The 144,179-nt window shown below is 40.6% G+C and overlaps 6 protein-coding genes across 10 annotated transcripts in view; 3 read left to right on the top strand and 3 right to left on the bottom strand.

Annotated features, from left to right (window-relative positions):
• Positions 1-52,013, top strand: part of LOC124136031 (universal stress protein in QAH/OAS sulfhydrylase 3'region-like) — a 57,065-nt gene extending 5,052 nt beyond the window's left edge. Inside the window, exons 1-4 of one of the 2 annotated variants that reach the window (XM_048383106.1) lie at positions 14,610-14,882; positions 46,174-46,257; positions 47,393-47,484; positions 51,343-52,013. In XM_048383106.1, the coding sequence (XP_048239063.1) occupies positions 14,813-14,882; positions 46,174-46,257; positions 47,393-47,484; positions 51,343-51,549 (453 nt within the window). In that variant the 5' untranslated portion in view covers positions 14,610-14,812 and the 3' untranslated portion in view covers positions 51,550-52,013. Of the gene's footprint in view, positions 1-14,609; positions 14,883-46,173; positions 46,258-47,392; positions 47,485-51,342 lie in introns of those variants that run through there. The other variant, XM_046501782.2, reaches the window with a different exon arrangement.
• Positions 52,014-83,512: 31,499 nt separating this feature from the next.
• On the bottom strand, positions 83,513-88,729 carry LOC124136093. The gene is made up of 3 exons (XM_046501887.2): positions 88,643-88,729; positions 85,035-86,260; positions 83,513-84,035 (listed from the first exon to the last, which is right to left on the bottom strand). The coding sequence occupies exons 1-3, from the start codon at positions 88,695-88,697 to the stop codon at positions 83,643-83,645; spliced, it is 1,674 nt and encodes a 557-aa protein (XP_046357843.2). The 5' UTR covers positions 88,698-88,729; the 3' UTR covers positions 83,513-83,642.
• Positions 88,730-95,483: 6,754 nt separating this feature from the next.
• Positions 95,484-105,893, top strand: LOC124136030. 2 transcript variants are annotated; one of them, XM_046501781.2, is made up of 2 exons: positions 95,484-95,604; positions 104,629-105,893. In XM_046501781.2, the coding sequence occupies exons 1-2, from the start codon at positions 95,592-95,594 to the stop codon at positions 105,003-105,005; spliced, it is 390 nt and encodes a 129-aa protein (XP_046357737.1). In that variant the 5' UTR covers positions 95,484-95,591; the 3' UTR covers positions 105,006-105,893. The 2 variants fall into 2 exon arrangements, with proteins under 2 accessions (XP_046357737.1, XP_046357736.2); XM_046501780.2 differs by lacking the exon at positions 95,484-95,604 and adding an exon at positions 103,023-103,266.
• An 8,483-nt stretch (positions 105,894-114,376) lies between these two features.
• Positions 114,377-122,397, bottom strand: LOC124136029 (zinc finger protein ZFP2-like). Its single transcript, XM_046501779.2, has 4 exons — positions 121,969-122,397; positions 120,381-120,548; positions 117,158-117,896; positions 114,377-115,970 (listed from the first exon to the last, which is right to left on the bottom strand). The coding sequence occupies exons 1-4, from the start codon at positions 122,017-122,019 to the stop codon at positions 114,967-114,969; spliced, it is 1,962 nt and encodes a 653-aa protein (XP_046357735.2). The 5' UTR covers positions 122,020-122,397; the 3' UTR covers positions 114,377-114,966.
• A 195-nt stretch (positions 122,398-122,592) lies between these two features.
• LOC124136028 (zinc finger protein 62 homolog) lies at positions 122,593-137,856 on the top strand. Of its 3 annotated transcripts, none has more exons than XM_046501778.2 (9): positions 122,593-122,660; positions 123,753-123,857; positions 124,778-124,918; positions 126,292-126,796; positions 127,341-128,474; positions 129,574-129,633; positions 130,473-130,541; positions 133,375-133,452; positions 134,441-137,856. In XM_046501778.2, exons 2-9 carry the CDS (start codon positions 123,795-123,797, stop codon positions 134,974-134,976), a joined length of 2,586 nt encoding a protein of 861 aa, XP_046357734.2. In that variant the 5' UTR covers positions 122,593-122,660; positions 123,753-123,794; the 3' UTR covers positions 134,977-137,856. The 3 variants fall into 3 exon arrangements, with proteins under 3 accessions (XP_046357734.2, XP_048239057.1, XP_048239055.1); XM_048383100.1 differs by having other exon boundaries at positions 122,598-122,616; XM_048383098.1 differs by having other exon boundaries at positions 122,600-122,719; positions 123,754-123,857.
• A 4,624-nt stretch (positions 137,857-142,480) lies between these two features.
• LOC124136027 (nuclear transcription factor Y subunit beta-like) overlaps positions 142,481-144,179 on the bottom strand; it is a 12,650-nt gene continuing 10,951 nt past the window's right edge. Inside the window, exon 9 of the mRNA XM_046501776.2 lies at positions 142,481-144,059. Coding sequence (XP_046357732.1) covers positions 144,045-144,059 — 15 coding nt within the window. The 3' untranslated portion in view covers positions 142,481-144,044. The remainder of the gene's footprint in view (positions 144,060-144,179) is intronic.

The raw sequence follows: 144,179 nt of genomic DNA, 5'->3' as shown, positions 1-144,179 counted from the left end.
GAATGACTGGAGTACAGTGCTTTGATAGGGGTTTATAATAATCCCATCACTTAAGATACTCAGCGGTCCTGCAGGCTGTTATCTAGATTCCTCCCACCTCTAATACAGATGAAGCCTTGTGGCGCTTATGCTAATGCATGGCGTTTCATCTCTTGGTTATGCAAACATAATTGCACGTTCTGCCCATTTGCGACTCAATCTCCTGTCGAGTGTGGACTTCGTCGTTGACGACAAATATCAATTGTGTTCCGTGTAACATATGCTTGGGTGCATAATCAACGCTAGAAATGGTAGGTGCGTCAGGTTCTTGTCGCTGAACATGAAATGTGTGAGCATGAGTAACAATAACGGATCAGTGTTTAGAGCCAAAGGTTTTCAGAACTGGCACCTACGTTAATACAAACGCCTAGGGCGACAAAACGCAGTCGACTGCAAGGTTTTTACACGTCCAATGTACTTGTACCAGGTACTTAAAAATGCAATGACCTTTCTTTGGGCATTTCTCAGCTAAATTCAACCACTTGGCTTTGGGTTGAACCGGCCCATCGTATTGAATGCGGGAAGTCCACAGCGTAGGGCCACCGTCGGTAATGATCTATCTTGACTTGTTGCTCGGTGCAATACCACAGTGCAGGTTTGTGGTAGTCTATGTCATGTTGCCCTGAGTTTGAAGAGTCCTCGTTGAGATAGAAACATCTGTTGCATCTATGTTATCGGTTCTCGGCTGCAGTCATCAGACGTCTTCCCATGATTCCGACTCCCACAGCTGAACCACGCCGTGTCGTGTTGCTGAATGCATTTTCTGATTGAACGTTCTGTAAGTTTTAATTAGGATAACTTGGTCTGATTAAAGATTGCGTTTTTAATGCCTCCGGGTAAATTTGAATACTTCATTAGTTGTCATGTTTGAGGAGACGAAGATGCTGATTTGATGATGTGTTGATAGTGATATGACTATTGTGATTAAGATTATGTTTGTTTGTTGTTTAACGCCGCACTCAGCAATATTCCAGCTATATGACGGCGGTCTGTAAATAAAAGAGTCGGAACCACACACTCCATTGATTGACATCATAAAGATAAGGAACTCTGGTCATGTGATTATTGTTACAAGAATATATATATAGTGATATTATTATCATGAAGATGATAATTATGGTGATGTAATTATAATGAAGAAAATGCTGATCATTATAAATTAAATGATGAAGCTTATTTGATAAAATTGATGATTTAAATAAAATTCGATGGTGTAAATGATAACGATGACTGAAATGATAATAGTTATGTTATTATAGTGATGATGTGATGAGTGAGTGAGTGAGTGAGTATTGTTTTACGCCGCTTTTAGCAATATTCAAGCAATATAACGGCGGGGGACACCAGAAATGGGCTTCACACATTGTACCCATGTCGGGAATCAAACCCGGGTCTTCGGCGTGACGAGCGAACGCTTTAACCACTAGGCTACCCAACCGCCCCGATGATGTGATGAAGATGATCGTGAGGAAGATAATACTTGTGTTGTGGTACTGACTGTCATCATACGTGAAGCAAGACAACTGTCCCAATAAGCCGCCTGATTGTACTGGCTCTCGTTCATTATCTGATCTTTGTCTATAGCACAGCACCAAGCTGCAACATTATCCGTAACGAGATTCCAGACATCAATCTGTGCCATTAGCTGAAGCCGTGATTTGGGAGATAAAGAGTCGAGGATCAATATGACACAAGGGTCTCTTGTCCTGATCAGGTCTGGGGGAAGAGCGGTGGACAATGGCGCTCAGTGTGTCCAGCTGCTACATGCATACACTGACCGCAACAGAAATGATGGAGACAGTATCATACCTTGTGGCCACACTGCAGAAAATAACATAAACAGAGGGGCTATTATATCGATTGTACAGTTTGAGAGACTAAGGTTTTACGCCGCTTTCAGCAACGTTCCATCAATATCAAATCTCGGGACACCAGCCACACCCATACTACATGTACGGATTCGAACCCGGGCCTTCGGCGAACGAGCGGATGTTTTTAAGTAATTACAATTTGAAAGAACTGTTGTTAAATTTGAATATGTCACTCATTCCTGCGATAGTTTGTAAAAAGTAATCTGTGGCTCGTTAATTTTGTGTAAAAAATAATTGGTTCAATGAAGACCGGGTAAGAAATTAATTTACATCCACATGACCCCTACCATGTTTAAGATGTTGTACATTTGTGCCCAAAAAGCACATGTATTGATTTTCAGAGATAATAAAAGTACATTTCTCTTGTGCCAAATTCCATTAATAAGTGGATGCTCATAGCGCTACAGAGGAAATAAAACAGGCATGATATTCAGTAAACTACGGTTAAAACGAACACAAAGGGGCAGCTAATTTAAGTTCGTTATAACCGTAGTTCGTTATAAGCATGACTACAGCATATATACAACAGTGTCCGGGACAAAAGAATAAGTTCGTCATATCCGTCAGTTCGTTTTAAGCGTGTTCGTTATAAACGTAGTTTACTGTACATGTAATGAACAAAATTCAGGCCGTAGTGTGCATGGAACAGATGTGTTTTCAGTCCACTCTTGAAGGATGGAATGGTGGCTGACAAGCTTCAGTTCCAGTTCCAATTGGTTCCATTGTGTAGAGGCTAAAGGCTAGTATGTTCTCTGACCAATTGCAATCTGGTTGCAGGGATTAAGTTTGTTGTCAGAACAGAGAGATCTTTAAGGTGTATAGTTCTTCAAGAGCTCAGGGATATATTCATGTGTTTATCCTTATAGCTTTGGTAAGTCAGAGATATGATTTTGAACTCTGTTCTCACCGGTAGTGGCAGCCAGTGCAGTTGTTTCAAAGTTGGTGTAATATTTGAGTATTTGCCAGTTCGGATACAATACGAGCAGATGTATTTTGAACAGACTGTCTTGATATTGCTCACGATTTTACGAAGAGATGAGTTGCTCCTGTTGTAAGATGTCTTATACCCGCCATGTTAAATTTAAAAGAATTAAGAATCTGCAGAGCGCGTTTTGACAATTCTTGATACATGTGTCACTAACAATTTCACCCGCAGATAAGCGTCTGTTCTAACAAGATGTCTGCTATTGACAATGTAAAATTAAATTAAGAATTTGCACAACGCATTTTCCAATTAACAACTCCTCAAATGCGCTTAGACAGACCATGATTGATCAAGTCAAAGGCTCTCTTGAACAGACAGGTCTTGAGAGTCTATTTCTGTTTCTCGGATGTCTTGTGACAGATTGTTCCATAGCAATGCGCCACGTGTTTTGGTCCGTGGCTTTGGTACCACGAGCGGATGTTAATCTTTTGATCGGAGAGGACGTTCTAACTTGTATGGTACTGTCAATTCCCGTAAGTAAGCAGGAGCCAAACCATGCATTGCCTTGTAAACCAGCGTGATTAGTAATTGCTCTCTTTGTTGGATTGATAGCTAGTGTAGTTCAGTCAATATTGAAGTGATGTGTTCTCGCTTGGGTGTTCTTGTCAGAATATTCCCAGCTGTATTCTGAGCACACTGTAGCTTTTCCGGACCCTTCTTTGATCGACCAAATTACAATAATCAAACCTGGAGACGACAAAAGGTTGGATAAACAACTTGTGGCCTCGACGTTGACATATCTCCTGATTTGTCCGTGGTTGTGAATATGGTATATTGCATGGAGTGGGAAGGGTATTTGCATATGGTTGTGATTTTCTTATCCAAGCTGTAGAGCGGATCGATGATGACGCCGACGTTTCTGACACTATATCAGGGTATATTCACTCTCTCTCCAATGCTTAAGTCAGCGACAAAAATATGAATTTGCGAGAATTTTTAGCAGATGACCAATAGCTCCTTCAGTTTCAAGAAGTGTGTTGCCATCCATTCCCTGATGCTATCCACACAACTAATTACAGTTGCGTAGTTATTTCTGGAGGACAGCACCGCCCCGTGCGATGACTCCGACTGGTAGGGTATATACTGTGAAAAGGATAGGACCCAACACCGATCCTTGTGGTACTCCAAATTTCAGCTGCTGTTTTGCCGACGAATTTCCACTAACCTTTCCAGAACATCTCTTTTAATTCCAAGGCGATATTGCAGAATGTTGAGTAGGATGTCATGATAATAATGTCAAACGCTGTTGATGGGTCGAAGAGTACCAGAATTGCTGCACCGTGATTCTTAAATCCGACCAAGGCAGTTTCGGTGCTGTGGCCTATTTGATAAGCAGATTACATGATGCCATCCAGTTTGGTAGTAAGCATATGATCTTTCAGCTGGATTGCTACAACTCGCGCGATGACCTTGAAAAGGAAGACTTGAATCAACACTAGTCTGTAGTTATTCAGTGCATTAGGGGCCAAAGTTGTCTTTCTAAGAAGAGGAGTCTGGTTGGTTGTGACGTATTGTGACACTCCTTGAGCTGCAATGTAGAAATCTGAGATCGCATGATTTGGTAGGAGGGCTGGTTGAAAGCATGAGAGTCCTCAACACGTTGCAGATGGGAAACGCGCGGACTGCACTGTGTTTTCAGTAAAAAAATTAGACAAAATGTTGCTTTGGTTGTACCTGAACAAATTGCAGAATATGTAGATAAGATGTCTATGACACCCAGCAGCTGTGTCTTAGCCATTGTTTATCTCTTTATTTTTTTAAAGTCTTAATTGAAATTATATCTTAAATCATCAAACCGTGAAGAAGTATTTTTTGATTGCTGACAAAGGGCAAGGACGGTTCATTTTATAGATATAATATCGCTAAATTAACATATGACAAAAGCAACTGAGAGGTATCGTTTCTTTTGCGCTTCAGCTTTATACCGATACAAAATGTTACTGCTTTCAAATAGTTCTGAGCCCCGTGAAGATTCGGGGTAGAATAGGTCTTCAGCAACACATACTTGCCGTAAAAGCTGACTATGCTTGTCGTAAGAGGCGACTAACGGAATCGGGTGGTCAGGCTCGCTGGCTTGGTTGATGCATGTCATAAATCCCAATTGCGTTGATCGATGCTCATGATGTCAATCACTGGATTGTCTGGTCCAGACTCAATTATTTACAGACCGCCGCCATGTAGCTGTAATATTGCTGAGTGCGGCGTTAAACAACAAACAAACAAAAATCATATAGTTCTGAAGTCATAACATGAAATAAGTTGTGAATACTACTGATTTGTATACTACTGATCTGCCTGCGTATTGATTTGATAGAGCAAGTAGACTTATTTAAAACCAAAGTGAAAGTATATTGATTTGACTTTGCACTTATTTGTTCTGATTTATATGGTACTGATTTGAATAGTTCCAACACTCGATTGAATTATTTGACACAGACAAACAATCTCAACTGAAAGAGAGAGACACATATGTACCAGCGCCACCGTTACCACCAACTCGATGTCAGTGTGAACTGTCTTTAAAACACATCTGTGACGTCATTCTATTGTTTGAACGCTCCATTATTTCTCATGAATGGAGAGTTGCTTGTCAACTGTACATTATCTTAAAGCAGCATTTGAATTTTTCAAATATTTTCAACTACAGAATATTTTGTCAAAGTGTAAAAGTAGGGATGAGTTTTAAGTAGGGGAATATCCTCGTAACTCTCCATTCCTTAAAAATAATGGGCCTCGGCTCTTGCGGGGCCTCTGCTCCATTATTTTTAAGGAATGGAGAGGTACTCGGACATTCCCCTCCACATAAGGATTACCCCGACATGTGTGGAGGCATGGTTGTCTCACTCCTGTTCTCATCGCACCAACGGAGCACGATGTTTTAGCAGAGCACTGTGACCTGATCTAATAATGGTAAGTGGAATCCGAGAACTGCAATCACCTCTGTTTAATTTGGTCTCCACAGAACTCTTGTCGAGAACTGCACACCAACATCAACCAAGCCACTTAGATGAATTTCATAACACTGTTGGGCTAATTCCCATCTTAAATAAACAACACTCCAGCACCCATGTTCCGATTCTATAGTTCACCAGGCAGAGGCTTAGCATCGATTTGCTGGGGACAAACATTCCTTGATTGGTTGCTGAAAGACCGGTTTTAGATGATCAATAATTCTACCGTTACCAAGGAGGGATCCCAATCTGGTTCGGTGCCACTTGTCGGAAAACAATCCTGGAATTTTACGGTGATTACCCAAACAATGGATGTGATTTTTATGAAGTCAATGGAACTATATCAGTTCAGAAACATTACTTCTACTGAGAAACAATCTTTCTGGCAGATATTTCTGAGAGCTGAACAGGTGTAGATGTTTGTACTTAGATAACCATCGTCAAACTCCATCCTCCCCACTCCATCCCCCTCGCTTCATGCCGTAATGTAAATGTCTTGTCGTTATTCCAAAATAATTTAAATTGCATAGCAACAGCATCTGTAGCTATGTTCATTGAAAACTAGCAATTTATCTCAACGGCTTCCATTCTTTGCTGTCGTGTTTATTAGGAACGGTTCTCATTACAAACCACCGCAACGTTACACTTGTTACACTCCTGTGTTCTAAATGAGATTATTTATTTTTTGTCTTTTATTTCTTTAGAGCGTGCATCATGAACATGTCACATGTATTCGATAATTGATGACGGTTTCGAATGTCATAATTTAGGGAAGAGAACGCTATGTTTAAAGTTGCGCGTGTTTATGTGTTTTTTTATTGTTGTTTGCCACATACCTCTACGTACGTGTCATATCAATCATGAGTAGCACGTGTCGATAGGGTAGGTTGAATTTCATTTCACGTGTATTAAGTCTTTGATAGAAATTTAGGTGAGGTGAGGTTAAATGGGGTTAAACGTCGCGTTCAAGATTATTGCTCTTATATAACGCACGTGTGTGTGTGTGTGTGTGTGTGTGTGTGTGTGTGTGTGTGTGTGTGTGTGTGTGTGTGTGTGTGTGTGTGTGTGTGTGTGTGTGTGTGTGTGTGTGTGCTTTTTGGGTGAGGTGAAATGGGTTTAACGTCGCGTTCAAGATTATTGCTCTTATATAACGCACGCGTGTGTGTGTGTGTGTGTGTGTGTGTGTGTGTGTGTGTGTGTGTGTGTGTGTGTGTGTGTGTGTGTGTGTGTGTGTGTGTGTGTGTGTGTGTGTGTACGTGTGTGTCTGTGCTTTTGGGGGGAGGTGAAATGGGTTTAACGTCGCGTTCAAGATTATTGCTCTTATATAACGCGCGCGCGCGCGTGCGTGCGTGCGTGTGTGCGTGTACGTGTGTGTCTGTGCTTGTGGGGTGAGGTGAGGTGAAATGGGGTTTAACGTCGCGTCCAAGATTATTGCACTTATATAGCGACGTGCAAGAACATGTGTGTGTCTGTGTGGCTGCTTGTTCTAGTCCGGACTGATGCTGATTTATAGTGCTAGCACTCTGAGATACCATGCCGCAGTTTAACATGAATACACCACTCAGACACAGTATACTGACTCCGAGCCGACCAGTTCTTGTTTAAGCCCTTAATGGCGAACGCCAGACAGGGTAACAACAAGTACCATCTTTTAACGTCTTTTAGTATGAGGCGACCGGGGATCGAACCCCGACCTTTTGCTCCCGGCTGGACGCTCTGCCAATCGACCATGGAGGCGGTCAGATAGACATTAAAAAGTTTAGTCACGTAAACAAAAAACTGTTTTGGCTAATACTTCTTTATTGTGACGTTTCAAGGCTATTTCTTCATCAGGTCCTAATCCCAAAAGAGTTGCATGTCGTGACAATAGAACCACGCCATTTTAAATATGCATATCGTTTGACTGTTAAGAATAAGATTTTTAAGTATTCAAGATGGCTCGAATCATTCATCCTCTACACAATTTTAATCTGTTTGGCTTCAGATGTAAACAGATTATTGGGTACATGTTGTTTAGTTTGGTTGTAAATGGATGCAGTGTGTCCTGGGGAGAGATGCGTCTGCTTGTGAAGAACAACGTCTGGGTTCTGTAAATAAAACGATAAAACAGTTTCCATAATCATAAAAAAATATCTACTACAACACATGATGAAGTCGGAATGAAAGCAGCATCCATTCCGACTTCATCATGTGTTGATGAATCGCTATCAAATAGTGATGGCACCAGGAGCTCACTTACAAATAGACGTATCCTGCCTCGCCCGTAAACCCACGTAAGTGAGTGAGTGAGTGAGTATGGTTTTACGCCGCTTTTAGGAATGTCGAGCATGGGGGGGGGGGGGGGGGGGGGGGGGGGGGGCACCAGAAATGGGCTACACACATTGGAAACCTACGTAAACACTCACAAGAAAGTGTATAGAACTCAGAATGTAAAGCTCTCCGGATTCCAATATTACGGACCAACGCTATATAGTGCGACAGAAAATAACAACGATAACATGACAATCTCATATACACTTAAATTGTTTTGTTTCGATGCATGATCTCCCACTATGATATCCGTACTAAACCTTTGGTGAATAGTTACACCTCTGGACGGAGACTGCATCATGGCAGCCAGCATGTTGCCACTGTAGACAGTAAGCATTTCTTATCAATCACGTTATTCAACCTACATTCACCATATTATACACACACACACACACACACACACACACACACACACACACACACACACACACACACACACACACACACACACACACACACACACACACACACACACACACACACACACACACACACACACACACACATATGGGACTGAGATTCAGCGGAAGTGAGAATGAGGGGGAATACGGTAAACTGACCTAGGCGACGTTGACTCGGGTTGGTAACACCTTCACCCGATGACATGGTACACAAATACATATACATCTAGATACCCAAATATACGTACAGCTTTACCTGTTGCTAAGCATTACTGAGGGTTGTCTTGTGAGATAAAAAGCTAGCTAAATATCGGTCACTACTTAGGTTATGTTTATGTTTTAATAACAGCCAGTCTGTTTACTGGGGAAGAAATCGGCCAGGACCACGCATCGGTACCAGCAACTTTTGACATGACTTACCATATGTACCATATTTTTCAGATGAACAGTTGACTCGCCTTTGCATGTGTTTGTGACGGGTGCCGCCGGTGGGGCCGGATACGCTCACCCTTTCGCGAACACCTGTGATTTATATACACACGCTCATTATATAGTCGGAATCGTACATTCGACTCGGCTTTTAGCAGCGATTTCTTATGAATATGGAATGGGCTTTGTCGCTTTTATCTAAAACCTGAAACATTCTCATCCCTCTTTGATACTGGATCCCTAGGCTCTAAAACACTCCGTACAAAGAGAGAGAAATTACAGGCCCTGCAAATGTGCCACCAACTCCCTGTCTCAAAGATTAACCATAATCCTTCATGCAATCAAGGAAGGATTTTCTTGTATTCACAGTATTTGAGACAATCGGTATAAATACCGTGTGGATTCTCAAAAGCCCAAAGGATTTGCTTCTGTGCTATCTCGGAAAAGACCTAAATACAATTATGTAAAAATCATTTGATGTTTAAGTTTGTACATCACTATTCCACACGACAAACTTAAGGGAAAACTCATTCCTTAATCCATGGAACATTTGTCACGAGAGGTGGTGACCATCTATATACTTATATACAACTCTATGTCTGAAGGTTCGGGACAATTTGTCAAAAATGGAAGGTGGTGTCATATGAAGTTTATTGAAAAGCAATATGAAATATGAAATGCTGGACTTCCACATAGAAAATATCAATGTAAAATATGATGATAATTCTCAATTACTACACTTTGAACAAGATATTGTTAAGTCATGTTGATGTTGAACAGCAATCAAGACTCCCAGCTAATGGTTCAAAGGCAGTTTGCGATGAATTCAGATCTTAACAACGCTACAATGTTTCAGAAACATGCCTGTCAATGAGAGAAGGGAGCCGGCACCTGCTTTGTTGAGTGATAATAACATTCACAATCAGTTTAAAGTTTCCACTGGTTTCTGAGCTGTTCACATATATAATCACCAACTTCCTGTGAACGGTCAATTTCGAACGTGAACACAGATATGCTGTTCACAAAACAAGTGAGTGAGTGAGTGATTGAGTGAGTATGGTTTTATGCCGCTTTTAGCAATATTCCAGCAATATCACGGCGGGGGACACCAGAAAAGGGCTTCACACATTGTACCCATGTCGGGAATCGAACCCGGGTCTTTGGCGTGACGAGCGAACGCTTTAACCACTAGGCTACCCGACCGCTCCTACAAAACAAGGGTTATAATAGGGGCATTTGAGTATAGCTATGGTAAAGGCACAAAATAATAGGGAAACGTTTTAAGGGGGCTATTTAAAATTGGAAAATACTCGATTCTGATAGTCACTGGTTTCAGATTACAATAACCACCACCATCAAATCTGTAAATAATAAAACAGTATTTTTTATCATAAATGGTTTAAAATTTCTCTTTGAAAAAGGGGGTACGGGTGCCCAGTCGTCTAAGGCGCCTCGATTCGCTGTGCAGAGTTGCGTCCCCTGGACACGCCAAAAACCTATGATTGTGGGTTCGAATCCCGGTTCGCCCCGATTATGTTAGGTTTGTCAGCACCATACCCGTGCTCGTGGGTTTCACCGAAGTGGTAAACGTCTGAGACCTGCATCACTTCGAGCTTTCCTCCCACATTAAGGTGACACGCCGTGATATAACTGGAATACTGTTAAAAGCGGCGTTAAACCGAACTCACCCACTCACTCTTTGAAAAAGGCTCCCTCTACAACGTCATCGTCTTTCTTATCAGTCCACTATTACAGCAAACAGATAAAGGTCAGTACACTGCTGATTCTACTGCTAAGGTTAAAACAAATGCAAATAACACGTCACGTTGCTGCTATATGTTTAACCTACATATCGAAACATTCCTTCTTCACCAAGGATGATTGCACGTGATTACAATTATCTTGTTTGGAGAACAATTGTCTCTCAAACCATTATTCCACACTAGCACGTTTTGTGACTTTAACAAACTATGTGTATTTATACACACGAGTAGTCATGAAATAAAAGCAAGGACTTGAAAGAAATGGAAATCTGTGTTATGTAATATTTCAAGTTTGTACAAATGCATTAGTCATTCCAAGCCTGTGTATATACAACGCTATTCATTATACAATAAACACATCGGTTGCAATATTCCAAGTGTTTATATATGTGTCTTGAGTGAGTGAGTGAGTGAGTGAGTGAGTGAGTGAGTGAGTGATATTCCAACAATATCACGGCGGGGGACACCAGAAATGGGCTTCACATTTACCCATGTGGGGAATCGAACCCGGGTCTTCGGCGTGACGAGCGAACGCTTTAACCACTAGGCTACCACTGTCCCTGATCAATCAGAGTCTGTTTCAAGGGTAGAACATTGTGAAATATACCTATGATGTAATATTACAGATATGTTCAGGTATATAAGTCATGTACGTCCTATATACAGCGATAATGTAACTATCTTCATTATCAATACATATCTGGATTGTAACATTACAAATTTGTTTGAAAGAAGTAGCCATTTAACATCGGGGTGTGTGTGGCGGTTGCTGGGTGGTGTGAAATGTGGCCTGAGGGTCGGTGGCTCAAAACACGAATACATGCCAAGCACCTAAAAATTTAGGTAGCTATTATGTAGCTATAAGCATATGTACTTGTAACATCAGGGGAACGTGCGGTTCTAAGCGTATCTTGCCCGGAACAACACCACATGCCTCGGTAAAGACAATCACTTCGCGGTAACTGTACTACCAACCCATGAAGATCCGGGTTAGAATTGGTCTTCAGCAATCATGCTTGTCGCAAGAGGCGACTAACGGGATCGGGTGGTCAGGCTCGCAGTCTTGGGTGATGCATGTCATCGTATCCCAATTACCTAGATCGATGCTCATGATTTCTATCACTGGATTGTCTGGTCCAGATTCGTTTATTTACAGACCACTATCATATAGCTAGAATATTGTTTATTGCGGCATTAAAAAACAAACAAACAAAACGCGGAACTTTGGATCGATCTTCAATAAACGCCACACAAAAGGGTATTTCACAGGATATTCTTCATACCGGATACTCGGTAAAGAGAGAACCGATGTCATATTACACGGTTATATACCGTTCTTATCCCGATAAACTCGGTAAAGAGAGAACCGATATATTATTACACAGTTATATACCGTTCTTATCCCGATAAACTCGGTAAAGAGAGAACCGATATTATATTACACAGTTATATATCGTTCTTATCCCGATAAACTCGGTAAAGAGAGAACCGATATCCATATTACACAGTTATATACCGTTCTTATCCCGATAAACTCGGTAAAGAGAGAACCGATATTATATTACACAGTTATATACCGTTCTTATCCCGATAAACTCGGTAAAGAGAGAACCGATATTATATTACACAGTTATATACCGTTCTTATCCCGATAAACTCGGTAAAGAGAGAACCGATATTATATTACACAGTTATATACCGTTCTTATCCCGATAAACTCGGTAAAGAGAGAACCGATATTATATTACACAGTTATATATCGTTCTTATCCCGATAAACTCGGTAAAGAGAGAACCGATATTATATTACACAGTTATATACCGTTCTTATCCCGATAAACTCGGTAAAGAGAGAACCGATATTATATTACACAGTTATATACCGTTCTTATCCCGATAAACTCGGTAAAGAGAGAACCGATATCCATATTACACAGTTATATACCGTTCTTATCCCGATAAACTCGGTAAAGAGAGAACCGATATTATATTACACAGTTATATACCGTTCTTATCCCGATAAACTCGGTAAAGATAGCACCGATATTATATTACACAGTTATATACCGTTCTTATCCCGATACACTCCGTAAAGAGAGAACCGATATTATTTTACACAGTTATATACCGTTCTTATCCCGACACTAATATCTGCCCCTCGACCAGTGGCTCCGGAAGCACTCCAGTTATCATTCTGAACTCAAGCTGTCTTTACATCCACTTCACGTATCGGGTATACCGTATTCGACGTAACCCGCTCTAATAAGCGCTATTTACTAGGATATTGGCTAGTGGACAATCCAAATTAGCACCCCTTCCGATTGATCAATGTACACAAGACCTATTTATTCGCGTATAATACGCACTCGTGTGTTATATGCACCCTTAATTATGGGCAATTAAATTCTGGAAAAATATATCTCTCGTATATAAACTTTTCAGGCTGTCAGCATAAACCACGAAATTTATCTTTTAACTCTGTTTTTTTCCCCAAAATAATATAATAAGAGCCTACTTTTTCTAATTTTGAAGCGCCCTTGGCGCTTATTACGTCGAATACGGTCAGTCAAACACACCGGCCGTCAGATCCACCATCTGTAAGAAGCTTGGTTATGTGCATGGTCTAGACGCAGTTAGCTACATACAGCTCATAACGGGTTAGATGTGACTTTCCGATTGACCATCAATTAACATACACAGGAGCGTTCTCAATGCCTAATCAACTTGAGAGACCACTCACTACAAACGTACACAGAAAGCATTCTGAGGTTCTTTCTGGGTTGAAGTACCATTCTCATCTTTACGGATTTTCTGAAGTGTTAAATGTTTACAACTTGCGGGCCATATTGAGTTTTTATCCACATTAAGCGAACCCTGTGATGTGATTGAAGAAGTGTTAGAAACGGCGTTAACTCCCCCCCCCCACCCCCCCCCCCCCCCACCCCACCCCACCCCCCCCACCCCCACCCCCCCACACACACACACACACACACACACACGCTCACTCACTCACTTTATTAGTTGGTCCTGTGTTTGCAACGTTGGCTAGGGATTTTAAAGACAGGCAACCCAACTCTCTCAATCACACACTAAAATTTGTGTGTACTTTTATTAACCCTGTGTCACGCAAGCACAATTCAAATTTATTGTACCATGCCTATATGAGATATTGAAGTACGGTATTTTATTCAGCAGAACATTATCACACTACAGCATTGTACTGTACCATGTGTTAAATGTACTGAGACATTGTGCCCTTCCACGTATTTATGTTATACAGCATTGTACTGTATCATGTGTTTTTGTAGTACGGCATTCTACTGTAACGCGTATTTATGTAATACAGCATTGTACTGTATCATGTATTTTGGAGTACGGCATTCTACTGTACCGCGTATTTATGTAATACAGTATTGTACTGTATCTGTATTTAGGTAATACAGCATTGTACTGTAATATGTATTAATTGAGTACGGCATTGTTCTGTATCATGTATTTATGTAATACAACATTGTACTGCAATATATATTTATGTAATACAGCATTGTACTGTAATATGAATTAATTGAGTACGGCATTGTACTGTATCGTGTATTTATGTAGTACGGCATTGTACCGTACTATGTATCAATAGAGTACTGAATTGTACTGTACCATGTATTACTTATGTATAAATAAATCATTGACGAGGTTAATTTCGCTTGGAACCTATGTCGGCATGCCCTTCCTGACAGTCGATATACAGATAACGGTGATGCATATATGCATGTCGCATTTTCTCGCCATTAAAAAACTCTGAAAACACTGATAAAAGACAGACCCAGTTTTTATCTTTGCCTGACCAGTTTTTATCTTCAACGGAACCAGTTTGTCGTTTATACAACCTTACGAACTCCTCATTCCCATAACAACCATAATGTAGTTCTCATCGTCGCCGTTAGCCACCCAGCAACGCCTCATCCCCCATCCTCCCCCTCTCGACGTCTCCCCGCCATCCAGCGACAGCGCGTTCCACTGTATCGATCAGAGCGATCACTACAACCAGTGACCGGCGCCTCGGTAAGATGGCCTCATCCGAACCTCTCGTTCTTTTAGCCGTGGATGGAAGCGAATTCTCGGAATATGCCTTCAACTGTAAGTACAGCCACACATATTCTACCCCCCACATAATCACACTGTCTGCATGTGTAAAAAGAACGTTGTGAAATGCGCGGCGAGGAAACACGCCTGCAGTGGCTGAGAAGACGAACGTATAGGTAATCGCGGTTGATGAATGGAGCCGTACCTGCTTTGCCTCGGTGTAATTGGAGAGATGGGATGTGTTTAAACTTGTGTGTTCTTTCCTAACTGTGATACCACTGAAACCATTCCCGTTCGGATTTGTATGATGATAAACATAGCAGATGTTTATTTTCGAAGTAAACGGTATTCTACCTTTATCAAGTAATCAAATGTGTTTACAGAGACTGTATGTTAAATGTACATCTGGTCTGGTTTGCTTCAAGTGAATGTAGAGTTATTATGTCTTTTTGAAAACGTAGGTAAACAGAAGTAAACATGAATTTTACAAAATGAATTATCATTATCATACGTGCAGTTGTGGGCATACGCTAGTCGGGTTATACAGGCTAGATAAAGCTAGAGACATCTGTGAGCTTCGGAGATACAGTTCGACTCAAATGAGACGGACAAAGTACTCCAGAATGACACTGAGATAAAGCGTTAGCGTATTTGTGAGCTCACTATTAACCCTTTAATAGGTCGATGGGCAAATGTATGATGCAACAGATGTTTCATGTGAAATGTGTACCTGTGAAATGTACGACAGTGAAATGTACCACGTGCGTCCTGACATGTACATGCAATGAACACGGATGTGACCCGGAAATGTAAACGTGCATTGTGGGGTGGTTGAAGTGTAATCTCGTCATGTCACCCTTGGCCAGAGTATCAACATGAAATGAAACACACTCACACATGTTACATAACAATATCCCATAGATTAGAGAATAGGTCTTCAGCAACCCTTGTTTACCTAAGAGGCGACTACTGGCGCCGGATGGTCAGGTTCGTTGACTTGGTTGATGCATCTTATCCCAATTGCGTAGGTCGATGCTCATGATGTCAATCACTGGATTGTCTGGTCCAGACTCGATTATTTACAGACCGCCGTCATATAGCTGGAATATTGTTGATTGTTGCGTTAAACAACAAACAAACAAACAAACAAAGAAGATGATGCAATAAGTCCACAGTTTCAATTCTAGACCAGTCATTGTATGACTAGCGTTACACAGATAGTGTCAATGATGTGTGCCTTGAGCTGGTATGTGTTTGGATCTAGTTAGGGAACCAGGGGTCAATAGTATGAGCATCAGTCCAAGTTGTAAGGCTCTTGTGGTTCAGATGTGAATGAGGATATCAAGGGCAATCAGTGGGTTTACAAACTCACGTTTCATTTCACGTGGGCTGTGGCCATATGTGCAGCCAAGAGATAAGTGTTATCAGTATGTGATATATATGAACTATAATGTGTCTATCGTATACATGTCTAACATGTATGTAGCATAGGACACACTCCGCCTCAGTGGTCTAGTTGACATCGCGTCTTCCCGGAAAGTGGAAGGTCGTGGTTCGATCCCCGGCTTCATCACACCAAACTACCTTAAAGATGGTACTTGCTATCACCTGCCTGGCGTGCGGCATTATGAGGATAAAACTCACCTCACCTCACCATAGGCCTACACTGATGACTCATAGCCATGTGCCATCAATGCTCAGTCCATAGATTCTGGCCCTGTGGCCAGTTGAACCACATCCAAAGAGCTCTGTACTAACGATCCAATCGACTACGTTTCTTCTTGTGTTTAGAAATAATACATGCTAAAGGTGCAGCAACGAAACCCACCAACAGTGTAAATACACAAGCCTCTTGCTTGTTTTTACCTTACACAACACCCCTAACACCAATCAGATAAATGTATTTAAGAATCATTAATCGAGGGACACATTACAAAGGAACATTCCATCCCGCATTGCGATACATAATAAATTTCATCTTATAAGAAAATCTCACAAAATGTGAACAGCAAGATAGATAGGAACAGGAGACAGAAGGCTAGGCAGGCCTATCAGCAATCGGAAATACCAAAGGCGGATAGAGGATGTTATGTAGGGAAAAGATTAGGGGTCGAGCCCCGTATCCCCTTTATTATCTAATTCACAGTATTATCAGCATTATACCAATATTATACATGTAATAATGTTGTCCCCATCGGGAATACGGGTTAGCGAAGGTCCCTAGCAACCTGTGCTGGTAGTAAGAAAATGCGACAAAATGGATCGGGTGGTCAGGCTCGATGATTGATTGTGTGTCATCGTAACCCGATCTTGGATCATTGGTCATAATCACTTGATTGTCTGGTCTAGACACGAATATTTACAGGTCGCTGAATGGTTTTGAGTGCGGCGCTAAACAACAAACAAAAATATATAATGTTGTTGCATATTTCATGTGCATATGATATCTGCACGGAAGACCTGAACTGGAGTTAGGAAGACGTAGGTGTTTCTCGCTAGTGTGAGAATGTATATTTGGACTGGCATAAAAATAGCAGAAATTGATCGGAATATCGATGGGCTGTGTTGGTCCTTCCTCGTGGTCTCCTGAACACTACATGCTGGTGTATCTGCTTCTGGAGTGAGATTTGCAACACAGACTAGGGCCAGAATCAAAATAGCATTAAAACACCGCCTGTCAGTCTGGGTGTGGAAAGATGTAAACTGATTTCATGTTGGCAAGTATCACTAAAATGAAGACATCCTACAGTGCCAAGTGGGAGGTTGGTTGGCATTTTTATGTGTTATGTAAAAAGCTAGGGTTCTTTGCCCAATGTATGTACAATGAATTCCATTCTTGGTGTCGTTCTTGTCAAGACTCGATTATTTACAGACCGATCAGGTTCCGGACTGAAGATGACTGTTTTGCCACATGTTTCAAATTCACCTGAAATTCACCTGTATCTCCCTATAAGACCCGTGAAGATCCGGGTTAGAATAGGTCTTCAGCAACCGATGCTTGCTGTAATAGGCGACCATGCTTATCCTTAGATGCGACTAACGGGATCGGGTGATCAGAGTCGCTGACGTTGTTGATGCATGTCATCGTATCCCAATTGTGTGGATCGATGCTCATGATGTCAATCACTGGATTGTCTGGTCCGATTATTTACAGGCCGCCGTCATATAGCTGGATATGCTGAGTGCGCGGCGTTAAACAACAAACTCACTCTTGGTGATGGGTAAGAAAATTTATAATCTAGCCCACGGGACATCGATATAGGTGAAATTAGTTTCAATAATTCTCACTGAACATTATAGTTTTTGCTTCATAACGATTGGGTAGTTTGTCAAATGATCCATTGTTTTCATTGTCTGTGAAGATGCCCATAGCAAAGTGTCTAAAATAATTGAAGAAGACGTCAATCATTGTCTACGACGTCACAAAGGAATTTATGTCGGCGTCAGTAGTCGAGTAACTGACGTATTTTTTTCTAAGTATTCTCAGAAAAATTACCAAGGGCTACAAAAGAATACCCTTTTGGCAACGACTAATGTCAGATGATCTGTCAACAATGAACTAATGTTGTAAGGTCCTCAAGGCTCGGAACTAAAACATTAATTCACACGGGACAGAAATGCTGTCGCTTGTTGACTACAAATACAATTAATACTCACTCATCACTTGGATAATCTAGTCATCGTTGGATGGTATTGACGTGTCATTTCAAGAGAGTGATAGAAGGCATGCTTGAAAGTTTTCATTAAACTCCTTCTTCGTCATTTCAAATAAATCATGCAGCAATCAGAACTTAATGTTATTGATCAAGACACGTTTAGAATAATCTGTCGAAAAACCTAACCAGCTTTCTCGTTGATGTTAACTTTTACGAACGTTCATGTCAAAATCAATCTGCGTTATGTATGTAATGACGCCACATGAGATTAGATACACGCATACTCAAACAGTAAGAACATAGGCATATCTAGTAGATTCTATTCCGAGAATGCCTATCATACTTGCCGATACACGTGAACTTTGACAGTTTCGGAGTTCTGTCTTCATTTGACAAATGTAAATCCACAGTTTTATGCAAGAACTTCAACATTTCTCAAAATTTTCTTCTGAGCATTGCACTAAATTACCACTCTGTTGGACCTGTACTCAGATGAGAGAAAATCGAAACTTAATTGGGAACATGCATATTATGTTTTTGTCTGACGAGGCACAGCCACGCACTGACAATAAAAGTAAAATCTGAGGGCAAGCATGTCTGTAGATTATAATCCCCATCCTAATAAGAACCTGTTCTCAGTATATAGTCTGTCGCTGTTCATGACGGGATTGCCAAGTGGTTATAAAATCGCCCTGAAGACCCATTTCTAATTTGAGTGCATTTCTGGACCAAGTCATGGCGTCCCCGTCATCATACCGCTGCAGTATTGCTAAAAGCGGCGTAAAGCCATACAAACCAATTCAAGTGCATGATTAGTATTCTTCAGTCGAACCATAGCGTTTCTGCCAAACCACTTAGATATTCCAATTTGTGTTAGACGTCCTTTATTTTTGGCTCCTGACATCACGCACAAAGATGTGATATAGTTCCATTGAGGGTGTCTGTTTCATGGGGTTGCCACTTCATTTTTTGTTCTAATAGCCTGTGCCGGACGATTTAACGATTAGGCTGCAAACCACATTGAATGTAAGTCTCGTCCTGCATCTTTGTTGCTTGGAAGAAGCAATTTTGGTCTTGAAGCGTTGGCGTCTCTTTCATCGAGGCCATGTGTTCGATAGTAGTATCACACACGACATGCTGCATTAACTAACGTAGGGCTGAATCCCGGATGAATATTAACCAAAATCATGTTTATTCGTGAGTGACCCCCCTCACCTCACACGCACGCACGCACGCCATTAATACTCTGATTATACCTTAAACAAATCTGGGGTTTTCACTGCACAGAAAATCATAATCTCTTGTAAAGTATACCCAGAACTTCTTCTCGGCCGTTATTATACCAAACAATGACAGTGTATGAATAGCTATTATCCACTTCGTATTGAGCTTCAGTTTCACGACCTTCACATATCCGAGCCAAATGGCACCCTGCCTCCCTGTCTAGCGTTTGATCACTTCCTGGTAGACGTCACCCTCACCCTAAATGTGAAATCAATACAAAACATGAAGATGGAGCCCAATTTGACCTGTGGGCCATCGATTGTCGATCATCGTTACTTATTTACGACAGAGTGATTACGATGGATCGGGCATAAACAGCATGCAGACATCTGTGGACTCACATAGGAACGATCTCGTAGAAGCGGATTTTAAAAGACTGGTTAAACTAAGTCAATTTTGGATCCGACTAAGTTCGTGCCAAGCTGAGTAATAATAAGCTGGATTCCGATCGTCTATTTTGGCAAGGAATTTTAATTTCTTCCAGAGACCAATTGTTTCTGCTTACTTACCAACAATGATTTTTTAAACTACTCTGCAATCTGATACCACACAACCATTAAACTTGAAAGAGAACTAGTAAGTGTGATCTCGCGGTTCTATTTCTAGAAAAGGTTTAGACGTGAGGCTTAAATATTTTAACTGCAGTCGGGATATCTTTCCATTTAATGTCAACCTGCTGGAATTGGATTAAATGCAAACACATGCCAGATGTGAAGGATTCCGTATCTAGCTTCTGATGAATTATTAGATTGGGTTCTTTTGGCAAGGGTCTCAAGTATGGACATGGTCCCCTCAGACTGCTACATGCTATGTCATTGAATCTGAATACTGGAATAAAAGATCTGCGACCTCGTACAGAGGGAACGTGAGGTTGAGATGGGCTGGCTGTATAATAGCGAAATAGTCAACATGGAAGTAGATCCTATCAATCAAGTCGTGTGTTACGATACCAGTTCGATCGAAACCCTACGAATATTATCCTTTCAAAAACCTTCCCTTTATGCATAAAATGACACGGGTCTACCACGACAAGAATACTAATCCAAGGTTATCAAATCAGGGGTAACTATGTGAATTGCACCAGCAAGAAAAAGCGAGTTTTTAATATCAGACGTTGAATACTCTGATGGATCTTGCACGTTCCCGAGATCCCGAAATTTGGAAACCGGCCCAAAATGCAAACTCTCCCGATTTCCAATATGAGACGTAGATTCGAGGTAAAGGCTAGTGGATAGTGGCAGTAGTCGATGTCGTTCTAAATGAGTACTTCTCATCTCCTCGATGCGTTCTACCCCGTCATTGCTGCCAAAGTCAATTCTGTGGTTTTCCATTATCTAGTTCCTCAAGGCTGTTTGCTCGTCTGACAAGCACTGGTGTCACCATCGTACAAAAGAGTAAAGGAGACTGCTTTTTGTGATGTTTAATATAAGACATATAAAGTTTGTGAAACCAAGTATAAATGATTTATTTTCAATAGAACTTCGCAAAAAAATCTAATTCACATTAGTACTGCACTGAAACAATTCGAGTCCAATATATTTATTGATTTTATTATGTTCTATTCAAACTTTTCCTTGTAACAATAGGTCCTTGACGAACAAGGCGACACAGTGGATAGGGTGGTCAGGCTCGGTGACTTGGTTGATTGTGTGTCATCGTAGCCAGAAGGCGTGATACGTTACTCATAATACACTACCGGGCAAAAGAAAGAAGACACTTGAAAATTGGATTTGACCGAAACTTTACAACCGTTATCAAAACGTTTCTAGGCTGAAAAAAGTCGCCGAAACACTGTAGACTTAAAGTCTAAAACATAACTTTGATACCCTTTTCAAATACACTGCCATCGAACAACCTTTTCTTGTTTGTTTCACTTTTAGCCACCATCAAACATAGCTGTATACTTTCTTTTGCCTGGCAATTGAAAAAATCAAGTGTGTCTGGACCAGCCTCGATTACCTACAGGCCTTTGGCATATAGCGAGAATATTGCTCAGTGTGGCGTTAAACAACAAACAAATTTAATTATATGGAACGTGACGCTGTTTTGACAAACTATTACTATAACGTCGGTATTCAAAACTGTCTGATTTGACAGTGAATATTTGGTAGGCATTGTAAAATATCAAAATCCTGGTCGCCTACCTTTTCCAACTAAGTCATGTACTAAACCATTACAAATCCCAGACTGCTCAGCCGTTCTGTATGAAGACTGACACCATCGCTTGTCAGACGAGCACGCACAGCCTTAAGGAACTAGGAAATGGAAAACCACAGAATTGACCTTGAAAGCAGCGCCTCGAGGATGATGAGAAATAGTCATTAGAACGAAATTGACGACTTCCACTGTGAATTTAACCTTTACTACGAATCTAATCTCAAGTTTGATATCGGGATATTTTTTAGTAATTCATGCTGGATTCGAAAGGTCGGGATCGCAAGAACGTGATAATGTCCCTCAGTGTATTGCACATCAAATAGACCGGAAGATTCCGCTCCGCCCAGCTACGCAATAACCTCATCTTTCTGTTCAGCGACATTGTAATAACAGGAACCGTTCTGACGTTCGAATATGGCTTACAAACTAGTACCATCTGACGTCCTATCTTCAGCAATATATGGAAATCATGTGACAATATCTGTTCAGTGTCTCATGCTACAATAGCCACTGTAACAAAGATGATAAATTTGGACTATCTTTTTAGCCTTTTGCCATCGGTATTGTTTAACTTGGCTTTGTTTCGTCTCAAGCCTTGTTTCGGCATATTTCGTGCTATATGATAAACAACAAACATGATCAACAATATTACTTTGGTAAAAGCCCTTTCCATATCATAAAGATCGTAAGAAATGGGAGTCCATTTTACGATCCCGACTACATCAGAATCATGTGTTTATGAGTCACTATCAAATAGTGACGGTACCAGGTGTTCACGGAAAGGTGACCGTATCCTGCCCACTGGTGGCACCCGTACGCGCAACAAACACATGCAAGGCAAGGCAAAATAGGGAATTGCATAAGATGTGTTTTACTGAGGCGTCCAACTTGGAAATGCCCTCCACGCCTACTATAAATCGTTTTGAAAGCATTTCTATGGGGAGGTCTTGAATATCGTAACCTTGAGTAAACATCTTTTGAGCATGAACCGTATGGCACTCTTTGAAATCTTCGCAGAAACAGCATGGTTGATTGTACCTCAAATGTCGTGAAAGTGAGACACCAAAGGCATGTTGCTCCCCATTGAGGCAGTGCTGACTGTTGGAAAGTTGAAGTCACCCCTCTTGTCATACAATCTTGTGGATAGGTCTTCGTCACAGAGATGTAGAGATCTAAATAGGATTCAGATGGTCACTATGTTCAGAGACAAATACTCCATGAATCAAGGAATGAAATGTTTCACCATGTTTTTACCATGTTGAGATATAAATGACTGATATATTTCAAGGATACCATATGTTTTACATGTTTTACCCAGTTCAGAAATCGATGAGTGATATATTTTTAGAATACCAAATCGAGAGTACAAAATGGCCCGACACAACTGTGGATGTAACTCATCTGGTGCCTTTCCATTTTCAACCCAGAACGAGGAGGCATGTTTTATCCAACTTATGAACGGTCTAAATCCAAGAAATACCAAATAAAATAAGAAAACATCGACATACCTTAAAGTACAACAATACAGTGTATCGATTTATAAAAGGAATTCGATCAAAGCGTGCGAGAGAAAACCCACATGTAGCATGGACTAGCTGGAATCATGACATGATAAATTTAATAATTGCCTCGGTAGCTCAGTTGGAAAACAGTGGGTTACGATATGTAAAGTTGCATGTTCGATTCACGTCATGGAATTTTCATTTATAAAGTTTTTTGTACTTTTAACCAATCATCAAACAGAATTGTGTTCACATCAAGAGGCAAATTTATGAAACGTTTATTGTGAAACCTCAAAGCAGGTTTAGAAGTGACCCATTTCAAAACCTAGGTTTGGAAGAGAACCGCTTCAAAACCTGAGCTTGCATGATGAGCTGGTAACTAGGTTTACCCGAGGTTGTCAGGAACCGAATTCAATATCGGGTAATATGGTTTATAAAATTCCACCTCTGGCACTACAAAATGGTCTGATACAATTCTGTATTTAACTATGTCAAGTAATAACAAGCAATTCTATCTTCGACACTTCAAAATGGTCCAACACACAACTTCATAATGGCACACATGTGTGGGCCGCTGAACATGTTATCGCCGTCATATAGCTGGAATATCTCTGGATGCAGCATTAAACAACAAACAAAAAAGAGGACATGCTGTCTCTGAAACAATATTCTGATATCCATTGCTGTCTCTGAAACAATACTCTGTCCATTACCAGATTAATGGAATTATCAGAGGATTCTATTTCGCAGAAGTATTTTATGCAGGAGCGATGTTCGCTCTGTATGCCACAGTTTAAAATTACGATCAATATGTAAACACTATGCATAGCTATTATGACAATGACATGTTGGCAGTGCCTGTGACTCTATATGAATGATGACAATGGTCATTAAGTCCATGTTTACACATCATCCATTCCGTCAAGGCTGCATTTCGGATTGTTAGGAAATATTGAAATGAAAATCAATAGTCAAGAGTTTGTTATTCTAAATTTAGAAACTTCCTAATCGACAACCTCAAGTCGATTACTCGACATATGTTACTTCGTTTTAAATTTTAGCTCGGGCCATCTGTGAAAAGTATCAATATGTACGTCGAGCGTTACCTGTTGGTTTAATAACGACAATGTTAAGAAATGGTATGTCGCAATTTACTTATTTTGGCTACAAACCCGGACTTTGTTCACAATGAACGCATCCTTCTATACGACCCAACTACCCACATCCCTCTCATTCCCACAACGGTCTCACATCTAAAGGACAAGGTAGGGTGAAGATCCTACTTTGCCCAATGATAAGATCAACTTTGAAATATTGAAATTATCAGACACGTTCAATAGGCTAACAATTAGCCTCTTTTTCACTAAAAAATACAGTGGAAGGGGGAAACTGACTGAAAAAGTCCGAATTCTCTAACTTTTAGAGACAAATTAAACTATGATCAGGTTCCTGACTGAAGATGACTATTTTGTCACATGATGTAAATTCTCCTGAAATTCACCTGTATCGCCAAATACCCTTGGTGATCCGAGTTAGAAGTTGTAAGTTTTGTTCTTTTCCAAAATTAAGCAGATCGTTGGGGCCAATAAGTTCCGCGTCATACTATGTCACTTGTGGTCAATAGATCCCGATTCTTCAGCTATGCTCTATCATGTCCTTGTTATGATCAATATAACACTAAGTCAATGAGGGTTTATTCCAGATTACCGATGTAAGTAACGAATGACTAACGAAAAAAAGTATTCCTACCGAAGTGTGTTCAAAGGGCCGTTTTAAATTGATTAATTTAGTTGATTTGGCTTCAATAGTCTTACATAAATCTATCCATTTATCATATAATGACTAGGTTTCTCGGCAGGATAAAGCCTACGGATAAAAACGATATCCGTTGGGGTCATATGCGGATAGAGATGCAAATATCAAACGTCAAGTCGGGACTACTTTCCGTGTTTATAAACAAACATGGCGTCGCCCTTGTCATTCGGCAATAGAGTCAGAATTAACCATCGGGAATCTTGATAAACTACAGGGATAATTGCTATCATTATCAAAAGGACAGTCTAATATACTGAAAATCAGTGTCTAACTGTGACGTAGCTAAGACATTTTATACGTTTTGGCAACTTTGGAGATATAAATTTCGAAACAATTTTTGCGATGGAACCAGGCCTAGACAAGCGGGATCAGTAGCCATATCTGTATCTCTGCGGCTTGAAACCTTTTCCACAAATAAAAATAGTTGGATTTGTCCGAAATATTTTTGAACTGTTACCTTGTTTCCTTTTGTCGATGTGTGTACATCTGATTGCACTTCTTAACGTTATGACAGGACAGGCCGAGTGTCAACAACGTCTGACCGTGGCCGTGTCGTCTCATAGACTAGGGTTAGAGTAGCTTCCCTTTGACAAAGGGCAGTTACTCAAGCGGACAGACCGATGGATTGCCACGAAATGCAAGCAAAAACAATAATTGTTGTTTTGCGTATATGTTGCTTCGCCACTGTATAAAAAACAGATTTCAGTTGAAACTATATTGGCTACTGTCACTGTCCGACTGACACAGCACTTACCCTGTGACGTAATAAATATTAATGCGCGCATTCCAGGAAAACTCGCAATGTTTAGGTAATGTTTGTGAGAGAGGGAAGGCGATTTTCAAACACAGAATTAAAGAATGACATATATGATGAAGAGGTTATCACGCTTGTGTGTTTGGGGATGGTAAATATCCTGTTTTAGGAATAAACACAATGCTTTTAGCTCGCCAAGGCTGGCTTAATACAATGTTTATTCCTAATGCAGGATATTTACCATCCCCAAACACACTCGCGTGATAACCTCTATTTCATATTCAAACGTAAACTGCCGGGCAAAAGAAAATATACACACATGTCTTAGCTACTGGTATCATAGTTGTGTTTTGTTCCTGAAGTAGGCAGAGTTTTGGCGCCTGTTGTCAGACTAGTAACGTTTCGATAACGTTTGTATTTTTAGGTGAAATTCAATTTTCAAGTGTATGTTTCTTTTTACCGGCAATTTGGTTGTAAATTGCATTTTAGAAGATATTTCTTATGATTGTGGAAAGAGGTTTTTCGTGAATATGATAGTACTATGTTACATGTAATCGATGCCGTTGGAAGGTTTACAACGTTCTATTTAGTGTAGGCGAGGCTGCTGACGGCCATTTAGCAATTTCAGTTCTGGTATTACAGACATCACCGATCAATACTGGTATTTCAGTCAAGATACCACTTAAGACTTTCTGTGAATATTTCAAGACATGTATAGTTTTTTTTGCAAATCAGTCAGAAATAAACACGTTCAAGCATAAAATATTCTTGCAGTCGAGAGAACCAAATCACCCTATTAGCGTAAATCGTTTATACAATCTTCGAGGGTTTAATGTTTGGGGTACAGAATAAACCACTATTATCCTTGTACTGTGTGGTCGGTCACAGCCTGTATTTCATTAAAACAAAAAACAGGAACACAACAGTAAAAAAGCTGCTTTTGGTGTGGAACAATCAAAAGTTGTATTATCCTACTCAGAGAAATTTTATTTCCTAAATCAGTTTGAGTCTAACGTGTGAGTGGCGGGTTCTACCGGTAGGGCAGGACATGCTTACCCTTTTCGTGAACACCTGGTGTCATCACTGATTTTTCAGTGATGCATTCATAATATTTTCATCACTATTTGGCCTTTTAAGCCAAAAGGAATCTGTTCCGACGGATAATCGACACTGTCTTTTCACTGGAGTTGGCGTTTTATATTTAGGTTCAGATAATTCAGGGGACCATGGGGTAGCCTAGTGGTTAAAGCGTTCGCTCGTCATGCCGAATATCCGGGTTTGATTCTCCACATGGGTACCAAGTCCGTGCTTCTGCTTGAGTATTGCTAAAAGCGACGTAAAACTCACTCACTCACTCACTCACTCACTCACTCCGATAATTAAGATCCGATGTATGTCAATATTATTTACTGCATTTTTTCAAAAAACTGCCGAAAAACCAGCAACTCCTGATAAGCAGCCATGGAGCCTTTTTAACGAACACCTGGTGTCATCATTAATTTTCAGTGATGCATTCATATTTTTAACACTATTTTGCCTGTTACGCCAAATGGAATCTATTTTGACAAGTTGTTTGTTTGTTGTTTAACTCCGCACTCAGCAATATTCCAGCTGTATGACGTATGACCAGACAATCCAGTGATTGACATCATGAGCATCGATCTACGCAACTGGGATACGATGACATGCATCAACCAAGTCACAGAGCCTGACCACCCGATTTTGACATGTAATCGAGACTGATCATAATCTGGTGTTGACGATATACGTATATTAATAACGAGGAACACTTTCTAGAACGTCGAAGGGTTGAACACACAGTCACCGTCTGGCCATCGATTACTCAAAACATGCCTTTCTTTATTTTCTTCGAATGTCAATTAAATAGAAACCCTTTCCAAAATAATAAGAAATTTCTGCTGAAAGCAGGGTCGATTGTAGCAGGTAGCCTAGTGGTTAAAGCGTTCGCTCGTCACGCCGAAGACCCGGGTTCGATTCCCGACATATGTGTGAATATTGCTTAAAGCGGCGTAAGACCATACTCTCACTCACTCAAAGTAGGGAATTGCATCAGACATTATTTTTGTCACTGTTGTTTCAAATTAAGAACGGTCTAAGTAATGTAAATAATAATAATCCGAAAATGTGCATTTAATTAGACTGCAACAGACATTTTCATCAAACTAATCAATTCTTTTTAAAAGATTTTAATTCAGTATTCGTGAAGATTTGTAAAAAAGAAACCTACACGTATCAATCAGATTATTAATGTCATGTCATCTCCGTTTCTTGAACCATGCAGATCACAGTGAAGAGTTGTGTCCCTTAGCCTTGCAAGGATGCGATGGTTGTGGGTTCGAATCAAAGATTCGCAGAGATCATGACACTTAGTTTGTCAGCACCATGCCGTGCTCGCTGGTTTCACCACAGTGTAACACATCTACACTATGTTATACTACATTAAACCACCCCAACACACGCTGGCGAGCCCTAATACTACTGGACTGCTATTCAAGGCATGATAACCCAACTCACGCACTCATAATTCAATCATCTGCGATGGAGATCTAGGATTTGACTTTATGATATATGTCAGACAAGAACCTCTGTGTCTATACGTACTGATAACTTAATTGCTCATATATTTCGCGAACGATGTTTCCTAATATTCGTTCTACATGTGGCCTTCTGTCTGCGGGATAGTTTGTATTACGGACAATCGCCATTAGCCGTGACGGACAGAATAGATTGCCAGATCGCGTGAATCTTTCAGGACAGAAGATTGAATCAAATATGCATTACTGACGGTGGTCACTGTAATCAATCTCAATACACTTCAGCGAAGTAGATACAATTTTTACTAATTCCCGTTCAAGAAGGGTGACCTATGGAACGTCAATCTCCAAAAGAAATATTCTGGCGCCTCTGAGCAACGGCCCTGTTACGAACAATCTTGGACTAAAGCAATCTTAGGATTTTTCTTGCACAATTATAAATTTATATCTTAAGACTTTGTCAGTCTATATGTGCTGACTGGTTGTCACGACCTTGCCTATTACATTTCTTCTGCTGTTAAAACATATATCTGTGACGTCATTCTATTGTTCAAACGCTCCATTACTTTTTAAGACAATGTTGTAATTAATTTGCACTTGGAAGAGTATAAATACTTGGAATTGCATAAACCTTAAAAGCTCAAAAATAATAAACATATAATGTTGTGTTACAGCAGGTTACCTTTATCAATTTTCAAATGCACAGCAATAAGATAAACCTTTGATAAGAATAAAATCAGGTAAACATATGTTTCCTTGTTCAGGGCTCTTTATTTACTGTAATACCCGTCAGCATGTATTTACAACGTGCAAACGATTGATAATACTAGTTTGGGACCTCGCAAAATTATGAAGAGCCGTGTACCATGCATTGTAAATATCAGCTCGCGACGGAGCTCGGTGCACGTGCAACAGTAACAGAGAACGCATTTCTCGTGCAACACGCAAGGGTGACTCACACAGAATAAATACAAGCTTCTAAGAGTTCTGGTTTATTTATTTTTTAAATTCCACAGGAGAATGGTTTCTCAGAGTGTAAAAGTAGGGATGTGTTTAAGTAGGGGAATATCCTCGTAACTCTCCATTCCTTAAAAATAATTGGCCTCGGCTCCTCGCGGTGCCTCTGTTTCATTATTGTTAAGGAATGGCGAGTTACGAGGACATCCACCTCAATATAGCAATGGGCAAACCATCCGGCGTTGACGGGGATGTGCTCTTGCAGCCTCCAACTTGTTTTCTACCGGGTATCAGCGGGTGCTGACGTCATGGGTGTCAGATAACGAGTTCCACGCTTGAGTACATCTTTTGAGCAGGATCATATTTCACCAATTAATTACACAAGTTTATTACTCAAATAAAACCAGCATCGGTGTATAATGAATACAATTGAATGTGCCAATATTCAAGTGCAATGTAATTGTAGTTTCATATTAATGTGTTTTGACAGGTGATTTGGTTATTTCAATGTATGGACAGTATTCGTTGTCAAAAGGGTGTGTTATATTCCAAGTTATTAAATATGAGTCTGTCATTTCAAGTCGGTATGCAGCGTTACTCATTATGAAAACATAAATGGTGTATTACTAATATTACCAGCTTGTACAGGTGCATGGGCGGATACAGAGGGCCCCCCCACCCCCCTTTTTATTTCGAAAAAAATCTTTATTTCTGTATAAATTACCACCAAAGACAATAAATAGATCTTAATTGTGCACCCCCCCCCCCCCCCCCCCCCCCCCAATCCCCCCACCCCAAAAAAAAAAAAAAGCTGTATCCGCCCATGAGGTGAATACGTTCTTTAAAGTAAGTATTCAAGCTGAGTTTCATATTCCACAATTTGCACATATGAATCAAACTTTTAAAGTTGTTCCACTTTACGCTGCCTAATCTTGTCTACCTTCGTAAGATAATGTGGCCCAAAGCGTCTGTGGCCCAATCGAGACACAGCTACCTGCAACTAGTGAAATATTATACAGTGATGATAAAGCTGTATTGTAAAACTGAAGAGTGAGTACTGTTTTACGCTGCTTATTGCAATATTCCAGCAATTGATATCAGGGCGGCTAATGCAAAAGACAAAAACGGTACTCAGTCTCTGTCGCCTGAAATATTGATACTTATATTAATTAATATAAATAACTAAAGGCAACAGAAACCATATTCATAAACATAAGAAAGATCTACTAAAAATCTATTTACGATTCCAACAATATCAAATCATGGGGGGAGGGGTGGCACAAATGGCACAGCCGTCTTCGCTGTGCAGAGTTGCTTCCCTTTGGCACGCCAGAAACCTATGATTGTGGGTTCGAATCCCGGTTCGCCCCGATTATGTTTCTAGGTTTGTCTGCACCATACCCGTGCTCGTGGGTTTCACCGAAGTGGTAAACGTCCTAGACCCGCATCACTTCGGACTTTCCTCCCACATTAAGCTGACACGCCGCGATATAACTGGAATACTGTTAAAAGCGGCGTTAAACCCAACTCACTCACTCACTATCAAATAATGATGGCACAGGTGTTTTGAGAAAAGGTGATCGTATCCTGCCCTACCGGAAGCAACCGTCACAAACACAAATCACAAGTCAATTGTTCAACACGGGAACATATGCTCCAAGTCAAAATAGGGAATTAAATGGGACATTTTTTTTGTCACTGATGAGTCAAATTTGGAAACGTCCTCCCCATGACTACCATGAAACGTTGTGAAAGCTTTACTGAAGCCTTGAATGTTGTATCCTTCATCAAACACCCGATCCCTGATCTGAACGCTAAACGCCCCCAACGCCTTGGTAACGAGCATCGAACGGTCATCAATTATCTGACCAAGGGCTGTTTACACCCGTCTTCACCCCGACGATCACACACTGACAGTCCGACCATATAGACGCATATAGACAGGCATTGAGCGGAAAAATCTTAAGAGTGTTTGAACAAGCATTGAATTTCAATATTTCTCTCGAATTGTATTATCCCGTGATTGTACGTGATACGATTTTGTGTTTGTTGTTTAACGTCGCGCTCAGCAATATTTCAGCTATAAGACGACGGTCTGTAAATAATCAAGTCTGAACCAGTGATTAACATCATGACTATCGATCAGCGAGCCTAACCACCTGATCATGTTAGTCGCCTCATACGACAAGCATAGTAATTTTTTACGGCAAGTTCATAGCTGAAGACCTGTTCTATCCCGGATCACGGGTGACGTGATAAGATTTGTGGCTCAGTGCTCTACATATGAATTATCAGTGAGAAGTTATCTTTGAGCAAAGGTCGTACTTCATGATTGTTTGACACAGTTCCCGACACATGAATTATCAATGAGTTATTGTGGCTGTGTTTGTTTATGGCGCCTCTGAGCAGCGCCCCTAAGTCATGAGATATGTGTTGGTTCGTTGCTCCATGTACAGTTAAATAATGCGGTTTGTTTCCCTCTGAGTAACCGTCCTACTTGGCAAGAAACGTGTCTAATATAACGCTGTACATCGGTGATTCTTTCTTGATGCATTGTTGGATAAACTCCATATTCATATTGAATTTTCTTATTACCAAATACTTCAATGTATTTCCCCTGAAAGCTGCAATAGACACGTGGTCCACGTCAATTTTTTTTCCTGAAACCATTGAATGATGAGAATAGTGGATATCTTATTTGTTTTCTTTTGTAATTTCCTCAGAATAGTCTTCAGAAATTCTGTTCTATGAAGATGCAAAACTATTACTTACAAAAGTCGGTCGACGGTTATTTAAATCTGATCAGTGGTCCGACTCAGTAACTATCTGTAGCTTCTCACAATGTAAACACTGTGCTCGTCGAGAAGATTGTGAAAAGTCGTTGCAGATTTTATCAGTGTGAATGTACATAAGGATGAACCGATTCCGTTCAAGACTAAATCGATTTGTCTAAAATCGATCCTTCTCGGTCTTTCAAAAGGACCTCGTATTGAGCAAACGTGGTTAGCGGAATGTTCAACAGTTTTTACAGAAATAAATAGTTCGACTTTAATTAGATTGTTTTGATGTTGACGTGAGAAGGATGAGTAGCTACAATGTTTAAAAAAATACCAATTCAGAGGATTGATAAGAGACTGAGGCTGATTTGAATCAAACCCAAAGAAGTCTTAAAATATAATTCCACATTTTGTAACTTTTATACCTACTTAGTCGTTTAAAAGGAAAAGTGAGATTGCCTTCAGCCAGCTCTTGCAATGTCCCAGCAACAAAGAGACGAGGGACAGCATAAATGGCCTTCAAGCATTATACTCATCCGGAAAATCGAACCCTGGACTTCGTCGAGAATTGCCATTAATACGGTAACACTACAACCAGTATCAGAATTGCGAAACTGCAGTTACGCCAATTCGAAATCTGATCCCAAATAAAAAATAATTAAAGGTTTTGTTAATGTTAATTTTGGATATAAAGACTTAATGTCATCATTCCCCTAGCGTGCGTTTGATCCGCCATATCCGCTGTTCGTTTCAATGAATACAAAGTCAGGTTATCAATTCCTGTTATCTAAAACGTATTTCATCATTCGCGAGTGTACAAAACACTTAATCATAATGGTTGCGAGCTAGCTCTCTTCTGACACTTCCATCAGTCAGTTCTCAAACCAGCGCGAGGGGCGGTCGGGTAGCCTAGTGGTTAAAGCGTTCGCTCGTCACGCCGAAGACCCGGGTTCGATTCCCGACATGGGTACAATGTGTGAAGCCCATTTCTGGTGTCCCCCGCCGTGATGTTGCTGGAATATTGCTAAAAACGGCGTAAAACCATACTCACTCACTCAAAGCAGCGCGACAGCTTGAAAGTGGACCATGGTTCCTGTGAGTATGCTATGGCAACTCCTGAAATAACGATGCTTGTGACTGTCAACTTTATTGATCTTTTCATTAACTGTAATCTCTACCCACTGCAAATACCTTATGAGAGAGAAACAAGCCGTTAGCTTGTTTGTTTGTTGTTGAAAGCCGCCTGGTGCTGACAAACCTAGAAACATAATCGGGGCGAACCGGGATTCGAACCCACAATCATAGGTTTCTGGCGTGCCCAAGGGAAGCAACTCTGCACAGCGAATCGCGGCGCCTTAGACGACTGGGCCACCCGTGCCCCCTGTAAATAATTGAATCTGGACAGACAATCCAATGATTAATATCGTGAGCAACGATCACGCCGTTGGGGTACGATGACACACAATCAACAATTCACCAAGCCTGACCACCCGTCTCTTCATACGACCAGCATAGATAGCTGCGGACCAATTCTAACCCGAAATCCCCATGAGGCGAAAAGACAATGCAGTTCTCTGTTGGATTAAGCTTAAATGCATTAATATCCTAAAAAGTAAGCTGGTGCACCAGTAATCATGATATCATGAAATAATTATATCTCGTCGGATTGTAGAGTAGATCATTATTCTCATCCCAAGAATGATTTAAACGACTCCGTCACGCACAGTGCCCCTTAATACTGGTATAGTGGCCGCAATAGCTAGTAGGTTTTCATCATGGCGTTTTGACTTTATCTGGATGAATGTGGAATAGTGGAACTCATTGTTCTATATTTCTCCAAGTTTCCTTGCATTTCAAAATACACTCAGCGATATTACTGAGGGATCAAGCAGATCATAAGCGATTAAGGTATTCATAAAACGTTTCATTTCAACTTGTGCAGTTCACAGTGCAGTTCTTGCACCTAGAAAGGGCATGCTCGATAGGGCCTCAAAAGTTGTGAAATGTCGATACCAAAGGTTTGAGCTGCTGGAATATTGCCCGACATATAGGGAAAGTTGACATTTGGAAAGTTGAAGTCATCTCTCTTGTCATAAAGTACTGTTGGAGTGTTTTATCAATCTGAATTGTTATGCATAAATCTTAATATGAAAAATGAAGCGGTCTCATTGGTCTTCCTATTTCCAGTTCAGATTGGAAAATCAGTGTATTCTTTCAACAGTTTGAGGAATTGAGTGAGGATGGTTTTACGCCGCTTTTAGCACTATTCCAGCAATATCACGGCGGGGACACCAGAAATGGGCTTCACACATTGTACCCATGTGGGTAATCGAACCCGGACGCTTTAACCACCTTGCTACCCGACGGCTCCTGTTATCAGTGAGGACATCCAGCATTTCACATATTGTTTTCTCAGTAAACTTCAGATGGTTTTTGCTTTCATTTTTGACAAATCGACCTGAACCTCTGAAGATACATGTGTCACCAGTTTTTGAAAAAAATTCCCCATGTGTCAAGGGATGAAGTTTTTCCTTAAATTTCTCATTTGGGATAGTGGTGTGTACAAATTAAACATTTTGTCAGAACTGAACGTGGTTCTTTTCTGAGATTGTAAAAAGTCAAGCAAATCATTTGAGTCTTTTGGAATAATTCCGCTTGTCTCAAATACTTTCTGTGAAAACAAATAACGTCCTCCCCTGATTGTATTAAGGATTACGTTTAGTCTTTGAGACAGAGATTTGCTGGACCCAGCAATATTATCTTTTTGTTCAGATTTTTTATTGAGCTATGGAATCCAATACAAAAGAGTTATGGTCATGTCTTCAGGTTTTAGAGCCAAGTCAAAAGATGACAGTACAGTAACTGATGCGTAGTTTGGGCAGATTGCTTCCTCTATTAACATAGAGGCCTTCTATGGGGCATTATTTGATACGTTACTTACTTACACCAATTTGTATGACCAAACAATTTATGTAGTGATTACATATAATGGTGGCGCCGCGATTCGCTGTGCAGAGTTGCGTCCCTTGGGCACGCCAGAAACCTATGAATCGAATCCCGGTTCGCCCCGATTATGTTTCTAGGTTTGTCAGCACCATACCCGTGCTCATGGGTTTCACCGAAGTGGTAAACGTCTGAGACCTGCATCACTTCGGGCTTTCCCCCCACATTAAGCTGACACGCCGTGATATAACTGGAATACTGTTAAAAGCGGCGTAAAACCCAACTCACTCACTCACTCACATATAATGGTTGTTATTTGAGGCCTTGTCAGTGGGGACAACTACAAGCTTTCGCGTAGGGCAGCCAAACTTTGGATGGCATCTGGCTGTGACAGAATGGGTTTGTTCCATTTCGGTTCCCTCTTTTTTTCAGTTTGTGCATGCTACCACTCTACCATTCTACAAGGAAAGGAATGTTACATTAATTCTTGTGTCGTTTCGGATGATAAACAAATATTTCCTCTCCTCATATTTCGCGACTCTACAAAATTGCCTCAGACATCAAACTAGCAATATGTTAGTCTTCCCGTGTCTCTGCAGACAAAGTGTTTACTTTTGTCAGAATGGTTCTCTGGAACAGTGAGTGTTTACAATGCAAATGGGCGTAGCGGCGAACCATTCCCTCCACCTCGTCTAGACAACCCACTCAGAATATGTTCTGAACCATTCTATACAGCACTATACTGCAAATTAGGTTTGGGAATATGGACGTCGTACACAAATAACCGATAGCCTTGAACGGGCAGAGAACATGGCGACACGGAGATGCGTTAATGTTCAGGCGGTGGACCATTCGTAATCGCTCGTGTCATTCCGGGTAGGTTACGGAAAGTGTCGAGTGGTGACGAATGATCATGGACGTTATGAAGGAACATATATATATATATATATATATATATATATATATATAAGTTAACATGCATACGTGTTCATGAATTATCAAACCAGAATCACTTGATTGGTTCAGCTGTAAGAGTGAAGGATGTGTAAGATTTGGAAGTACCAATGTCCGGGATATTAGGTCAAATTCTCGTTCTTGATATATCACATTGACATTGTCAGCTGACTACATCTAAATGGACCATTTCACATCAACAGAGTATCTCTTTGGTGAGGAGAAAGCTGTTAAAAGCCTTGGTGAACATTGTATTGAAAGATATTCCCATTGCATTTGGGGTTTATATGACTGACTGCTTTCTCCTTCCGTTATAAACGAGTCAATGTACAGTGACGTCACGCGTTCCGCGGATTCCAAGCAACATCGTGTTCTTTCGAACATTTAGATTATTTCAAATGAAGATTTTACAAGTGGACATAATAAAGACAGTTTGGGGATCAATTCCAGATCGCGTTATGCACCGCCTATTTCCATATAAAAACCCATTAATGAAATTATATCCTTTCACAATTTTCTTAAGGAACGCGTCGTTTTTCCAAGTGAATTAGTCGTATTGAATGCGAAAACGCATATCGAGTATATAACTTGTTGTAATTTCACCATGGCAATAGTTGCTTGAATTCCCTTTCAATCGCTTACTGTTCTACCAGTGGAGATCCGGGTTAGAATAGGTCTTCAGCAACCCATGCTTGCTGTAAAAGGCGACTATGCTTGTTGTGAGAGGCGACTAACGGGATCGGGTGGTCAGGCTCGCTGACTTGGTTGATGCATGTCATCGATCCCAATTGCGTGGATTGATGCTCATGATATTAATCACTGAATATTCTGGTCCAGACTCGATTATTTACACAGACCGCCGTCATATAGCTGGAATATTGCTGAGTGCGGCGTTAAACAACAAACCAACCAACCACATCAATAGGTAGGTATGCTAGAAAACTTCTTTGCTCCATGTTAATGGTCTGGATCAGAGTTATCTTGTGTTCTCGTCTGCGGACATCGTTTGCCAATGGTGATCGTCACAAGAGTCTGGATGACATATTACAATTGCAGCAAGATTGGCATGTTCGAAGGCCGTTGGTCATTCTTTTTGGATATGGTTAAAGAGAGGAATCGCGCTGACAGTCCACTGTATGGTGTTCTCGCCCACTCCCTCCGGGGTGAAAACATTCAACATCAGGACCGCTCACGTTACACAATTTGCGCCACACAAAGCGTAGATAATGCACGGCCTTGATGTAGAAGACACCCCAGAGAGTTACAATCATATTGCGATGACAGTGACACATCATGAGAGGAGCCATTGTGCCCAGGGCTGACGTTTAATGTGAAACTACACTAAGAGGGTTCAGTCGAACGCGCCATGGCTATGGATTATATACCACTCAATATTGTAAAGTGTTACTGCCAAATTTTATATTGTGAGTGAGTGGTAATGGTTTTACACCGCTTTTAGCAATATTCAAGCAATATCACGACGGCGGACACTAGAAATGGGCTTCACACATTGTACCCATGTCGGGAATCGAACCCGGGTCTTCGGCGTGACGAGCGTACACTTTAACCACTAGACTACCTGACCGCCCCTTTTTATTTTGTGACGGAAATCAGGACAACATTGGATATGTGTATATGTATTTGAGCGTCAGTGGTATTGTATGTAAATACCAAAATCAGACAAAGTGTACTGACCTGAACCGACCAGTCATTTTTAAGCCCCTTAATGTCGACAACAAGTACCATTAACACCTTTAGGAATGTGAAGCAGTTGGGGATCGAACCGGCCTTCCGCGATACCACTAGACCACGGCGGTCTTTATGAATCCGTGTCATTGCAGTATCGAAAACTAGACATCAGTATATATGAAACATAAAGACATTAGCAACTGCATCAGTAATAACAGACTACATCAGCAACATCAAAACTATATCAGCAACAACAAACCACATCAGTAACATCAAACTACGTCGATGACAAAAGATTTCACCAGCAACATCAAACTACACCAGCAGCATAAACATACATCAACAACAACAAACTACATTAGCAACATTAAACAACACCAGCAACATCAAACTACATAAGCAACAACAAAGTACATCAACAACAACAAACTACATCAGTAACAACACACTACATCAAACAAAACAAACCACATCAGTAACAACCAGCTAAATCAGTAACAACAAACTACATAAGCAACAACAAACTACATTACCAACAACAAACTGCATCAGCAACAACAAACTACATTACCAACAACAAACTGCATCAGCAACAACAAACTACATTACCAACAACAAACTGCATCAGCAACAACAAACTACATCAGTAACAACAAACTGCATCAGCAACAACAAACTACATTACCAACAACAAACTACATAAGCAACAACAAACTACATTACCAACAACAAACTGCATCAGCAGCAACAAACTACATTACCAACAACAAACTGTATCAGCAACAACAAACTACATCAGTAACAACAAACTGCATCAGTAACAACAAACTGCATCAGCAACAACAAACATACATTACCAACAACAAACTGCATCAGCAACAACAAACTACATTACCAACAACAAACTACTTCAGCAACAACAAACTACATCAGCAACAACAAACTACACTAGCAACAACAAACTACATCAGTAACAACAAACTACATTACCAACAACAAACTGCATCAGCAACAACAAACAACAACAAACTAATTCAGCAATATAAACTACATCAGCAACATCAAACTACAACAACAACGTACATCAGCAACAACAGACTTCATCAACGATCAACAGAAGGCTTATCTGACAAGTCAAAACTGTAAAATGAAACATTCACAAAACTGTCTCAGATCATAGTCCTTCTTTAAAAAAGGAATGCAATATCCGTTTCAAAGGGTGTTGAAGTGTAAAAACCAGGAACGCCACATTGTCAAAGGCGGTATCCTCTCTACAAAGTGTTTCCACTGAAACTGTTATTTAACTGAACACTGAAGCCCGATCAGCGTGTAAAGACGTGTCCCTTGGCGACATGACATGGCATGAAGATTGGGCTTTGATGACAGAAAGTCTCCCTCCTGTCGGTAACTGACCTCTAATGCAGTTATGTATCGCTGAATTCGATAACACTGAGAGACAAATACTTGTAAATTGTATTTGGATGTATCGCCAGAGATTGGTGTATGTATATATGGAGAGGTTAAAGGCTTCTGTTGTGCATGGCTTCAGCTGCTATTTACCAACGTGGCACAACAACTTGATGACTTGACATTTGTAGGCTTGAGATCAGGATAAATCACGACACTCGGACCAGGTCTAATATCTGCATGGAAAGTATGCATGCATCATTGGTTGGTATTCACCCGCTGGTTGACACATGGAACTCTCATCGCAGCTTTGTCCATCAGACTCTGCAAGGTTTGTAGCTGAAGCCGTGAGGATGTTTGTGGAAGACATATATTCAACTGAAGCCTAAAGCCATGTTACAGAATGAGCATGATGTCTGCGCGGTGGCGGGGATTACTGTTCCATACAGAGTATCTTACCCATCGGATTTTCGACACATGCAATTATTTGTGTTAGGAGTGACTCAGATTTATAAGTTTCAGAATGATAAAATCAAATAAATCAAACCAAGCAATTTATTTTTTAGACACAATATATTTGAATAACGATTTTCCCAGATTTTCGTGAACTAGTAATAATTCAAATAATATCCAATAATTGTGTCTTCTTTGTCATCCATCAACGTCTAAGTAATTCCTCTCAAACAATATTAGTAATAATTTCATTTTGACAAACACCACGCCCACGTGTATGGTATTCATTTTGACTTCAAATGACTTATCTGTTTCGATAACCGTCGGCTTGGCAAGCTGCCTAAGTCTCAACTGTAAACCTTTTCTTTCATGTACATCTGAAACCCCATGTACAAACAATGTAGGCAATTACTTATGTGGGTTCAGCAAAGGAATATTCGTTGATTTAAAAAAAATATTGATGATAATACAAGCTAAATTGGAATTGAATATATACGATAGCCAATACCGAAGTTACTGAAAATTGCAACTTTGTGTTTCTTCTTTGAAGAAGAACCAAATTCTTGAGTGGTATTACTCGTCACAATCCGATATGAACCCTTTGTTGTTCCAGAAAATGAACGCGCTTCATCATATGTCCCTGTCCGCTTAGAATAAAGGACTTCATTACATCTCGGTGGTGAAATCTATTTGACATTCGTGTTAACCTGGTGTTCTAAGTGCTACGGCACCAGCGTTGGTAAGAGATCGATGAGGTCTATTCCTCATCAAAGATGTGAAGACCGATAGGTCTGTGCCCATCACCGTATTGATCCCAGCGACCGATCCAATATTTATTGGTGAATTGAGTTACGTCGGCGGGGGCTTTACGTCGCCTTCAGCGTCATGCTGGTTGTGAGCTGAACCAGTAGGTTGTAACGCTCCGGAAAGCGTCTATATATCAAAGATCTGGACGCTATCGTTTTACAACATAATAGAAACGGCCGCACAATACTTGTATTTGATGGTTTGTTTCAATAAAATAACCCTAACAAATATGTATGTTTCATCATTTGGCATTTTTATTCTGAATACAGAAAGCAGTTAACCGCTTCGCCCCCTTAAGGTAATAAATGCAGTATATGTGAATGTGAATGTGAAAACATATTCCTTCAAGGTAACTGGAAATATTAAGTTATAAAAAATAGTTCAATAATTTGTGTGCGTAATGATACAGGAACAACATTCTTAATTCTTCTAAATTGATTGATATTGTTTTGTTAATATAAGGTTTTGACATGTTTTCTTTTCTTTGATAAGAGAAATACAAACGCCTTTTTTTCCACTTCAAAAACATTGTATGTCACAAAGACAATGAACACCCGCAGCACAATGTCCATGTCATGAAGCTAGAGAGAAACCATGTCGGTTTACATAGTATTCATGTCCAGGATTGTGAAACATTTTCTCTGCACTCCATTTTCATAAATAACATGATTTCAAGATTACAATACTCCGAAGCAACATATATTTTTACATGCGGCCTGGGCAATGTCTGGTGTGGTCATAGACGATATAATAAGCCCTGTTACTTCTATTTTAATTGGGTTACGACTCAAAAACCAGGAAAGATTAAAAATAATAATTCAAGTTTAAAGCGCTTTTGTTAACGTCGAGCCTAATAATCAGGTTCAGAAATACAAAACCACAAATTTCTTCTTTGTCTAACTGAGATTAGTGGAACATGTTTTATCACTTATAATGTCGTGCTCAATTATCACTCATTGTAATGTTGTGCATGGTTTAAACCGCTATTTGCCAACATGGCACAGGGACGTTTGTGTACTTGATTATAATTCCCAAATCACAACACCCAGTTGTAGGAAGATTGGGTCTAAAAGTTGCATGTGAAAGTTATAGCTCGGTAACGTCCTTAACTCAACGTCAATGTTGCTCTCGTATATTTCGGAGAGACAAATATTTGTGCAAGTGACGTTGATTGTATCACGAGGGATCAATAGGTCAATGGCTTTTGCTCTGTTGTGCATGCTTTAGGTCGCTTTTTACCAACGTAGCGCAACAACATGATGACGTTACACTTGTACGCTTGAGATCAGGACAAGTCTGAATTTGTTATCCATCCCAAATCACGACACTCGGTCGTAGGAGGATCAGGTCTAACATTTGCATGGAAAGTATGCATGCTGCACTGGTTGGTATTCACCCGTTGGTTAACACGTGGAACTCTCACCGCAGCTTTGTCCATCAGATTTTGCAAGAGATGAAGCTGAGGATGAGGATGACCAGCGAGGGGGATGTTTCTGGAAGATGCATCCCACGTATATGGTAAATGCAGTGGGTCGTGATGTAGGCGTAGTGAAAGGGATTTCTGCTCCCATGTAAACGATATACAGTTTTAGCATTCCTGTGGTATTTCACATAAAAATAAAATAGAGAATGTTGTCCTTATCTTAACGACTCCGGAAACCATTTATATAAAAAGAAAGTACTTACTGACTTGAGTGACAGCGGGACATAGCCTCTGTAATTTGGGTAATCACTGACTACTAGATTCATATTTTTATAATAATAGTGTCAAAAGGACAATCTTCACAGAACTGTCACTTTATAGTACCAAGAAACCCTTTAAGACCCCCAAATAAACCAATGATATATTCTTTGAAGACGTCAAAGTTACCCCCGCACAGTATGCGTCAGCACAACCACAGATCATTGGTGTCTGGTGCTGCAATAATGACTTTTTTCCACTTCAAAAACATTGTATGTCACAAAGACAATGAACACCCGCAGCACAATGTCCATGTCATGAAGCTAGAGAGAAACCATGTCGGTTTACATAGTATTCATGTCCAGGATTGTGAAACATTTTCTCTGCATTCCATTTTCATAAATAACATGATTTCAAGATTACAATACTCCGAAGCAACATATATTTTTACATGCGGCCTGGGCAATGTCTGGTGTGGTCATAGACGATATAATAAGCCCTGTTACTTCTATTTTAATTGGGTTACGACTCAAAAACCAGGAAAGATTAAAAATAATAATTCAAGTTTAAAGCGCTTTTGTTAACGTCGAGCCTAATAATCAGGTTCAGAAATACAAAACCACAAATTTCTTCTTTGTCTAACTGAGATTAGTGGAACATGTTTTATCACTTATAATGTCGTGCTCAATTATCACTCATTGTAATGTTGTGCATGGTTTAAACCGCTATTTGCCAACATGGCACAGGGACGTTTGTGTACTTGATTATAATTCCCAAATCACAACACCCAGTTGTAGGAAGATTGGGTCTAAAAGTTGCATGTGAAAGTTATAGCTCGGTAACGTCCTTAACTCAACGTCAATGTTGCTCTCGTATATTTCGGAGAGACAAATATTTGTGCAAGTGACGTTGATTGTATCACGAGGGATCAATAGGTCAATGGCTTTTGCTCTGTTGTGCATGCTTTAGGTCGCTTTTTACCAACGTAGCGCAACAACATGATGACGTTACACTTGTACGCTTGAGATCAGGACAAGTCTGAATTTGTTATCCATCCCAAATCACGACACTCGGTCGTAGGAGGATCAGGTCTAACATTTGCATGGAAAGTATGCATGCTGCACTGGTTGGTATTCACCCGTTGGTTAACACGTGGAACTCTCACCGCAGCTTTGTCCATCAGATTTTGCAAGAGATGAAGCTGAGGATGAGGATGACCAGCGAGGGGGATGTTTCTGGAAGATGCATCCCACGTATATGGTAAATGCAGTGGGTCGTGATGTAGGCGTAGTGAAAGGGATTTCTGCTCCCATGTAAACGATATACAGTTTTAGCATTCCTGTGATATTTCACATAAAAATAAAATAGAGAATGTTGTCCTTATCTTAACGACTCCGGAAACCATTTATATAAAAAGAAAGTACTTACTGACTTGAGTGACAGCGGGACATAGCCTCTGTAATTTGGGTAATCACTGACTACTAGATTCATATTTTTATAATAATAGTGTCAAAAGGACAATCTTCACAGAACTGTCACTTTATAGTACCAAGAAACCCTTTAAGACCCCCAAATAAACCAATGATATATTCTTTGAAGACGTCAAAGTTACCCCCGCACAGTATGCGTCCGCACAACCACAGATCATTGGTGTCTGGTGCTGCAATGATGACTGGTATCTAATATCAGGTAGTCTATTGACACCAGACGTTTCTGAACTTTGAAGACGTCCACTTCGTAGAAGAAGTGCGTGATCCGCTGAACGAGCAGGCAGGGACTATTAAATGTTACTTGGCAGGGTAATAGGCCTGGAAATGGCAGTTTCAGGCCTGTTTCTTTTGAGATGATACGTGCTTTGATTGCCGATGCAGCTGATTATTGGCCGAGTTGGAAACTGAATAGAATGTTGGTCTTTTGTAGAGGTTTGAATGGAGACTAGAATAATCCTTAAGAGTATATTTGATAGTGCTTCTGGCTTTTATTTCGGTCCTTTCAGCTTTCAAGTTTTCAGATTAACGGATTCCGGACTGAGGAAAAGAAGTTTTAGTCATTAGAAATTAGAAGCATTACATGAACTAGCTTCCGGGGTGAAACCGCTAGTTAACACATAGTCCTGGCTGGATATGTGTATCAACATATCCCGAGAGCGTGAATCGGTGTTCATGATATTCACCACTGGGTGTCCTTTGAGGATGAATTACACTTTGCAGTTTACAAGCTATGATACATGTGATTACGGATTTAAACGTATACTACTCAAAAGAACTGAAGAACCACCTGATTCTTTGATGTTAATATAGTCAGTATGTTGTGTAATATGTCACGGCTTATAAACTCGATTATTTACGCCATGATATGATGTAAACTCTTTTACTTTTTCACTCACTCACCAAACTTAATATAATGAATTTGTATACCTTTCAGCCACCAAACACCCCCTTTCTAGAAGAAATTGTATATAGATAGATTTAAGTTTGATCTTAAAAAATGATATACTTTCAAAAGCTAAATCCGAAATTCCGAATCCTACGAATAAAGTGACCCTTTGAAACCCTTTTCTTATCCAATAGAAATCTCTGTATAAAGCAGTGTAGATAGTATGTTTCTGACTATACAATGGGTATGTTTTTATGAATCAAATAGTGGGGATACCAGGTGTTCGCGAAAAGGTGAGAGTATCATGTCCACCGGTTGCACCCGTCACACACACATGCAAAGGCTAGTCACTTGTTCATCTGAAAAAAACACGGGAACATATGGTACAAGTCAAAATAGGACATCATTTTTGTCTCTGATACGTCAAATTTGAAATGACCTCCACATGTCTACCATAAAACTTTTTGATAGCTTTACTGAGGTCGTGAAGAAACTGAAGTATCAATCATTATAAGTGAGTTATTATAAAGATACTCAATATATACACGTGTGTTGTATAAAAACCGAATGGTGTGGTACAAGAAGTTCTGGTTAGTTGTCTTGCCCTGTGGCTTACCAGGGCTTTTACATTCAACAATCGATGTTCTGGCTGTGTTCCTCTATCGATGAGGCTGTCAGCAGCTAATTGATTGAATCTCCAGTGGTTTATCGTCATGTCCTGTTCATCACAAGGTTGTGTGAACATTTGGCGCATGGGTCATTGAAACTTGCCATCTCATCTACTGGGGCACCATTTTTAGCATTGGAACATTTAGGTATTAGAATTTTATTGGGAAATCAAAACAGCTTATCTTTGGAAATGTGGGGAGGCTATTCCATGGAATAATTCCACATTTGGTCAACATTATTCGCCAGTCATGTATTTTCCTGAGGTGTTTACGAGGTACGGGGTCATCAGGGATCCTGTCTGGTATGAAGATGGTGGATGGTGTTTATTTTAGGAGGGGTGTAGATTGAAACTCCAAGTAAATTATTCTGGGAGTTAGTGATAACTCTTTGAACATTTATGTAAAGTAGTATATCTGGAAGTATGTTCACAGGATGAAAGTCGGGATAGACGTTTCAGGTATGAAGAATATCAATAATCCCCAAGGGACCACATTACGTGAAGCTCGTGGTTACTGCAAATAGGCACCAGACATTCATGAAATATGGGATAAATCTCTCTCATTAAGGGGGCAGTGGGGTTGCCTAGTGGTTAAATGTTCGTGCGACACGTCGAAGACTCGTCGATTCCCCACATGGGAACAATGTGTGAAGCCCATTTCTGGTGTCCCCCGCCACAGGCTCTCTATTAATTGCATTTTTATTAACATTTCTAGTCGACCTTTTAAAGTGGGCAATGGACGTTGACTTCAAAGACATATACTGTAAACACTGTAATCATTGTGAAGAACTTTAAACATCGTTTCGTGAAGATATGGAGGCAATAATACACAAGTGTTAACACCGTTTCTTTACATGTTGCTCTATGTTCGATGAGCTCTCCTTGTTAACATGATTCCTCATCTGTTTCAGGGTATGTTCAACACTTCCACAGGTCCGGGAACAGATTACTGTTGGTGCACTGCCCGGAGACATTCGCTAATGTCACCATGATGAGTAAGTCCTTATTTGGAGGAATGAGCCACTGATGACCCAAGGGCATGTCACAGGTCATATCAAACAATAATAACTCGTTCCTTGACCTCATTAGGCACAAATGAAACCGTCCTAAGGACCAAAATGAAATCAATCCTTAGGCCCAAAGTGAAAAAGTGGAGATCCTTTTTTCTGATATCATGATGGTTACATTCATTTGTTTTTCATTTTCGTATTTGGAATGCCAAGTCTGTGCAGAGTTGCGTCCCTTAGCTATGCCAGAGACCTGGGATCGTTGCTTTGAATATCAGATTTCCCCCTGATTTTCTAGTTTTCTTAAGTTCTAGGTTTGTCCTCGTTGGTAGCATTACAATGTATGAAGTCCATATCTGGTGTCCCTGGCCGTGATATATTGCTAAAATCATACTCATCAGTCACTCAAACTGCTGGAGGAATGTCGAGATATCAGTAAATATAAGAAATTCTAGTTTTATAAAACAGACTTCTCAGACAAGGGTATTAACACTTTCACAAAACTGGCTCCGGGAACGTACATCGGGATAGGTCAGTAAGACAGTTTCAACAAATGACTAGAGATGTTGCTTTCATTGGACATTCATCAATTAGCTGTGACTATTCCCCTGTAAGCCACTGATTGACGGAGGGGAATTAATTTCAGATGATATCACCAGTTTATAGACCATTGGTTGATGGGAATTTAATCAATCTAAATCAAATGATATTTTTACAACTTTCCCAAAATAATGCTTTCGTCGTCAAGTCAAAGCATCAACGAATCGGCCGACACCTCAGACAATAGTATTTACACTTTTACAAAACTGGCTCCGAGAACGTACATCGGGATAGAAGATCAGAAAGCCAGTTTCAACAAATGACTAGAGATCTTGCTTCCAATGAAGGAGATTCATCAATTGGCTTTGACTCTTGTAAAATGCTGATTGACAAATAGTGTGAGTTACGTTATTTGCGGGGAGAATATCGCCTCATGCTGGTGATTAATTATGGAGGCAATAGGAGCGGATCCAAAGGGACTTAATTAAAGAGAGTTCCACGTTAGACTTTGCCATTACATTTTACACACACAAATTTCTGGCGCCTTTGATCTATACATCCACGCATATTTTCTTCATCGCAGGTCCCAGCAAGGTGCAGGAGCTCATCACTCAGTGCGAGGAGAAGATGCAAAGTCTGGAGAAGAAATACACGGACAAGATGAACGAACAAGGCGTGAGTGACACTCTCAGTGGGGTGTCCTGAGTGTGTAGGAATTGGTTGCTGTCGGTCTTTAGACACTTGTCGGGGACGTTTAGATATCCTGATCATGATATACTGGTACTTTTTCGTGAAGTTGTCTGACGGAAAATAAATTATTGAAACGTAAATTCTCCCTACCTGACACACAGGGGCGTTTCACCATCCCTTGTACTTGCGACTTAAAAAGTAGTTCCGTGTTTGGAAAACCTAAACAAATATAAACAATTGTAACAAAGCACATTTAGGATAATGAGCATTATTTATCATACATTTAGATATGATTATATACAAATTTTTAAATCAACTTCAACAAAAAGATATTCTTCAAATCTGCCAGACCGATGTTGGAAGCGAAAGAATACACGCTGGTACTTTACTTTCAAGTTACAACAATTGCCCTTTGCAAAAGGAACAGTCTCAATTGATTGGCAAGAACTGATATTAACCCCATAAATGACCCCGATAAGGGGAGCCAATTTGCAGCGAAATATCAAGTGTTATGTTCACTGCAATGAAAATATCACTTTTCCCAACTTCTGAAAACTTTTTTGCATTGAGGTATATAAGAACGTAATTATATTCCACTAATACCTTCTTAAGGGGCGGTGGTGTAGTTTAGTGCCTTAAGCGTTGGCTCGTCAGGCCGACTTATTCTTTCCCGCCCTGAAATAGTCGCCTGCAGTAGAGGCAACGTAGACTCGACCGAGACATTGGTTCTGGAAAATTCCGACTGTTCTGCCATTTCTAGTCCTGACTGACACAGTCGTGAACTGATGCCATAAAACGATCATGTACCACACTGCCTTGACTGCCTATTGGATTTGGTGTATTTAAGTGGAATGATCTGACAATTCCGAACACAGATTGTCAAGTTGAGTGGGGTTTATTTTACATTTACGTGGGTTATTACTGCGAATGGGATGCCTCAAGTGGCAGTATACCACAAACACACCCGCAAACCTAGTTCAGAACAGACATATTGGTTCGACAAAGTCTTTGACCATCGGTGTCATTTCACACTTTATCGACCACGAACGGTTCCTGCTTGTCTAACTGTAAAAATCTCCCAACATACGCCGGCCTTGGCTCTCATTACTAAATGACATTGTGATGTAAAATTTATAAATCGTCCATGGAGATGACATCATATTTCAGCCATTATGCATGGTTGTTTATGCACTATACTGTCACCTCCAATGCATAGTGCATTTTCCGAAGTTGTTGTCCTGTATAATTTATTATGTATAAAGCCAGTTATGCGTTATTCACCTCCAAGGGGACATGAATTATACGACAGACTAAGTGAAAATTCAACAGATATGCATTTTTAACGCATCTTTAATGATGTGTATTCTCCCCAGGGAGCTGAGAATGCCAAATTAAAGCACATGGAGCCGTTGGCTTTGGTAATAAAATGCAATGAGCTTTTGAGTCTGATTCTATTTTGAGTCTAAGGCTAGATAATGACTATTGTTATACTGTATACTTTATTGTTTTACATTGTGTCATTGAATTATGATGCACGTTTTGAAATCAGCCAGTTTTGAAATTGGCAATTCCCCAACTATAAACTAAAACCTAAATAGTGGCATTTGTTTGCAAAATATAAACTAATACATACAGAGAAATGAAAAGGACAACCCTGCATATTCATCCCTCATAAATAAGAGGCATTTTTCTCTGCAATGGGTCTATCTAGTTTAAATTTCCTCATACTTGATATCTGACCATGAAATACGTCCTTCAAGAACATGTAACTCTAATAATATAGATATATAAACGAGACATGAAGGGGGGACATTCATTGGCCATCTCGAAGTAAATAAAGCAACAAAACACTTTCCATATTCATAAGAAATCCCTGTCTAATAGCAGATTGTACGATTCCGACTGTGTTTTAGAATCACCATCAAATAGTAATGACACCAGGTGTTCGCGAAAAGGTGAGCGTATCCTGCCCCACCCGTCACAAGCACATGCACAGGCAAGTCAATTGTTCACCTGAAAACCACGGGAACAAAAGGTGCAAGTCAAAATAGTGAATTGCATCTGGCATAATGCTTGTCACTGATGCGTCAAATTTGGAAATGTTATTCACATATCTACCATAAAACATTTTGAAAGCTTTGCTGAGGCCTTGAATGTTGTGACCTTGTCTTGTATGACGCTCTTGGTCGAAAGAGCATGCTTGATTGTACTCAAACGTTGTGAAATGTAAATACCAAGGGCTACAAATAGGTACATGGTGGTACGATCTGACAGTTAACACTGACAGGAAGATACAGGCATCAACAGAGTTATGTGCCACCATTGACGCGTGAGCTGTCGGTGGAGGGCAGGATGGAGGACTGAAGGATTGTGTTATCAGACAAATCTGTTCTCGGGGTAAACTGAAGTATTCATAGGGTTAACGAAGGGTTAAAGCAGTCGTACTTCGGAAGATACAGTTATGTTTAGACTTGCACAAGTCTCTAAGGCAATAATTATTCGTTCAAATCATAATTTATTGATTTCATGAATATAATAAGAACAAGTTGTCCCTGTTAGAGACTGGCGTCCTTATTGTTCTGTCCACAGTTCTAGACTTGCCTATAAGAAGGATAGAATTACTATACACCCATGGACTTATCATTCAGTACAGTCTTGGCACAAGGCTAAGTTATGTCGGAATCATCTGCATTCACTTGTGTAATCAAAACAACTCATGATGGATGAATTGATGGTCTTATATCTGATCATTTAAGTGCGTTTCGAACACGATTATTGTGTACGTAATTGGGTAGATTAAATATAAATGGGTGACTGTGGTATAAGGTATAAACTTAAATGTACCATCAAATAGCTTCGTTGTTTGAGTGAGCTGATAATTGCTACTTCACACAATGGTTCATCGCTTTGTGGGGCCAGGGACATGCAGAGGTATTAATTCAGTGGATGTTCGAACATGCAGGTATTAATCGAGTTCATGTACATATATTGGTGCTCCTGATGTAAACTGTAAAAGCTTTTAACACCTGGATCCCTATACACAGTGAGAGATTGTGTTCTGTTAATGCTGAGTTTCATAGCTTTTCCTTGTAGGTAAAGTTCAACAAATTACAGGTACAATTATTAACTCACATAAACGTTGCATCAATTCCTTTTGATGCTGTCACAATAACGAATTACAATATTCTCCCACAGTGTTAAATGTTTATAAAGGGGATTGTCGAAAACGGATGGGAAATGCAATATTTCTACTGAGAGACGCCTGAAAATAGAATAAGTTTAACAGCAATGAGGAAGCTTTGTATGAATGCCTTTGTTCGTCGTGTTATAATACGACGTAAAAGTTTAACTCACAAGCCCGCCGTTTACATTATCATTCTTCGATCTTACATGTTACTAAAATACAATGTATTCTTTCTGTAGTATGACTGTACATATATATATATATATATCAGAAAGGACAAAACGCATTAACGAGCGAGTTTTAAAAGTGATTGACCAGCATATACACTGCAATCTTCACGAAATTAAACGCCCAAAATTGGACTCATGTGGGGAATTGAATTCAAGTTTTTACCGCGAACTGCCAACACCTTAACCACTAAGCCACTTCTTTTCTTTGCTCTTGTCTGTCACCAATAGCCTAAGGAATTAAAGAAAAAACTGAATCACAATCAAATCTTGAATGATTTGGCAAATCTGGATTGCCTGAACTCTAAATTAAATGAAATTCCATTTGAATTTTATTCGTTCTATTTTACAGATGTATACTTTTAAATATAACTGCATTTCTGAGAATAAATGTTAGTCTACATTGTTTCATGTTATGCTATTTGTTTTCAGATCAAGGGCGACTTTGCTCGCCTTGACGGCGAGAAGCCAGGTCCGTCCATTGTAGAATGTGCAGCGTCTCGCAATGTCACCTTCATCGTCACCGGAACTCGCGGACTCGGCAAGTTCCGACGTGCCTTGATGGGCAGCGTTAGTGATTACGTCATACACCACTCTCCAGTCCCCGTACTGGTATGCAGGCACAAAGATAAAGATTAACTTAGGCACCAGCGAGTAGGACTCTTCTAACGTTCACGGTGACCATAGCATTGATGAGGCTAGTAGATGCGATGGATGGACACTGTCCATGCAAAGTGATTTATGGAATTACGTTCATGTCGTTTAGGTGTTTATATATCATTTGTATATAAGTGTTTGAGAAGGTATAGATGGTATTCAATGCCACTCACAGGTACAATCGTTGAGCTGAACTTGGTCACCGTTGTCAGGGTAGTACATTTATAAAATGTATATTCGGATTTATTTGTAGATGCCATTCCAAATTGTTAAAATGACAGCTTTTGTTCTCTAAATGGCAAATTCCCTTAATATTTACAGTAAATACGACACATAAGAATAAACAAGCCTATCAGCTTATATTGGTCAATATTGTATTGTAACCTTGTGCACATGCGTGACGAACATATATCGCCAGGATGCAGAAATAAATAAGATATCACTGAGACTGTGTTGTGAGCTTTCCTTTCTCCCCAGTCACCAAGGGTTATTGAATGAAACTTGCTGTGCATTGTTCTTTACTTGACTCTTTTTGTCAATACACTGCCTCGCTGAAATACGGTTCTTCTTGCAACTCTTGCGGTTAATACCATCAGAAAATCGGAAAGAAAGACTGACAGTCTCATTAAAACCAGATCTTAGTGCATGCTACCACTAGAACAAAGATCTGAGGACATCCCATTACAGGTCATGTCAGAACGACCTTTCGCGAACTTTGACTGACCAATTAAATGACTATTAGTGACAAAAAGTCGACATGAGCCAATCAGAAAGCACCTTTCTCGAGCTACACGTCCTGAGTTTCAAACTGGCGACTTCCATTTCAGAAAAAAATATTTTAACAAAGTTCTCGATTTTTTTTCTCTTTACAAAAGAACATTTTGGAACGTGTAATAGATGGCCCAGATTGTATGGGAGTACTTCCACTGGCTATGCAAAGTCCCTTTCGTCAAATGTTTATGCCATAGACGCGAGATATTGTCGTACGGAAAACCCCGTGTTTACCTTTCACACACAGAGAGAGAGAGAGAGAGAGAGAGAGAGAGAGAGATGGAGAGAGAGAGAGAGAGAGAGAGAGTGAGTGACGTCAGTGACATCAAACTAGGTCAGTAACATCAACAAACTACATCAGCAACTAGAGACTACATCAGTAACAACAATCTACATCAGTAACAACAAACTACATCAGCAATATCAAGCTACATCAGCAACAACAAACTACATCAGCAGCAACAAACTACATCAGCAACAACAAACTACATCAGCAACGACAAACTACACCAGCAACAACAAACTACATCAGCAACAACAAACTACATCAGCAACAACAAACTACATCAGTAACAACAAACTACATCAGTAACAACAAATTACATCAACGACAACAGACTACATCAGCAACATCAAACTACATCAACGACAACAGACTTCATCAACGATCAACAGAAGGCTATTGTCCTATCATCTGACAAGTAAAAACTGTAAAATGAAACATTCACAAAACTGCCTCAGATCATAATTCTTTATTTAAAAAAGGAATGCAATATCCGTTTCAAAGGGTGTTGAAGTGTCAGAACCAGGAACGCCACATTGTCAAAGGCAGTATACTCTCTACAAAGTGTTTCCACTGAAACTGTTATTTAATTGAACTGTAACACCCAATCAGCGTGTAAAGACGTGTCCCCTGGCGACATGACATGGCATGAAGATTGGGCTTTGATGACAGAAAGTCTCCCTACTGTCGGTAACTGACCCCTGATGCAGTTATGTATCGCTGAATGTGTTATTCATCCCAAATCACGACACTCGGTCATAAGAGGATCAGGTCTAATATCTGCATGGAAAGTATGCATGCTGCATTGGTTGGTATTCACCCGTTGGTTGACACATGGAACTCTCATCGCATCTTTGTCCATCAGACTTTGCAAGAGATGTAGCTGAAGATGACCAGCTATGGGGATGTTTGTGATATTTCCAACAAAAGCCTAAAGCCATGTTACAGCCATGTCGGCGCGGTGGCGGGGATTACTGTTCCATACAGAGTATCTTACCCATCGTTTTTTCGACACATGCAATTGCTGTCTTACGAGTGACTGAGATTCATAAGTTTCAGAATGTTTGAATCAAATTAATCAAACGAAGCAATTTATGTTTTAGACTTAATGTGTTTGAATAACGATTTTCCAAGAGTTTCGTGAACTAGCAATAATTTTAAATAAAGACTTTGTTATCCAAACATTGTGTCTACTTTGTTATCTGTCAACTTCTAAGTAATGTCTATCAAACAATTTTAGCAATAATTTCATTTTGACAAACATCACGCCCACGTGCATGGTATTCATTTTGACTTTAAATGTCCTATCTGTTTCGATAACCGTCGGCTTGGCAAGCTGCCTAATTCTCAATTGAAACTTTTTCTTTCATGTACATCTGAAACCCCATGTACTAGCAGTGTATGCACTTATGAATAAGTGTTGATTGAGTTAAAAATAAAATTGGTCATACTACAAGCTAATATCTAACTGAAAAAATACGATAACCAATATCTAGGTTACTGTAACTGTGATGACCGATAGGTCTGTCCCCATCACCGTATTGATTCCGGCGACCGATCCAATATTTATTGGTGAATTGAGTTACGTCAGCGGGCGCATTACGTCGCCTTCAGCGTCATCCTGGCTGTGAGCTGAACCACGCGGTTGTAACGCTCCGGAAAGCGTCTATAAATCAGAGACCTGGACGCTATCGTTTTACAACATAATAGAAACAATACTTGTATTTGATGGTTTGTTTAAATAGAATAACCCTTACAAATATGTATGTATCATCAACTGGCATTTTTATCCTGAATACAGAAAGCCAGTTAATCGCTTTTTCCCTTAAGGTAATAAATGCAGTATAAATGAGTGTGAATGTGAAAACATATACCTTCAGGATAACGGGAAACATTTAAGTAAAATAGTACGATAAGTTGTGTGGGTTATGATACTGGAACAACATTCTCAACTTGTCTATCTAATTGTGATGGTTGCAAAGTAAGTTGTGTCTTTTGTGAAACGATTAATTGTTCCGGACCGAGCTCATATTGATTATTGGTTTGTTAATATAAGGTTTGCGCATGTTTTCTTTTCTTTGCTAAGAGAAATATCAACGTCATTTTTGTCCACTTTAGAAACATTGTATGTCACAAAGACAATGAACATCTGCGGCACAATGTCCATCTCATGAAGCTAGGGAGAAAGCATATCGGTTCACATATTTATTCATCTCCAGGATTGTGAAACATTTTCCCTGCATTCCATTTTCATAAATTAAATGGTTTCAAGATTACAATACTCTGAAGCAATTTGTATGTCCATGCGGCCTGTGCAATGTCTGGTGTGGACAAAGACGATATAATAAGCCCTGTTACTTCTACATTAATTCGATTACGACTAAAAAAACAGGAAAGAGTAAAAATAAGAATTCAAGCTTAAAGCGCTTTTGTTAACGTCGAGCCTGATAATCAAGTTATGAATACATAAAATCATAAATTTCTTCCCTGTCTAACTGAGATAAGTGGCACATGTTTAATGACTCATTGTAATGTTGTGCATGCTTTCAACCGCTTTTTGCCAACATGGCACAGGAACATAACGTTTGTGAACTTGATTTGAATTCCCAAATCACAACACTTCTAAACTTCTAAATGCGTATCAAAGATTTCATTCCTGTGATATGTCACATTAAAACAAAATAGTGTTTATCTTACCGACCCTATATATTCTACAAAAGCAAACAAATAATTGAACAGTCAAATCACTGAGAAAAATCCGGAAACCAACCAATATACTGACTTGAGTGAAGGAAGGGCATTGTCTCTAGAATTTAGGTAATCACTGACTACTAGATTCATGTATATATAATAATAGTGTTCAGATGATTTTACTCAATCTTCACAGGACTGTCACTTTAATAGAGCCAAGATCCTCTTTAAGATACAATAAGCCTACGATATATTCTTTGAAGACGCCAAAGTTACCACCGCGGAGTATGCGTCCGCACAACCACAGATCATCAGTGTCTGGTGCTCCAATGATGACTGGTATCTAATGTCAGGTAGTCTATTGACTCCAGACGTTTCTGGACTCTGAAGACGTCCACTTCGTAGAAGAAGTGCGTGTTCCGCTGAACGAGCAGGCAGGGACTATTAAATGTTACTTGGCAGGGTAATAGGCCTGGAAATGGCCTGTTGCTTTTGAAAAGATACGTGCTTTGGTTGCTGATGCAGCTGATTATTGGCAGAGAAAACTGAATAGAATGTTGGGCTTTTGGAAAGGTTTGTTTGGAGACGAGACTATTCCTAAAGAGTATATTTGTTAGTGCATATTTGGCTTTTGTTTAGCTTCGAATTTTCCAGATTAACGGATTCTGGACTAAGGAGGTTTCACTGTTTAACCCAAACATAAGAAATTAGAAGCATAACATGAACTAGCTGCCCGGCTAAGTTAGCACTTTCAAGTGTGTTTCTTTTTATTTGGAGTTGTCTGAAATATTGATGGGACATTTTGACTCACTCATCCACTGACTGATGAAACCGCTACCTTACACAGTGGCATGGTTGGATATGTGTATCAACATATCCTGAAGGCGTGAATCGACGCTCATGATATTGACTACTGGGTGTTCTTAAAGGATCAATTACACTTTGCAGTTTTCCAGCTGTGATATAGATGATTACGGATTTAAACGTATACTACTCAAAAGAAGTTAAGGACCACTCGATTCATTCATATTACTATATCACAGCTCGATAATTTATGCTATAATACGGCGGAAGACAATAATTGCTCATTCACACTTTCACTCACTCACCAAACCTCCAACACAATTACTCACTCACCCAAACCCAATTCACTCACTAGTATATACCCCACTTAAGAGAATCCACAGGACCCGAAGTTCTGATTCACATAATGAATTTGTGTACGTTTTAAACATCAAACATCCCCTTCTAAGTAGAGTTTGTACATAGATGGATTAATGTTTGATCTTAAAACTGATATGCTTTCAAAAGTTGAACTAGAAATTCGGATTCCCGTGAAGAAACTGAAGTACCAATCATCATAAGAGAGTTATTATAAAGATACTCAATACATACATGTGTGGTGTTTAAAACCACAATAGTGTGCTAGAAGAGGTTCTGGTTGTCTTGTTTCGCCCTGGGCCTTAACGTGGCTTTAACATTCAACAATCGATGTTCTGGCTGTGTTCCTCCATCGATGCGCCTCTCGGCAGCTAATTGAATCTCCAGCGGTTTATCGTCAGGTCCTGTTCATCACAAGGTTGTGTGAACATTTGGCACATGGGTCATTGGAACTTGCCATCCCATCTACTGGGGCACCGTTGTTAGCACTGGAACATTTATGTATTACAATTTCATTGATAAATCTAAACACCTTTCTTTGGAAATAGGAAATTTAGGAAGGCTATTCCATGGAATAATTCGTTATTAACTACATTTGGTCAACATTAATCGCAAGTCATGTATTTTCCTGAGGTGTTTACGAGGTACGGGGTCATCAGGGATCCTGTCTGGTATGAAGATGGTGGATGGTGTTCATTTTAGGAGGGGCGGAGACTATAATTTCAAGTAAATCATTCTGGGAGTTCGTGATAACTCTTTGGACATATATCGATAGCAGTATATCTGGAAGCATGTTTATAGGACGAAGGTCGGCATGAACGTTTCAGATATGAAGTATACAAATAATCACCAAGGGACTACATTGCGTGTAGCTCGTGGTTGATGCCAAATAAACCTCAGACATGCATCACGTATGGGAGAAACCTCTCTCACTAAGGGGGCGGTGGGTCAGCCGAAGTGTTCGCTCGTCACACCGAAGACCCGGGTTCGAATGAGTACAATGTGTGAAGCCCATTTCTGGTGTTCCCCGCCGTGGTATTGCTGGAATATTGCGAAAAGCGGTGTAAAGCAATACTCACTCACTCTCTCATTGAGCGTGTAGGATATTTTCAACACTTCCACAGGTCCGGGAACAATTTACTGTTGGAGCACAGTCCGGAGACGGTCGCTAATATCACCATGATGAGAAGGTGCTTATTTGAAGAATGAGCCGATGATGACCCAAGGACATGGCATAGGTCATATCAAACAATAATAACTCATTCCTTGACCTCATTAGGTCCAAAGTGGACCTCTCCTTAGGCCTAAAGTGAAAAACTCCCAACATATGCCGACCGTGGCTCTTATTACTTAATGATATTGTAATATAAAATTTATAAATCTAAGGTCTAAGATCATTTTGAAATCGGCCATTCAGATTTCGACATGAATTCCCAGGACAATCCTGCATATTCATCCCTCACAAATACATATAAACATTGTAAACACGACATTAAAGGATGACCTGCACTGGCCATCTCCGAGTCAATATAAGCAACAAAACACTTTCATTTTCACAAGAAATATCTGCCAAAAGCAGGGTCGATTGTACGATTCCGACCATATCATGGGGATGTGTTTATGTAGAATTATCTACTAGTGATGATACCGGGTGTTCGCGAAAGGGTGAGCGTATCCCGTCCCACCGGTGGCACCCGTGACAAGCACATGCAAAGGCAAGTCAATTGTTCACCTGAAAACCACGGGAACATAGGGAACATAGTCAAAATAGGGAATTGCATTGGACATTATGCTTGTCACTGATGCGTCAAATTTGGAAATGTTCTTCACCTGTCTACAATAGTACTGTTTGAAAGCTTTGCGTAGGCCTTGGTTGAAAGCCCATGCTTTAATTGTACCTCAAAAGTTTTGAAATGAAAATACCAAAGGCCTGAGCTGCAAGAATATTGCGCGACATTAAACACACTATCACCACTTTCATCACATCATCACAAGGCCCGGACACTCGACCTAATTGTGCGTGTTCCCAACAAATAGTTCTACACAACCGTATTGACAAAGCAGTGAACTGTGCGTCAGAGCTAAAAATAGGTGTAAAAATAATCAGCGTGTAAAGACGTGTCCAAAGGCGGCATCACATGGCATGAAGATTGGGCTTTGATGACAGAAAGGCTCCCTACTGTCGGTAACTGACCTCTAATGCAGTTACGTATCGTTGAATTCGATAACACTGAGAGACAAATACTTGTAAATTGTCTTTGGTTGTATCGCCACAGATCGCGTGTGGAGTACGTATATATGGCGAGGTTAAAGGCTTCTATTGTGCATGGCTTCAGCTGCTCTTTACCAAATGTGGCACAACAACTTGATGACGTGACATTTGTAGGCTTGAGACCAGGACAAAACACGACACTCAGTCGTAGGAGGATCAAGTCTAATATCTGCATGAAAAGTATGCATGCTGCATTGGTTGGTATTCACCCGTTGGTTGACACATGGAACTCTCATCGCAGTTTTGTCCATCAGACTTTGCAAGAGATGTAGATGAAGATGACCAGCTGTGGGGATGATTGTGATATATCCAACTGAAGCCTAAAGCCATGTTACAGAATGAGCATGATGTAGGCGCGGTGGCGGGGGTTACTGTTCCATACAGAGTATCTTACCCATCGTTTTTTCGACACATGCAATTATTTGTGTTAGGAGTGACTGAGATTCATAAGTTTCAGAATGATTTAATCAAGTTATTCAAACCAAGCAATTTATGTTTGAGACTCAATATATTTGAAAAACGATTTTCCAAGAGTTTCGTGAACTTATTGTAATTTCAAATAAAGACCTTGTTATCCAAAAACATGTGTCTACTTTGCCATCCGTCAACTTTTAAGTAATGTCTATCAAACAATTTTGGTAATAATTTCATTTGACAAACACCACGCCCACGTGCATGGTATTCATTTTGACTTCAAATGACTTATCTGTTTCGATACCTGTCGGCTTGGCAAGCTGACCAGGTTTCAACTGTATCCTTTTTCTTTCATGTACATCTTAAACCCCATGTACAAGCAGTGTAGGCACTAAGACATGTGTTGAAAAAGTGTGGATTGAGTTAACAATACTATTGATCATACTACAAGCTAAACTTTCGTCGATTTCAGCGTCATCCTGGTAGATAGATCATCTTTATTTCCTCCAGTTGATGAAGATACATTGATATGAGATATTACGGTGATCTACAAATGCATATATATAACAGCTAATATATTGTATGTACAGGCAGTTTCACATCGTTATCAAATAATGTTTCTTAATAGGTTTTTCCACATTTTAACAGTTTTACATACACGAAGCATTATATTTGCCCATAGATTGTATTCAATTGCCATAGTACTTACTGTTGGCAAACCGCCAAGTAAAAAGAACAGAAAGGTATCGTCATCATCGTTCCAGATACTAGAAAAAGTTGTCACATCTAGTAAATCAATAATAGACTCAACAAGAATATTTCTTTGTTGTTGAGTCTTTTTACAATACATAAACACATGTTTGATAATATCAAAAGCAAATGTGCCGCATAAACATTCATCAGATTGTATACCTAGGTGCTAAGACATAATAAATATGCTAAATCATAGAAGTGCTCCGGCCTTTCAATTATTAGTAACCAAAGTCTGTGTACCTTAGGTGATCGTATAAGAGAGTATCGTTTTAGGTTTTCTCTTGAATGAATCTCTGCATGAATTATGTTATGGTAACATACGCTTATTTGAACTTTAACTCGACTCGCCCATGCATGTTTTGAGGGGAAATGAGAATAAATGGTATATGTGTTTATGTCATTATTGAGTTCATACTTGTTTACAAGTGAAAGCATGTGGTATACGGGTGATCTTTTACATTTATCATCTTTTTCTTTAATTGTATCGAGTTCATATTGAACAAGTTTGTGCTGAAATAGTCTTTTAAATGCAAAGTTAATGTCACTATTACATAGTCTTCCCAGAAATAAGAGAGCTCGTTGATCACTGTACGCCTGGAGTGAAATTAAACCCAGAGAATCTCTGGTGACGACGGAAGGGGTGCGTCTAGACAGTCCTTGAATCTTTTTACAAAAATAACGTTGAAAAATTTCAAGCATTTCATATTCCTTCGGTGACAGTTTACCCCATACACTACAAGCAAATAGTCCACATGGTAAAATTACCCTTTCCCATATACGAACAGCTGGGATAGGATTTAAGCCACCAAAGTATAGTCCATGATTATAATTTATATTGACTAACATTCTGAGTTTTTCACATATTAGATGGGTACGTTCTAAGGTTTTCTTTGATGTACTTAGAAGCAATCCAGCATAAGGTACATTTCCCTTTTTAGGAAGTACTTGTGAACCAATGTAGACACATTGACAGACGGATTTGCGAATATTCCCAAACAGTAGAAATTCACTTTTACTGGCATTATATTTCAAATGCCATCTATTAGCATAGGTGTATATATTATTCATTAGACATTGCAGTCCGTCAGGGGAGCTGCTCAACAGCGTAGTATCGTCTGCTAATAGGATGCCGGGTGTATTACCCCATGGAAGACACAAACCACGCCCTGAATCATCAAGTGAATACAACAAGTCATTAATATACAGAGTAAAAAGCCATGCCGATAAAACGCGACCTTGACCAACATCTTGCTTAACATGAAACACATTTGTGGTAAAAAAAACCAATGCTTACACATGACTGCATTGAGGTATATATTGTGCGTAAAAGTCGCCATAATTTTCAAGTAATACCAAAGTTATACAGTTTGACGAAAAGACCATTAAGCCAGATTTTGTCAAAAGCTTTCTCGTTGTCGAGAAAAGCGCAATAAACTGGAGACTGTCTTTCGTTATAATAAGCTATGCTTTCCATTAATGTAAACAGGGCAGTTTCTGCCCCAGCCCCTCTCCTAAATCCAAATTGAAAGGGGTGGGGGAAGCCTTTAGATTTGTTTGCCCTCTCTTCAATTCTATTCAGCAGAAGTCTTTCGAACAGTTTACTTAATACTGGAGTGAGGGTAATACCTCTGTAGTTAGTGGGGTCATCTTTACATTTACCATGGCCTTTATGGATAGGTAAAATCTTTCCAACGTTAAACATTTTAGGTACATATTCATGAGAAACAATTTTATTGTAGAATATAACCAGGTGATGGATAATATATCTACCAGAGTATTTGAAATGTTCATTAACTATGCCATCGGGACCAGGCGATTTTCCACTTTTTAGACGTTTTATAGTTGCCAATAACTCATCAGATGTGAAAGGACAAATCAACGTGGAACTAACGTCGCTGTTCCCTTGGTCATTATACGAGTCATTTTCAATCTGTTCCATGCGAATATTCACATAATCAGTAAAATCTGAGTCAAAATTGATATCATGATTTGGCATTGATAAATCCTTGAACTATTTGGAAACAGATTACAAATTCCTTCCTGTGTATTACAGGACTCTTCATTATACACACGCGTCTGGGTTTGTGCCTTCTTTCTTTTATATTTCTTGGTTACTCTAAAGTACTCTGTTATATCAACCTCAGCTGCTTCATATATTTCCTGAAACTCTTCGTCTTTCAGCTTTTGTTTGGAACGGCGATGCTGCTTCCTAAAGATACGTTTTGCTCTTTTATACTCAGTGTAATTTGCATCCTCTTTATCGTGAGATTTACTATTATAGATCCATTCACTACGGCGTTGTCACATTGTACGATGCAACGTATTTAAATTATCTTTTTTCCAGTATGGTTTTAAATGAGATTGGAATTTTGAAGATGGTATACTTAGTTTAGCTGCAGCATGTAACGATTGTAGGATTTAGTTGTTATAACTTTCGATGTATTCATGAGGAGATGCGAACTGAATTTCGCCAAACTGAGCACATCTAAAATAGTTTTCAGTTCCATATCGGTATAACATAAAGTCTACGTCATTTGCTTTACGCCAGTTAAGATGTTCACCGCCATAGTGGCGTGGCTGGGAGTCAATACTCAGACATAGGAATATCGGACAATGGTCTGATACTGAGTATTGAACACCAGTATCTAAAGTATAAGCAACAACGTTACTAACATGTTGGAGATTAATGAACACATAATCTATCATACTTCTTATAGTTTTACATTTACAAAAAGGCATTATCGTCAAGGGGTACGACATAAATTAGATTCCGTTCAGTGAGCACTCTTTGCAGATATTTCGCTCTGCGTTTCAATATAATTCCATGCCGCAGGTCTGCATTAAAATCACATAGAAGAATTGTCTCCCCTTGATGAGAACATCTATCATAAATCTCCAGTACATTATTAAGTTCTTCTATGTATACACTATCTAATACGTTAGATGAGGGAAGTCGAGCACCAATTATATACATAGGGCATTTATTAATGAAGAATTTAGCCCCAATGATATGCTCGCTTGAAGGTATACTGACTGCTGACGACCTCCGACATGTACTTTTACGAAAAAATATTGCTATACCCCCTGCGCCTCTTTGAGATAAGTGGTCATGCTGACATTCAACATAGACGTTAAAGTCATCATCCAAGTCATAGAATAGATATTCACGTGTGTCGTCCAGCCAGTGTTCGGTTATAACCAAAATGTCACAGCTCATTAGTTTTGAGCGAATTTCATCTAAGCAATTCAATGCCCCACGTACATTCCACGTAATCATGCGAAGGATTGCCATTAGAACAAGTATATATGTCGCAAGTCTAAAATTGTTCATCAACATTATTAATGTTCAGTCTTATCGTCATTGTACCACAAATTATTCGGTAACCACTCACGACAATTAACGTTTTCGGGCCAGAAGCAGTCATCATCCAAGATGATATCTGCACATTGCTGTGGGACAGTTATTCGAATGGTGAAGGTAGGATTGCGTCGCCCTTCCCAGTGTTTCATGAGTCTCACATTTGTGATAGTTACATCACGATTCTTAGCATAGTCACATATAGCATCTTTAACAACGTCAAATGGTTCGTCAGCTCTGACATAGCTTAGGAACATATTCCTTCAAGGTAACTGGAAATATTTAAGTTAAGAAAAGTAGTATGATAAGTTGTGTGCGTTATGATACTGGAACAACATTCTTAACTTCGTAATCTTATTGTCATGGTTGCAAAGTAAGTGGTGTCTTTTGTGCAACGAATAATTGTTCCGGAACTCAAAATTGATTATTTTTTTGTTAATATAAGGTTTTGGCATGTTTTGTTTTCTTTGCTAAGAGAAATACCAACGTCATTTTTTTCCACTTTAGAAACATTGTAATGGGACAATGAACATCCGCGGCACAATGTCCATCTCATGAAGCTAGAGAGAAACTATATCGGTTCACATATTTATTTATCTCCGGGATTGTGAAACATTTTTCCTGCACTCCATTTTCATAAATAACATGGTTTTAAGATTACAATACTCTGAAGCAATTTGTATTTCCATGCGGCCTGTGCAATGTCTGGTGTGGACAAAGACGATATAATAAGCCCTGTTACTTCTACATTAATTCGATTACGACTAAAAAAAACAGGAAAGAGTAAAAATAACAATTCCAGTTTAAAGCGTTTTTGTTAAAGTCGAGTCTGATAATCAAGTTATGAATACATAAAATCATAAATTTCTTCCCTGTCTAACTGAGATAAGTCGTACATGTTTAATGACTCATTGTAATGTTGTGCATGCTTTCAACCGCTTTTTGCCAACATGGCACAGGAACATAACGTTTGTGTACTTGATTTTAATTCCCAAATCACAACACTTGGGTGTAGGAAGATCGGGTCTAATAGTTTCATGGGAAAGTCACAGGTCAGTAACAACGTTAACTCACCGCCAAACTTACTTTCATGTATTTCGGAGAGACGAATACTTGTGCAATGACGTTCGTTGTATCACCAGAGATCGCGTGTGTGTACGTGCCCCTGATTAGGTCAATGGCTTTAGGTTGTTCATGCCTTCGGCCGCCGTTTACCAACGAGGCACAACACCATGATGACGGGATATTTGTACGCTTGAGGTCAGGACAAATCTGAATTTGTTATCCATCCCAAATCACGACACTCGGTCATAGGAGAATTGAGTCTAATATTTGCATTGGAAGTATGCATGCTGCACTGGTTGGTATTCACCCGTTGGTTAACACGTGGAACTCTCACCGCAGCTTTGTCCATCAGACTTTGCAAGAGATGAAGCTGAGGATGAGGATGACCAGCGAGTGGAATGTTTCTGGAAGATGCTTTGATATACAGATTTAGCAGTCCTGTGATATGAATGCCTGACACTTTTTTATGGACAGCAACTTTGTACTGACCGAAAAAATATAAAAGAAGTTCCTATCCATAAAAACGTGTCACGAATTCATGTTCTCTCAACTTCTAAATGCGGATCAAAGACTTCATTCCTGTGATATTTCACATAAAAACAAAATAAAGAATGTTGTGTTTATCTTACCGACCCTATATATTTTACAAAAGCAAACAAATAATTGAACAGTCTCATCACTGAGAAAAATCCGGAAACCAACCAATATAAAAGAAAGTCCTTACTGACTTGAGAGAAAGAAGGACATTGTCTCTGTAATTTGGGTAATCTGAGATTACTAGACTCATATATATATATATGATAGTGTTCAGATGATTTACTCAATCTTCACAGGACTGTCAATTTAATAGAGCCAAGACCCCCTGAAAGAAACCAGAAGCATATGATATATTCTTTGAAGACGCCAAAGTTACCACTGCGGGGTATGCGTCCGCACAACCACAGATCATCGGCGTCTGGTGCTGCAATGATGACTGGTATCTGATGTCAGGTAGTCTATTGACTCAAGACGTTTCTGGACTCTGAAGACGTCCACTTCGTAGAAGAAGTGAGTGATCCGCTGAACGAGCAGGCAGGGACTATTAAATGTTACTTGGCAGGGTAATAGAACTTGAAATGGCAGGTTTCAGGCCTGTTTCTTTTGAAATGATACCTGCTTTAGTTGCTGGTTTTGATTATTGGCCGAGCTGGAAACTGAAGAAAATGTTGGCCATTTGTAGAGGTTTGTATGGAGACTAGAATATTTTTAAGCGTATATTTGATAGGGCTTATGACTTTAATTTATGTCCTTTCAGCTTTGAAGTTTTCAGATTAACGGATTCCGGACTAAAGAGTTTCACTGTTTAACCAAACGAAAGTATCAGTCATTAAAAATTGGAAATAAGCAGCATTACATGGACTAGCTGCAGGGCTAATTTAGCACCTTCAAATGTGTCTCTTTTTATTTGGAGTTGTCTCCCTTGGCTTTCTCGTCGCCGTAGGGCTGAAATGTTGTTGGGAAATTTTGACTCACTCATCCACTGCCATGTTGAAACAGCTCTCAAACTCAGTGGGCTGGTTTCATATATGTATCAACACACCCCGATGACGTGAATCGATGCTCATGATATTGACCACTGGGTTTTCTTTGGGACCAATTTCAATATGCACCACTTGTGATGTTGGTGATTACGGATTTAAATGTATACTACTCAAAAGAAGTTAAGGACCATCCGATTCTTTCATAATACTATAGTCAGTATGTCATGTCACAGCTCATTTTTCACTTACTCAGCAAACCATCCATACAGGCTCCCACACACTCAAAGCCAGTTCACTCACTGGTATATACCCCACTTAAGTGAATCCACAGGACCCGAAGTTCTGATTAGTATAATGAATGTGTATACGTTTTAACCATCAAACACCCCCTTTCTTAGTAGAGTTTGTATTTAGACAGATTAATGTTTGATCTTAAAATTGATATACTTTCAAAAGTTAAACGAGAAATTCGGATTCCTGTGAAGAAACTGAAGCATCAATATCATAAGAGAGTTATTATAAAGATACGCAAAACATACATGTGGGGTGTTTGAAAACCTGAATAGTGTGTTTCAAGAAGCGCTGGTTCTCTTGTTTTGCCCTGGGGCTTACCACGGCTTTTACATTCAACAATCGATGTTCTGACTGTGTTCCTCCATCGATGAGGCTCTCGGCACCTAATTGAATCTCCAGTGGTTTATCGTCATGTCTTGTTCATCACAAGGTTGTGTGAACATTTGGCGCATGGGTCACTGAAACTTGCCATTCCATCTACTGGGGAACCATTGTTACCATTGGAACATTTATGTATTCGAATTTTATTGGGAAATCAAAACAGCTTATCTTTGGAAATGTGGGGAGGCTATTCCTGGAATAGTTCGTTATTAACTACATTTGGTCAACATTATTCGCCAGTCATGTATTTTCCTGAGGTGTTTACGAGGTACGGGGTCATCAGGGATCCTGTCTGGTATGAAGATGGTGGATGGTGTTTATTTTAGGAGGTGTAGAGACTTTAACTTCCAGTGAATTATTCTGATAACCCTTTTCACATTAATGTAGAGTAGTATATCCGGAAGCATGTTCCTAGCTTGAAGGTCGGCATAAACGTTTCAGATATGAAGAACACCAATAATCACTAAGGGACCACTACGTGAAACTCAAGGTTAGGGCACCAGACATGCATCGAGTTTGGGAAAAAATACCTCTCATTAAGGGGGCAGTCGGGTAGCCTAATGGTTAAAGGGTTAGCTCGTCACGCCGAAGACCCGGGTTCGATTCCCCACATGGGTACAATGTGTAAAGCCCATTTCTTGTGTCAATGGATAATGGGCGTTGTCGTTAGGGACATATGCTGTAAACACTGCAATCATTGTAAAGAACTTAAAAGATCGTTTCATGAAGTCGATATGGTGGCAGTTATACACAAGTGTTAACACCGTTTCTTTACATGTTGCTCTATGTTTGATGAGCTCTCCTTGTTAACATGATTCCGTATCTGCTTCCACAGGTCCGGGAACAGATTACTGTTGGTGCACTGCCCGGAGACATTCGCTAATGTCACCATGATGAGTAAGTCCTTATTTGGAGGAATGAGCCGATGATGACCCAAGGAAATGGCATAGGTCATATCAAACAATAATAACCCGTTCCTTGACCTCATTGGGTCCAATGTGAAATCGTCTTTAGGCCCAAAGTGAAATATTGGAGATCTTTTTTTATTAATGCCAAGATGATTGCATTCATTTGTTTTTGTTTTACATTTCCGTATTTGGATGGCCCAGTCAGTGCAGAGTTGCGTCCCTTAGGTGTGCCAGAAACCTAGGATCGTGGCTTTGAATATAAGCTTTCCACCTGATTATGTTTCTAGTTGGTCAGCACAAACCTGTGCTCCTGGCTTTCATCAAAGACCTTCATCACTTTAGGCTTTAGAACGTGTGATTTGTTTCTGATCATTAGGGATAACATAAGCAAGGAGTGAGAAATTAAATTTGTAATTAGGCGATAACTTCAAAACATAAATTCTCATTTTCTTGATATTAAAGCAATTTCTATTGTTGATAATACTATAAGTTATCTGAAGATAGTTGTTTGACGGAGGGGATTTAATTTCAGATGATATCACCAGTTTATAGACCATTGGTTGATGGGAATTTAATAAATCTAAATCAAATGGTATTTTTACAACTTTCCCAAAATAATGCTTTCGTCATCAAGTTGAAGCATCGACGAAACGGCCTCATACAAGGAAATGTCACAACGCAACAAGAACGTATTTATTTATGACATGAAAGTAACTTTCTTTATATGCCTGGTTCAGAAAATGAATGTCATCATTTCCAAACGCAAGCGCGGATACTGCTTTTTGGAAAAGGAGGGCCATTTTGTGATATGGAGATTCCCGTTCAGTAATGGTATATTTTATATAAAATATATCACAAAAGGGTTAGTCATACCCTTGATGTACGCAAGTCTGGATCTGCTTTTCATTATTTCAAACTGTTGGAGGGAAGGTTGGGTAGTCTAGTGGTTAAAGTGATCGTTCGTTCGTCTCGACGAAGACCCGGGTTCGATTCCCCACATGGGTACAATGTGTGAAGCTCATTTCTGATGTCCCCGGCCGTGATATAGCTGGAATATTCCTAAAATTGGCGCAAAAACATACTCACTTATTCGCTCACTCACTCAAACTGTTGGAGGAATGTCGAGATATCAGTCAATATAAGAAATTCTAGTTCTATAAAGCAAACTCCTCAGACAATAGTATTTACACTTTTATAAAACTGGCTCCGGGAACGTACATCGGGAAAGAAGGTCAGAAAGCCAGTTTCAACAAATGACTAGAGATCTTGCTTCCAATGGAGGAGATTCATCAATCGGCTGTGAATATTCCCTTGTAAAATACTGATTGACAAATAGTGTGAGTTACGTTATTTGCGGGGAGAATATCGCCTCATGCTGGTGATTAATTATGGAGGCAATAGGAGCGGATCCAAAGGGACTTAATTAAAGAGAGTTCCACGTTAGACTTTGCCATTACATTTTACACACACAAATTTCTGGCGCCTTTGATCTATACATCCACGCATATTTCCTTCATCGCAGGTCCCAGCAAGGTGCAGGAGCTAATCACTCAGTGCGAGGAGAAGATGCAAAGTCTGGAGAAGAAATACACGGACAAGATGAACGAACAAGGCGTGAGTGACACTCTCATTGGGGTGTCCACTCACCTGAGTGTGTAGGAATTGGTTGCTGCCGGTCTTTAGACACTTGTCGGGGACGTTTAGATGTCCTAATCATGATATACTGGATTTTTTCGTGTAGTTGTCTAACGGAAAATAAATTATTTCATTACAAAAGTGAAATATCAAGTGTAATGTCATAATATCACTTTTCTCAACTTCAGATAACTCAGTCTTTCATACTGACTGTATAACACTGTCTTTATATTCTACCAATACCTTCTTAAGGGGCGGTGACGTAGTCTAGTGGCCGAATACCCAGGTTCGATTCTCTACATGGTTACAATGTGTGAACCCATTTTTTGTGTGATCTGGCTGGAATATTGCTAAAAGCGGCGTTAAAGTCTACCCATCAGCCTACCCACTCAACTGTACCTTATTTATAGTCAGTAGAGGTAAATTTTCCTCAATTGAATAAGGGGCGGTCGGGTAGCCTAGTGGTTAAAGCGTTCGCTCATCACGCCGAAGAGCCGGTTCGATTCCCGACATGGGTACAATGTGTGAAGCCCATTTCCAGTGTCCCCCGCCGTGATATCGCTGGAATATTGCTAAAAGCGGCGTAAAACATACTCACTCACTCACTCACTCACTCACCTGAATAAAAATTCCGAAATTTTCTGTCCAGACTGACACAGTTGTGAACTGATGCCATGTAACCATCATGTACCACACTGCCTTGACTGCACATTGGATCTGGTATATTTAAGTGGAACGATCTGATAATTCTGAACACTGATTGTCAAGTTAGGGGACAAGTTGAGGAGGGCTGTTTTCAATTGTCGTGGGGTATTACTGCGAATTGGATGCATCAAGTGGCTGTATACGACGGATGAAACATGCTAAATTCAGAACGGGACATCGGTGTCATTTCAGACATATATCGACCACGAACAGTAAGTGCTTGTCTGACTGTAAAAATCTCCCAACATATGCCGACCGTGGATCTCATTACTAAATGATATTGTTATGTAAAATTTATAAATCTAAGGTCTGCCGCTAATAGCGACTATGGAGATGACGTCATATTTCAGCCATTATGCATGGTTGTTCATGCACTATGCTGTCACCTCCAGAGCATGGTGTATTGACTGCAATTGTTTGTACTGTATTATTTAATGGTTATATAAGCCAGTAATACGTTATTCACCTCCCAGAGGAGAACATGAGTTATGCGACAGACTAAACCAAAATCAACAACTGAATTTTTGAGTCTGTTGAGTATTCTGCACCGTACAGAGATATGCATTTTAACTCAACCTTAATGATGTGTATACTCCCCAGGGAGCTGAGAATGCAAATGTTATGCACATGGATCCGTTGGCTTGGGTAATAAAGTGTTATGAGCTTTTGAGTATGATTTTTATTTGGTGTCTGAGGCTAGATAATGACTATTGTTATTCTGTTTACATTATTGTTTTACATTGTATCATTAAATTATGATGCAAGTTTTGAAATCTGCCATTCCCCAACGATAAACTAAAACATAAACTGTGGCATGTTTGCAAATACTCTTCAATTTGTTTGCAAAATATAAAATAATACATGCAGAGAAATAAAAAGGACAATCCTGCATATTCATCCCTCACAAGTAAGAGACATTTTTTTCTGCAATTGGTTTATCTGACTGACAATTGTCCGCATACTTGATATCTGACCATGAAAGACAATACGTCCTTCAAGAACATGTTATTCTCAGAATACAGATATATAAGCGAGACACCAAGGGGTGACCTTCATTGGCCATCTCGGAGTAAATAAAAGCAACAAAACACTTTCCATATGCTTAAGACATATTTGCCAAAAGCCAGTCGAGTGTTGGATTCCGACTACATCATGAGCATGTGTTTATGAAACACCATCAAATAGTGATGATACCAGGTGTTCGCGAAAAGGTGTGCGTATCCTACCCCATCGGTAGCACCCATCACAAATACATGCAAAGGCAAGTAAGTTGTTGACTTGAAAACCACGGGAACATATGCTACAAGTCAAAATAGGGAATTGCATCGGACATTATCCTATAACTAATGCGTCAAATTTGGAAATGTTCTTCATCTGTCTACAACAATACTTTTGGAAAGCTTTACTGAGGCCTTGGAAGAAAGCGCATGCTCGATTGTACCTCAAAAGTTGTGAAATGTAAATACCAAAGGCTGGAGCTGCATAAAGCTACATAAAGTACGACATCATCACATTCAACATGCCCAACACACTACAAGCCATACAAACAACCTAATTGTACGTTTGCCCACCTTTTAATTCCCCACATGAGCATTGACATGGCAGTGAACTGTTCTTCAGGGCTTCAAATAGGTACATGGAGGTGGGCTCTGACAGTTAACACTGACGGGAATATACAGCCATCAACAGAGTTATGTGCCACCATTGATGCGTGAAATTAGCTGTCAGCAGAGGGCAAGAAGTGGGACAGAAACAGTTGTGTTGCAGTCGATATGAATATATTCTAAGGGTACACGGAAGGTTATGTATTCATGGGGTTAGCGAAGGGTCAAAGCAATCGTAAATTTGAACATACAGTTCTGTTGAAATCAATCTGCATTTATGGGTGTTCATCAGAACAACCTATCAAATTCTGGATGACTTGATGGTTTTTTATCTGATCAGTTAAGTGCGTTTCGAACAATGTTATTATGTACGTAATTGGGTAGATGAAATATAAATGTGTGACTGTGGTATAAGGTATAAACTTAAATGTACCATCAAATAAACTACAGCTTCGTTGTTTGAGTGAGATGATAATTGCTACTTCAAACAGTGGTCCATCGCATTGCGGAGCGAGGGACATGCAGAGCTATTAATTCAGTGGATGTTCTAACATGCAGGTATTAATCGAGTTGATGTACAAATATTGGTGCTCCTAATGTAAACTGTAAAAGCTTTTAACACCTGGATCACTACACAATGAGAGCATGTGTTCTGTTAATGCCGACTCTCATAGCTTTTAGTTGTAGATTCAGTCCAACAAATTACAGGTGCAATTTTTAACTCACATAAAAGCTACATCAATTCCCTTTGATGCTGTACAGTAACGAATTGCAATATTATCCCAGTGTTAAATATTAAGAGAGAGGGAGGGTACTAATTTAACGAGAATACTAATTTAACGTCACTGATCGAGCATGGTGTTTCCAACATGGAGCTTATTATCCCCCGAGGTGTATTTTCACATTGCTCACCCGAGTCCTTCCAACTGACAATTAACACTGGCTGTCTTCATCATCATGTCCCATTGCTCTGCACTGCACAATGGAAGGTGGAAACGTCTGCGACAGACATCGGAGTGTTTTGGATATAATTGTCCCCGGTAACACAATAATCGGGGAATAAGTACCACATTAAAGTCAACCAAACAAAACAAAATCCATACATCCTTTCTCTGAGCATGCATACGTTGTGTTGGGTGAAACCAGCATTGATTTTCCGCTGCAGAGTTGAAATGTTAATAGGCTGTGAAAATATCAAATATTCAGGACGTGTTAAAGACTAAAATTGATCTGGCAATATCTATGTAACCTTTACTTGCGTTACTTGTCTGTAGTCACATGTCAGTCTTGATCACCGTGGCTTTGGGACATTTGCGAGCTCCTCTCGGGCTTTTTTTAACGGTGTTCCGTCTCCGTACGTGTCAGAGATAAGAAATATCACTATTTTTTAACACTTGCGCCACTGCTCCTCATAGCATACACGTGGGATTTGGGAGAATATTCAGCATGATTTAATACGTGTCGCTGAGGTGATAAAAAGAATCCCTCAAAATGAAAATAATGGATGTTCTTTTTTATTCTCTTTTCGCTAAGACTTCGATGTGTGGGAGTGTATGTATGTATGTATGTATGTATGTATGTATGTATGTATGTATGTATGTATGTATGTATGTATGTATGCATGTATGTATGCGTGAATGCGTTTTGCGTGCGTGCGTGTGATGTATGTATGTCTGTGTTAGTTTGTGTGTGTGTGCGTGCGTGCGTGCGTACATGTGTGTGTGGGAGAGAGACAGAGAGAGTGTGTGTGTGTGAGAGAGAGAGAGAGATAAAGAGAGAATGAGAGAGACACACACACAGAGAGAGAGAGAGAGAGAGAGAGAGAGAGAGAGAGAGAGAGAGAGAGAGAGAATTTTAGAAATGCGAAAAAGTTTGAAACACGTGCCGCCTGGGCAGCCGAAACCACAAGTGCAATAAGGGTATATAAATGATACGGAAGGCGTGTCGGACACTCTCGCAAATGAAAAAAACACCCACAGAAATGCCACGATTGACACACGAACAACGCGAGCGGGCCCAGGGTATGATACGTTGCTAGAACATTTGGTAGCTCCCGTTTTGCTGTACCTAACCTAACGTTACAGACAGACCGGGGAGACATCAGACAGGCCACGAACAGGGTAACTACGCCCAATGAAGACCTTTACTTGCGTACTTTTTATCTCCGGAATCAATTCCTGACAGTGACGTCATCAGCGACGAATGCCTTAGGGCATATGGTTAGTCGACAGACAGTGGCCAGGTAACTCAGGGCTCAAGGAATCAGGACATTACAGAGGACAGTTATTGACAGTGCAACATCGTCGTCAAAGATTGCGATGAGCCAGGATTGTACGACATAACTGGCATAGATCGTCTTCACTGATAAAAATCGGTTCTGTCTGCTCAGATCTGATTGAAGACAGCATGCTTACTGCCGAAGGAGAGAATGGAGTGGCATGTCGTGTTCAGGAGGTCATGCCGCATAGTGGAGGGGGTGTCATGGTGAGGGGATGAATTTGTTGACAGGAGAGAATACCACTGGTCATCGTTAACAGAAATTGACAGCTTAGCGTTACATGGATGACAACCTCGTCTAATTGTCACACCATTTCTACAACAGCTGCGCTGTGGTGTCCTTTATCAGCATGACAACGCCAGACCCCATACAGTCCGAGTCGTACAGAACTACCTTGCAGCCAACAACGTCAACGTATTGCCGTGGCCTGCACGCTCCCCAGACATGTCCCCCATAGAACACCTCTGGGATGTCACGGATCGCCGTGTTCGATAGCGAACACATCCTCCAGCAAACCGACAAGAACTGTATGTTTCTTTTGGCCGTCAATTTATTTTAGGTGATTAACAGAAATGGGTGTACCTCTCAGAGCTGACATCCACACAGGCTCTCAATCACGCATAAAGGGGATAAGGATATACACGGAAACGTTTTCTCTATATGTATACGTGGTGAGTGTTTAAAAAGTACCAAACAAAAGGCTTCTGGCTTATCAGCAACAATCAATCTTTATTCAAGTACTTAAGAGGCCCTAGGTCTATAGTACAAAGGAAAGAGATGTTGCACACAATTTTAACTATCATTTACAGATTTGGTTCTATATTACAGTGCGTGGAATATGTACATGGCTAAGTTTTGCATTATTAATTTATCTAGACTGTTTAACAATTGTCGGAATATCACAATATTTGGATCGTTAAAGTAGTATACAGGAATATACATTTTTTATCACGGTGGAGTACAATGGACATAAAAGTAAAAAGTGATATTCATCCCCTATATCTTGCCTTTTTTACATAATCTTTCTGACCTCGGAGTTTTTGTGTATCTCCCACTCTCGACGCATAAATCATGGGATGAACATCGAAATCTTGCCAATGAATTGCGATATTTCTTTATATTTACACAAAACAGATACTGTTCGGTGTATATATGAGTTTTCAACATTCTATAATATAAACATTTATTCGATAATGTCAATGAAAATGACCACGATTGCAGATAAATATATTTTAACCTCTGTAGAAAAGATACACTTTCAGATTGTACAAATTGATCATACCAAACATTTCCAAAACCACTATTGAATAACATTTTTTTTACATAAGTTATCCAATGAATCTTTCCATTCGTATCGTATAACATCATCATATTGTAACATGTCTTAGGGTATCTCGGTGAATTCATTTTATGAAGTGTCAGTCAGTACTTTATGACTTTCAGCTGTGAATATATGAATAGAGGTAATCTACCACATTCTCCATAAACCATTGCGCTAGGTGTGTTGGGTTTTACACCAAGAAATCTTTTACACGCAAATATCACCAACGTTTAGATGAAGCTTACACAGTAACCGGATGTAGCAATCACGCATTAATTATTTGATTTGATTAGCATGATTTAATACGTGTCACTAAGGTGATAAAAAGAATCCCTCAAAATGAAAATAATGGATGGGTTTTTTTATTCTCTTTTCGCTAAGACTTCGATGTGTGTGAGTGTATGTATGTATGTATGCGTGCGTGCGTGCGTGCGTGCGTATGGTGTATGTATGTCTGTGTTAGTTTGTGTGTGTGTGTGTGTGTGTGCGTACGTGCGTACATGTGTGTGTGTGGGAGAGAGACAGAGAGAGTGTGTGTGTGAGCGTGTGTGTGGATGTATGGTGTGTGTTTGTGTGTGTGTGTGTCTGTCTGTGCGTGCGTGCGTGCGTATTATGTATGTATGTCTGTGTTAGTTTGTGTGTGTGTGTGCGTGCGTGCGTACATGTGTGTGTGTGGGAGAGAGACAGAGAGAGTGTGTGTGTGAGCGTGTGTGTGTGTGTGTGAGCGTGTGTGTGTGCGTGCGTGCGTGCGTATGATGTATGTATGTCTGTGTTAGTTTGTGTGTGTGTGTGTGTGTGTGCGTGCGTGCGTGCGTACATGTGTGTGTGTGGGAGAGAGACAGAGAGAGTGTGTGTGAGCGTGTGTGTGTGTGTGTGTTTGTGTGTGCGTGCGTGCGTGCGTGCGTGCGTGCGTGCGTGCGTGCGTGCGTGCGTGCGTATGATGTATGTATGTCTGGGTTAGTTTTTGTGTGTGTGTGTGCGTACGTGCGTACATGTGTGTGTGTGGGAGAGAGACAGAGAGAGTGTGTGTGTGAGCGTGTGTGTGTGTGTGTGACGTTTAGATGCAATTAAAACAGCTAACACAGTAACCGGATGTAACAATCACGCATTAATTATTTGGTACACTAAACTAATGGTTCACTGAAGTTTTAATCTTCATTAGTTGATAGAGGCATTAAAGTGGGTTGAACAAAACTGTCAGCGAACTACCATTAACTAAGTCCAACTAACCTCGCCATACGGTGTTCTGAGTCAATACGGCACTGCCCACAAACTTCCATCACGCTAACGGTCCGTTAATGTGCTGATGGTTCCATTAAACGTTTGATACAACCGAAATTAGTAATATTCCAGCTGTGTGACGGCGGTCTGTAAATAATCGAGTCTGGACCAGACAATCCAGTGATTGACAGTGTGAGCATTGGGATACAATGACATGCGTCACCCAAGTCAGCGGGCCTGACCACCCGATCCCATTAGTCGCCTCTAACGAGAAGCATAATCGTCTCTCAGGACAAGCATGGGTTGCTGAAGACCTATTCTAACCCGGATCTTCACACATATCTAATAGGTGAGGTGAGGTGAAATTGGGTTTAACGTCGCGTCCAAGATTATTGCACTTATATAGCGACGTGCATGCACGTGTATGTGTGTGTGTGGCTGCTTGTACTAGTCCGGACTGATGCCGATTTATAGTGCTAGCTCACTGAGATACCATGACGCAGTTTAACATGAATACCCCACTCAGACACAGTATACTGACTCCGAGCCGACCAGTCCTTGTTTTAGCCCCTTAATGCCGAGCGCCAGACAGGGTAACAACAAGTACAATCTTTTAACGTCTTTTTGTATGACGCGGCCCGGGATCGAACCCTGGACCTTCCGCTCTCCGGGCGGACGCTCTACCACTAGGCCACGGAGGCGGTCTCATATCTAATAGCACAATGTCATTGATTAGTGGAGGTTTAATGACACGTTATTGTATCACTTCAGTTTTAAACCGGGTCCAGGTCTCTCTGTCGTACTGACTTAAGAAGTATGACATGGTTAGCTGGACTTATATCTTTTTACCCAGCATCATACAATCCAATAATCCAATCAGCCAATGAGGCTATCTCAAGCCAACATTTGACACTCCAATGCCTTGGTGTGACTTGATGGGTACATGGAACCACAATGGTCCAATACGAGCCATGCTGTGTTGTGTTGAATGTGAAAAGTCTTTGAGACAACTGGATGGTGCGAGTTGGCAAATAGATACTTACATTTTCTGTAGTGATTTTATGCTCTTCGAACAATTATTTTCGTTCGGGTTTTTAACCTTACGTAGAATCTGTCACTGATACAACAATTATTATCATTGAAAACACAATGCCATTTAGAAAGTGGTCAAATGTAAGAAATGTTATATTCGGGAAAACACTTTCTATGTAAAGTACAGGTTCTCGTACTTTTTTGGGTTGAGTCCCGTCCGGGATTCGAACCCACACTGCCAGAGTGAGGCACCTAACCCGCTCAGCCACCGAGGCTTCCACAAAAATGAAAGTCCGACAACTGATAGTCTAGATAACTCACTTTGTGTACCCCTCTGACAAGTGTAAATTGGCACGGCTCCCATGGCCGAAAGCTATGAAAACACAATGCCATTTAGAAACACGTTCTATGTAAAGTACAGGTTCTCGCTGACTTTGTGTGCTGGCGATTAGGCGCCTCACTCTGGCAGTGTGGGTTCTAATCCCGGACGGGACTCAACCCAAAAAGTACGAGAACCTGAGGGGGGGTGATTGATGGGTGGGGCGGAATACAACAAACCTATATTTACAATATTTTCAAACGCGAATCGCTCTGTTCAGGTTGAAACACTGCCCACTGAACGTGATAAGGATACTCCCTACTCCAATGCTTCAACACAGACCTGTGATGTATGTGTAAGTTTGTTTGTTGTTTAACGCCGCACTCAGCAAATATATGACGGCGGTCTGTAAATAATCGACTCTGGACCAGACAATCCAGTGAAAGATATCATGAGCATCGATATACGCAATTGGGATACGATGACATGCATCAACCAAGTCAGCGAGCCTGACCACCCGATCCCGTTAGTCGCCCCTTACGACAAGCATAGTCGTCTTTTGGAGCAAGCGTGGGTTGCTGAAGACCTATTCTAACCCGGATCTTCACGGGTCAGACCTGCGATAGGCGTGTCCCACCATGGCGACGAAATCTGGAAGACGCTCTAAGGGAGGAACTCCTAAAAGTTTTTGCACTCCATTTTTCGGGTAATACCAATAGTTGATAAGGATACGGTTCAAACCATACAGTTGTGCATGTGCATTGGATACATGTTGAATGGAATAATAAGACAACCGTATCAACATTTGAGTAGTATACAAAGTCGAAAAACATTCAACTGAGGCAGCTGAACAAGCTGTTTGAACAGTCGCATGGAGATGGTCCAACTGGCGCATCTTCTACCATCATTCCCTGGCATGAGCGCCGCCTCCGTGGTCTTGTGGTAGAGCGTCCGCCCGGAGAGCGGAAGGTCCGGGGTTCGATCCCCGGCCGCGTCATACCAAAAGACGTTAAAAGATGGTACTTGTTGTTACCCTGTCTGGCGCTCGGCATTAAGGGGCTAAAACAAGGACTGGTCGGCTCGGAGTCAGTATACTGTGTCTGAGTGGGGTATTCATGTTAAACTGCGGCATGGTATCTCAGTGAGCTAGCACTATAAATCGGCATCAGTCCGGACTAGTACAAGCAGCCACACACACACATACACGTGCATGCACGTCGCTATATAAGTGCAATAATCTTGGACGCGACGTTAAACCCAACTTCACCTCACCTCTACCATCATTCCCTGGCATGAGCGCCGCCTCCGTGGTCTTGTGGTAGAGCGTCCGCCCGGAGAGCGGAAGGTCCGGGGTTCGATCCCCGGCCGCGTCATACCAAAAGACGTTAAAAGATGGTACTTGTTGTTACCCTGTCTGGCGCTCTACATTAAGGGGCTAAAACAAGGACTGGTCGGCTCGGAGTCAGTATACTGTGTCTGAGTGGGGTACTCATGTTAAACTGCGGCATGGTATCTCAGTGAGCTAGCACTATAAATCGGCATCAGTCCGGACTAGTACAAGCAGCCACACACACACATACACGTGCATGCACGTCGCTATATAAGTGCAATAATCTTGGACGCGACGTTAAACCCAATTTCACCTCACCTCACCTCACCTCACCTCACCTCACCTCACCTCACCCTGGCCTGAGCAGTGCCCTCAATGGACATCGCCTCAAGACTATTCCTGTCCTTCCGCAGATTGATGGAGGGGCGGTCGGGTAGCCTAGTGGTTAAAGCGTTCGCTCGTCACGTCGAAGACCCGGGTTCGAATCCCGACATGGGTATAATGTGTGAAGCCCATTTTAGGTGTCCCCGCCGTGATATTGCTGAAATTTTGCTAGAAGCGGCGTAAAACCATACTCACTCCACAGATTGATGGTCGTTATATATTATGTATATGTTATGTATTAAACATGCTTTAACTGTGCAATATTTTCCAAAGTATAAAGCTATAACAAATCAACAATAAACACCGATTTGTATAAAAAAAATATAAAAAATTGTGTTTTTTGTACCAGTTAGACAGTTGTTGACATCAGGACTAGTCTATTCGGATTTAAGGGAATATATCACACACCATATGTGCCCTCAACCATAAAAGTTGTTGTTTTAAGCTGTCTGTCAAATGGGGTGTCTGGCCAATAGGAAATGACCTGGTAATGAGGTCAGCTGATTGCGGATTCCGAATGGCAGCAATCGAGCCCGGATGGCCGATGCGAACAAATCTCTGATCTCTGATGAACTGGAACACTCCAGAACATGTGAATACAAACTTCGTTAATAATATTTTATGTAAGAAGACAAAGTCAGAGTAGTCAGATGATTTATGAAAACATTATCACTCAAATCTCAAATGTTGCTTCACGTTTAGTACCGTCAGGTCGAACTTCCTTTGGAGCAATACAATAAAATACATCGAAGACTGGGGCCTGTTGCGCAAAGCGAGCTTAGCGCTGCGACTGTTGTATCCCTATGTTAAAATATGGATTCAACACTGGTCATAGCTACAATCCCCTGCAACCGATCCCTGCAGCTGATTCTAGGGCGGGATAAGTATTTATTAAACCATGCTGTTGGTTTTGTTTTGTGTGTTTGTTTTTAAACGCCGCAATATTCCAGTCCCATACAAGCAGTTTTCTGAAGACCTATTCTAACCCGGATCTTCACTGTTGTGATATCTGTCCAATATGGATTAGTAGTAACATTGTCAGACCAGTGTGTATCATCGCATATGGCTTTGGTCGTTGCTCATAATATCAACCACCTGTTTGTACGACCCAGATCGGTTTTTTTCAGGTTGACGAGATATACCTGGAATACCACAACGTGATAGAAAACAAGATTCACCCACGCTCAAAAACACCACGCCAATTCAGTCATATATTTTATTCTACGTTTATTTTAGAAAAAAAAACATCTTTCACTTTGATCACAAGAAGCGTAATTCCCAATAACATCGAGGTTTATCAAGCCGCATCATCACAGAATGACGTTCAATAAAAGTTCCAATTCCCAAAGGGTACGTGATTATTTATTTCATTCCATCGAGAAGAGAACTTGTTCCTTTTCCCTGTGCTACTTAGCGAGATCGATAGTGTCTACATTCTTGCCTTAAAAGGTCACACTGACCGGTAGACGTGGAACCTTTAAACAGTTTAGTATAATCATTCAATTTTATTGGTCTGATGTTTAATTTCAATAGATTAAATGACGGGGCTGGTTCATTGCTCAATGCTGACGGTTAAACTATGCATCACGGAGACGGGCATTGAGATGTTCAACGTGCCTAGTGATAACAGTGTACCAAAAGTAGTCTCCCTTTGCGCTTACAGTTAGGCGCTGGACTTGAAACAATAAATAGTGAGGTCATTATTGTCTGAGAAATATTCCATCCGAAAAAAGGGCGTATTAAAAAAGATAAAACTTTAAAACACTCACTTGGCGATGTTGTCTAAATCCTAATTAATCCTAAAAAGAGTATTGGGTGAAGATGAAAATACACAAATAATGCACAATTGTCATAAACATGAAACGTATATCAATATTTGAACATTGATCATGATTTACATAATAAAAGGTACTTCTGCAGCTTTGAGTCACAAGTAGGATAATGAAAAAGTGGACAAGTGTTTTAGAACACAATTGGGAAGGGTCTCTCTAGTGAGTGAGTATGGTTTTACGTCGTTTTAGCTATATTCCAGTAACATCAGGGCGGGGGACACCAGAAATGGGCTTCACACATTGTACCCATGTTAGAAAACGAACCCGGGTCTTCGGCGTGACGAGCGAACACTTTAATCATTTGGCTATCCAACCGCCCCCTTAGTGAGACAGGTTTCTCCCATTCGTGATGCATGTCTGGGGGTTATTTGGCATCAAACACGAGCTTGACCAAATGAAGTTAATGACGAATTCTCTATTCTTCATTTTTGAGGGACAACAGAAATGGGCTTCACAGATCGTGGCCCATGTGGGAAATCGAACCTGGGTCTTCGGCGAGACGAGCGAACGCTTTAACCACTAGGGGGGGGGGGGGGGGGGGGGGGGGGGGGGTGAAAATAATTGTCGGAAGCATTCCTGAAGATTATTCACATCATAATACCTCCTATCTGTTATACATAGCTCGCTGTGATGTTGTATTCCTGTTTTAAACCGAATTGTATAGATGTATTTACCACAGCAGGTTCCCAATACCCCATGTCTGATTTAAATGAAGATCGAATGACAACAATGTGTTATGGCGTGTAGTGTCATCGTACCCCGATGACGTGGGTCACTCACTCACTCACTCACTCACTAACCCACCCATCCACCCACTCACTCACTAACTCACTAACTCACTCACTCAGCCTGCAGTAATGATTACCCCAAAGTTATTTAGAGGTCATTCACTCACTCACTCACTCACTCACCCACCCACTAACTCACCCACTCAGCCTGCAGTAATGATTACCCCAAAGTTATTTAGAGGTCATTCGTGGTTTAAAAAGTCATTCTTATCTCTTTATGTTGAGAACATAAATAAGTTATACTTTGTGGGGGATCGCGTGCAAAAACATAAAACAAAACGATAATCAGTTAACGGAAATAATACAGCAAACTATCGATCCTCTGGTGATTACCTCGGAAACATTTTTTTTCAGTAAAAATCAATTATTTCCTATGCTTAGCAAGAAATGTCAAGATGACTCATGTTTAGACTCATTAACTGCCCAGCTATCGAAAGTTCTAAAAAAATCAAAGACTTTACTACATAACCAACGTGACATTTAATACAATGAATGATAGATGGTGTTTACTGGAGCTGTTTTGTTGACGGCGTAAGCTCCGGTCGATGGAGTCGGCTCCACTGGCGGAACGTCGCATGGAGTTGGATGTGTGATTTGGTGAATTTCATCTTTAACCTCCGCACACAATTATTGATTACTCGGAGAAAAGCAATTGTATATCTCATTCGATTTTTAAAACCGACTTCGTTCGCAGGTTCTAAATAAAACATTATACGAACGGAATCAGAGTGTAACACGCGTCAAGTCGGAGCAGTTTCTTGGGGGTGTTTGTTATAAAAAATATACATATATATTGTTTGCATCAAACTAATCGATCTCAAACATTGTGATATCGTTATAGAAATCAGACGAGTTTGCCATTACCTCAAAACGAGTAAACAATGAGGGTGCGGCGTGTTTAGGATGGTCATATCTTCAAAATGGCCAATACCATGTCTAAAAGTAGATCAAAATCTTTGAGCAAGTTTGAGAGACGTTATTGCTTGGATCTTCTAAGCCGTGCGAAGTTTAACCTTCACAAGGGCCTCGCGATGTCTAAACTGCAGTTAAAATAGACTTACGGTGGAATATGAAGAATACAATCTATTATATATGTGTGTGCGTGTGCGCATGTGTGCGTGTGCGTGTGTGCGTGTCTTAGTCTGCATGTCACCGACCAGCACGTCAAATCTTACCAATTACACATGTAGAAACAGAAATGGCGAAAATGGCACTTTAGTATTGCTGATTTGATTGTGATATGAAAGATCAGATTTGGGCCCTGTTCCACAAAGCCATCTTAGCGCTAAGGTGATCGTAACTTCCATACTCCAACACTGGCCTGCGATAGTTGTAGCGCTAAGATCGCTTTGTGGAACGATGCCCTGTATTACATGAACTTTCTAAGAAGACACCTTTCCTAGAGTACAACTGATCTTAGGCTTAAATTCCGGGGTAGAATAGGTTTTCAGCAACCCATGCTTGCCGTAAAGAGGTGACTATGGTTGTCGTAAGAGGCGACTAACGGGATCGGGTGGTCGGGCTCGCTGACTCGGTTGATGCATGTCATCGATCCCAATTGCGTGGATCGATGCTCATGATATTAATCACTGGATTTTTGGTCCAGACTCGATTATTTACTGAGTGTGGCGTTAAACAACAAACAAACAAACTTATGCTTAAAGGTCATACACATGAACTGGTTGTATACGTGAGCTGAACGTTCACGTATTTGTTAGTCGTGTGTCTTGTAAAGCATACGTCATTTCCTTCTATTCATTCATGACTTGTGATTGTCTGTAATTTGGAGACGAGAATAATGTCTTCGTCCTTTTTCTTCGTTTTCTGTCTAAGTTTCGATCTCCTTATCTTCTTTGAAAATGCATACGTGGGTCCGAGAAACATCCCCGTGATGTCAAACAGTACCACGACAGCCATCAGGACGGTGATGAAGACGACGCCGATTGTCCCCATACCTTGTGAAGATGGCCGATTGTCGCTAGCAGCCTTCCTCTTCCGGACAGATGCAGACAGCTGTTCCCGTTCTACAGTCAGATTCTTTCGGATCTCTTCGGTGAGATTGGCGATTAACTCGGCGGTTATCGTGCGGTTAACTGTATCCTCGTCAAAACACACCGTGCTGCACGTGCAGGTATCCATGGGCGAGGGCTGGAGAGAGAGAGAGCAATGTACAGTCATGTCTAGTTAACATAACAATATGAATATTTCATTTTTCTTTTCTTTTTTATTACGTGTTTATATCGTTATCGATCGTATAGTTGTCCGATTTTCGATCACGAACGTTGATACTACTTATTTCGTTCCGGCATAGTCGTTAATTCGGCATAAACATATGCAACCAACCATGTCGGAATAATGGGGCATGACTGTATTCTGAACAGAGTAGAAAGTGCGTTATGTGTAAGTCTGTAAAGGGGATCTACAAGTTCTGTTCGAAAATAACGATTCTCATTATAATATGCAGTTTTTGAGGCATGCCAATATATATTCCCATATTCATTCGACAAGTTGTGATTTTCCAGGACATCGATGGTGATCAGTGCATTTTCTAAGGGGAGCTCAAAAGGATTAAGAAATAATGGATAAGGAAATTATTACACTCACATGTGTGTCATATTGATAATACGAAACTCGTTTAAAAAGTCATGTATTACCCTAGCTCTCACTCGTGAAATACAAGAATTTTGACACTCGTGTCATAACATCAGTATGCCACACATGTTTATATATTAATCACTATATCTCAGTTCATATCACGGCGAGACCGCCTCCGTGGTCAAGTGGTAGAGCGTCCGCCCGGAGAGCGGAAGGTCCGGAGTCATACCAAAAGACGTTAAAAGATGGTACTTGTTGTTACCCTGTCTGGCGCTCGGCATTAAGGGGTTAAAACAAGGACTGGTCAACTCGGAGTCAGTATACTGTGTCTGAGTGGGATATTCATGTTAAACTGCGGCATATTGTATCTCAGTGAGCTAGCACTATAAATCGGCATCAGTCCGAATTTTGACACTCGTGTCATAACATCAGTATGCCACACATGCTTGTATATTAATCACTATATCTCAGTTCATATCACGGCGGATTCGAACCCGGGTCTAAACCCAGCGAAACACAATATTGTCTCCATTAATCTGTATTACAACTTACCCATCTACTGACGGAAAGGGCGACACCTAGCGGCAAGCACACGGTTGCGTTTGTGTTGATACTGACGCCGTGCAGGTAGGCAGCAAACCTGACCCCAGGGGCAGCCACGGTGAGGGTGTGACTGCCATTACTCACAAGCACCACCCCCAGGGCCATGTCGAGATTGTCGCTGAGAGTCCAATTGGCCGTACCAGGAAGAGGGCTCTGGTCCAGAAGAATATCGTCTTTGTGGGTGACGTTGATGATGATGGAGACGTAGTTGTTGTAGCCGTTGTGTAAGAAGGAGGTGCCGGAAATATATTGATTCAGTGAAAGTACAAGCGACATGCAACCATCGAGACCAGCGTCCCTCTGGACCATCTTTATCATCATCAACGGCTTGCTGCTGGTCACTTCAACGAAAGCATCGGATGACAAGGTTACGGTGGCGAAAGACCCAGCGTCCAATAGGTCAGTCACTTGACCACCTACTGACACAGTTGTGTTGGCATGAGAAGCTATGAACTTATAAAAGTTTTGTTTCGACACATGGTAGGGCGTTGGGATGGTGTAGAAGGTCCGCCCCCATTGGTCTGATGACGGAAGCTGCTCTATAACGGTATCAAATCCGCGGTCTCCCCTTGATCCAGTACTTCCTGAAAATACTGCAACTGGTTTATCGGACTCCACGTGTGTACCGGAAAGATCAGACACGCTGCCAAGTTTTATACTTTCGTGTTTGTCAAGCTGAAACGTAAAGGTATCATTACTTAACGTCAGTCCTGGTACGTGCTCCCAATTTGGGATTATGTCCCCTGGGGTTAAGGTCACCGTCGTGTTGTCTTCCGTTGCAGCAATGGCGATGTGGCAGTTGTTTGAACAGTCATCTGGCGTTATAATGAAACAGACCTGACCCAGACTCTCTACAGGTAAGGCGCGATACGCTCCACCAGAGTGGGAGAAACAGCTGATTACAGAAACGTCAATTTCGTCCGACGTCTGAATATGAACGGCGTCACCTCTGGTTGAGATACCCTGAAGAACCCTGTCCATCCCATAGGAAAACAGGTGACCCTGAGTTACGCTCACGGTCGTGTTCTGTGACGAGGTGAGGTTCCAGGATGTTGTCACCGACGCTGACGTTAGGTTTACTGAACGCGAGGTCACGGATATGTCGAAGGGTTTGATGGCTGCACCGTGACTCCCCAGCGAAACAAGAACATACTCCCCGCCACGTGTCCAACCGGCTGAAATAGCAACAGTACAAATGTTGGTAACAGTTGACATAATCAGGCCATACGTTGTGCCACGTACAAACATAGGCAATAGTCAATCATCTATGAGTCGGTCTTTTACTTCCAGGACATCGGGGCGGTGGGGTAGCCTAGTGGTTAAGCGTTCGCTCGTCACGCCGAAAACCCGGGTTCGATTCCCGACATGGGTACAATGTGTGAAGCCCATTTCTGGTGTACCCCGCCGTGATATTGCTGGAATATTGCTAAAAGTGGCGTAAAATCAAACTCACTAACTCACTAACTCTAGGAAATCTCTGCTTTCCCACCGCTCCCGGTTAATATGAATTAATCTTATTCAAAACAAGGAATGGGAAAAGTTCTGTCAACCACAACAGTATATTACCCTGAACTTTCAACCGTAAAATACTGTAACAGTTCCAATTCATACAGTAATTTACGGAAGATTTGCTTTATCGTTTTTTTGTCGTCACGTTCATGAACCCTCACTGACAAGTTCAACGGTAATAACATGCACGGATCAATTAGACAGTATTCATCTTACTGGGCATTTTAGTCTTGCTAGGTTACATCGTTAATATACAACTCAAAAGAAGTTAGGGACCACCCGAATCTTCCGCATCAGTATAGTTGATCTCTCATGCCATGAGGACCGACTCCGTGGTCTAGTGGTAGAGCGTCCGCCCGGAGAGCGGAACGTCCGGGGTTCGATCCCCAGCCGTGTCATACCAAAAGACGGTAAAAGATGGTACTTGTTGTTACCCTGTCTGGCGCTCGGCATTAAGGGGCTAAAACAAGGAATGGTCGGCTCGGAGTCAGTATACTGTGTCTGAGTGGGGTATTCATGTTAAACTGCGGCATGGTATCTCAGTGTGCTAGCACTATAAATCGGCATCAGTCCGGACTAGTACAAGCAGCCACACACACACATACACGTACATGCACGTCGCTATATAAGCGCAATAATCTTGGACGCGACGTTAAACCCCATTTAACCTCATCTCTCATGCCATGGCCGATTAACTATAGTATTATGAAAGAATCGGATTGTCTTTAACTTCTTTTGAGTAGTATATATATATTCCATTTATTCAAATCAAAATCAGTACTTCTTGCTGGCTTTATCTAGACTTTTAGACTATTGTATGTCATAATCGGATAAGAACCTTGTTTGGTATTTATGTAGTGATTTTGGATTTTGAAATAGAAAAATTACAAGAAACCTCATTGTCAACAACAGACAGGTGTCTTGGCTGCTTTAAAGTCTCTATTCTTAAATTTCTATTGTCATGTTAGCGTCTATGCTGTATACTGTTAAGTTGCTCATCGTCTACTGAGATGTGGGATGTTTGTTGTTGAACGCCGCACTCAGCAATATTCCTGATATATGACGGCGGTCTGTAAATAATCGAGTCTGCACCAGGCAATCCAGTGATTAATACCATGAGCATCGATCCACGCAACTTGGATCGATGACATGCATCAACCAAGTCAGCGAGCCTGACCACCCGATCCCGTTAGTCGCCTCTTACGACAAGCATAGTCGCCTTTTACGGCATGCATGGGTTGCTGAAGACTATCCGGTGTGTTTAATATGTGTTACTACTCACACCCTGGTGTAATGAGAACAGGCTCAGAGCGTTCAATCTTTCAAACATCTTAACATTTCACCTGGAGGATTAACAGACACCTCATTTGTGTACAATCTGACTGCGAAGCAAAGAGAAATACATGTATATAAGAAAAGACGACAAATATGTAAGAATCGGTTTCCAAGTATACAGTAAATATTGAAAAAGTATTTATATAATGCTAAACTCGCTCCCGTGTTATACGTTCGTCAGCTACTAGATCTATTCACTCGTTTCATAAAATAACCCGTTATTTCCGCTTGTGGCGCTACGATCGAACCACGACATTGCAGCCTTTTACAGGCAGTTAACTCCCTTGCCTCAGGAAGATGGCAGTACATAATTACGTGCTTTGGTATTAGACACTGTGCGATACCAGCTCATTGTTCCTAAACAGCGGTTTCTTCCACGGGCGAGTAATAACGAAAATAACGGTATGTGGTTTAAATAGGTCAGAATAACTGACAGCATGCCTTGGCGCTTATAGGGTGAATTTTAACATACATAAAAGTAACGTTATACCATTACATTACGGTAGTATAACTGACTGCATCGACTTCAGATTTACAACATAAGTGGTAACGTGCAAACCTTGATATATTTACAATAGAATAACATTTACCGTAATAGTTAACGGTGAATAAACCAATGAACAAATACTTTAATAAATCGCAATCAAAACCCATGTTGTTAATGCGTGTACAAACTATATTCAGATACCTATGTTATTACTTGTATTACTTACGGCCATAGGTTCCAAGTATAACGCCTATTACAATCAACGTCCTTGACAGCGCCATGCCACGTCCTCACGACTACCTCCTAAGTGTGTATGACGCGTTGCGTCGCGTTGGACATTGAGCAATTTAGAAAATCAACTTAGCAGTGCGAAATAATTATCGTAAATAAATCATCAGACGAATTAAGACAGATGCAGTCGTGTGGAAAATAGTATCATACTAGTTAAAGAATATCAATACATAAACCGATACCGCCAGTGTTCCTAAATTCCTTACGTGTTCAAACTTATTGATTTTAGGGAAGAATAATTCTTTATTCGGAAACCGTCAACTGATTCTTGTTAAAGAGTTTATTGAATAATGCCTCTGGGATTACCGACGAGAATCAGTTTAATTTAAAATGCATTTTATTTTGGTTAGTAGCTCATTAATGCGACCCTATGGATCCGGGGTAGAATAGGTCTTCCGCAACCAATGCTTGCCGTACAAGGCTACTATCTTTGTCGAAAGAGGCGACTAACGGGATCGGGTGGTCAGCGCCTGCTGACTTGGTTGATGCATGTCATCGTATCCCAATTGGGTTGATTGCTGCTCATGATGTCAATCACTGGATTTTCTGGTCCAGACTCGTTTATTTACAGATCGCCGTCATATAGCTAGAATAGTGCGGCGTTAAACAACAAACACACATTAATGCACACCTTTGCAGACCCAGCACCATAACCATCAGGGTGTTGATCTGATATAGTCAATAGATACTGAGGCATCTGGAAGGTTTTCGTTAATTGTGGTAAATTTAGATTCGGCGTAGATTTGGTTTGGTTTGGTTTGTTTTTTAACGCCGCACTCAGCAATATTCCAGCTACATGACGGCGGTCTGTAAATAATCGAGTCAGGAGCAGACAATCCATGGCAGCACAGTAACATTGTTGTGGGCAAGATAATCCATGGTCACACGTGCAGTTTGCGGTCTTGCGTTGTCTTGCTAGAAAATCTCTCTTCTGACGTCAATGGCGGGAATAAGGTGACGTTGAAGGATTTCATCACGGTAGCGTACAGCAGTTAAATTTCCCTGCACGTGCACCAGATCTGTCCTACCATTCACGGATATGCCTTCCCACATCATGACACTTCCACCGCCGTATCGGTCGACTTCATGAATACAGTGTCGAGTGTAGCGTTCATTTCTCTGTCTGTAGACACGCATCCTACCATCATGGCGATACAGCATGAACTGCGACTCATCACTGAACCATATCCTTCTCCAGTGCACTAGGGTCCATGGGGTCGAACATTTCTGCTCAATGGCAAACGTGCACGACGATGATGTTGCCGCAGAACGGGCGCTGTATATGGTCTCATTGGCCATATCCCATGCTGTCTTAGACGATTTCTGATGGTTTGCGCTGAGACTCTACGAAGACCAGGAACATTGTTAGCTGTGTATGCTGCACTGATTGTCCGGTTGCGAAGATGCAACACCCGGATGAAGCGGTCCTGCGCCGCAGTTGTGACCCTGGGTCTTCCACTTCTCGGTCGATCTCTTGTAGAGTTGTGGAGTCTGCAGTGCTGCCACAGACGAGAAATGGTACTCTGCCTCACGTTAAAGTGCCTGGCTACTGATGTCTGACTTCCTCCAGCTTCTAGACGTCCAATGGCTCTGTTTCTACAGTCTTCATTCAGACTTGGCATCATGACAGTCACCTATACAGAACATTGGAGAGTGATTCGTAGCAGGACTGCCAAATTTTTATACCCATAGGTATAAAGGTTAAGTAGCCGTATTCAGACGTGCAGCATGCTTACAGCTTTTTCTCCTTGCAATTTCTCCCAGTTTGGTTTCAAGATGCTGTATTTTGGCGACAAGTCACAAAATGTTGTGTTCGGGTGCAATAAATTAGTGTAAGTACAAGTGTGAAAAACAGATTTCAGCTATGCGTTTCGTTTTTTGGCAAGTATACTTACCACATTCTTCACACGGAAAGTCCAGCATAACATGGCTTTCTCCGAAATGACCACGGGCAGTTGTAGTGTGTGACCCATGTCCAGGGATCATGGTCGTCTAGGTATAACCTACAGGGGTATAATCGAAGACATCGTGACTATCAAACATATGTCGAGTTAAGGTCGTGCAAATTTTGAACCACAGTGCCAAAAACATTCCAGTGGTGTATTGTGTTAAGTGGTATTACATCTGATTAATAAAGATCGAATTAGTAGAGGACTTGCTTACTATTTTCGCGAACACCTGGTGCCATCACTGATTTTCAGTGATCCATTCATATTATTTTCACCTCTATTTTACCTTTTACACCCAATAGAATGTTTCGGGGTATATCTGAGACTGGTTATTCTTTAGCATTGACGTTTTGTTTTCGCTTAATATTGTACACAACCCAATTAGCCGGGTGTTCCAGTGTGTGAGTTGTAAATTGCTTTTTCATGTTCATTACAACTTTCTGGTTGAGGGATGTTATCGATAGTGCTATTGAAAGGTTCGGCTCTGCGTTTCTCAACAGCTGTTTGGAAATGCCACACATATATCCGAAAAGCATTCATTGATTAGAACATATTTAATCATCAATAAACCAAAGGATTTTTCAATCGTGATAATTACCAGGTTAATGCTTTATCAGTGTATTTCTCACAAACACACGTGATAGTAGGCATGTACTGATTTCCTGACTTGGTTTTAGGCAATGGACCAACACAATCAATGTTGACTCTGCTGAAAGGTTTTTCAAAAGCTGGAATGGGTTTCAAATGCGCGGCAGGGATTAGGTTTGCCAACCATTTGACACACATGACAAAAAAGAAATAGGACAGAATTTTGGCACAAGTTTTGTTCACACCCCAATGACCAAACTCAAAACATCCTTTCGATATGAATTTGGAAGAACATTTTGATGGAAAACATTCCATTCTTTATCAGCAGGTACATCTGGCGCCCTCCATTTCCCCATCATCATCATCATTTATTGTATTCTGGCCATAGGCCCATATACATACAATAACATTACATATATACAATTTTGTACATGTACAAGTATAAACATGCAGACTTATATGCATGTGCACGTGTACAATTTTGTGAAAAATAAGTCGCATCACAACACAACAAGAAGAGATTAAAGCATTTGATTAATAAAGGCAAATAACCTCAAGAATAATCAAAATGTTATCCTTCAAATAATAGCAAACTGAAACCTTGTCAGCTTCTTCTTAAGATAGTGTATGTATACTGATTAATGGAGCCTGCTAATGTAGGCCGCGTTCTTGTAAGCTGATGTACAAGTATACAGAACAAATGACAAGTATCACAGAATGCAATAGGCAAGGACCACATTCAATAAGCCAACATCATCCACTGTCTGAAACTAAGGAATTCAGGTTTTCATCACAACGACACTAACAATGCAGATACAAGACATAGGAACATAAGGTGAGGTGAAATGGGGTTAAACGTCGTGTCCAAGATTATTGCACTTATATAGCGACGTGCATGTACGTGTGTGTGTGTGTGTGTGACTGCTTGTACTAGTCCAGACTGATGCCGATTTATAGTGCTAGCTCACTGAGATACCATGCCGCAGTTTAACATGAATACGCCAGTATACTGACTCCGAGCCGACCAGTCCTTGTTTTAGCCCCTTAATGCCGAGCGCCAGACAGGGTAACAACAAGTACCATCTTTTAACGTTTTTTGGTATGACGCGGCCGAGGATCGAACCCCGGACCTTCCGATCTCCGGGCGGACGCTCTACCACTAGACTACGGAGGCGTTGATAAGAACATAAGAAAACCTTCTTCTGTCACATTATCAGGAATCTATGTGGTGGATACATTTGGGAATTTGCATGCATACATTTCCATATGCCAAAATTGAGAGCTGCATCTTTCGTTGGCGCATAAGTACTAAATAAGTATATTGTTGATGTATATTTCAGTGTTGTATGACATTTTTAATGAGGATATTTGATGTAACGTCCAACTGGAAAATTGTGGGGGGAAATAGAATCACCGTAATTACCTCCTTTGTGTCAGTTCAATTATAAATAATTCACCGATACTTGATGTAAGGCCAAAATGAAACACAAATCGTAGGGAAAAGATGGCATCATACTTTAAGCTAGATAGTGTCAAAAGAATTCTAAATATTTGACTGGCTTATCATAAATAAATAAATATCAACGTCACAGAAAACAGAATAGAAACACCGTTGAGCGAAAAGGCAAAACAATGAAAAATATATGAATTGATCACTGAAAGTCAGTGATGACACCAGGTGTTCGCGAGAAGGGTAAGCACGTCCCTTCAATACCGGTAACACCCGCAACTCACACAATGAATATCTAAAAGTACATCCCACAGACGCACCCCCTCAACGCGAAGGCATCCAAACAAACCAGTCAACCAAGTGGAGGACCAGAAACCCAGTCACACGATAGCACGTTTCCTGATTTTGTTGAAACTCATAACGCCAGTTAACTTTGAACTACGTCCACTGTGCACAAGCGCTTAATCTGCTGCTTATAAACCAAAAAAACCAAAACGTTTAAAATTGTGTTCGTTACCCAATGCTGAAGTTTTAAGGCTAAATGTTAAATGTCCTATCACCAGGAAATCCACACTTTCACTGTTGCCAAGATCTGTGTTTCCACACCGTTACTGGGGCGGTCGGGTAGGCTAGTGGTTAAAGCGTTCGTCACGCCGAAGACCCGGGTTCGAATCCCGACATGGGTGCAATATGTGAAGCCCATTTCTGGTGTCCCCCGCCGTGATATTGCTGGAATATTGCTAAAAGCGGCGTAAAACCAAACTCACTCACTCACTCACACCGTTACTTCCCAGCATCTGTCACATGTACATGATCAAGTCAGTGTATCTATATACCCAAATGACCCGTGAAGATCCGGGGTAGCATCCCATGCTTGGCGTAAAAGGCAACTATGCTTGTCGTAAAAGGCGATTAACGGGATTGGGTGGTCAGGCTCGCTGACTTGGTTGATGCATGTCATCGATCCCAGTGGATCGATGCTCATAATGTCAATCACTAGATTGTCTGGTCCAGACTCGATTATTTACAGACCGCCGTCATCTAGCTGGAAGATTGCTGAGTGCGGCGTTAAAAAAACAACAAGAAAACAAATTCAACATTCCACAGCAGCTACTGAAGGTTATTTGAGACGTCTGTAAATAGTAGGCAGATATACCAGCAATACATTCTATGACTATGATTCGTATAATTTTTTTGTTTAATTCTTTTGGTGACAATAGGGTTTGTATCTCTCAGGGGCGATGGGGTGGCCTAGTGGTTAAAGCGTTCGCTCGTCACGCCAAAGACCCGGGTTCGGTTCCCCACATGGTTACAATGTTTGAAACCCATTTCTGGCGTCCTCCGCCGTGATATTGCTTGAATATTGATAAAAGCGGCGTAAAACCTTACTCATTTACTCTCACTTTCTGTATCTCAATCACTGGATTGTCTGGTCCAGACTCGATTATTTTCAGACCGCCGTCATATAGCTCGAATATTGCTGAGTGCGGCGTAAAACAACAGTTAAACCAACCAACCAACTCTATCTCAGAACATTGCTCTGTGTGATTGAAACGATCAGTTGTTTAGCCTCCTGAAATATTCCAATGACAATAATATTGTTTTATGACGCGTCAGCAAGACTAGGCTTAAAATATTGTACAAGATTACGCGACAACCCTTCAGTAACAATTTAGCATCGAGAGTTAACTCCCTTTGACCATAAACGTTCAAAGGCTCAACTAGCCATGACAATAGACAAAAGATACATTTCATATAGTGAGTGAGTGAGTTGGTTTTACCGCCGCTTAATCAGTTATATCCAGTTATATCACGGCGTGTCAGCTTAATGTGGGAGGAAAGCCCGAAGTGATGCCTCGAGCACGGGTATGGTGCTGACAAACCTAGAAACATAATCGAGGTGAACCGGGATTCGAACCCACAATCAAAGGTTTCCGGCATGCCGAAGGGACGCAACTCTGCACAGCGAATCGCGGCGCCTTAGACGACTAGGTCACCCGTGCCACCCTCCCCCCCCCCCCCCCCCCCCCCCCCATTACACACACACAAAACATCACAAATGTTGTGGTCCGGCAAAGGTTAAAAACATTTAAGTCGTTATCAAATAATTTTAAATAAGTTAAGATAAATTAGTTGATGTTAATTGTAATTTTAATTATGATTTTCAGTACTCAACAGTACGCCTAATTTGACATAAACTTTTCAATTGAACACATTCACTAAATCGTCACGGCGTTCGGGAGGGGACACCTGTGAAATTTCGGGGTAGAAAAGGTCTTCAGGCACACATGCTTGCCGTAAAAGGCGACTAACGGGATCGGGTGGTAAGGTTTGCTTACTTGGTTGATGCATGTCATCGTATGTCAGTTGCATAGATCGATCTTCGTGATATCAATCACTGGATTTTCTGGTTCATACTCGAATAATTACAGACCTCCGTCGTATAGCTGGAGTTAAACAACAAACAAACAAACAAACAAACAAAAGGTACACGGGTTTTTATATAATACAAACGTATCATTATCATCATCATCGTAGTCGTCGTCGTTGTTGTTCTTGTATATCATCATCATTATTATTATTATTATGAATGAATGAATGAATTAATTAATTAATACCATTTTGAAGGCCTTTATGGCGGTATTTATAAACAAATCGTCATTAATAGTAACAGAATAAACCTGGTATCCTATATTTGAAAAAAAAACGGCACACAGCATACCCTGCGTGAATTGACTGCGTCACACAATGACAGCGAGAAGCCGTAACCCTTGAACCCGTAACTATGTACACGTTGCTAAGCGCCGAGGTCAACTGCACGAGAATTAACACGAGCGCGGAGGTGTTTACGATACTATTTCTAACGAAAGAGCATTGTCCTTCAACCACACGGCACAATGGCAGAGGAAGGTGGGTTTTTAATCTAGAAATATGACATCGGACATCCAGACATAATATTCAAAGACCAGTCGATATAATTATGTAAGGTATTTTATGCAGATACCGGACACAAAAATCACCGTTGACAGGGTGGAAATCGCTACCGCTCGCTGGGGATATATGAGTGGAATACGTGTTGTTGACATCGAAGTATTGAAGATATGATTTGTCGAGTTGCCGGGCTGGGATATATTAGTCTACTCCACTGGGATCTCGCTGTCAATTAATTATTGGCAGCTCTTGGTGATAATCGATTGCACTCTCGTATTGATCCATGTTTCATTGATAACTGCGTGGATATCTGAAAGAGGGGTCAGCAGTGTGAATATGCTTGACTTTTTGCGTCATTTTTTGACGATTGTTTGCATACTTCGACTTCGTGTTGACCGGTGTAAATTGAAGTTTTCTCAAATATATGTAGGCCTACATACATATAGGCACCTTTTGAATAATGAATGCTTGGTGTTTATTTGGAGGATTGGGCTATGAATAGGCTATTCGTGACTTGAATTGAAATTGAATGGGCGTGAAAATAGTAAACTCCTATTTCTTTTTTATTCACTTCGCACTAAAGTAATCAATTGTTTCCTTTGTTAAAATTCTGTTTCTACACGGAGTAACCGTCCACGTTAAAGATATTCTGGCTGGAGTGGAATGATTGTTTCATTCTATTCTATCAGATTAAAAAACCTTTTCGTGGTGATTCCGGGAAAGAATATGGGTCCCCGGCAACCTACGTTTGTTGTAAGTGCCCGGATAGGGTCGGGTGGTCAGGCTCGATGACTTGGTTGATAGGCACGTCATCGTATCCCACATGCGTGGAACGAGGCTCATTATGTCAATCACTTTTACAGAGCGGCGTTACCCCCTGGATGCCACAGGGACATATATGTCCCTCCTCTACAACCCTCACTTTGAAGTCGAATAAAATTCAAAATACATCACCCAAACAACTACACTTTACAGTGGTGAATAAGGTGGGAAATTCCCTGTTCTGTGATATCATCCACTGGCATTTTAGGCCAAGCAAAAGTACTGAACATGACCTCTGAAAATTAGGTACATCGTAAATGTCGCCATGTTTTACACATTACTAAATCACCACTCACGGCGTTATTTACAGCATGTTTTGAAATCTAAATTTCGGATATTTACTCGGAGAAATGATTTTCAAAAATAGCATATTAGTGACGGGTATCTGTCTTTTATGAAATCACCAATGATCATTCCAAAACGTCTCCGATAACCCTAGAATCGGTTAGAATGTTTTGGAAAACACGAACGCCGAAGTGACCTTTCCGCCATATTGGATAGTGTTTACAAAATCACGTTTCAGGTACACCGGTTATGAGACGCCTGTAACATCACGTATATTTCAAACTTATCTGCGATTCCTACATCCTTGAATTCCTCATACATTTTAGAATCAAATGACCAGTGGTCTTTGTCACCAATACAAAGTGGCTAGATGAAATCAAGCAAAATAAGTTAGGTGTGATAACGAACGCTGTGCTCGAAAAACTGCACATGGTTGAAATGTAAACAAAGCAAAATTCAGATTTTACACAGTGTAGCATTTTCTCCTATTTTGAACTATCCATTCGTCTATTCGTTCAAGATATTGGCTCAACATTTTCAGAATATGCATGGGAAGAGAATCGTAGGAAGAATTAGGGAATTTCAAATAGATACGTTGCAATGATTTGAAATTTTCAAAAGAAGTTGTCAAAGTTACCGTTCTGGTTGACGCCATGACTGACGCAAAATCACGCACAACGACAACGGTATTTATCGGAATTTCTGACTATTTCCGTTTGTTTCAATGAAAATTATGACAACAAATAACAGTACATAGATTGTCAGATTACTTACATGTCACATTTATGTTTATACGATCCCTGAATCAACGAAATTCCCCCGTACAATCCCGCGTACAGTTGACAGTGTACACGCCATTTTGTAAAAGTGGGTCACAGGTAGTGATGTCATACGTCAACATTGTTGTACATATTTGGTAATTTCTTTGAGGTGAAGGTCCTTGAATGAGAGTGCACACGATCATGCTGTTTACAGTTTCAGTTATGGTGTATATTTTGCATGTCTTTTATACATTTCTTCACACAATTAATTTCACTTTGGATATTTGTCAATGTTCAAAATGAAATCATACGTACATATAGGCCAAAACATGTATGAACGAACCTTTGATAATCTGTTTGTTTGAACATTGTTTACATAACAATGTGATAGGTTTATAGTGTCGACTACGATATTTCTTTCCTTTGGACAAGTGTTACAAGATGAAGTGTAAATGTAACTGCAGCATGTACGTATTTCTTGAGTCAATATTATAAGTTCGTATAACCAATGTCAATGAATAGCCGTTTCATTTTATTTTATAACTAAAATTGAATATTACTTTAACAAAATGGATAATATTTTTCGGTAAAATATATGCACACATTTCTGAAATGTCTTGGTCTTGGAATTGTCTTTTATGTCGTTGGATACAGAGAACAGTGATATCTAACGATTCGCCAGGTGCGCGTTAGTCACAAACAATTTACGAATTATTCCTCTCGTTTTGCATTTATAATCAATGGTTTCATTCTTTTTTCAATATTGTGATCACAGGATAGTAAACAGTTTACTTTATTTCTCCAGGAATTGTATAATGTATAAAAATAAAACCCATGCCAGGTACCCCGTTGGTTCAAACGTATACGATTATCCTGATAATTCTATACCAATAGAGCTTTCTTTGCATCTTTTATTGTGTAAGAAAAAATAACATAATCATGAACAAATATATGTCCAATATTGAATATAATTTTGGTTGTTTTGAAATATTCTTTGGGGAAATTCATTACATAAATTGGTGCCAAACAGGTGCGTGTCTTGTCCAATTAAGATACACGATAAACTATCTAATTGTTTACATATTCAAGACATTATGTACTTGGCGAGAGCAGTCATTTTATGTTGTGTCGACAAAGCGTCAAATTCCGTTCCACACATCGAGATTTTCCATACCATGAACGAAAATTAGGGGAGATATATATTAATCAAAATACTAGTGTCGTCTTTTTCCGACGTTATCAACGACATAAAACCAGCCATGACGTCAAAAAGAATGGTGTTATTTTTAGGGTATTTCATTACATTTGATGATAAGGCTTGTGCTCCATTAATAATGATGCAACATTAGTCAATTACACTTACACAATCAGGAGAATGTTGGAATCTAAGGACTAAGTTATAGGTTAGATAAGGCCATCCATTTCTCTATTATAATACCTCCTTTTTATGAAGTACGATTTCATCATTTCTTATGGGTATATTTTATAACTAAAAGTGTACAGTTTCAATATCGATATTTGTGTTGGAATAGTTTGGTTCCTCCTGAACAAAATACCACGAAAATATATTGTCCTTACCCACAGCTAATTCTCACCAAGTGACCTGAGTTACAATAAACTAGAGCTAAGTATAGCGGAGTTATGCCCCCTTTTCTTTGTACTGTGTAACCTCTCTGTCACCTTTTGACGTCATAGAGAAAAATCAGTTTTCGTCATTTACGGCATGCTATTTTTTTAATTGAATGTGTGTCGTTATACATACGCATATAACTCCATTTGATATGTAGTTATGTCGTTCAGATATTAGGCAGCATTTTGTTCGCTCAGAGATTCCGTAAAGCTTCTTAATAAAAAAAATTGTCGCACAGTAATTTTATCGGTGGACGATAAAAAGCGGAGAAATTTACTGTTTTTCAACGCAGAATAAATTCTTGGACAGCACTTAGGAGTGTCTTTTTTTTTAAACCGGTTTGATATTTACAGTTAAATTTACACCACCAAATAGGAAATATAATATTCTCCACCTCTGCGTAATTTTTTGGCCAGAGGTAGATCCAGTGCCGCGTGAGCGCATTTCTCGTACAACCTTCACTTTTCCGATCTTAGGAAAATGTGCGTCAGAAAAAAAACTCGGCATCCAGAGGGTAAACAACAAACAAACAATGAGTTGGAATAACACTTGATCAGCAATCTCATTACAATCAGACCCTTTAGTCAAGTGAGATGTCGAGACTGAGTTAAAGATTTGAATTTAATGAGACTGTAGACGTTTCCTATTTTGATGAAACTCATTATCACCAGGGGGCAGAAATATTTTACCATTTTACAATTTATATAAGATATACTGTATACAAACAGGACTCATATTCATCAATGGCGTTAGGATAGCCAAGTAGTTAAAGCGTTCGCTGGTCACGCCGAACGCCCGGGTTCGATTCCCCACATGGGTTCAATGTGTGAAGCTCATATCTGGTGTCCCCCGCCGTGATATTGCTGGAATATTGCTAAAAGCGGCGTAAAAACATACTCAATCACAATCATTATCATCAGGGTACTGACAGGTCAATGAACAAAGAGTGAAAGTTGGATTCGAACCAACAACCCTCCAATCCCAGCACTAAATGTTAATCTGCACAGCATTGTGGCATGACTTCTAGGCAACCCATGCTCCGATGCGAGTGAGTGAGTGAGTATGGTTTTACGCAACTTTAATACATTCCACCAATAACCACGCCCGAAATTGGCTCAGCGCATTGTACCCATTTGAGGTATCGAACTCGGGTCTTCAGAAAAGGTCTTCAGCATCCCATGCTTGCCGTAAAAGGCGACTATGCTTGTCGTAAGAGGCGACTAACGGGATCGGGTGGTGAGGCTCGCTGACTGGGTTGATGCATGTCATCGTATCCCAATTGCGTGGATCGATGCTCCTGGTGTCAATCACTTGACTTTCTGGTCAAGACTCGATTATTTACAGACCGCCTTCATATAGCCGGAATATTGCTGAGTGCGGCGTAAAACAACAACAACAAAACAAAAAACGCCCCAAAGTGTTGCGAATGCTGCTAACTGCATGTCTTATGCCAGCTGATTAATCTTGTGTGTACTCGCACAGAATGTTCCAGCAATATCACTGCGGGGGACACCAGAAATTGGCTTCACACGTTGCACCCATGTGGGGAATCGAACCCGGGTCTTCGGAGTGCATGACGAGCGAACGCTTTCACCACTAGGCTACCCGACCGCCCCCTGAACAAGACCGAATGGGCCAGGGACCTCTCAGCCTCCATGGGAATTCCAAGGTTAAAATTGACCCCAGCAACCTATGCTTGGTGTGACAGAATCAGCATACCGGGTGGTCAGGCTCGGTGACTTAGTTGATTTATGTGTCATCGTACCAAGTGAGAACGGGTCGTTGCTCATAATATCAATCTCTGGATTGTCTGATTAAAATTGTCGATTATTTACAGACCGCCCCCCTGGCGTAATACTCTTCAAACACTCAGCCCCATGACGGGTGCATCATTGACCCATCGTTGACATGTGCTCGAAGAATATCGGAGGCTGTTTTGAAATCAAGTCAACACTCTTGATACTTACATTTCTTTCAATGACTTGCAGACCGCCTCCGTGGTCTAGTGGTAGAGCGTCCGCCCGGAGAGCGGAAGGTCCGGGGTTCGATCCCCGGCCGCGTCATACCAAAAGACGTTAAAAGATGGTACTTGTTGTTACCCTGTCTGGCGCTCGGCATTAAGGGGCTAAAACTGGTCTGGTCGGCTCGGAGTCAGTATACTGTGTCTGAGTGGGGTATTCATGTTAAACTGCGGCATGGTATCTCAGTGTGCTAGCACTATAAATCGGCATCAATCCGGACTAGTACAAGCAGCCACACACACACGTGCATGCACGTCGCTATATAAGTGCAATAATCTTGGACGCGACGTTAAACCCCATGACTTGCTCTGTTGTTGGAAGCATGACCACAGCATGTCCCCATTTCTCATTACTGCTATATGCGTTCCCTTTTATATCCTTTCAGCACACATTCCCAAACGTATCGGAATTTGGGTTTCACTGTATACTAAAGCAGCTACAACGTGATTAGATTCTTGTTTAGAAATAAGATACTGCGTTCAAAGGAAGCCATCGAGTGATGCCCAAAGACTGGAAGACCTTAGGTAACACGTGACCAAAATGCTTCACAATGGAATTCCGTTTCCACACAACCATGTTATAAATACCAATTAGGACTGATTCGTACGAGCAGGTTACGCAACAATAGCACGTTGTAGCCTGGTTTGCGATCTAGCAGCACTTAGAGTGAGCGCTCGATGGATACCGTTACAAAAGATGCTGTATTGTGTAAATTCAGAGCATCAATTGAAAAACTCAATCTCATTCAAATCAAAATTTTAGTTCTCGCTACCGCTAAACAAAGATCTGAGGACATCACATTAGGGGTCACGTCAGAACGACCTTTCATCCGACCAATCAGAGCGTCGCTTACCAGATCATGAAAGTGAAAGAATGTGATTTCTAATCATGCAGCATCGATAACTTTAAAACGGGGTATTCCGAACGATAGTTACGGGCTTAACGACTGTATCCATACAATCTAGACCATCTATTAGCCATTCAAGATTGTTCTTTAGTTCAGGTTTCAACTTTTTAAGCGAGAATTTGTCAAAATATGTTTCGAAGCGTAGTCGCCAATTTGAAATTAGTGCCATAAACCACGAGAAAGCTGCCTTCTGAATGGCTAATGTCGACTTCTTGTCAGTAATTCCATTGGTCGGTCAGAGTTCGCGAAAGGTCGGTCTGACCTGACCCGTAATGGGATGTCCTCAGATCTTTGCGGCAGCGAGAACTAATATCTGATTTTAATGAGATTGTTGAAAAACTGCATTTATAAATTAAAAATTCCGGGTACATTGTTTTTGTTTTAAAAAAAACTAAAAAAGACCCTCCCTGCGTCCTATTCCGGTTACTGGAGTGTCCTTGTAATTAAACTATCACTGTTACCTGACCCGACACACGACCCTCTCCACCTGACTGACGATGTCAAGAGATACCGAACCACTACAATAGATCTCTGTGTGTGTGTGTGTGTGTGTGTGTGTGTGTGTGTGTGTGTGTGTGTAACTATCCACATCGGTCATTTACTAACGCTTTATGTGTCGATGTCACCCTATCCGCGGATCAATGATTTATTTACCTTCCATTTTTACCTTCTAATAACCGATAACAAAAACGTCGATTATAGCCACTCAACCCTCAGAGCGCTCCTCACAAGTCAATAGAACTTGTGGCAATGCGGCCAATTAATCAACAACTGCCAGCAATAATGCTGATAATTGCACTGTTCTGCTTTTATGTGCGTGTTGAGATTATGGCAAAGGTAATAAAGTCTGGCGGAGTCTATTGTGACGGGTATGTTGTGTAGCAGCCAGGTCAACGGGTAATTATTGGTGATTCCGCGTTCGACTTTCAATAAGCTCTTAAACAAAACGTGTGAGCACTTGGGCTGAAGAAGGCGGGTGGGACTGTTTTGATATTGAGTGAGATTTACCAATAAGCTTGCCCACGGCATTGAAAGGACGAACGTGTTGAGGCTGTTCGATTTTAACAATCAAGTCTGTTTATAAGGCGACTCTATTGGATCTTGTGTGGTGTTGGGTGGACATACACAGTCTAGGATTTCATTTTTGTGTTTGGATCGGCGTATATTCGGATGCGATGGATGCGAGAACCAAACAAGGAAAGCGTTCCGTACGATGTAAGGTGTTTTCGAGTTTTCTTTTTAAAATATATTCCTGGTTATTGTAGGATTGTGGTGGCATGCAAATGAGAACACAACGTGCATGTTTTGTTGGTGTGTTTTTGCGATTTTTCCATCTTTTCACCTAATTTCTGCAGTACCTCATTGTTTCACACACTAGTCAATCCCAATCCATGCAGAAATGACGAATTAATTTTTGGTATTGTGTTTGTGTGGATATCCGCATTGAACTAAATAGGTGACATGAAACTAGAACTGTAGGTGACATGAAAGCAGGACTCCAAGACGATAGGTGATATGAAACTAGAACTGTATGTGACATGAAAGCAGGACTCCAAGACGATAGGTGATATGAAACTAGAACTGTATGTGACATGAAAGCAGGACTCCAAGACGAAAGGTGATATGAAACCAAAGACTTCATGTGGATTCCAAATGAACCAAAAACACGTTTCATGAAATTTGTCATGACACCCAATATTATAATTTACCTTAGTTACACATATGAAATCCTGCCATTATATGTTAACTTTTGTTTGGATTCTGTTAAACGCCACACCCACATGATGGCGGTTGTTGCTTCCCGTAAAGGGCGACTAGGCTTGTCGTAAGAGGCGACTAACGGGATCCGGTGGTCAGGCTCGCTGACTTGGTTGATGCATGTCATCGATTCCCAATTGCGTAGAACGATGCTCATGATGTCAATCACTGGATTGTTTGGTCCAGACTCGATTAGTCGGCGTGACGAACAAACGCTTTATCCACTTGGCCACCCCACCTCCCCCAGTCACTGCCTCAAGTCATACAAACGTAATTTTCTGAAAGGAGAAACATGGCAAATATATATTAATTTTTTACCCGTGAAGATCCAGGGTAGAATAGGTCTTCAGCAACCCATGCCGTAGAAGGCGACTATGCTTGTCGTAAGAGGCGACTAACGGGATCTGATGTCAGGCTCGCTGACTTGGTTGATGCATGTCATCGAATCCCAATTGCGTAGAATGATGCTCATGATGTCAATCACTGGATTGTCTGGTCCAGACGCGATTATTTACTGACCGCCGTCATAAAGTTGGAATATTGCTGAGTGCGGCGTTAAACAACAAACAAACAAACTCTTGCACGCTGACAAACTGTAAGGTATTAGTGAGTGAGTGAGTGATTGAGTATGGTTTTGCGCCGCTTTTAGCAATATTCCAGCAATATCACGGCGGGGGACACCAGAAATGGGATTCACACATTGTACCCATGTCGGGAATCGAACCCGGGTCTTCGGCGTGACGAGCTAACGCTTTAACCACTAGGCTACCCGACCGCCCCTGTAAGGTATTAACCCACACGTTGTTCTCCCTGTTACAGTCAATACAGTCCCGTCGAAGAAGGACGTGGAAGTTCTCACCGACTCCAGTCTCGTGATGCTGGCCCGCAATGTGGGACAGGAGAACCTTAACGGCGTCGTGCTGGCAATGATGCTCAACATCCCCACCACCACCATCGTCAACTGCATCTGCGACATCGGCGGCGACAGCAGATGCGAGGAGAACGAGAAGCTTCGTGTATCGGTTGCGGAGAAGTGTCTTCTGTTTTGGAAGAAGATGACGGCAGAAGTGAAGACAAGGGACAGAGTGAAGTACATGGAACGCGCACTCCGCGAGATGGGGAAGAACGAGATTGCCGATGTGTTTGTTGACAGACATTCCAACAACCAGGAGATCACACAAGACGCCTTCCTTTAGAGAGCAGAGACTGTTATAATGACTTTGGGGGTAGGGTGGGGTTGGAGAACATCCTCGATTACCCAGTGGGTTATTTCGCCGTATTCTCATAAGTCAATTGATTGGTCGTTAAGCTCATCAGCGAGAGAAATTCTGTGCTAGGTTGATGATTGGGCGGACATTGCAACCACACTTCCAAACGAAACTTTGGTAGCGAATGGCATTCGTCACCAATCGCTCCTTTCCGTAACCGGATTATCACGAGTGGTCAAGAATGGGTCGCTGGTAGTTAATATTATAAAATAATGAGGATATTTTACACTGGTATATTGGGGAAACTGAGGGGTGGGTGGGTGCATAGACCGTGGGCCGATCTTGGTTAACTCGACATGACAGTGTAATGTGATTACGTACGTGAAAAAACGACTGGATATCTATTACCTCCCTTTGTTGTTCCTGGATGTGCTTCTGTCTACCAACAATCAGTGTTCTGTATGTAATCCTCTTCAATCAAGTTTGCGGGCGTCAAAAAGACATGAACAGTTCGAAGTCAACTGTTGGCGACAATGAAATATGTAACTGTATATAACGCAAAGGTGTTCGGTTTCCTCACAGCCTGTTTTCAAAATAGTACCTGACAAAAATGATATGTTGAAAGAATGCGGTATAAATAAGAGATATATGATGGGCAATTCTCGCTTGGAAAAAAAGGACGTAAGAGATATACTTCCTGCCAAAGAAATTATTGTGATGGGATATGTCATTCACAGATGTTCATTATTTATAAAAGAACAAAACAGTTACGTTTGAATTAGTGTTTGTACATGTATGTGCCTTTGTATAAACGTAAAGTAATGATAGATGTACCATATATATTTTGTAAAAAAAATAAATTCTTCTTGGACGCTGTTTTGAGTGAGTGAGTTGTGTTTTACGCTGCCCCGGGAACAGAATTAAAGTTATATCATGTTCAGATTGGTGTGAGAGAAAGCCCCAATAGGTAGCTACCACTTTGGAGAAGCTCATGACGGTGTATGGTGCTGATAAACCTAGAACTATTATCAGACGAATGTGGAATATCGAAACTACCACCAAAGCTTTTTGGTACGCCAGTGGAGGCGCAACTATGCACAGAGAATTGAGGCGCCTTCGTCCACCATCACATGAATACTGTGACTCCTGCGTTAAACCCAATTCGAACACTCACTCTTTGAAAACAGTATCTGAATATTAGATTATACCCGTGACCTCAATCACGTGTGAACAGAAACTATATATATATATATACCTTTATGACTTTTTAGGATGGGAATAGTTTTACTCTATATGCAAAAATAAATTCAAACAAAAGTCTATATGTGAATGGGGGTTTAAGATTAGACCACCCATGCCGACATTTGGCAATTTCATCTGTCTTGATCCATAGTGTAAAACGTTATATCCCTCCAGCTGGGAACATGGATCAGTGCAAACAGGTTCACAGTCGCGTCTCGAGGGGAATAGTTTACACTAGCTTTTACATCTGGCATTGTCAAAATTTGTAACAAATATAATAGCACATATCACCAATTATTTCTCTTTTCTTTATTAACAAATAAGCAGGCGAAATACCTGGGTGGCGATTGGCGACCTTGCCCAAATCGGATGTGAGATTGGGTTTAGGAATGTTTTTAAAGGACAATAAGGCGTTTGTTGCTTTCATTTAGTTTGAGTATAAGTTTCCTTGAGTCAATCAATCAAAATTCATTCTCATAAGACCCAACCACGGTGGTACAAGAGCATATTTGACATATCATTGTATAATATATATAACACATGACAAGATGATATGGCGGTAAACATGTAGAACTATTTCGTGTTCACGGTATTTTTTTCAGTACCTTTAATTTCTGTGAACATAAAAGTTGTTTATATTTACATAAAGCTGGCCATAAATAAAAATATTTATCTAAATATATTAATCTTTCATTCTCGAGGGCGTTACATTTAAACAGAGAATGAAATTCGTCTCCAATAGATGGTGAATTGCAGAGATGGCACGGTCTATGCTCCCGGGGTGTATATACAATGTCATCTGCTAGATTCTACAGGTATATTATGATTTGTGATTCTAAATTGAAGTAGGGAATATGAAATATCGTTTGGGAGAAAGGCACATTTTTACAGGAAGAATATCCGTTACCCTCAGAGTTTGACAGTGACTATTAGAAGAAGTGACCTGTCAGTGTTCTTTCTAGGGTTATGTCCTGGGGTTATGAAACACTTCACTTAATGAACAGCGATCAAGTATATTTTCAGCCTTATAAAGCCAGCCATTTTACTATTAACATGTTAGCTGTGGCTATCTTCACATCTATTTCAGGCATGTTTTAAAGAGAGTTCTACCAATTAAAAGAAAGATAATTGAGTGAGTGAGTTGGGTTTAACGCCGCTTTTAACATTATTCCAGTCATATCACGGCGTGTGAGCTTAATGTGGGAGGAAAGCCCGAAGTGATGCAGGTCTCAGACGTTTACCACTTTGGTGAAACCCACGAGCACGAGTATGGTGGTGTAAAACCTAGAAACATAATCGGGGCGAACCGGGATTTGAACCCACAATCATAGGTTTCTGGCGTGCCCAAGAGACGCAACTCTGCACAGCGAATCGCGACGACTTAGACGACTGGGCCACCCGTGCCCCCAAAAGAAAGATAAACTCAGAAACTGCCATGGCATACAATGACTCATCTTCCCGAGTCAAGAGAGTTAACTGACTTTAAAAGTCCTGGACTTTTATAGTCAGTTAACTCTCTTGCCTCGGGAAGATGACAATGACTCCGTTGTGAACTAGCTGGACGCATGCATGGGCATAAACTCTATGTATGAACACGATCTTCTGAAGATGTTGTTATCGTGACATAAAAGTTCACTTGTCAGATAGAAATCAGTGCTGGCATACAAACTTTCTTTTTGGCCCTTACACTCCTTGATAAACATTGGAATGCTCTGATTTGAGATTGTTAATCTCCAGGTACTGACCCGTCGAATATGCTTGAATACACAGTGCTAATAGGTCAAACACTATTTTCTTACTGTTACAGAGGATATTTCATGTATCTTGTTAAATATGATACATCCCTCATCGAGTGAATGGTAGGGATAGAGATATTTCATGCCCTTATGAAAATGAAGGATAACAACTTGTTGAATGATGTACATGTTTAAAATTGAACTGAATATGCTTGTTCCATGACAATATTGAATACTGCTCGCATGGCAACTTATCCGAGCAGTCACATTCAGACCTCACCTGGACACTCAGAACTAAAGTTTGCGTAGTGTATTCGGCATGTTAAATGTGTGAATACACCTATAATATACTTGTTACCTTTAGTAAAACTAGTTACACACTACATATAACCGGCTGCAGGATTTCATTATCTTGTCAGTATGTAGTGTACTTCTAAATACGAGGTATGTATATGTTTGTTTGTTTGTTGTTTAACGCCACACCCAGCAATATTCCAGCTATATGACGGCGGTCTGTAAATAATCGAGGCTGGACCAGACAATCCAGTTATAGACATCATGAGAATCGATCTATACAATGGGGATACAATGACATAAGTGTGTGTGTGTATCTGTGGTGTGTGTGTGTGTGTGTTTGTGTGTGTGTCTGTCTGTGGTGTGTGTGTGTGTGTATGTGTCTGTGTGTGTATCTGTGGTGTGTGTGTGTGTGTGTGTGTGTGTGTGTGGTGTGTATGTCTGTGGTGTGTGTGTGTATCTGTGGTGTGTGTGGTGTGTATCTGTGGTGTGTGTGTCTGTGGTGTGTGTGTGTGTGTCTGTGGTGTGTATGTGTATCTGTGGTGTGTGTGTGTCTGTCTGTCTGTGGTGTGTGTGGTGTGTATCTGTGGTGTGTGTGTGTGTGTGGTGTGGTGTGTCTGTGTGTCAGTGACTGTATGAAAATGTCACATTGTGTGCATGCTGGAAGTGCATATTATTTAGGACGGCACTCAGAAACACTCCAACTGTATCAAGGTGGCCTGTAAATATGAGGCTGGGCCAGGCAAACCAGTGTGGAAGAGGATGAGCAAGGGTAGCACACTGACACAATCAGCCATGTCACCCTACTGACCACCTGATCCTTGTCAGTCCGTCTCCAGAAACATGTGATGCTGGGGTTCTAGTCTTCCACCATGAATAAAACACCAACTCTTCATTGCACACTTTTAATCAGGATGATTGCACTCCAGTACAGTAAAGAAAACTCCACCTATAGAGTGGAGTACAAATACCATAATACATGTTTATGATGCTCACTTGGTGGAAGAGTAATGGAAGCCCTCAGTGTTCCAAACTCCCAATAATATGGAATTTATGGATTCTAGTCTATGAAGTACATTGAGAAGCAGGTCAAGGATGGTCATGCTTTAATAGAAGGAAGGTCAAAGGGGGGCAAGGTCAAAGGGTGATACAAGGTCAAAGGGAGGTACAAGGTCAAAGGGTGGTACAAGGTCAAACGGTAGTTTAATACACTATGACTATCCAATGTCTATGGTCCATTGTGACACCAGTATACAACCTCAGTTATGTTACAAAACTGATATATATGCCACTTGTACCACGTGTACCAGATTGCACTGAGAATGTTCTCAATACATAATATATGTTCCTTTTTATGATGTTACGTCCACAATCAGCAATATTCCAGCTATATGACGGCAGTCTGTAAATAATCTAGTGATTGACATCATGATCATCGATCCATGCAATTGGGATACGATGACATGCATCAACCAAGTCAATGAGCCTGACCGCCCGATCCGTTAGTTCTTCTAAAGACAAGTGTAGTCGCCTTGTACGGCAAGCATGGGTTGCTGGAGATCTATTCTACCCCGGATCTTCACAGGTTCCTGTCAAGGTCAACACTTTGCCTTGCAACAGGTGGTAACAGTAATCCAAGCAATTATCAAGATGGGCTACTGAAAAACTTAAATACCTAAAAATACATTACTTTCTGAAAAAAAAGAGTGAGTGAGTGAGTGAGTTGTGCTTAACGCTTTGAACAGTATTTCAGTTACCGTATTCGACGTAATAAGCGCCCCGCTCTAATAAGCGCCCACGGCGATAGTTGCTAATATATTGGCTAGTGAACAATCCCAATTAACACCCCTTCCGATTGATCAATGTACAAAAGACTTATTTATTCGCGTATAATACGCACTCGTGTGTCATATGCACCCTTAATTATTGGCAATTAAATTCTAGAAAAATATATCTGTCGTATATAAACATTTCAGGCTGTCAGCATAAACCACAAAATTTATCTTTCAACTCTCTTTTTTCACCAAAATAATATTCTAATAAGAGCCCCCTATTTCTAATTTTGAGAGCACCCTGGGCGCTTATTACGTCGAATACGGTATATCACATTGTATCAGTGATCATGGTGTTGAGGGTATCAGATGTTTACCACAAAAAGCCTACAAGCATGGGTATGGTGCTCACAAGTCTAGAAACATTATCGGGGCGAACCATGTGGCCCCCATTATTTTCTGAAAATTAAAACAGTATTAAATCTGAAAAATATCTTCAAAAACCATTGCCTGAGAACCAATTCTTTTATTTTTTTAAGCCTAACGTATATGAACATGGGGATCAAACCTTGACTTCAGTGAGACAAGCTACTGCTTCAGCCATCAGGCCACCTGGACCTTCAGCAAACCCCTGGTGTAGAATGTTGCACTGTAAATGGCAAGACTTGGCTTGTACACCTTGGGAACATGACTGACATTCATAAAAATGTGAGTGAGTGAGTTGGGTTTAACGCTGCTTTTAACAATATTCCAGTTATATCACGGCGTGTCAGCTTAATGTGGGAGGAAAGCCCGAAGTGATGCAGGTCTCAGACGTTTACCACTCCGGTGAAACCCACGAGCATGGGTTTAGTGCTGACAAACCTAGAAACATAATCGGGGTGAACCGGGATTCGAACCCACAATCATAGGTTTCTGGCGTGTCCAAGGGAGGCAATTCATGGAAATGACATTAAAACCTGCCATTGCCCAGCAGCAAGACCGATTACAACAAGCAGTTGTTTTGAATAATCTCCCCTCAATTAACATTTGTTTCCTACTGCAAGGCATGATCTATAACTCAAGGAAACTTATACTGTAACATGTTTTTAAAGGGCAAGTCAACATAGCAGAAGAATTTAATACTTTAGGGGATCCCTAATCACAAATGGTTGACCAAAATTAAATTTGAAAAAGGGAAAAACTGTGAAATGGACGATAAAACACAACAGGCACATTCGTACCCCCGATGAAAATTTCCGCCATTGAGGGGAATCCCCTTAAAATGGGGTACCAGTGACTGACGTGCTGCGCAATTTCAACAATTTTTTGTCTTCCTACTTGTCCAGCACATATTGTCATTGGTACAAATTTACGCTAGTATGGTGATGGATAAGACAATAGAGATTAAGTGATGCATCTCACATGAGACAAGTAATTGGTGAATATCTCACAAAATAAAACGACACAACTAAATGATTAACTCTATTCACATACACTGTACTGGGTAAAACTTTAAAAATATATATCAGTGAGTGAATGGACATATTAATCATTTAGTACAATTTGAGCTATAACAGGAATTACAGACAAGAAACTATTCCACTGTGGCAAATGGGCAGGATGATTTACAGCTTATTCCCAATTCTAAGAGGGATCGGCACTTGGTTTATGCCGGATACAAGTTCGCGATTAAGATCAGACGTCAAACTTCCATTCAATGGAAATGTTCCCACCGAGGATGCCCAACCATCATTAACATCAAAGATGACCTTGTCACAAGCACAATTACATGTCTCTGAGCAGTGGGACGACGCCACAGATCATCTGGAGGCGTGGTATCAAAATATGTACAAATTCATTGAGATACTGCAGATTGAGCTGGATAACACTGCAATCACAATCCAGGTAGTCTGATGCCACCCAAGAGTGAGTGAGTGAGTTTGGTTTAACGCCGCTTTTAACAGTATTCCAGTTATATCGCGGCATGTGAGCTTAATGTGGGAGGAAAACCTGAAGTGATGCAGGTCTCAGACGTTTACCACTTCAAACCTAGAAACATAAATGGGGCGAACCGGGATTCGAACCCACAATCATAGGTTTCTGGCATGCCCAAGGGACGCAACTCTGCACAGCGAATCGCATCTCCTTAGACGACTGGGCCACCCGTGCCCCCCCACCCAAGAAGAAGTATCGAAACCTAGACTATGCCCTTGAGAGGGAGAAGAGACAACTTCTCGCCAACCAGAAAACAGTGAAGGATAATCACAATGCTGTTTCACATGTAGTTGGACAGTGAATTATGTAAATGGAAATCCTAAGTGTGAAATTAAACAAATAAGACTATATCTTATACAGTGCTCATTTCTTTTATCAATTGTTTATTATATATTTTGAAGAAAACAAATGCTGGATGTACTGATGTATATTGCTTAAACAAACACGATGGGGATTAACCCTCAGGCCAGCTGCTGGACAAGCAGGAAGTACACAAACAGGATGTTAGTCCTAATAAGCTCGTTACAGATATATACTGTTGTTTTAATTATTCACAATTTCAAGATCAAAGGTCGATTCACACACTCAGCAACGTATGCAATGTTCTTTTCGTAGGATTAACAGAATTAGCAACACTATTAGATTGACCGCTTCCTGACGCATCCAAAAAGCTGCCAAGCATCACCAGTCAGCCACTTCATCAGCCTTTGATAACATTTTCATGCATTGCTGCACCAGTAGCATTAGGACATGCCCCCAAATAGTTTTGTTTTTGAATTCGATTACGGAACACATGATTTCAGCATTTAAATACTTTTTACGAATATTATATTTTTTCTCTCGGGAATTGACTTAATATATCTAGGACAATTGATATTTGCAACAAAATCGCAATAATTGTTTCCATTGATTTTCCCTTTAAGGGATAATTAATAATGATACATGCATAGTGAAACCTCGTTAATCCAGATCCTGTTATTCCAGAAACCCTGTAGAGTGGTCACATCTGGATTAATGGGGTATCACTGTATTGGTAAATGTTACGTGAGAAAACAGATGATAATTCTTCTAACAGTTTGACATTATTAAACACCATCATAACAACGGAGGTTGACACAAACATTATGAGTTTCCTGTATTGCAGTTCAATAGAACATCGGAACTCACTAACACATGAACATATGCCGCTGATCATGAACAACTTAAGTACGTGACCATGAAACAATTGATAAATACTATTCAGGTAAATAACAAACAGACCTGCTGTTTGTTGGTTTTCAAATATCCTTTCCATGGCCAAAACATACTGAAACGTAACAATTTTTCGGGTTTTAAGCATGTTAAGACCTCGGTATGTTTTAGGAGAGAACAACCAATCTGGGATTAAACATAATGAAATACATGAAATATGAGCTTTGAAAATGCTTTGCTTGACAACGGTATAAGGATCTATACCAAAATGCTGCCTTTACAGTAAAAAAAGACATTGTCCACAAACTGTGTCTACTTTACTTTAATATCACGACGGAGGACACCAGAAATGAGCTTCACACATTGTACCATGTCAGGAATCGAACCCGGGTCTTTGGCGTGACGAGCGAATGCTTTAACCACTAGGCTACCCGACCAACCATTTTACTCCTAGTAGCACAGGACATTTATGAACATTTAGTTATTGAATCAAATTTATAGATTTATATCCTCAACAGTTATCATGGTTATATATGTAAACAAGGCAGAATTGTGTCATTAGACCACGGAAATTCATATCAAATAAATTGAAGCCTTCCAGTGTGTTGGCCGAAACGTATGTTGTGGGATGTCCTAAATGACGCGAGAGGGAAACCATTATGAAAATCAAAAGTTTAATCCCGGAGGTGTTGCTCCCATGAAAAAACATACCAGCATTTTAAATACGATCTGGTTGTCCTCTGGAGAACACATACTGGCTGTGACAAGGATATGCATGGTATATGCAAACGTTTCGCACTTTCGTTGAGTTTTTCTATTTGTTGTTTAAGGCCACACTCAGCAATATTCCAGCCATATGACTGCGGTTTGTAAATAATCGAGTCAAGACAATCCAGTGATTGATATTGTGAGCAACAATGCACACCGTCAACCTTACGACCTCTTGGGACCTCTTCTAAAATTGGATTCCCATACACACAGACACAGTGCTGTAGGCCATCAGTGTTTTTCTGGAATATCTTTTAACATTAGCATGAGTTTGTTTGTTTGTTTCTTTGTTTGTTGTTTAACGCCGCACTCAGCAATATTCCAGTTACATGACGGCTCATCATGAGCATTGATCCAACCAATTGGGATACGATGACATGCATCAACCAAGTCAGAAGGCCTGACCACCCGATCCTGTTAGTTTCCGCTTACGACAAGCATAGTCGCCTTTTACGGCAAGCATGGGTTGCTGAAGATCTATTCTCCCCCAGATCTTCACTGGTCCATTAGCATGAGAAAATCAGGACGCCGAAGGTCATACATACATGTTCACCATGCTAATACAAAGATTTAAAACAAGATCAAAGTACTAAACTTGAAAATAAACATCAAGCATAACCAGTAACCATGGTAACCAGGCAAAAACATGTTCAGGGAAAATCCTGCAAAATTTCAGTTCAAGTTTTAAAATTATACATTCAGATAGAAAGAATAATGCCACAAAGATACTTCCAACATCAGATCAAAATTGTCTGCAAATATCCAGTTTCAGCTTCATAGACCTTGCTTCAGAGGAGATGTCTAAAAGGTAAACATTTAAACAGGCAGATGGTGGTGACTTCCCCAAAACAACATAAGATCACTTGAATATTTTCAGATCAGGTGGGCTAAAAATATCATTTAACATTGTACATGTAGTTGTATAAAAGTTTCAAAATGCTTTTTGAATACAATGAGGTAAGACATCAGTCATGTCCGATGAACATTCTTATGAGTTCGCATATGACGGTCGAGGCTAAACGAAAAGGGAAACCCCTTTCCACAAACGTCACATTTAAATGGCTTCAAGCCCGAATGAACACGAGAATGGTACTCCAGATTATGTGCCGTTGAGAAGTCCTTCCCGCAATCCTTACACTTGAAATTACGTTCCCCGGTATGGGATAACATGTGACGTCGCAGATTGTTGGCGCTGCCGTGAAACTTGCCACACAAATCACACATGAAAGGTTTTTCACCAGTATGGATCCTCAGGTGTATCTTCAGCAGGCTGGGTTTGCTGTAGCACTGTCCGCACAGCTCACACATGTGCAGCTTCTGTTTGAGCTCGATGTGGGAACTCCTGTGCTTGCACAGGCTTATTGCCTGCTTGTATCTTTTCAAACAGATTTCACACTGATGGGGCTTGTTCTTCGAATGAGTTTCGTCATGATCTTCCAGATCGTCCCTTGACAGGAAGACCTCTCCACACTCCTTACACTTCAAGTCTTCGTCGGCCCCGCCACACTTTGGTTTGTGAATGACGAGATTACCGGAATGGAGGAAGCACTTCCCACACTTGTCACACTTATGTGGGCGTTCCTTTTTGTGGATTTTCATGTGGCGTTCTAGTAAGAGTTCCTCCGTGAAGCTTTTCTTACACAGCTGGCACTTATGGGACTTTTCTTGATGGATGAGTGTGTGTGATGACAGCTGCCCTGGTTGTGTGAATGTCTTGCCGCACTCTGTACACGTGAACGGCTTCTCTCCGGAGTGGATTCTCATGTGGTATTTCAGGGTGCCGGACTGGGCGAAACATTTTTGGCACGTGGGACATCTGAAAGGTTTTTCTCCTGTGTGAACTCGGACGTGTTCGTTTAGTTTTGATGGCTTAGCGAAGCATTTTCCACACACATCACACCGATGTTTAGTTTTGTGGGAAATAATCTTTGGTCTCAATTCCACTTGCTCTAGTGACTCGGTTGGTTTTTGTGCTGGTGAAAATAAAAAACATGAGTAGCATGAGTGAGTGAGTGAGTGAGTTGGGTTTTATGCAGCTTTCAGCAATATTCTAGCTATATCAGGGTGAGGGATACGAGAAATAGGCTTCACACTTTGTACCCATGTGGAGTATCAAACCCGTGCCTTTGGTGTGACGAACAAACGCTTTATCCACAAGGCTACCCCACCGCCCCTTTTAGTGTGAAGACTTATCTTGGTAATGCCGGTAAATCCATAATTAAACGCATTATTTATTTGTTAATCATTCCCATGATGTAAAGGCTCCACAAGAACCATGGTTTGCTGCTTTTAAGTGGTGGAAAGATTTTACAGGAACGTATCAGCTGAAATTCTTCTAACCTACAACACAAGAAATCTATCTGTGCAATCAGACTGGCAAGTGATTGTTTGCATCAATATTCCAGTTATATGACGGCAGTCTGTAAATAATCGAGTCTGGACCAAACAGTTCAGTGATTGATATCATGAGCATCAATCCAGCAATTAGGATACAATGACATGCACCAACCAAGTCAGTAAGCTGGACCACCCGATCCCCTTCGTCACCTCTTACGACAAACAGTTGCTTTTTACGGCAAGCATGGGTTGCCGAAGACCTCTTCTACCCCGGATTTTCAAGGGTGACGCGGCAAGTGACTCGGTGGGGTAGGTGGAATAAGTAAGAGTGTTTGTTGCTCCACTATGAACAGTATTTCAGGTATATCAGGGCATGTGAGCTAACCTCTTAGCTGTTTATTCATGACCAAACAAGAATCATAACCTGGATTAATTTGGGACTCTAACCCATGAACATGGGATTCTGGCATGCCAAGGAGAAGTAACTCTGCACAGAAAATTGTGGTGCCTTACATGACTGGGCCACCCTTTGACAATATTCTAACTAATCTAACTTCCGGACTGAAACAGTTTTGGCAGGCCAACCTACCTACCTGTCCCCAGTGGGGATTCCAGGTTAGAATAGGTCCCCAGCATCCTATGCTGGTTGTAAGAGGATGCTTAACATGCCTCACGGATCAGATGGTCAAACTCGGTGATGATGGCATGCGATTGTAACTCAAATGTGGATTGTTGCTCATGATATCAATCAAGACACGATTATATACAGACCGCCTCCATATTGCTGGAATATTGCTTAACACTCAAAACAAACGAAACCTACCTGTCAAATGCTGCACTCTGTTTTCCGTCACCTGCATCGAGATGACCGGCGCCTGCAGGTTGAAGATCTCAGAGCTCGACTCCGCCGGAGATACAGGTGAAAATGGAACATTGTCCACAAAATTTTGATATGCTAAATCAGTCAAATTATTCAACAAGTTTCCAGTTTCGGAACTCTGCCGACTGATGAACCGATCACTGTGGTCCGTATCACTCTGCGGCGTGGCATCAGCAAACTGATTGTTCGTGCTGCCAACATACCTCTCCCCGGATTCCTCGCCCGTGGTATGCGGTCTCTCCCCACCCTCTCTGTGTATATGCTGAGGTTGATACTCCTCGCTGACGCCGTTGATGCTCACTCTGTTGAAATGGTTGGACTCTGGAAGACTAATGATGCCTTGAGGAACGTACTGCGATCCTGGATCTGTTATTTCTGCTCCATTGGCGTAGCTGTGTTCAGATTCTATGTTGGGTCTGTCAACAAAGTTTTCTGCGACACTGTGCGTGTTCTGAGTAGGGAATGACCGGTTGTCGGACACCGAGATAAATTGGGCGTCATCTCTATCATTCCTGTGATATGCTTCGGTGGATTGTTGGTGAAGTCTGTCGTCTTGCTTTGCTCCAAGCTCGGTCGACAAAGCCGTAAGAGCAGTGACTTGCCCCCAGGGTACAGTGTTATTCACTGGAGGGTTGTTGTGTACTGATACTATTGGATACTTCTCACTGGCAGTCACATCACCCTGAAATATAGTCAAGAAAACAGTGTTAGCCAGGGATAGTTTTAACAACAAATTATGGGCCAATGGACCAGTAGTTAAATCAATCCTTTTTAAAAGGTTCAAAGTATAATGATCAGGTATGCCTCTTGTTTCTAATTAAGGTCTATGTGGTTTTTTTTGCATGTTCCAATATCGTGAGTGAAAATGGTTTAATGCAGGTATGAACAGCAATAGTTACCATGGTTACAGGGTTCTACTTTGTGTTACTAAAATGGGGGGCCAGGGGACCCCTATAATTAATATAAAGGGTCCTTACAGGCAATATGAGGTCCTGTGAAGTAATGAAATGGTGTAGTGTACTGTACGTTTTGATAATTAGTCTGGACTGAATCAATGATCATGTGGACAGTGGTCCAATCTCATTAAAATCAGATCTCAGTTCTCGCTACCGCCAAACAAAGATCTGAGGACATCCCATTAGGGGTCATGACAGAACGACCTTTCATCCGACCAATCAGAGCATCGCTTACCAGATCATGAAAGTGACATTCGGAATGTGAATTCTGCAACCTCGAAGTAACCTCGCAACCTCGAAAAATTTAACACTGGATATTCTGAGTGATAGTTACGGGTTTAACGACTGAATCCATACAATCTAGTCCATCTATTAGCCATTCCAGAGTGTTAATTTGTTTAGGTTTCTAATTTGTAATCGAGAATTTGTCAAAATATGTTTCGAAGCGAAGTCACCAATTTGAAATTAGTGGCGTAAAGCACGAGAAAGCTGTCTTCTGATTGGTCAATCCATTTGTCGGTCAAAGTTCGCGCAAGGTCGGTCCGACGTGACCCCTAATGGGATGTCTTCAGATCTTTGTTTAGCGGTAGCGAGAACTAAGACCTGATTTTAATGAGATTGGACAGTGGTCATGATTGATGGATGAACTGACAGACACTCATAACTGCTCTTGATGCTTTGTATGTACAAAAAATAATGTCCGTCCCTCCAGATGCAGTATATTCCTTTATCTGAGTCCATTCTCAACATTTGTGCATACTAGAGGCACAGAGGCAGTGATATCACAATATCAACTAAACGTGGGAGGAAATCTCTAAGTGATGCAGATCTTAATGTTGACCACTTTGGTGAAAACCACAGGTATGGTGCTAAGAAACCATCAGACAAACCAATTGGAACACACAATCATAGATCTTGGCAGGCCTAAGAAATGCATCTCCCGGAGGCAAGAGAGTTAACTGACTTTAATAGTCCAGTTTCCACCCTTGCCGAACTAGGCTGGAATTCCTGGGCTCGATCGTAACGGCACCTGAGGCTATTAGGAGTTATGTCCCTTCTATGCCTCTCCTATGGACCAATCAGATTCTACCTCTCGTATCACTTGCTTTTGCTTCAAACAAAATAGCGGCTTACAGTCAAGACGATCTGATCGATAATCAAGGTCTAGGCGAAGTTCATCAAATCATGTGAGCACTTTGATTAAAAACATGAAAAGATTTGGAAAATATCTGTTGACAACAAGTTGGCGGTGCACATGCTTTGCAAACCCTGCAATCAATGAAAATCTGCATTTCAGTTTACGAACCAGATTTCGATTTCATTGCACGATTTTGATTGGACTATACATAGACTTGTTAGTCCAGCCAAAATCTAACTCCATAATACCAGCGTAGTTCGACAAGGGTGGAAACTGGACTTTTATAGTCAGTTAACTCTCTTGCCTCGGGGACCGCCTCCGTGGTCTAGTGGTAGAGTGTCCGCCCGGAGAGTGGAAGGTCTGGGGTTCGATCCCGGCCGCGTCATACCAAAAGATGTTAAAAGATGGTACTTGTTGTTACCCTGTCTGGCGCTCGGCATTAAGGGGCTAAAACTAGGAATGGTCAGCTCGGAGTCAGTATACTGTGTCTGAGTGGGGTATTCATGTTAAACTGCGGCATGGTATCTCAGTGAGCTAGCACTATAAATCGGCATCAGTCCGGACTAGTACAAGCAGCCACACAAACACACACACGTACATGCACGTCGCTATATAAGTGCAATAATCTTGGACGCGACGTTAAACCCAATTTCACCTCACCTCACCTCTTGCCTCGGGAAGATGAAGAAATGCAGCTGTGCATTGTTAATTAGAGCCTCAAGGTCCACCCTGTTCTATATATCTTGTACAAATACAAATGTTTTTTTGACACACCCAATTTCAAAAGAGACCTCATTTACAACCAGAAGGAGCAGAAAAATGTTCACAATGTCTCATTCTTCATTCTTTGGAATCCGAACTTTAGCACTTGGGGTAGGCATGTAAACATGGCAAACAAAAGATTGTGAAATGAATTTTGACAACAAACATGAAAGTAGGATTTGCAAATTGAAATTGTATAACGAATTACAGACGTTATAGGAAATGAAATCTTATAACCAGCCATCTTACACACAAAGTAGCAGGATAGCAGGATTGAACTGAAAAGGTGAAGATAACAAGATATAATCACCTGTACTCTGACTCGTGCATGACTGTGTACAAATGGGGACAGAAGCTGCAAGTATTCATTTTTTTCCAGGTCAGATTCAGTCAAACATAGTTCATCCAGCAGTGTTCCTGTGACAATACCACAACGACAGCCTCTGAGTACATTTCCCAGGCGCCGAATATACTTGTCCTGAAATACACAAATCCTTGAATTATAATCATAATTCACAGGAGATAAATAATATCAAACAAGTGTACAAACCTCACCACTGCTCACCATGGATGTTCTCCAAAAATTCCTGACACTGTTAAACTTAAGCGATCTTAGCGCTAAGATGATCGAAACTCCCATACTTTAACATAGGCTTACTATAGTCTTAGTGCTAAGATCGCTTTGTGAAAGTGGGCCCAGATTTTCCTCTTGTTCGTAAACAAAAACACTTATTCTGAAACAGACGTACCTTATGCAAGCCTTTTGCTGTGCTTTACATATTGTTTTGCACATGTTGCAGAATAATATAGATATACTATGACAAATGAAACAATTAGGTGCATGAAAATTAGCATTACACATCAAGGTGACCATGTTTCGCTAGCATCCAAAATGAATGGACTGTGTAAGATGTGATGACGTGACAGAGGTACTCGGATGGTCGCAAGGAACTCTGGGTAGGAGAGTGATAATTGCTTTATACAACCGAGGCGGCATATACCTATATTGTAATGTAGGTTTTGATAAACACTGGCCTCTAATCTGATCAAGCTGGCAATCAGTATTTTGTAACTCTGCTGTAACAAAAACTCACAAGCTTTCTCTTCAATTTGCCTCTATTAAAAAAACAAGACTGAAGCCAGTTTACTTTGTGCAGCTCTTGCGTGTTGACTTCACTGTATGGAGCTCTATTATTTTGGTTTGAGAATTGAATCGGGCATGTGACGAAATTATTTCATGCATGATTTAAAAACACACAGAACCGTCGATGAACTATCCCTTTAAAACATGCACAATATGCAAGTAATCATGATGTGTTATTTAATGATACCCTGAGTGGTCCTGCTACAACAAATTAAGCTTACTGACATGTTTTAATATGACATTGTATTGGACATGTTGGAATTAAAACAAATTCAAAATTAATAGAAAACAGCTGGCTAAATATTGCTATGTCATGTGCCTTTCATCGACTCGAAGTGGGGTATAAGGGATTTATGCACCCTATCAGAAATCCATGTGCTGTCTGACTTGTTCATGGCAGGGTATATGGGATTTATTCTCCCGCTGAGAAATTTATTTCCATCCAAGGCGGGATACATAGTATTTGATCAAGATCACATGGACCAATCAGATCTCATCAATCAGACATGGAGGTATGATAAATGTATTTATTCATGTATGAGCAACAGCTCTTGACCAGTTGATACTCATAATCATTTGTAGTTGAGGTGCAATAGGGTTAATGTCACATTGAAGATTTTGTGCACTTGTACAGCAATGTGTGTGTGTGTGAGCGCGGTTCCAAATTTAATTCAGCATGATAAAACCAACAGGCTTTTATGATACATGCGATAAAGTGAAATTACTTAAAACCAATTCATTGTCACAACTTTACCTTCTCAACACATTTTGCAATGAGTCGATCATATCTCTCCTCCAAATCCATCCTCTCAGCAGATAATATAGCTATTAACTAAATGCATCGCTTTTCTACTGTGGTACTCACAATACTGTGAGTATGATTGCTTTTGAAATGTGCTCACAGTTTGTTTTTTCATAATCCATAATAAACACGCATGACTAGTTGATAATTGTCCGAGAATAACAACACTGTTAGACGGACAACAGACTGAACGTTCCCTTTCAACACGTTTCTGTGTCAACTTGGTTATATATGAAAACCATATGAAACGAACAAGCAACATAAAACGTTTTTGCCTGTCAAATAATGAAGGCAAACCAACATATGACCGCGAATGTCATAACAAATAACTTCTATTTAACTTTAAACAAACGATGAGAGTTTTTTAACCGGAACCTAGTATCCAAGTAGGCACGCACTAAATATAACTTTTGATAACAACATAAATGTCCATGAATCATCTAGAAATAATTAGATACCTCATGCATCTTGAAGGCCCCGAAATACCCTTTCTTACATAGGCTGCTATTTTAACAAGACGTGAACAAACCCTTTTAATGAATATTTATCGCGCACCTGCTTTGCTCTAAATGATGACTTCCGCTTATATTTCTGGCATTGGTGAGAAAACGTTGTAAGCTGTTGTTGCAGCTGCAAGGGCCGGGGTATGCAGCATCCTTGCACTGTTGTGAGACGATGAATATGCCACTACATGTTTAAAAGTAAAGAAAATGTAGCTTATTTATTAAACTTTTTGGTTTAATTCCCACATTCGATGAACTATAGGTCTATAGGGCCTATAGATATAACTTATCTGCGGCTGTCGGACTCTTTGCACAAAGTAGGTTCGAGCACCGGAATTTGTTCAGACTACTCTCCCACATAAAGTCTGTATATGAGAAACCAGAAATATCTACCTGGTATCGTAGATGTTATTTTAATCCGGCCTATGAGCTTTTAGTTATATTGGCATAAGTTTTTAAATTTCTTCAGAACCAATTTCTATCGTCGCTAAAAGTGTGACATGAGTTAAGTTCACAGCAGTGACACAGTCACTGGTGCACCTAGATATGAAAGTTTCTACAAACATGATGCACTTCATTCTTGTAATTTAACATCATTTTCTCACTTTTTATACCTGCCTACACATTTACTAATCCACATGCTCCCTGGTATTGATCGATGGTATATGTTTATCATAAGAGTCCAATGTTCAATCTGATAATGGACTGGTGTTTGATCTAATTACCACAAGCTTTTGGTAACAAAGAGTGATTGTGAAAAAAGAATAATTAGCTTTTCTGCCAGGACAGTACTTTGCATTCCAATATGCTAGAAACCGCCCCCGTGGTATAGTGGACAGAACGTCTGCTCGGAGTGCGGTTCGATCCCCCGCCACATCATACCAAAAGACTTATTAAAACGGTACTCATTATTACCCTGCCTGGTCCTTGGCATTGGGGTATAAAACCGGGACTGGACGGCTCAGAGTCAGTATACTGTGTCTGAGTGGGGTATCTAATAAACTGTGGCATCTCAGTGGGCCGGCGCTAAAAAATTGGCAAAAGTCTTGATTGGTACAAGCAGTCACCCACACATGTCGCTGTATAACATCACAGCGCAATAAACTTGAATGCGACGTTAAACCCTATTTCACCACTACCAACAACATGATTGACCTTTCAGTTTTACTTCTGAAAGATTACCTTTACGATGAACCATAATATTCATGTTTAAAGTTTTACATTCTATTTCAGCTTTTTTAAATGAACAAGCCTGTTGTTGAAGACACCTGAAGCATGGATTCCCTGTCAGAACTTCAGCTGATCAATGACTATCTTATCCGAAATTGTCAAGAGAAGGTAATCCTTTCTGAAATATTTCTGATTTATATATAATGTACTGTATACAAACATTACTGTCAACATCAGGGTTGGTGGTGTAGCCCAGTTGTTAAAGCATTCTCTTGTCTCACCAAAGGCCCGGTCCGATTCCCCTCATGGGTACAATGTGTGAAGCCCATTTCTGGTTTCCCCCGCCGTGATATCGCTGGAATATTGCTAAAAGCTAGAGAAGCACTATTTTGGCTATATGAGTATCAGTTGTGAAAGAATGAAAATAATTTCTTGTTAGAGAAGCCTTGGTAAATCCCTGTTATGAACAGGGATGGGATTTTCATTATTGTGAGGTTTTGGACTCAGTTTTATTATGTAGCTTCTCCAACTGATAAACATGATAAAGGTTGTTGTTCTTGTAAAGAGATGTATTATGTTAATGTTACCAATGGGGGCGGTCGGGTAGCCTAGTGGTTAAAGCGTTCGCTCGTCACGCCGAAGACCCGGGTTCGATTCCCGACATGGGTACAATGTGTGAAGCCCATTTCTGGTGTCCCCCGCCGTGATATTGCTGGAATATTGCTAAAAGCGGCGTAAAATCTCACTCACTCACTAATGTTACCAATGTATCATATTTCATATAACATGATGTGGCAATTTACTAAAATGGGAATATTTCATATATTATCAAACAATGCGTAACCATAGTAACAGTCTAAATACCCTCGCAATCTTCATTTTGTCAGCTATTAATAACACAAATTAAAGCTTATTTTTCAATGCCAAATTTGACAAAGATCTATGTATCAATGTCCTAGAAAATGAAAATTAGCCAGTTGGAACCTTGTTTTATTTAGGGTGTTGTTGTGGAATAATCACAACATACCAGACCTGCGTATGTTAAAATCATGTGTAACATATTGTCATGAAATGCCTGTTTGTCCCAGGACAAGTTCATCCGCAGATGTGGGCCGCTGCTCCGCCACTGTCAGTGTGGTGTGGTGACACAGAAGATCCTGGAAGATCTGTCCTGCATAGAGACCAGAATCAACACTGAGGAATACAGAAACTTGTTCTCAAAGACTCTAGTGAGTTGGCACTACCAGGAATGTACTCTGACACTTTATTTGTCATGTCATGTTATGTAAGACTTTTTACCAGTTCTCCAGTAACCGTGGTAACCACATGCTTGCTGGACTAGAAATATGTTAAGGAGGTGATTAGGTGGTCCTGATGGCAGCAGTGTGTTGGGTTGAATTTTGACCAGTTTCCTGTAGCTGAGGGGAGCATTAACATAAGCATGAGAATGGTCTACATTTTATTGTAAAAACAATGAAAAACTGCTTTTTCCTGCACAAGAGCTGATATCTACAACCCACTGTGAATACGAGGGCAGAATGTCATGGGACTATCTAGAGAGCATTGGGTGGTCATTGGCAAAGGCTGGATCTGTGCTCATGCTTTCACTCACTGGTTCGCCGGGCCTATACATGCTGCTGTGATAAGAAATGAAATATTGCTGACTGTCAAAGGACCCATGAAGATCTGGGTTAGAATAGGTCTTCAGCAATCCATGCTTGCCGTAAAAGGCGTCTATGCTTGTCGTAAGAGGCGACTCTCGGGATTGGGTGGTCATGCTAACTGACTTGTTTGATGTATGTCATCGTATCCCAATTGCGTAGATCAATGCTGATGATGTCAATCACTGGATTGTCTGGTCCAGACTCGATTAATTATATATAACAACAAACAAAAAGAGATTGGCAGAAACACAACATTTACTCACTCACTCAGTCATCTGTTCCATTTCTGTGTTCTGGTTTAAATGTATAGTGAAACCTTGGAAGCCTGGACCCTGGTAATCTGGATGACCCATCTTCTGAATGATTACTGCTGGGAAACCTCAGACAATATATGTATTCAAATTGACAGTACTCATGATTGATTAATTCAGACATTCCTTCATTGAGACAATTTCAGCGAGACTGCTACTGTCTGGATTAACAAGGGTTCACTGTATATGACATGTATGCAATGATTTATCTCTGATTCCAAACTAAGTGCCCATGGCTGACCAATGGGGAAGAACGTTATCTTGATTAAAATTTGGGATTTGTTTTAAAGTTACTATTTTCCCAAATTCAGAGGTATTTTCATCATGGCATGCCAGAAGCTATCTCAAAGCGGTGTTTAAACCAACTCACTCACTCACTCACTCACTCACTCACTCACTCACTCACTCTCTCACTCTCTCACTTACTCTCTCTCACACTCACTCTCTCTCTCACACTCACTCTCATTCACTCACTCACTATGGGAAATATTTAATTCCAATTTGGGATGGAATACTGGCATCTGCTGCAGATTTGGGCTGCATATTGGCCTCTGATGAGGTCTAGATAAATCCTTGTGTATGTATATAGCACAAGATCCTACTGACTTCATACCTGGATGTTTTCAGGCCTGCCAAGACTTCTCAACAGATCCACCTCTGGACCCGAGTGATGGACCAGTTGTATCCGAGGAAGTCCAGTATGTATCCCAGGGGGATACAGAGGACACTCAAGTTGACATCATCGTCCATGACCTTCCTTCTACTCCTCAGGCAGGGGGAGACTACTCTTTCAGTATAAGCAGTGACATGACCCTGACTACCAATGAACCGGTTGTGCGAAGAATTGCCTTGCCACCGTATCCAGGGACAACGCAACCTGGGACATCCGACATCCCCGACGTGGCATCTGCTGAAACATCATCAGCACTGGAAGCTCTACAAGCCATCGCAGGCGTTGCCGGGGAAACAGGTTCCCTGGTGGTGTACGAACAGTTAGTAGATGAGGAGCAGGTGATTGTGGTGACATCGGATCAGATGCTGCACTTGTCAGAGATTCAGCAACAGGCAAATGAGATCACTGTGTTGGCTGAGACTGCAAGCCTACAACCCCCAATCAGTGACAACAATGAGGGTAAGGATGTTCTCAGTATACAGTCACACCAAATCCATTGCTTAACCTTCTTTGCCTGTGTGGTCTAGTGGATAGAGTGTCTGCCTGAAAAGACAGTGGAAAGACAGTGGTTCGAACCCTGGCTGCATCAAACCAAAAGACGTTAAAATATGGTACTTGTTGTTTCCTTGTCTGGCGTAATGCTTTAACGCATGTGCAGTAATTTTGAACTCAATGGGAAACCCCATTTTACCTCACCTTAGTTCCCTTGTCTGCACATATAGTTTTGTAAAAGTTGTCCGTGGTTGAACATGTTGAAGGTTAAATACGTAAATAGGAAAATTCAAAAACAAAAATATTGTCCTTACAGTATTTCTTTGATGAAGGTTTTTGATACTGATATGAATTACTATTATTTGACATACCCTCCAGGAAGAATACAATTATTGTCCTCTATTTTTTTTAACCATTTTTTTAAAATAAGTATGATATTTATCCTGTTTATACCATACACTAATAATCAGATTTTTCAGCTTGGAAATAAAGCTACATTTAATTTTCACAGATGCTGAGAAATATTTGACAGAACTGAAAAAGGATTTTGCCACCAAAGAGGAAGAAAAAGAGTTGTTGGAGAAAATCGCAATAACACCAACACAAGGCAAGACTGCCATCATTTCTGATAAGGTCTACCAATGTAACTTGTGCGAGAAGTCTTATAACAAAGTTCAAACCTACAAGGAGCACTGTCTCAAACATGACAAGTCTCGACAGGAGAGGTGTAAGTGTAATGTGTGTGGTAAAGGATTCTCCAAGCCTTTCTTGCTCAAGATACACATGGAGAGCCATAATGGCTTCAAGCCCGAGCAGTGTGGAACATGTGGGAAGAGATTTGCTCAGAAGAGTTCTCTCACAAGACACATGAAAATACATACGCAAGAAAAGCCTTACTCGTGTGTCGTATGTGACAAGAAGTTTAACCAGTTCATACACGCTAAACGACACATGGCGTTACACTCCGTAAACAGACAGAAATGCCATTTATGCCCTCGGACATTCCCTCATAAAAAGTTGCTTGATAAACATATTGAAATTCATGAAAGTTTGGCAGCGCAGCAAAAGGTGCCTTTAAGTCCATGTAATGTACCCATTGGTAGCAAAGGGATTATCAAAAAGAATCAAGAAAAACGGAAATTTTCCTGTAAGTATTGTATGGATAAATTCGATTTGAAAACGGATTTGAATGCTCATTATGAGTCTCATGCCGAGGATAGACCATTTAAATGTGAAGTGTGTGGATTTAGATGTGTGTCCGAACGAGGGCTGACATTCCATAAGACTTCCCATACAAGCAGTGCAAGCAACATGTGTGAGATTTGTGGTCGGACGTTTAAGTATAAAGCTGGCTTGACGAACCATCTTCGAGAACATGCTGGCACCAAGCCTTTCCTGTGTGGGCAGTGTGGGGAAGGCTTTGTGTTTCAGCGGTTCCTCACCAGACACTGTACGATCAAGCATAATATTGTGTTTCAGCACAGTTGTAAGACATGTGGTCATAGGTTTAAGTCTTTCAAAGCATTGAAACATCACCGAGCAAGCAGTCATCGGAGAGCGCCAAGTATGTTTACTTGCAGGAAGTGTGGAGAGAAGATGAGGGGGATGGCTGGCCTCATCAACCATCGGAGAAAACATCTTGAAGGTGAGGAGTGAGTGAGTTGGGTTTAACGCAGCTTTTAACAGTATTACAGTTATATCGCGGCGTGTCAGCTTCATGTGGGAGGAAAGCCCGAAGTGATGCAGGTCTCAGACGTTTACCATTTCGGTGAAACCCACGAGCACGGGTATGGTGCTGACAAACCTAGAAACATAATCAGGGCGAACAGGGATTCGAACTCACAATCATAGGTTTCTGGCGTGCCCAAGGGATGCAACTCTGCACAGCGAATCGCAGCGTCTTAGACGACTGGGCCACTTGTGCCCCCCTTGAAGGTGAGGAACTTCAGACACTAAATACTTTCTGTTTTGTGATTTGTTTGTTGTTAAACCTTGCATTCCACTATTTCCAGCTATATGATGGCGGCCTGTAAATAATTGTTCTGGAATAGGCAGTCCAGTGATTGATATTGTGAGCAACGTAAACCCACGCCATAGGGGTACGATGACAGGCAATCAACCGAGTCTGACCATTTGATGTTTTATATCGCCTCATACGACCTTCATGGGTTGCTTGGGACCATTTGAATTGAGACACTGATTATTGGCATCGACCAAGTGTGTGATCATGTGACTATATATGTCCGCCTTTGTTGTCATTGTTCCTTTTGATGATGTTTGGGCATTTTTTTGTTATATTTGATTTGGAGATATTTCTTTCATATTACCCATTGAAATAAGAATAAATCTAAAAATTGTGATATGATTTTTTGGTAATGACAAGTGAACATGGTCCACTCTGTCCAAGAGTTACTTCCCTTCCCACATTGACCAACTTGGAAGGTTCTTTAATCACAAAGAACTGTTGTCATAATCTCACTTTATTCCTCGTCAGTACTTCACAGGTTTATATGGACTACGTTCTGCCATCCCCTCACTTATACGTAATGAAGTGCAGTAATCTCAGAATGCAACATTAAATCCCATTTCATATCATCTCACCTCACCTCACCTCACCTCACCTCACCTCACCTCACCTCACCTCACCTCACCTCAAAAAGGTTCATGACCTGCAGTACTTTAGACATGTTATGAAGGAAATACTGAGTGCATCTCCTAACAGTGTGCCCTCCTAATGCTTACAGAGGCATCACCGGAAGGGAGGCAAGCTACAGTGGCTGCTGATGCTGCAGTGGAACAAACAGGTGATGCTCCAAGCTTGTATTGTGTTCTTCTAAGTTAATTAGTGGCATATGTATCTGTATACATATCAGTCAGTTTATCAACCTGATTAGTCAGTATATATCAATCAGTTTATCAACCTGATTAGTCAGTATGTATCAATCAGTTTATCAATATAACAACAGTATATTTTATCAATCAATATATCACAGTCCGTATGTCAATTAATATATGTCAATCACTTTATCAATTAATATGTCTCATTCGGTATATCAATAAATTTATCGACCTGTGAAGATCCGGGTTGGAACTGGTCTTCAGCTACCAATGTTTGTCGTAAGAGGCGACTATGCTTGTTGTAACTTACTGTATCAGGTAGTCAGGCTCGCTGACTTGGTTGATGCATGTCATTGTATCCCAATTGCATGGATTGATGCTCATGATATCAATCACTGGAATGTCTGGTCCAGACTCGATTATTTACAGACAGCCGTCATATAGCTGGAATATTGCTAAGTGCGGCATTAAACAACAAACAAACAACATCATCAAACAGTTTATCAGTCAGTTTGCACTTAGGACCTTTCTATCAATGCATGATCTGCCCCTTTAATACCGATGGGGGGCGGTCGGGTAGCCTAGTGGTTAAAGTGTTCGCTCATCTCGCCGAAGACCCGGGTTTGATTCCCGACATGGGTACAAGATGTGAAGCCCATTTCTGGTGTCCCCCGCCGTGATATTGCTCGAATATTGCTAAAAGCGGCGTAAAACCAAACTCACTCACTCACTCACTCACTCACTCACTCACTCACTCACTCACTAATACAGATGGGTTCACTGACTGTCTCATCTTCGTCCTCAGACACAGAGCAGCGAGGTGTGGAGGAGGAAGCAGACAAGGAGATCCAGCATTTGCTGAAGAGATTCACACGTAAGAATTCCATCGCCAGTGTCAGCAATTGAGATTTGCTTCTACACTCATGATGTTATTTATTTCTTGGCGAATCCTGATTCTTCAACATTTAAGGGGCACAGGTGGCCCAGCCGTCTAAGGTGCCACGATTCGCTGTGCAGAGTTGCGTCCCTTGGGCAGCCAGAAACCCATGGTTTATGTTCGAATCCCGGTTCGCCACGATTATGTTTCCAGGTTTATCAGCACCATACCTGTGCTCGTGGGTTTCACTGAAGTAGTAAATGTCTGAGACCTGCATCACTTCGGGCTTTCCTCCCACATTAAGCTGACACTCCGTGATATAATTGTAATACTGTTAAAAGCGACGTTAAGCCCACGCACTCAATGTTACAGTTATGGCAAGGACACCTTGACTTTCAATCTCAACTTTAGTCACTTCATTGCTCATACTTTTAACTGCAGGGTTCATAAAAACTTGAGAAGTTCTGGAATTTGACCCTACCACTTTAATTTACATAGTGCTTAAAAAGTGCTGAATGTTGAGAAACAAACCTCCCAAAGATTTACAGAAACACTGTAATTTCATAGCTTTTTTTCATTTATAATGAAAACAACATATTGACTTAAAGTAGTCCAGTAGCAAATATGAGGTTGTATTTATAAATATAATACCATTGGGTGTGTCTTGACCGAATCACTGGTAGATTCCAAGAAAACGTGTGTACAGCTGATTGCTGTGTCCCGCTTAGTTGACGAGAAAATACACAAGGTAATCTTAATCCCTGGATATAAAACAATGCCTAGCAGAACAAAAAATACAATTTAAACGGTAAATCAACATGTCTGGTGATTTTTTATCTCAAATTTCGAATTTGTACTGTCCAAGTTTCTCATCACCCGTTCGTTTGCCGGACTTCGCTAAAGGGGTACGGTGCAATTTTTTTTCTGTGCTTGGTATTCAAAAAATAATTTTCACAAATATTGAATCCGCTAGAGGGGTGTACGCATTATACATGGGTGCGCACTATACTCAAGAAAATACGGTAGTGAGTTGGAGCCTGCTAGACTTGGTGCAACACAACTTTGCTGAACATACACAATATTGAAGGGAACTTTAGGTAAACTTAATGTATGTAGGATGTAAAACTTAAAGCCAGAAGGACATGATATTTTTTAATACAAAATAGTGTAAAAACTCACGTACATGCTGTTTCTGGTGTTATTTGAGGGATGCATGTGGTAATTGTAAAAACATGGCGACGGAAAATGCAAACTCTTTGTCTAATTACAAAAGTAGAGAGTGACCTGTGTCACTGATACACTGAGATATTAAAATACTGTTCACTCACTCACCCACCCACCCTATTGATGAAGTTATGTAGATTAACAGTTGATGATATTTGATAAAAATATTGCAGTTAGGTTGCCACAAAGATTCTGTGCAGAGTTGTGTCCCTTGGTCTTGGATGTGGACTCACACATGAGATTCCCCCTGATAATCATAGTGATTATGTCTGTCAGCATGCGTACTCATGGGTTTCACCAAGGTGGTAAACGTTGACCTGCATCAGTTTGAACCCTCCCACATTAAGCAGACAGCAGGTGGTCCATGGTATAACTGTGGTTTATGATATGCTGTGGTCCGTAGTATAACTGTGGTTTATGATATAACTGTGGTCCGTGGTATCACTGTAGTTTATGATATACTGTGGTCCGTGGTATAACAGTGGTTTATGATATACTGTGGTCCATGGTATGACAGTGGTTTATAATATAACTGTGGTCTATGGTATAACGGTGGTTTACGATATACTGTGGTCCGTGGTTTAACGGTGGTTTATGATATAACTGTGGTCCGTGGTATAACGGTGGTTTATGATATAACTGTGGTCCGTGGTATAACAGTGGTTTATGATATACTGTGGTCCGTGGTATAACTGTGGTTTACGATATAACTGTGGTCCGTGGTATAACGGTGGTTTATGATATACTGTGGTCCGTGGTATAACAGTGGTTTATGATATACTGTGGTCCGTGATATAACTGTGGTTTATGATATAACTGTGGTCTATGGTACAACTGTGGTTTATGATATAACTGTGGTCCGTGGTATCACTGTAGTTTATGATATACTGTGGTCCGTGGTATAACGGTGGTTTATGATATAACTGTGGTCCGTGGTATAACAGTGGTTTATGATATAACTGTGGTCCGTGGTATAACAGTGGTTTATGATATAACTGTGGTCCGTGGTATAACGGTGGTTTATGATATACTGTGGTCCGTGGTTTAACTCTGGTTTATGATATACTGTGGTCCGTGGTTTAACTCTGGTTTATGATATACTGTGGTCCGTGGTATAACGGTGGTTTATGATATACTGTGGTCCGTGGTATAACAGTGGTTTATGATATACTGTGGTCCGTGGTATAACGGTGGTTTATGATATACTGTGGTCCGTGGTATAACGGTGGTTTATGATATACTGTGGTCCGTGGTATAACGGTGGTTTATGATATACTGTGGTCCGTGGTTTAACTCTGGTTTATGATATAACTGTGGTCCGTGGTATAACAGTGGTTTATGATATACTGTGGTCCGTGGTATAACTGTGGTTTATGATATAACTGTGGTCCATGGTATAACTGTGGTTTATGATATACTGTGGTCCATGGTATAACAGTGGTTTATGATGTACTGTGGTCCATGGTATAACAGTGGTTTATGATATACTGTGGTCCGTGGTATAACTGTGGTTTATGATATACTGTGGTCCGTGGTATAACTGTAGTTTATGATATACTGTGGTCCGTGGTATAACTGACATAACACTCAGTCACTCATGTTTCAGGGTCAAGAGGGGAGAGTACTCCGGGGAAGTACCAGAAAATGATGAAGAGTAATACTGCAGTTGCTGAAGACACAACAGGTAGGTGTACAGTTGTAAAGCTATAAGAGCCTGGTGAGGCACTGGTTACCCAGTCTGTCAGGCCAACCATTGTTTCCTTGTACCCCACACTTACAACCAATGGTCCTGTTTGTGCCATTTGAGCCTGCAAGCTTAAATATACCATATGGCCTCTGTTTTTGTTCATTTGAATCTGATTGCAGTAAACTACGGTTTTAACAAACTCAAAGGGACCACTAAGTTAGTTTGTTGTAACCGTAGTTCGTTATAAGCATATAAACAGCAAATGGACAGGATCAAAACACATTTCGTTATATCTTTCAGTTTGTTATAAACGTGTTTGTTATAACCTTAATAAATAAAGTTTACTTAAATATATTAACTTTTATGAGCCACTCACTCACAGATTCCATACACCCACATAGCCTCACTCACTCAACCACTCAACTCACACACACAACACACACACAACACACACACACAACTCACTCACTCACACAACTCAATCACCCACACAACTCACCAAATCACTCACTCACACAACTCACCCACCCACACAACTCACCGACAATTCACGCATACAACTCACCCACTAAATCACTCACTCACACAACTCACCCACACAATTCACTCACTAAATCACTCACTCACACAGCTCATTGTTCATCCGCTTTTCTGTTTCCTTTAAATTTTCTTTGAACATATTGATTTCAACGACCCATGAAGATTCCGGGGTAGAATAGGTCTTCAGCAACCCATGCTTGCCGTAAAGGGTGACTATGCTTGTCGTAAAAGGCGACTAACTGGATTGGGTGGTCAGGCTCGCTGACTTGGTTGATGCATGTCATCGATCCCAATTGCGTGGATCGATGCTCATGATAATCACTGGATTGTCTGGTCCAGACTCGATTATTTACAGACCGCCGTCATATAGATGGAATATTGCTGAGTGCGGCGTTAAACAACAAACCAACCAACCAACCTGATTTCAACACACTTGTGCTTCCAGATCAGTCAGCCCAGCCCGACACCAAGACCCCGACAGTCGAGGACAGCGCAGTTGTCATGAAGAATGACCTGACCCCAGACAAGGACATCAGTGGTGATGTCGTGTTCAACCAAGAAGGAAAGCCAAGGAAAGTATGTCCGCTCTGCAACAAGCTGCTGCACCCGACCAGTATTTACAAACACATCCGAGACCACGACAGACCCCAAAATTCCAACACGGCCTTCACGAAGAGCGGCCAGCCGCGGAAGCCATGTTCTGTTTGCAATGTGCTCATATCGGAAACAAGCTTGTACACACACATGCGGATTCACAAGAAACACGGAGATATCCCAGCAGTCCCTCCTCCGAAGCCGGATGACGGGAAGAAGAGGAAGCCGTGTAAAGTCTGTGGGAAACTCTGCACGGAGTCATCGATGTCCAAACACATGGTGCTACATATGTCTGAACGACCATTCAGCTGTGATATCTGTGGAAGGAAGTTTACACAGAAATTCCATGTTACACGTCATAAACATTCTCAACATGCTAAAAAGTGACTGTTTGTGATCCTGATGTTTGGCCTTAAGTATGAATATACCTATAAGTGACAGTATTTGTGAACGTCATATTTTACCTTAAATACGAATAGTCTCAAAAGTGACAGTATTTGTGATCATCGAGAACAAATTTTCTTGCAATATGTTTGTAGTTTTCCTGCTTATTCCAGACACAGATCTGATTCAACATCTTCAATATGATTGCCAAAGGAGCATACATTATTTTCGAAAAATTAAACTTTAAAGGTAATGTAAACTTAAAGGTGATGTGAATTTTGTTTAATCAATTTAATTATTGCTTATAAGTGTATTAATGAGGTAACTTGACTGGATGACTTGGAAAAGTCAATTAATAATTGGGCCATAACTTAATCATGTCAGAAGTAAGAAATATGGAAAGATAATAATGAAGTATAAAGCTGTTGCCCAATTAGACGAGTTTCAAGAATCTGTCAATATCGACCGGATTAGATGATACTATGCTAACAGTGAAATATGCATTGGTTTTATTGAGCCAGGTGAACTTTAGCCTTTAGTGTATTTTTAGCTCACCTCATCCGTGAGGCCATGAGTTAATTTTGTCACAATTTTGTCTGTCCACTTCTCCGAAATTGCTTGATGAATTCAGCGGAAAAAAATTCGGATGTTTGTTAAGTATGAAGGTGTTCATGCTTGTTCTAGGCATCAAAATTTGGATTTCAATATGGTTGCCATGTGGCCATCTTTGATTGTAAACAAGAAAATTCAAAATCTTGGTGGGTGAATGAGATTGTGTAGTTCAAGATATCTTGATCAGAAATAAAATATGGCAGCTGTTATGTTGTTTCATGACCAGGTTCTTCAGTTTGGACAATAAGTTGTTTTTCGTTTACACTTTGGTAACATGGCAGCGACAAGCTCAGTGACGCTTGTGTCCCAATTAGGGGAGGCAACTCCCAATGCCAAGAAGTCCTTAACTTTTAATTTACATCCCCCTTTGTTTGGAGAACTTTTGGTAAATCATATTTACAACTGTAACTTGGCACAATGTTCTGAACCGTGAAATGTTTGCATATCACATCTGGACATAGAAATTGAAATGTGCATTAATATTTACCTTCAGTTCCATAGGAAACACATGCATTAAAGTTCTTTGGAATTCACAAGTCGAGGCGCGGTCGGGTAGCCTGGTGGTTTAAGCGTTCACTCGTCACGCCGAAGACCCGGGTTTGATTCCCGACATGGGTACAACGTGTGAAGCCCATTTCTGGTGTCCCCCGCTGTGATATTGCTGGAATATTGCTAAAAGCAGCATAAAACCATACTCACTCACACATTCACAAGTCAAACTTTTTTGGAAGGACCACTGTTAAATAAGTGTTACGATGATCCATGGATGTGCGATCCCTCTTCTGACACAATGTTATGTATTTCATGACCAACAAGTTCTTAACACATTTAATGGTTCCTCGTTTATACTTCGGTTGTGCCAAACATGGCAGCCACAAGCACAGCGACTCCGGCGTCCCAAACAAGGGGAGGCAACTCCCAAAACTGAAAGTCCATAACATAACAGCTGCTATCGGAAATCAAATATGGCTGCCATGGGCCATGTTGGAAAATTCAAATCAACATCTCCCCAGAAACCACTTGACCAATGAAGCTGAAATTTCACATACTTGTTCAAAACAATGATGAAACCTGAATTTGTTCATAGGTTTAAATCCACTTTTTAAGGCTTAAAGAAATAAAAGAATCGGTTCTCGGGCAATGGCGTTTAAAAATATAGTGCGGGCAGTTGTTCAAGCTAGTACATGTATGTAACCAAATTAAGTTTACAATATTTTTGGCAAAATTATGTTGATCTTAATGTACTGTGGCATTTTACTCCCGAGATTGTGCGTTTGAGATGCGGATTATTAAAGAGGTTTTTTTTATTTTGAAATAAAAACTAAATGTGCAGCAGACTTTATGATGATGTGGGGGGTGTCTGAGAACCAAGACTAATATTTTTTAGCCTAATATGGCCACCATATTGAAAAAGCCATTAATGGCCATTATGCTAGCATGTTTGTTTTAACTATAATGAAATTTGGTACATCTGTAATTAACCATGTAAGTTGTTTTCACATTTTTGTAGTTGGGGACAATTTAAATTTTGTCCTTGATTTGACCTTTGCACTTCAATCATACTGAAAGCTGAAACCGCCGACATGGCAGCAATTTTTAACAACCCATTTGTGGTCACTGATCAGCCATTTTCAGCTGTCTGTATCTTCTCTGAAATTGCAGAGGAAGATGAATGTTTGTTTATGATGTCATGATTTTTTGTTAAGTTCATAAGGAATTGTGTTTTTTCAAGAATAATTTGAAAAAAAAATATGGCTTTACAAATATTATTCTCCTAAGAAGTATATATACAAGGTTCTTTGTAGAAACTGAAGTAACTCTAATGCAGCAGAGTTCCACAAGAGTACATTCATTCTGCCAGATTTGGAAAAACGCTATGGAAATTTAGTTACTTTTATTATTGGTTGCACTTTTGTCCTTGTCTTTTTTCAGAAAATATATGTAATGGCAATGCTGACAGCATTTTTTGTTCAGTGTTAGTCTTTGTTTATATTTTACACTGTTGACTGCATATCCAGGTGAGCTACAGTGCTGTGGCACGATTTTTGCCGATTTGTTATTTTAGTAACATGTTGTTACATATATGCCCATCAGGTCATGGCCCATATTTGTGCCTCGTGTATTCTCAGAAATGTTGAAATGATGGAGCGCTATGGCAGTCCCTTGTATAGCATTAACATAGAACAACAGAGCGTGTCCTGTTGTCCTTGTCACAGTTGGCTCATGTGCAGCTGTGTGGGCCTTGACTGAATAACATGCTTTTGAAATGTAGTTGTGGTTGTTCTTTCTTTTTGTGCTTCATTATTCTACCAAAGTTTTATCAACTTCATCATCGTAAGGTAAGATTTGAAGGTTGACAATTTGCTTCTTGTGCAAGAAAGGAAGATTATAAAGGATGAACTAGGAATAGTCCTTCTTAGCCCACGAATGTCAAACTATTTATGAACACATCTGATTATTTTCATAATTATTAAAATGTTGTCTCTGTACTTAAATTATGCCATCTTCCCGAGGCAAGGGAGTTAACGGACTATAAAGTCCAGTTTCCACCCTTGCCAAACTAGGCAAAGTCCAATCAAAATCGTGCTCCGAAATAGAAATCCGGTTTGTTAACTGTCGTGCAGATTTTAGGTCGATTGCAGGATTTGCAAAGCATGTTCACCGCCAACTCGTTGTCAGCAGATATTTTCCAAATCTTTTCATGTTTTAAATCAAGGTGCTCACCTGATTTAATGCATTTCGCGATGTAAGACGTTTTATCACAATATATATCTTGATTATCGATCAGATCGTCCTGACCAGGCGCCACCATTTTGTGTGAAGCAAACGCAAGTGATGCGAGAGGTGGAATCTGATTGGTCCATAGGCGAGGTTTAGAAGGGACATAACTGGTAATAGCCACTGGTGGCGCTACGATCGAGCCCAGTAATTCCAGCCTAGTTCGGCAAGGGTGGAAACTGGACTTTTAAAGTCAGTTAACTCTCTTGCCTCGGGAAGATGAAATTATGCGGATGTGGGCCAACATGTGCACTTATCCTACCTGAGTGTAGATACATTTCTCCAGCACTATCTGGAACACTGCATTTGGCCGGTTGTGATGGCAGCTTCCTGGTTACACGTAGAAGTGGGAAGTGCCCTTTTCTTGAAGTTTTTGTTTGTTCGTTAGTTGTTTAACACTGCACTCAGCAATAGTCCAGCTATATGACGGCAGTCTGTAAATAATCAGTCTGGACCAGAGAACCCAGTGATTGACATAATGAGCATCGATCCACACAATTGGGATACAATGACATGCATCAAACCAAGTCAGCGAGCCTGACCACCCGATCCCGTTAGTCGCCTCTTGCTACAAGCATGGGTTGCTGAAGACCTATTCTACCCCGGATCTTCACGAGTCAGAACATATAAAACTAGTGAATTAGACACAGCACATAAAACTGTAAGACTGTAAATTTTATTTACAATGATTTTTTTTATCTGACATGTATAAGACATTTGGGGCATAAGATTCTGACAAAACAAAAGATATGTTTTACAAGACATAAATGTCAGATTAATAAATAAATATGACCAGACTGTCACCAAGGAGACATCAGCAAGAAAGAGTTATATTTCATCTTCATTAATTTTCACTATCAGACAGTGACTGTCAGTAATCATAATACTTCACTATCATTACAAACAATACATAGTCCTCGAGAAGAAAAACCAAGGCACTAAGTATTCATTCAGATAAATAACTGCACCTGTTTTCAAAACACTTTTTCCAAAACCTGATAATTTCGGTACTAAAAAGTCAACAATCAACTTAGGCATACTATTCTTTAATTTTGATCCACAGACAAGTGGATGCTTATAAAATCTATCTGAAATCATATTCTTGTTCTAATTGTTGTTTAGCTTCAAAGACACATGTTGTTTCAAGGCTACTGATCATATAACCCACATAGGACTTCATTATAAAGACACAAATTCATGCAATATCTAAATATAAGATCTCAAAGTCACCAACATTAAGAGTATTCCTGTGTTGTAGAATTACATACACATTACACAATAGCCTAGATGTTCTCCACAGCAGTGATGTAGAGAACTACAGTTAACAATCTGACACAGTGTCTAGAAATAGTGTGTGTCACATGATCCACTGGGCCAGCCCTATATAGCGACTGACCTTTCCTAACGCTCAAACTTTTAATGAGTGAGTTGGGTTTAACGCCGCTTTTAACAGTATTCCAGTTATATCACGGCGTGTCAGCTTAATGTAGGAGGAAAGCCCGAAGTAACGCAGGTCTCAGACGTTTACCACTTCGGTGAAACCCACGAGCACGGGTATGGTGCTGACAAACCTAGAAACATAATTGGGGCGAACCAGGATTCGAACCCACAATCATAGGTTTCTGGCGTGTCCAAAGGGACGCAACTCTGCACAGCGAATCGTGGCGCCTTAGACAACTGGGCCACCTGAGCCTGCCTCAAGCTTTTAGAGGAGTAGTGCTGATTACCGTTAAAAAAAATTATGCAAAGCATTTATTGAACGTCACATTGGATCCTTACTGTCCTGGTTTGGAGGACAAGAGATCCCTTGACCCTTGAACACAGGACCATATGGCATCTCGTCTACACTCAAGACTTCAGTTTCTCAGTCTCATTAACATTAGATCTGATACGACTGATACCTCTCTGAGTGAAGATCTGACAAAGCGTCCAAGATTAATTTTGGGGAGATTGTTTCACACTGTGATTGTGGTTGAACAGGACCCTGATGGGGTACGCAACTGACAAGTTTACTCACTGTCTGCCAACTCAAGCTTAAGACGGATATCAATATGGCATTTAACAACAACCCTAATTACACAGACACAATGTGTCAGTTTCACACCAGGCGCCATCTGCAACCTCTGGAGTTGTCTCCGTAAGTCACATCAGGTGTCATCTGCAACCTTTGGAGTTGTCTCCGTAAGTCACATCAGGCGCCATCTGCAACCTCTGGAGTAGTCTCCATAAGTCACACCAGACACCATCTGCAACCTCTGGAGTAGTCTACTTAAGTCACATCAGGCGCCATCTGCAACCTCTGGAGTAGTGTCCGTAAGTCACACCAGGCGCCATCTGCAACCTCTGGAGTAGTCTCCGTAAGTCACATCAGGCGTCATCTGCAACCTCTGGAGTTGTCTCCATAAGTCACACCAGACACCATCTGCAACCTCTGGAGTTGTCTCCATAAGTCACACCAGGCGCCATCTGCAACCTCTGGAGTTGTCTCCATAAGTCACATCAGGCGCCATCTGCAACCTCTGGAGTAGTGTCCATAAGTCACACCAGGTGCCATCTGCAACCTCTGGAGTAGTCTCCATAAGTCATACCAGGCGCCATCTGCAACCTCTGGAGTAGTGTCCATAAGTCACACCAGGCGCCATCTGCAACCTCTGGAGTTGTCTCCATAAGTCACACCAGGCGCCATCTGCAACCTATGAAGTAGTTTCCATAAGTCACATCAGGCGCCATCTGCAACCTATGGAGTAGTTTCCATAAGTCACACCAGGCGCCATCTGCAACCTCTGGAGTTGTCTCCATAAGTCACACCAGGCGCCATCTGCAACCTCTGGAGTTGTCTCCGTAAGTCACACCAGGCGCCATCTGCAACCTATGGAGTAGTCACAGAAGAGGTCACCTAACTGCCAGTATTTCCAGGATGAGATTCCGCTAAGGCTAAATAAAACCTGGGGAGAACCTGGGTGCCGTTGTACCAAGCGATCTTAGCGCTAAGGTGATCATAACTCCCATACCTTAACATAGACCTACGACAGTCGTAGCGCTAAGGTTGTTTTGTACAACGGCACCCAAATCATGGCAAGATATCGGGGAAAATGGTCACATAGCTAGTCTGCCACAGAAAACACGCACGTTAAAATACTGATACATTCTCTATGAGATAAGTGATCGTGAATATGATAGTATTCACACTTCTGTGAATTGTCCATTATGGCTATTAACACGATCTTTTCTTGTGAAATGTATTCCTCCTCTGGGTATGATTACAACAAATCAAACTGCTGACAAAGAAATCTTAGAAAAGGTGACAAAATCTAAATGAGACAATTAAGTGAACACAAAATATGTAATAGTATATATATGTACATGATAAATATACTTGTGAAAACAGCTGTTTCCGACACAGAAACAATTGTCATGCTAAAGGATGCATTTGTCAACAGGAAGACCAGGTCAGATGCATGATTGTTCAAATGGCATGCACACTGATAGATTTCATGATCATAGGGTTGTTTATTTGAAGCAAGGATATTAACTCAACTAATACTCAACTATTGCTAGGAATACAACCCCACAATTATCACTATTATCTCTGGCAATGAGAGAACACACACAGGAAATGTAATGAGGGATGAGTTCGTAATGTTCAAAACATTATTAACTGCTTGCTCCATTTTCACGCAGAAAAATAATCAAATGAAACAAATAGTATAAACTAGTCATTTCTGATCACTGAGTGAGTGATTTATGGTTTCTTCAGACTTGTTAGAACTGCCTGTTTAAAAAGGATGATGTTTTTTGCAGTATGGAGATGCTTTGTTAAAAACTGCATGCTGCTGCCTATACCTTTAAAAAACAAAAAAAAGTGGAAAAAAATCAAATCTGAAACTACCGTATTCGACGTAATAAGCACCCCGCTCCAATAAGCGCCCATGGCGATATTTGCTAATGTGTTGGCAAGTGAACAATCCCAATGAGAACCCATTCCAACTGATCAATGTAGACAAGACTTATTTATTCGCCTATAATACACACTCGTGTGTTATATGCACCCTTAATTATAGGCAATTTAATATCTGTCGTACATAAGCATTTCAGGCTGTCAGCATAAACCAAGATATTTATCTTTCAACTTTTTCACCAAAATAATATTCTAATAACAGCCCCCTATTCCTAATTTTGAGAGCGCCCTGGGCGCTTATTACGTCGAATACGGTATTTGTTTTTCCAAAATACAAATGTACATGTACACCAAAAAGAAATTGCGCATACAATAGGATCATCTGCAAGACAATATGCTACAATAGGCTAACTATGAGAATAGCTTACCTAACAATGGCAAAATATTTAAGTTTTTTAATAATAAAAAAAATCTGAAATATCTTTCTTATTTATTTTTGTCCCCACACCTAAAGACCACAAAAAACATTGAGTGAAATATATCCTTTTCTGCCTTGTGTTTAGAAGCTAGTATCCTTTATGACAGCTCAGCAGCATATTTCAGTCGTAGATCCTTCACACCAGGAAACGCCAGTGTTAAGTTATCTAAGCACTACATGAATGCTGTACCTACAAGGTTAAATAGTTGAAAAATGATGTACAACAGCACCAAAGGAAATCCTTTCTCCAGCAAACTAGAGTGTGATAATACAGAGTGTGATAAAAGGGTTTTAACTTGACACAAAACACACTGTCACTTAAAAATGGTAAAATTACACAAACAAAATGAAATATTTGACAATTACAAGATAATCTCTGATAAAAGCACTGGTCTGGTTTCTGGTCAATACAAATGTAGAACGTTATTGATAATATCCAGATCTGACCCTTGCCAATTCTGTTTAGGTATTGGCCAATAGTCCCACCAAATATGTTCATCTCACAAATACTTATTTTGCAACGAATAAATTTTGAAATGTAATTTATGCATAACTGGACATAATCGCAGTATCTATACCATATCAAAAACTATTACACCCATCAAACATTCATATGAGAACAGAGTGACCTCTCCAGGATCTTACTGGTCATCTAATATCTTGCAAATTTTATCACAAATCAAATATGACGACTGTCTGTAAATGATCGAATTTGGGCCAGACAAACTGGTGTTGATATTGTGAGCAAAATTCGGAAACTAAAAATTTTACTAGGTATGTATGTTCTTCACATGTTAAATCTGGCAAAGATTCCAAACAAAGTTTAGAAGAAAATCTGTCATTAATGTGAGAACGCCAGTCTGTCTACAGGGAGGTCGCACATCATCTTCAGGCATCCCCCAAAGAATGTACTGATAATGTTGCCATAGATCCAGTTTCTTGAAGCCATATGCTGTGAACATGGTACAAATAACATGTCTTTAACAAATTGGTTCTGTGTCTGATCATAATGTTTACATGGTTGTCTATCCAACTTTCACAGCAGGGAGAACTGTCCGTCCTCTTTCAGTCAATATGTCCGCCATGGTGGCCATGCTTAAAAGTGGATCGAAATTCTGTGAACTCACTTACAGGATGACCAATGAGATGGCAAGGTTTGAGACACACTACAATGATAGCCTCGCTGAGACGTTATAGGTGTATATATGCTGGGATGCCTGGCCACACCGCTGATGATTTTGTTTTGGCTTGTTAAGATGCTGCTTGCCTCAGATGCACCACTAGATTGACTGCAGATTTATTCCTCTACGAAAAGTTCATCTGGAAAATATAGCAAAACATAAACGACCATAATTCTGTATTGAGTACAAGTCAAATAATTATGAGTATCACACATATTCAACTTTGATATATGAGTACACACAGAACTGGTATTTAATG

The sequence above is a fragment of the Haliotis rufescens genome, unplaced genomic scaffold (genome assembly GCF_023055435.1).
Source record: "Haliotis rufescens isolate VD_foot unplaced genomic scaffold, xgHalRufe1.0.p SCAF_44, whole genome shotgun sequence".
Taxonomy (NCBI): Eukaryota; Metazoa; Mollusca; class Gastropoda; order Lepetellida; family Haliotidae; genus Haliotis; species Haliotis rufescens.
This window is presented reverse-complemented; position numbering and strand designations above follow the sequence as displayed.

Bases quoted from the DNA above. Each gene is read 5' to 3' on its own strand.
- LOC124136093 (XM_046501887.2), bottom strand. From the start codon at position 88,697: ATGGCGCTGTCAAGGACGTTGATTGTAATAGGCGTTATACTTGGAACC. The intron at 86,261-88,642 runs GTAAGTAATACA...TTGCTATTTCAG, and splicing joins TATACTTGGAACCTATGGCC to CCGGTTGGACACGTGGCGGG. The intron at 84,036-85,034 runs GTAAGTTGTAAT...CTCTCTCTCCAG, and splicing joins CCCTTTCCGTCAGTAGATGG to CCCTCGCCCATGGATACCTG.
- LOC124136030 (XM_046501780.2), top strand. From the start codon at position 103,227: ATGGATGCGAGAACCAAACAAGGAAAGCGTTCCGTACGAT. The intron at 103,267-104,628 runs GTAAGGTGTTTT...TCCCTGTTACAG, and splicing joins AGGAAAGCGTTCCGTACGAT to TCAATACAGTCCCGTCGAAG.
- LOC124136029 (XM_046501779.2), bottom strand. From the start codon at position 122,019: ATGGATTTGGAGGAGAGATATGATCGACTCATTGCAAAATGTGTTGAG. The intron at 120,549-121,968 runs GTAAAGTTGTGA...TGTGTATTTCAG, and splicing joins TTGCAAAATGTGTTGAGAAG to GACAAGTATATTCGGCGCCT. The intron at 115,971-117,157 runs GTAGGTTTCGTT...TATTTTCACCAG, and splicing joins CAGAGTGCAGCATTTGACAG to CACAAAAACCAACCGAGTCA.
- LOC124136028 (XM_046501778.2), top strand. From the start codon at position 123,795: ATGGATTCCCTGTCAGAACTTCAGCTGATCAATGACTATCTTATCCGA. The intron at 128,475-129,573 runs GTGAGGAGTGAG...TAATGCTTACAG, and splicing joins TCGGAGAAAACATCTTGAAG to AGGCATCACCGGAAGGGAGG. The intron at 130,542-133,374 runs GTAAGAATTCCA...CTCATGTTTCAG, and splicing joins TTTGCTGAAGAGATTCACAC to GGTCAAGAGGGGAGAGTACT.